General features: G+C 35.2%; 5 protein-coding genes, 1 long non-coding RNA gene and 1 pseudogene across 6 annotated transcripts in view; 2 read left to right on the top strand and 5 right to left on the bottom strand.

The window, feature by feature from the left end:
- Positions 1-1,290: 1,290 nt before the first annotated feature.
- LOC130048230 (uncharacterized) lies at positions 1,291-5,578 on the bottom strand. The gene is made up of 3 exons (XR_008797083.1): positions 5,480-5,578; positions 4,337-4,462; positions 1,291-1,416 (listed from the first exon to the last, which is right to left on the bottom strand). It is a non-coding gene; the product is annotated as an uncharacterized LOC130048230 (long non-coding RNA).
- A 20,819-nt stretch (positions 5,579-26,397) lies between these two features.
- Positions 26,398-40,050, bottom strand: LOC130048711 (uncharacterized; annotated as a pseudogene).
- Positions 40,051-45,557: 5,507 nt separating this feature from the next.
- On the top strand, positions 45,558-46,508 carry LOC130048710 (putative nuclease HARBI1). The gene is made up of 2 exons (XM_056145745.1): positions 45,558-45,973; positions 46,211-46,508. Exons 1-2 carry the CDS (start codon positions 45,558-45,560, stop codon positions 46,506-46,508), a joined length of 714 nt encoding a protein of 237 aa, XP_056001720.1.
- A 6,083-nt stretch (positions 46,509-52,591) lies between these two features.
- Positions 52,592-59,929, bottom strand: LOC125667874 (prion-like-(Q/N-rich) domain-bearing protein 25). The gene is made up of 7 exons (XM_056144647.1): positions 59,823-59,929; positions 58,616-58,682; positions 55,847-55,926; positions 55,581-55,772; positions 55,346-55,477; positions 55,040-55,162; positions 52,592-52,716 (listed from the first exon to the last, which is right to left on the bottom strand). The coding sequence occupies exons 1-7, from the start codon at positions 59,833-59,835 to the stop codon at positions 52,697-52,699; spliced, it is 627 nt and encodes a 208-aa protein (XP_056000622.1). The 5' UTR covers positions 59,836-59,929; the 3' UTR covers positions 52,592-52,696.
- A 313-nt stretch (positions 59,930-60,242) lies between these two features.
- On the top strand, positions 60,243-63,014 carry LOC130048709 (uncharacterized). Its single transcript, XM_056145743.1, has 3 exons — positions 60,243-60,274; positions 62,078-62,481; positions 62,578-63,014. The coding sequence occupies exons 1-3, from the start codon at positions 60,243-60,245 to the stop codon at positions 63,012-63,014; spliced, it is 873 nt and encodes a 290-aa protein (XP_056001718.1).
- Positions 63,015-65,357: 2,343 nt separating this feature from the next.
- Positions 65,358-94,429, bottom strand: LOC125655244 (prion-like-(Q/N-rich) domain-bearing protein 25). Its single transcript, XM_056145742.1, has 8 exons — positions 94,411-94,429; positions 91,570-91,695; positions 91,029-91,154; positions 90,502-90,627; positions 83,789-83,929; positions 72,617-72,725; positions 70,998-71,079; positions 65,358-68,985 (listed from the first exon to the last, which is right to left on the bottom strand). The coding sequence occupies exons 1-8, from the start codon at positions 94,427-94,429 to the stop codon at positions 68,719-68,721; spliced, it is 996 nt and encodes a 331-aa protein (XP_056001717.1). The 3' UTR covers positions 65,358-68,718.
- A 20,604-nt stretch (positions 94,430-115,033) lies between these two features.
- LOC125653146 (uncharacterized) overlaps positions 115,034-144,179 on the bottom strand; it is a 120,462-nt gene continuing 91,316 nt past the window's right edge. The window contains exons 8-14 of the mRNA XM_056145741.1: positions 128,857-128,988; positions 127,824-127,955; positions 126,879-127,199; positions 125,096-125,237; positions 123,572-123,607; positions 123,053-123,236; positions 115,034-119,233 (exon numbers count right to left, since the gene is read on the bottom strand). Of these exons, the coding sequence (XP_056001716.1) occupies positions 118,919-119,233; positions 123,053-123,236; positions 123,572-123,607; positions 125,096-125,237; positions 126,879-127,199; positions 127,824-127,955; positions 128,857-128,988 (1,262 nt within the window). The 3' untranslated portion in view covers positions 115,034-118,918. The remainder of the gene's footprint in view (positions 119,234-123,052; positions 123,237-123,571; positions 123,608-125,095; positions 125,238-126,878; positions 127,200-127,823; positions 127,956-128,856; positions 128,989-144,179) is intronic.

Below are 144,179 nucleotides of genomic sequence, written 5' to 3'. Positions count from 1 at the left end.
GACTAAATAGGGCGGTACTTCAGATGAAACCTCAAAACCCAAGGTCCCGTATCACAGCAGGTGACATGCTCAAAGGCCGAAAGCGCCGAGCATAGGCCTAAATTTTGCAGTCCTTCACCGGCAATGGTGACGTCTCCATATGAGTAAAATATTCTCGAGAGGGACGTTAAACAATATACAATCAATAACAGCGTTTGTGAGATAGAAGAATCAGCGACTAAATATTGAAGGGAAAACATCTCATCATTAGTAAGTCCCTTCTAGAGTCTAGAGAATGGAAGAAAACATTGTGTTTAAGACCATCATGTATTTGTAGTAGTAGTCATAGGCTTGGTTTGCATGTTTTGTGCATGACTCTATTCTCAAGTTTGTACCAATGAGGGTTTTTACTGTTTTAAAGCAATATCCCAAACACCTGCAAATAAAGAATTCGTTACCTGTATCTTAAACGTCATAGGCCTGACGCAGTGGCAAGATCTAGAATCAAAACCTCCCATTCTCGACACGAGCGCCCCATCCACTAGAATACTCCGTCTGCTAAAGTTGCTATTTATATTCAATCTTTTCAAAATACCAACATATCTGACATTGATAGTGCTTATTTCATAAAATATCAACCACACATTATTTCAACAGTGTATTTGGAAACAGGATTTTTTTCAATGATGTATGTTGGACAATGGGTGTATGTATACATGTAGGCTTGGCGTAAATTTTGTGCATCTTAAGAATAAAATCTAACACCACGCAAAACACTGATATTGAAGTTTGTACAAATGAAGAACAATGACTACTACTTGAACACACACAGAGAGAGAGAAAAAATAGAGGAAGATGTTCAGAATATCTTCTAAAGAATCGTAAAGACAACATGGCTATAATTGGCAGAATAAATGCATCCCAATTTGATGATCACACAAGGATGTTTAAGATATTACCTTTGGGACCAGAATCGGTCAAAGTAAGAAGTAGATCCATGAAGGATTAAAATCGACTCTACCATGAACATTACTAAGTAATGAAATTGATGAAATGTAATGTTGAATGATTATACTTTACATATATGAAATGATTGTCGGAAACTCATTTGAAAATGTATGTTTACAGTGGGTCAAATAGCAGTAAGTCAGAATGCAGTTTCGTTATCCCCCCAACGAGAATGTACATCTAGGCATTGCTTTTATCATCATATTAGTTTCTTATCAATTGTACCACATACAATTTGGTCGAAGTTGTATAACCAGGACAGGGCCACATTTTGAGTTAAATGTTCTACATTCATATACTCACCTACTGTACATCTGTTGTTCAATAAGAAATATCCGTAAGGACATCTACATTGGCCATTTTGACATGTTCCTCCAAATGCACGACATTGACTGTTGGTCAGGCATGCTGATCCAAATGTAATGTTTTCTTTAAGAAGAAAATAAAAAACAATTACCTCATTGGAGTGATTCTCAGCAAATTATCGCTGCTGAGTTTCGCGAATAAATAGGGATTCGTGTTTGCCCAACTCTCTATTTTGTATTGCCTATAAGAGTTCTTCACCTTTCATCTGCACCGAAAAGGTGCACACCGGTTTACATTGAATGAAAGAAGGAATGGTTCTTGCATTATGTACATGTGATGCCAGATTTCCTGTTTCCCATTTACAACATTTGCAACATTCTGATTCATGTATATATTACATGTGAAAAGTGAAAAAAGCATCATAAAATCATTTTATGAACTACAATAAGAAGACAAACTAGAAACTCATTACTGTAATGAGTAGGTCTTCCGTTACACTACTTCTGATGCACAGCTTCCTGTTCTTACGATAACCATTCAAATATATCCAAGAGCCTTGACCAAAAACAAAAACAAAAAAGGAAAACAATGATATAAATTTGAAACGAAAACTGTGTGGACGAGTATTTCTGGTGAATGTTTTTCCGTCATATCTTCCATATCGTTACAAGCCAAATAGTGTTTATGATTCCTATGTTATTTTGATTAAATGTTTCATAGATGAGCAATCCTCTTGTTAGAAGTTATATTCATATTAACTCCTGTCACGACAGGAAATGACGGACGAAAATGACAGACCTATAGCAGAAGTCTACAGACTATAGTTTATCATTTGTACAAGTTTCATACTTTCATCGCAAATAGTTTCTCAGAAATAACAACAACCCCCCCCCCATAATTTTAAATCGCTATCTCCCACGCATGCGCAGGTAAACAGACAAGTGGAAACAAATCGTAAACTTTAGTTTTGTATATTCTACACATTCCATAGCAAATATATAAATCATATGAAAACAATGAAAATTGGAAAGTTTATCTCATTTTTCGTAACTTCCGGTGACGAGCGGGAAATGATATTTATATACATTTCCCCCATAAATCAAATCGACCCTGTACTGTATTCCCAGAGAGTCTTACGTCTTTTTGAAGGGGTTCTCGACAAAACGAAATAGACCAAAAAAGCAAAAAGCGGGAAGTTAATCTCAACCGGAATTGAATTTTGAAAAAAAAAAAAAAAAAAAAATGACGAAACTCTAGATATTGATACTGTCATTAACATATATGAAAATCATATAAAACATTTAAGACATAAGCAAGATTTAAAGAGACACAACAGATAAAAATTATTAATGTTTTTATCGAGAAACCGGAAGTTGCAGTTTTGACTTCCGATAAGTCAAACATTTTCTGAAACTGCCAAAAAAAAACCAAAAAACCTTACTATACCATGCAAGTTTTGTTTCGAAAACATTGATTGGAAATTTCGCATTTCTTTGTTCACTTCCGGTGACGACCGGAAGTAACGGTTGACACTCTTAACACCATTGGGATTGCCTACAACTCAAGGTCTATTATTCATGGAAGTTTAGTGTCTCAATTTGTTTCTGATATCTTGCGCAAACAAAATCTCTTTTACAAAAATGGAAATTGGATATATCCATTAACAAGAGACCCACAGGCCTTATCGGCCACATGAGTACTAGTGAAAAAGTATCACTACTACCAGGGGTTATGAAATCTAGAATAGATTCCTTGTTCTGAATAGCTAAGCTAAATTCTAATGTTCAGCAAGAGTATAAAACAAGATGTGTTCTTAAAACTTCACAGCCCTCAATATTGCATACACTGATGAAAGGCTGTACATAATATAATATAATACATGTAGATCTATTAACATTAAAACATCAAAATATACGACTTTGGACCCATCCTATAAAGTCAAAACTCTGTGTTGTGAAATTCACAATCCTTTTCTGCTATTCCTAAGTATGCATTTAGATTTTATACAGTATCAGCAAACTTACACAAATACTATTTCTTAAGTTTGGCCCCACCCTGGGACCCTGGAGATCATCAAATTTACAATTTTGGTAAAAGACTACCTCCTCTTTCTAAATATTCATTTAGTTTCAATTTAGTATCAATAACACTAAAGAAGATGTTATTTAAGTGTTTTACACATAAACACTATAATAAGTTTGGCCCCGCCCTGGGGTCAGAACCCATACCCCGGTGATCAGGAAATTTACAATTGTGGTAGAGGCCTCCCTGCTCTACATCACTATGCATTTAGTTTTTCTTAAATATGTGCGATTCTAGAGAAGAGATTTTGAAATATTGGTAAATTTTGGGCAGTTTTTGCGCCGCCCCTAAGGTCCCAGGGGTGCAGGAATCCTGAAATTTACAACTGATGACTGTCTTTGTTTCAAAGATGCTTCATACCTAATTTGAAAAGAATTGGAATGATAGTTATCAAAAAGAAGTTAAAAATGTCTAGTGTTCACACATTTATTAACTGACCATTTTGGCCCCACCCTGATACCAAAACCCGTACCAGTGAAGATGTTATTTAAGTGTTTTACACATAAACACTATATGATATACCAAGATTGGCCCCGCCATGGGGTCAGAACCCCTACCCCGAGGATCATGAAATTTTCAATTGTGGTAGAGGCCATCCTGCTCTATATCACCTGTGCTCGGCGCTTATGGCCATTGAACAGGGAGGGATCTTTATCGTGCCACACCTGCTGTGACACGGGACCTCGGTTTTTTACGGTTTCATCCGAAGGACCGCCCCGGGCATTCAGTCGCCTTTTACGACAAGTACGGGATACTGAGGACCTATTCTAACCCGGATCCTCAAGGGATTTCAAAGTAAGCACTTATTCTAAAACAAAATCAACATAAAACTGCACGCATTAAACTACTGTATTTAAAATCTAGGGATCAAATTGCGATTAATAATAATAATTGTTAATAATTTGCCATATTGATTACCATAATATACGATAAATTCACCGAAATGAAATTTCTAACATACTTTTTATGCATGTGTCGTTCCAAAGGTAATGACCATAAGGACATCCACATCCGCCATTTTTACACGTTCCTCCAAACCACTCACACTGTCTGTTGATTAGGCATGGCCATGCAAACGAAACGTTTTCTTTTGAAGAGAAAAAAGATAGTTTGTAGTCCGACGGCTTTAACCTGACAGGGACAACGGAATTCACAGCTGTTATTCCCCTACCACCGAGGATGGTTTAAAGCAATAATGGCTAACATTGGCTAATATGTAATCGCTTCTGTGATGTACAAAATGTTTAATAGTGTACGGTGCTCGACGAAGTACGGACAAGAATAACAAAGGCATTTAGTATGCTATCGATGTGCATGTCCTATGCATTACATGTAACTTACCAATTGTCTTATACAATATAAATATTCACCTGCCGATAGATACAAAGAGTGTAGTTCATATTTAATTGCAGTGACATCATACTTAACATTGTAGTAGCCCATATTTCCAGCCTTTGAAAATGAAAAGGTCGTAAACTGACCACGTTGTTCATTAACACTAAGAGGTGTCCGGTCCTATATATGTCTGTCTCTATAAGAATTATTTTGGTCAGTGTAACAAGTATGTATCACATGATTCATCTTGGATTTTTATTCACAATTAGATATACAAGTTAAACTTGATATCATTGTGATGACAGGCATCACAAAAGGGTCCCGTTTTGTGGCATTTATATCCTAAGGTCTTTATTTGTACTCATTGAAATACTGGTACCGGTTACTTCATGTATAAAGTTTCAATTCAACAGCTGCAGTGATAGTCAAAGCCCAGAAAACTCAATCTCTGAATTTACAAAGTTCATTCTTCTTTCAAAACGAGATCAACAAAGTCCAAACTCAAACTTGATCTGTAGCCTATTAGTATAAGTTCATTGATAGATTTTCAAGGCAATAGCTGCAAGGATAGCCAAAAAAGTCGGAAAAAGCGTGTGTACGGACGCAGACACAGGGTGCTTTCTGGGGGGAGGGGGGGGGGCGTCTATTGCAGGACCCAAATTATGGTAATAATTTTCAATCGCTATAAAACAAAGATCCACGAACAAAATGATAGACCAAGAATTACAGAAAAATTTGGCTAAATTCTTTTTTACACCCTGAAAATTACCTCTGATGCAATTCCCATCAAATCCATAATGACCACTCCTACATTGACACGTGTTGTGATTGCAAAGTGCATTATAAACTCCACATTCTTCATTTTCCTCACATTGTTTCCCAAGGGTCAGACCTGGAGGAATATGAAGTATTGATTAAATGCTCCTGAAAATCTCAGTTAAACTGATGATCTAAAATATCTAAATTTCCTTTTTTTAAAAACCATTACGTATGCATGTAATGAATTTTCTTGTACACGAACCTTACTTTAATTGAATCTATAAATGATTTAAACATTCAAATGTGATTTTAAATCATTTACGTTTGAAGCACTTTCCCCTGTCAATCACGGTCCCATCTTGACAGGTACACTGTCCAATGACATTTTTAACACTGCAAACTGAATGTTTGGGCAAACAATCTTTGTTTGAAAAACACCACTCGTCGATTCTGGCTGCAAAGAGAATTCCCTTTACAGTGCATCAAATAAATGGATGCTCACTGAATTTTAGGAAAATGTCTTTTATATATTTTTATTTTTTACAATCGTTTACCTGTTTGAGATATCCTGCAAGAGAAACGCATTTTCACCGTTGTTTGGTCCAATTGACATAATTTCACACTACGGTCTATGGTCGAAGACTGGCTTCCCGAATACAGATACATTGAGAGCGAATGTCGTTCTTCGGGTTGTGGGGGGAGGTAATTAATTGCTACATAACATCCAACAGCCTGGCTCCGAGACTCTGAAAAAGAATTGAAGAATAGAAGATTGTGTTCCTACAATGAACTTAGTAAAATCCATTAGTTATATTTTACCTGGAAGATAGTTGTCCAGATTGGACAAGATGCTCCTTGCACAGTGAAAATTTTCAAAAACACTTCTTGCGTTCGTTTTGGTAACATTTCTGAAATTCAATAACGACAGAGTTATGTTTTAATTTTCAATTTCGTTTTACTTAAGAAAGGCGCACACCTCAACAGTTTGAAATACCCTAAGCACTGGTAGCGCTTTTTAGTTATGTACTTTCGAATTTCAGTTTACAGAATATCAAATGAAAGAAACTTGTAAATAGTATTGTACAATAAACAAACTTTCTAAAATCGGAACAGGAGATCGGAAGTAACCGTACTATGAAGAATGTCTTTATTAAGAAAATCTGTATTACATATGTCAGATCAAAAGAGAGAACGACGTATGCTTCAGAAAATATACAATACGATGTATATGATCAGTACAAGTCCACGCCACGATGTATATGAAAATGTCAAGTAAACTAACAAACCCACTCTTTACTATAGCAAAGCAAGGTGGTATAACTGATATAGGGCTCATGGCGTGTGTGACCGGTCGACAGGGGATGCTTACTCCTCCTAGGCACCTGATCCCACCTCTGGTGTGTCCAGGGGTCCGTGTTTGCCCACCTGTTTATTTTGTATTGCTTGTAGGAGTTATGAGATTGATCACTGTTCGTTATCTTCACCTTTCATATAATCCATCTAAACCAATTTATTACATTTGCAACAGTGCAATACTAAAATTTATCCATTGAATAAAAATAAAATGAGGAAAAACAAAAAATTCAATAGGTTTGTTGTTGGATAAAAAATTTAATTTCATACGTTGAATATCCTCTATATACTCTTTGAAACATTTTAGCGTAAAAAGCCGAATATGATAAAAATCGGGTCCATGTTAGTCTGGATCATTCACATATGTCTGGATCTCTCTATAGAAATCAACGTTTCCTGTTAGGTGGGTTTACACTAGTAAATATAAAATCAATGACATTATTGAAAGAAAATGTGTTTGCAGCAGTGCTTCAAAAAAATTATGGGATTCTTGTATATGAAGTCGGCTATATGATTAAAGCGATACTTTATCAGGTTTAACTTAAGTAAAACATTGTACATGTATTTTAAACCAGGTTCTTCGGAAGCGTCACATGCACAGGTGATGCTTATTCCTCCTAGGCACCTGATCCCACCTCTGGTGTGTCCAGGGTCCGTGTTTGCCTAACTCTCTATTTCGTATTGCTTATAGGAGTTGTGAGATTGATAACTGCTCGTTATCTTCGTCTTTCATAGATATGCAACTAACTACACTGTAACAACTCAACTTTATGACAAACGGGTGGATTTCAGCTTCTCTATCGTCAATTTCCCATATTTATGTAGCAATCTTCCATTATCACCTGCAAATGGTGTTTATGTATCTTAACTGATTCGATACACAAGAGCTTGTTCTGTATATGATCAGTTTTTAAATCGAGACAGGCTACTGGCAAAGACGCTGATGGTACAAGGGGTTTCTTATTTAAAGTCTATATTTCGCAAATTCTATGGTCGTTAAAATGGACTAGTTTGCAACAAAATCTATCATTGGGTAACATTCTGGTTAACACCGATTGTTAGGCCGTTATTAGCACACTGGTGTGAGAGGTCGATAGGGGATGCTTATTCCTCCTAGGTACCTGACCTCCCATCTCTGGTACGTCCAGGGGTTCGTTTTTGACCTTCCCTTTATTTTGTATTCCTTATCGAAGTTATGAGATTGATCACTGTTCGATATCTTCACCCTTCATAGGTATGCTGGCAAGTTGCCAGCTTTCAGTTCAGGAAAAATACGTTTGTGGGGATTGCGAAGAAACGCCAGGATGATCAGACTAGCTTCAAATAGCCAAGGAGTTTTGTCATAGAACGAGAGTAGGGTTGCTTTATTTTCTAATTTCAAGATTCCTTGATAGGGTTTGATTTCTGATATCACTTCCTAAAAGTGGACCGAACCATATCGCAAAATGATTGTCGCATAATATTCCTAAAATCTACAAATGCTAGTCATTATATTTTTTCATTAGAAAAATCTAATATAACACGGTTCAATTTTTGATAAAAATTAAATGATTAGGATTTTTAATATCCATATTATTCTACGGTGGTCCTTGAAATAATCCCTGGCTCATATAAACCTTTTAACGAAGAAAATTTCTATCTACTTCCTGGGATTTTTTTAAATCTGTAAAAATAGTGCATGAAACTTTCGGATACTTGCTGTGGATTGTTTTATACTCTTCCTGCTAGATATATGTTTCCTAACAAAAGTTGAAAATTCCTGAAGATATATAGAAATCTCAACTATGAAAACTTCGTAAAACATTTGGAAACTAATCTGAAAATCTACTTTGAGTTGATGAACATCCGAAAGGTTTCTTACCTTTTAATAGACTGTGCTACAGTGTATTTCTGCGAAAGTAGTAACCATGAGAAAAGCAGATTTATCACTGAAAATAAACAATGTTTAGGATTACTAATTTTAAAACACTTCATCTTGTATAAGGCATATACTAGTAATGCTGAAATAAGCAACGGTATCACGGAAAAGGTACATATTTCTGGGTTTTTGTTTTTTTAATTCTTTATGTCTATTTCGGAAGAAATCAACACAAACAATATAAAAACAATAATAGTATTTGAAAATGAGATTTTGGTTGAAGAAAACAATGGTTTGTTTGGCAAGGTCCTTTCATACACTCAATTTCTGACGGAAGTCTCCAGACGGTTAAGTATGCCAAATTTCAAACTTAACCGATGGATGCCTTTGAAATGTATTTTGCAATTATTCGTCCCATACTTGTATATGTTGATGTTGCATGGAATATTTAGATAATATAAAAAGAATTTATAGTTACTGGTCTGTGTTATTGATTTATACTAAAACGAACAATTCATAATTTAAGATGGTTATCCAAAATTACTTTCGGAGCATCACTTAACATCATTTGTTCGACATGCCAAATAAGAATTAGAAATGTATCCTCAGACTTTATCAAAACTTGGAAAATATTAGGATGTTTGCAATTTGTCTATAACACTTTGTTTGATACTTTTATATACACAGTACATATATATAGATCAAATGTTTGAAAACGTAGGTTGGAATTTACGATTATTGCATATCCTGATCACAAGTCAAACTCCACTGCATATAAAACGTGTTATTTTGATATCATTCTGTATACTGTTACTGGAGGTCAAGAGCGGTAACTCTATATGTAACACAATTATAATTCATATATGGGCATGTACAATTGTGACGTCCTTGTTCGTTCACATCTTGAAGCAGGATGCACCAGCCAACTCTCATCAGAAATACCCTCCCAGCTTTCCCCAATAATGTATTGTTCAAACAGGCACAATACAATTTATTGTACTTATCTAAAAATCATTTTTGAAAATACGTGAGATCATGAACTGCGAGCTTTACGTTAGCATAATTCATGAAGAGTGAAGATAACGAACAGTGATCAATCTCACGACTCCTATGAGGAATAGAAAATAGAGAGTTGGGAAAACATGGAACCCTGGAGATATTAGAGGTGGGATCAGGTGCCTAGGCGAAGCATGGAGTGTGTTATCACTTCAGGAAGAGTATGCTGGCATGAAGAGTTACAGTTTATTTCCTTAAGTATTATTGAAATTCATTTTTTTTAAAATTTTCATTTTACTTTCATTTCTGTTGGAATTTCCAGCCCTTAAAATAGACGTACTATATTTATCAAAATCTATACGCACAGTGTTCACATTTGCATCTCATTCATGAAGAAATGGTCATCATTTCAATTGGTAAAGATATAGAGAGGACAAACATTGTAAATAGAAATACTGATTGTTAAGATTCCGTCTGCAGTGAATAAAGCAACATACTATCATACCACAGCAACAAAATGTCTAATTTCATTACAAAATATAAGTTATTTGATGAATTGCTTTAAACGTTTGAAGTTCCATGAGCACAAAATAATTTTGTAAGATAAATCCTAAAATATAGCTTCCCCTTTCCTTTTCATACATCAAGTACATTTGATTAATAAAATTAAGAATACTTACATAAAATTAACATTTTGGCCAAAAAGCGTTCAAACACCAAACGTTATAGTGTCCTATCATTGTACGAAAATAGCACCGCTTCGACTACAACTATAACTTCCTTGTTCAATACCTTTTTGCTCCAGGAAATACACTAGTGTGTGTTATACTTGTGTACACACTATTGCATGCTTGTGTTATGTTTTAGTATTACTAATATATTTATATGCACAATAGGAAATAAAGAATTAAACTCTAGAGACGTCTATCAGTGAGATGTGACTGTTGTAATTTTGTTTCCTTGTGGTATGGTTCCAACCAGACGCTAAATGTCTTTAGTAAAAATGCCTCTTCTACAAATTCTAGATTTCTTAATATTATTACAGATTCGGAAACTACAATTGTTCTAAATGGGCTTACATACCCGAGATCGCAATTGAAATGAGGCAGAATACGTATGTTAGGAGACCAAGGTAGTGTATTATGAATTGTAAATCCAGGAAAAACGGAAATAGTTATTGATCCGGATACCATTTTTCTATATTGAAGTCCAATACCCTATTGTTCTTTTAAACCCAACGCTGGTCATCCCATGGCGAGTCTATAAGTGAAGGGTGGTGGTTTCAGGTCAAAGGGAAATCCTTTTAGTCCCGGAAAACAGTCCATCAAAAGACGAACGAACAACTTGCTTCCTGTATAACCCTCTTCCAGTTTTTTGAAGGGATGTAATAGGTCTATGCAATAAGCAAAGAAATAATATTTCGAGCTTATAGTTTTTATTGAGAAGAATGAATTGGTTCATCATATTGTTCTGCCTTTCAACCAAATTATTACTGGAAAACATGCATGCAAATTCCTTTTATTAAAGTAATAATTTCATAATGATACTTTTAATTTTGGTTTGCAATTTTTAGGACAATTGTATGGATTGGAAAAGTTATCTCTGTTCTACCTCACAAGTCTAATTTCTCTGCAATATAATTTTCTAGAGGATTAACACAGCATTGTTAGTACTAGTGCACTTTATCAATATGTATGTAGTGCTGTATATATATTGGCTGTACTGAAAAATGTTTCTACAAATCCTTGTCTTTATCTTGTGCCATCATTACAGTTGGTATTGTTTGCAGAATATTTCTCATTCTTGAATTAATAATTTCTACTTGCATAGTTAGGATATCATTCATTTATTTCTAAATATCTAATTTACTATTTTATAAAATGACAAAACTCCATTTTGAATACATGTATAAATTTGCCATCAAATTAACGAGTTTAAAAAGTACTTTTAAAAGAAATTCTAAGATCTGTGTCTTAAATATTATTAACGTTGCTGTAACAGATAAATATAGATTTGGAAATGAAACAAATATACACATTTTTGTGTGAGCAAAAATAATTGGATCCGCATTCGAGTAGTCATCTACCAGGGCTTTGGATGATGGGAGGTTGGCCAATTTCTAGCTTCGTGTGTTCAAAACACAAATAAATGTAATCACTAAATGATTAAGAATTGGAAACATGTTATAGTTTTTCTGGGACACATGGTTTGGTCTCACACCAGAGGGCACGTTCAACAAGCGTAGCTTACACACCTCTATACAAAAGTTTTATAGAACTTTTAATAATTTTATTTTGTTTCCAACACGCAATTTAATTGGCTGAGCACACTGACAAAATTTAGTAATAATATATTCTACCAGAGTTATTGCAGATATCAAAGAAATGCCGCGTTTATTTTTCTCTAATATATACCGATTAATCAATAGTCTCTCAGAGTAGAAGTACATATTAAACTTCCACAAGACAAATAAATATATGTTTAGAATGTAAATGTAATACTTATTGAGACAATATCGGTTTCATGTCTTCAATCTCACAAGATAATGTGTATTGTCTTAAAACAGCTGTTAAATGTATACCTATTTATGGCTTTTTCGCGATCCTGTCTAATGTTTTTACACTTTTGTTTTGCTACATTAACAAAATCGATAATTGGTTATTTTATATCACTCTCATAAAAATTAATCAAGTTATATTACAAATGAATTTTGAAATGGCTCAAACATAATTGACATTCAACAAAAAGTAATTGTCTGCGTTCTGAAATCGATACACGTGATCCACAGAAAAACTGACCTTCATCCACGTGTATGTAAATTAGCTGGACTGTGTGGTTATTTATGTGGATATAGACCATCTTATACGTAATCCACCAACATGTTCTTGTTCTTCATCTTCTTTCAACTATAGTCTAGCTGGATATGTCATTACTGGTGATGTTGATATAGTTGAAAATGAGGACCTCAAATCACTTATTCTAAAAGGTCCTAAATACAGAGAACCTCTGTCTTTTAATTGGCGACAAAACTTCATCTCTATTATGAATTCTGTCGAAGATTATGCCAGACGATGGGCTAAATATGAAAAAGAAGAACTTAATACATTGTCAGAATGGGTTAAAAGCATAAGAGGGATATTAAAATCCCGCATTAGACATATGAAAACACAAGTACGTACCATCTATCCTTCTGTGTTTAGTAAACCAGAAGTGATAAAAGAATTAAATAGGTTACATGAGGAATATGTTTTGGTTCCAGCTGACAAAGTTAGTAACAACATTATATTTGTTTGTAAGGCTCATTATTACAACTGTATTTTAAACGAACTTGGCATTAATTCCACTTTTGGTAATCATACTTATACTCCAACTGCCCTTTCAAAAGATGAAATTCTTCAAAACCATGCTTCAGTTTTAGACACATTTAACATCCCAGTCAATGGGTCGAATGAATATGAGTTACCGTACCTATACTGGATGCCTAAGCTACATAAAACCCTTACAAACTAAGATACATTGCTGGATCCAGTAAGTGCTCTACCAAGCCCCTATCTTTGCTCCTCACGAAAATATTAACAGTTGTGAAGGAGAAACTTCAAACTTACTGTGCGACTACATCTGGCAGAAGTGGTGTTAATCAAATGAGGATTCTAAAAAAAATTAAAGAACTTTTAGTAAACTTGAAATCGCAGAATTTTTCCCAAATCAATAACATTAAAACCTATGACTTTTCAACACTATACACGACCATTCCTCACGATAAATTAAAGACTATACTTTTTGACATCATAGAGAGTTGCTTCTTCAACAAAAACGGAAAACGGAAATATACATATCTAGTGATCAGTCATTCAAAAACTTACTTTGTTAAACACCACTCTGATTCCACGCACAAGTACTCTGAAGTTGAAATAAAAAATATGCTAGAGTTCCTCATTGACAATATCTTCGTTGTCTTTGATGATCAGGTATTCCAAAAGTCTGTTGGAATTTCCATGGGCACGAATTGTGCTCCTTTGTTAGCTGACCTGTTTCTATATTCATATGAAGCAGAATTTATTCAAAAACTTCTACGCGAGAAGAAACAATCTCTCGCTGTGGCCTTCAATTCGACATTTAGATATATCGATGACGTTTTGTCTATTAACAATAATAGCTTTCATTCATATGTCGATTTGATATATCCCTGTGAGCTCGAAATAAAAGGCATCACAGAGTTGTCCACTTCTGCTTCATACTTAGATATTTTATTGAAAGTAAACAGTAACGGCAAACTGACAACTCAACTGTATGACAAACGGGATGATTTCAGTTTCTCCATCGTCAACTTCCCATATTTATGTAGCATTATTCCATTATCACCTGCATATGGTGTTTATATATCTCAACTGATTCGATATGCAAGAGCTTGTTCTGCGTATAGTCAGTCTTTAAATCGAGGTAAGCTACTGACAAACAATTTGATGGTACAGAGGTTTCAACAGTCTCGATTAAAGTCAGCATTTCGCAAATTCTTTGGTCGTTATAACGATCTAGTTCGTCAATACAACCTAGCGTTGGGTCAAATGCTGTCTGACGTGTTTCATACCGATTGTTAAGCCGTACTTGGCACACTGACTTTGACTGCGGATAACTCCGATTACCTGATCAGGATATAGGGGCTCACGGTGGGTGTGACCGGTCAACAGGGGATGCTTACTCCTCCTAGGCACCTGATCCCACCTCTGGTGTGTCCAGGGATCCGTGTTTGCCCAACTATCTATTTTTTATTGCTTGTAGGAGTGATGATATTGATCACTGTTCGTTATCTTCACCTTCCAGGTGTATGTAAATTAGCTGGACAGTGTGGTTATATAAGTAGCGGATAAGACAATTACATCACATTGATAAAATCCGTCAACATCAAACTAAATGCTTGAAAAAATATTTTTCAATAAATCTACATTTCAAAATAGTAGACTATACAATTTTACCTTTTTTGTCAGTGGAAATCATTTATTCCGTTTCAGAAGCTGTCATGACGTCACAGAGTGACCTAGTACGTGGTTGTATAGGAAAACTATTGGCTGTATGTTTCTGAGCAGTAGTAAAAGTTGAAATAAAGTTTTTCTTTCATGGATGATGCGGGACAACCTACTCAGTCTTGAAATGCTACTCGAAATATGTGTGCCTCTGTTTCTGTGATTTAAAACAAAAGTTCGAGACCGAGGATGCTATCCTGTAACATCCCCGAAAACGCCCACTCAATTTCTTAAACCTACCTTGTTATAGGAACACGTCCCTTTGACAACCCAAGACGGTAATATTAAATAGTTTATGTTGCACAAGTTACTACATGTATATACCGCCTTTATAGATACATTACCTATGTTACTTTGCAAACAGAATAATGTATGTATACTTTTAAATCATATGCAATTCCAATATCTCTTATGCACCATTGGGATGATATTAGGGGATGCTTGGTCCTCCCAGGCACCTGGCCGCATCTCTGGTATATCCAGGGGTCCGTGTTTGCCCAACTCTCTAATGTGTGTTGCTTATAGGAGTTACGAGATTGATCACTGTTCGTTATCTTCACCTTTCATTATTAGAGCTATTGCTTGAGTTTGCAAACTTTACCCTCCATTAGCTTCACAAAGAGTAATTGTAATGGCCGTATTTATTCACAGTATATTTTGTGCTGAACAAAATTAATACTATTACACATACAACAATTTTATGTAGTAGTAACGTTTCTACAATCAAATATTCAAAGCGAATCCCATTATTTGCCACTTCAATAATCCAAGTCAACTAACAGTCATTTTGGGACTTTGGGATCAAGTTGTTTGTGACATATGTACACTTACACAATATATTAAAACGCAAAGAAAAATTATACAGTAATCAAAAAAAAAGTTTACAAGTTTGAATGTGAATTTCATTAGATTGATAACAGAAAAACAATACAAAATTCAGAAGCAATTCATCAATTAGAACATTTATAACAAATACATTCTTGCATGTTCTTTAAGATTGCTTTTGTCACTTTTACACATGGAAAGGTGAAACTATACTTTTCATTTGTAACATTGCACACTCTAAACTTTGTAATTATTAACAGCTTCTTGTACAGTCATGTTGCAAATTGGACAAAAATCCACATTTCCATTCCAAACCTTTGATTCAGAACAATCCATTGCTTCCTCCTCTATTTCAACACACACAAAAATCTTTTACATTTCTGTTTTTGATTTCAAGAACAATGTAACTTTCAAAAATAGTTATTAATTAAGATCAAGCAACTCTTTGAAGTACATGTCATCAAATGTAACTCACTCACAAAAAAATCCTTGCAAATGTCACACCACTAACAACCAGCAATTCTCCTTTGTCCTTGTATTTGAGCACAACAAGGATGATTATAAACTAACGATAACTGACCATGTGAAATACAAGCATGAAAGTATATCTGTATAATCATTACATCTCGATATCATTGGACATTGGAATTCTGCTATCACATCCTCCATAACATAAAGAAAGAAACAAGTAAGTCAGGGACATCATCTAGATAAGGCCGCACTGGGTAAATAGAAATACCACATTCTGAAACAACCTTCCTGTGAAATTTTATCATCAAGGAAACGTGTATAGTTTTGGCCATAGGCGTCATTTCAGGACCATGTTTTAAAGGTTGACTGATGTGTATCCCATCCTAGTACACAATCAGGGCTTTACTACATTTACATTTCTATAGCAAAAATTATATGTACATGGTAATGGATTTTTAATGACACAGATGTCAACGGCATACTATTTAGTAACAACAAACAACTCGATGACAAACGGGATGACTTCAGCTTCTCCATCGTCAAATTCCCATATTTGTGTAGCAATATTGCACTATCGCCTGTATCACACTGTCACTTATTCGAAACGCAAGAGCATGCTCTGTGTATGATCAAATAATAGATCGAGACAGGTTATTGATATACAAGTTTAATGTTACAGTGGTAAAAAGTCAGTATTTTGTAAATTCTTTCGTCTGATACAATAATCTGCAAATACAAGCTCTCACTTGGTTGAAAGCTGTCTAATACGTTTTTTACATGTTAATTTTGAATACCGATTACTCCGTTTACCTGATCACGGCAGGTGTGACCGATCAGCGGGAGATGCCTACTACTCCCAAGTACCTGATCCCAACACTGGTATGTCAAGGGGTACGTGTTTGCCATTCTCTTAATGTTGTATTCTTTATAGAATTTGTGAGATAAATCACCGTTCGTTATCTTCACTTATTCATCCGTTGGCTTCTTTACACAGGTCTCGTTAGCAGTGCTGTCATTAACAATGATACTTTATTTCAAGAAGGTGACCTGATTAGTGCATGCACTATTTTTACCAAGAGCATTCCAGGTGATATATACAATTATATACACAAATAAACATTTAAAACAGTCTCAAAAGCATGAACACAAGTGCATGTAACAAAATGCAATATGTATCACTTATTATAATCGACTATCAATAATGAACAATTCCAAAATCAACTAGTGATCCTAATTGTTCGCGAACAATTAGAGGGCTTCCCACCTTCTAGCGGTTTTTCAGTAGTGTTGAAATGCTAAAAGCCCCCCCCCCCTACCCCACCCCACCCTCACCCCCCAAAAAAAAATGGATTTGGCTAGAAAAGAAATTCAAATTTGCCGCCTAAATTTGAGTGTTGAGGTGTGTTCAATGCTTGGTTTCGCATTAAGTACCCGTCAAATTTGAGGGAGAAAAGGGGTGTGGGTGTTGGGTAGCCAGCACATATGCACATATCAGGTAAAAGTGTAATGGGACTTGTGCAGGTGTTTGGGGTGACTTTAGACCTGTTAGATGTGATATTTGGAGGTGCAAAGAAACCGGATGTGCCATTTTCCTAGATTGTAGTAACTGCTGGTGCATGCTGGGAGTCTATACAAACCTCATGTTGTCAGATGTTGTGAAGATGCACTGGATTTGACCGTGTGTGTTGTGGATTGTGGAATTGAATATACAGTTTGTAATGGCTCATCCTATGTGTTCTAATTCACGGAGACAATGTCTTTCAGTCATTTCACCCAAGGAGGCATGCATATACGGATTGATAGGCTTTGACAACAAACAACCAAAATGGCGGCCGGTGAATTAGAAAGTGTCTGAGTGCATGTAGGATATCTGAACGGAGAATAGGAGTACTGCATCCCATCTGATCCTGCAGGTAAGTGTTTATTTGTTTACAATGACAGTCGGGATGGAATGTCAATGAGTTCAACTGTCAAGTAAAGTTGCATCATCATTATAAAAAAAAAACAACTTAGTCTTTATGTTGATGCAGGCAGACAATTGAATCTGGCCTATGTCTTTTCATGAATGTAAATGGAATTCATGTTTAATTGACAAGACAGTCAAGAAATGGAAGAAGTGGGTGTAGGTCAGATGTGTAGGTGTAGGTCAGATTAGCTAGAATCCTGTAATTGTTGCATGGCATGAGACCGGTCAAAATAGTGTATTGAAACAGCTGATCACAGACAGCTCACTTGAAGGGTGGGGGGTTTCTTCCTTGGGGACGACAGGCGTGATGGGTGGGTTGGCCTTACTCGTGGAGACTGGCCCCTGGATGCGTGACCTTGACCTTTGACCTTGACCCACTTTCAAGGTCAAACCTCAAAAATCCTGTTGTTGGGCATGAAACCGGTCAAAATAGTGTATTATAAACAGCTGATGACAGACAGATCACTTGAAGGGTGGGGGGTTTCTTCCTTGGGGACGACAGGTGTGATGGGTGGGTTGGCCTTACTCGTGGAGACTGGCCCCTGGATGCGTGACCTTGACCTTGACCCACTTTCAAGGTCAAACCTCAAAAACACATGGGGGAGAAAGTGTGACCTTGACCTTTGACCTTGACCTCATTTTGAAGGTCAGAGAGGTCACGGGGCTTCGTTTAAGTGGTCCCGCATCCCTATCTACATCCGTGAAGAAGTTGTGGGCTCGAACGACGACGTCGGAGACTTTCGGGGGCGAGAACCGTGCTTCGGGGTTCTCGGTTTCCCTCGGTCAACTTTTCTGTGCGAGAGCGTTTCATCTGGAATTCGTCGGCGAAGGTCTCGCCTCTCCATGACTTGCGGTCTAGTGAGAGTAGCGATAACGGGGTTTTCGACGTTAAGTCGCCGCCATTCGCAGAGTGGTCAAAGTTCAGAGTTGACATTCGTGATGCCGAGACTGGTCCAAAATTCCTTGCTGACCCATGTGATATTTCGATGCTATCTGAAGCGTGAAAGAGCGTATAAAAAGTGCCATTTTCTGGCCATTCTGGATGACCTTGACCTTTGACCTTGACCTACTTTTTCAAGGTCAAGGTCACCCAACCCGTCCCAGTGGGTTCCGTCTCTCTACGACGAAGACTTTAGGAGTCGTCAATTTGTAGGGGACAAATCGCAAAACATGAGGGGGCATTAACTCCCTTTAGGGGACACCGAATCCCTTCATTTGAAATTCTTCGCTTCTACTAATTACCCTCTATGTTTTAGAAAAGGTTTCATCCTCCTATCATTTACGGTTACAAAGTAGAAGTGCTAACAATGATTTCTGCGAAAGGTCCAATAACTCCGTAAGGGGTCAAAGTTCAATTACGCAGGGTGAACTGTATTCGTTTCTCAAGAAGTACTACATGATGGACTATAAAGTTTTTCGATAAGTCTTAAGACGAAGATTTTTTTTGACGGCAGGAAAATAATAATAATAATAACTAGTGGTCCTAATTGTTCGCGAACAATTAGAGGGCTTTCCACCTGCAATGATTTTAATAAAGACATTTAAGAATATTTAAGATGATGTACGAAACTCAAAATGACCAAGAAAATTTCATTAATAATTTTCATGATGACCTTGACCTTTGACCTTCACCTCATTTTGAAGGTCAAAGGTCATCGGTCTTAATGCAAGTGATCCCATGTCTCTATCTATATTAATGTAAAAGCTATCAGCTTTAAAAAATGTTAATCAAGATATTCAGGGGCAATTATTTGTTAAGGGGTTTTTGGTTCCTTTCGGTTAGCTTCTCAATGCTAAAAATACTTTGAAAGACCTTGAAAATGGAAAAAAAATTAATTTTGGTGATGACCTTGACCTTTGACCTTGACCTCATTTTGAAGGTCAAAGGTCATCGGTCTTAATGCAAGTGGTCCCATGTCTCTATCTATATTAATATAAAAGTTATAGGCTTAGATAATGATATTGGAGACTTTCAGGGGCAATAACTATGCTTAAGGGTTTTTGTATCCCTTTGATAATTTTTTCTTTGCAAGACGGTTTTACTGTGAATTCATTAGCGAAGGTTTCGTGTCTCTATGACTTTCCGTTAAGTAGGAGTAGCGATAACAAGGTTTTCGACGCGAGTCTCCGAAATTCACAGAAGGGTCAGAGTTCAAAGTTGTAATGCATACTATCAAAACCAATCAAGAAGTCAATACTTATCCATATAATATTTCAACGCTATCTTAAGCAGGAAAGAGAGTATAAAAAGTGCTATTTTTTCCTCTTTTCTGATGACCTTGACCTTTGACCTTGACCTAATTTTCAAGGTCAAAGGTCACCGATCCTATTGCAGTTGGTCCCATGTCTCTACGACAAACCGTGCTCAAGCTCGACATGTTTTACGAATAAATCGCAAAACATAAAGAGGCATTAACTCCCCTTAGGGGACACCGAACCCCTTCATTTGAAATTCTTCGCTTCTACTAATTACCCTCTATGTTTTAGAAAAGGTTTCATCCTCCTATCATTTACGGTTACAAAGTAGAAGTGCTAACAATGATTTCTGCGAAAGGTCAAATAACTCCGTAAGGGGTCAAAGTTCAATTACGCAGGGTGAACTGTATTCGTTTCTCAAGAAGTACTATATGATGGACTATAAAGTTTTTCGATAAGTCTTAAGACGAAGATTTTTTTTGACGGCAGGAAAATAATAATAATAATAATAATAAACAGAACAATAACAATAGGACTTTCCACTGAAAGGTGGAAAGCCCTAATAAACAGAACAATAACAATAGGACTTTCCACTGAAAGGTGGAAAGCCCTAAATATTCAAGATGGCGATTACAATAATTATAAATGTAAGGAATTTATACACTTAAAAAAAGTTTAAATAGTGGACGGCAGCTAATAATATCTTTCTCCGCGTTATTTTGATATTCTTATCTATGAGGTTGAACCCATTCTTTGTGTTAGATACATGAGAACGCTTTTCGCATGAAATAGGAGGGACATTAGGGTTATATAAAATTCACATAGCGTATATTGTTTTGCATGTCTTATTTCTGTAATAATTAACTTCTATTTTTGGACTTATAACTATTTTCAAAATATTAACATTTCTTGTTATTTCATTCCATAAGCACATCTGTTATATATTCAAATTATACTTCCCATGTATATTTTATACGTAGAATATGTGTTAGAAATTGAACGAATTTAAACATAGATTTGCTGTTTATGTATTGTGTGTGGCTGTGGTGGTTTTTCATATGCTGTAACAAATTAAAATCATTACAACGCTCTGAGGAATAGAAAATTCTTTTGTATCGTAACTTGAATTAGTTTTTCACCTTGTACGAACATTTTCTTGTGATATTTTCTGAACAAAGAGAAGTGAAAGATTAAAGAAATTTAACACTTTCTCCAAGGGGTTTATGAGACTAGTGTATATGATGAGAATAGTATAAAAATTAGAACATCAACACGCTTTGTGAAGTACGCCAGTGTCGTAGTTCAGATCCTCGATTATTTTCAAAAATGAAATTCATCTTTTAAATGAAAGCATCCTGAATACATCTGTAAATGTGTCAAAAATTCACATATATATTTACTAGTATACAAATCTGATCTGACTCTCGATTCCATAAAACATGAATTAAAAATTGTTACTAAATGAGATAAAAACAATAATATATTTTGATTGCCATTAAGGAAGATAAATAAGAGAATAATCAGTGCAAATTTCAATACATGAAAGAGAAAGAAGGAAGAAATAAATTACAGGGATGTACGTTGTAATTTTGATACTAAATTAACACAGATCACACTGGGTGAGTAGGAAGTACATATCATTTGTAATTGATCGGTATCACGCAGTGACAGAAATCAGAGGATGGGTTTGTTAAAAGCATATCTCTTAAAAAAGAAAAACGACAAAATATAACTACATGTATATAATTAAACTTATACTCATATCAGTATTTGAGGATTGTATTAATATCATGATATAATATATTGGTATTCTATATGAACACACAAGAAAGCGTCTGAGATGAATTCCATACCGATATCGCGCATGAGAAGATGAAAAGTGACACGCCTGGGCTTGGGGCCCTAAAAGGAGAATAGACTTAAGTCAATTTTTTTTATTACTTGTATCTTAAAGACTTATTTAGCACACATGTTTTTTTTAAACATATAATGAAAATTTTATTTGTTTATAAAAATTATTTTAAAGGTTAGCTGGTTTTGAAATTTGGACTTAAGACTATTCTCAGTTTATGGTCTTGAGGCCTGATTATTTATATGGATTTATTGCAAAAACATTTGCAGGAAAACTATCTGGTCATTATCAGGCTTGTTATGCAAACATTAATTATATATTAATGTGACTGTTGAAGATGATAATCCGAGGTCTACCAGGATTAGGTAGTAAATGAAGTTAATAAAAACTGATATTACAAATGATGTTATTTATCACTTACATGTGTTGAACACACATAACTATACAAAATAATGTTTGTTCAGCTTTGATGTTCCGTCATTGCTTCACAGTTCAATGTAGCATAAATATTGCAGAAAAATATTGTACTATTATATCACATTAAAAACATGCCAAAAGCTTTCATATAACATAGAATTATACACGGAAATATTTTGCATTAAAATTGCATGATGTTCGCATTAGTGAATTCGCATGTATGATTATCGCACTATATTACGCATGCTATTTGAATAATACAGAAAACGCATGAAAATTATGCGAGCCTTTCTTCCCTGTGTCGGGGGTTTACTGTAATAAATTTATGTAAAATCTATTCATGAGACAACAGCTCTCCGACATATATTTAATGACAAAGAATAGACGATCATGTTCTGCATTTGTACATAATGTACATATCTTTCCTGGCAGGTGCGCGATGTACGTATGAATTATCCCTTACTGTTTTTCAAGAGTGAAATAATTGTCAGTGCTGGTATCTCCTAGCACAGTGTTGGCATACTCGTCACCTACATATAAGTTCAACCGTATAGTTCCTCCACCAGAAAGGTGACTGTAGTAGCTGTTTTCGGTCACGTGACCAGTGATTCCGGTAGTGTGATCGTAATCGTTGTCACAGTCAAGTTTTTTTTTCATGCAGGTGGTTGTACACGTCTTCGTTGGTAGGCTGTTCTGTGACATCGCGGACATTGCTGTATGTTGGCGAGTCTACTGAACACGCGTATGGGGGTACATTTACGACCTTTCGCTAGAAAAGAAAAACATTTGCAATGCTTTCACAATGAAAAGGAATTAATATGATCAATGCAGTCCGCCAGGTAGGTGGCACGTAGCGTGATCAAATGTATATTTGTAACTCGGCTCACGTTTAAGGGAGCGATTCATGATTTCCCCAAAACTTTGTCAGTGTCTAATGTGTTAAAATCTTTCATAAAAATAATTAAGGTTATATATTGCATGTATGACAGGGTCTCATTACAGAGAGTTTCTTATTTGTGATTATTATATATCATACCCATTATCAGAGTTTCTTACTTGCTGTTAAGGTTGTTTTACGTCTCGTCGAGAATTTTTCACTCATATTGAGAGATCACCAGTTGTGGATGAAATATCATGAATTTAGACCTATATACCGTGCCAACACCTGCCGCGACACGTGATCTCCGTTTTTAAAGTCATATTCTAAAGACCCGTGATTCTCACTTCTAATGCCGAACGTTTGGCGAAGGAGCAATCCCTGCGTATGTTTATTGCTTAGGTTTGACGTGGTCATGACACGAGCGGAGCTCGATCTCACGACCTCCCGTTTACGAAGCAAACGTTTTACCACAGAGTTACCGCGATCTGTATACTTGTTCTGTAAGCGAAGATAGAGGTATGGCTGTTATTGTTTACAAAAGTTTTGAAAATAATTTTGCAATTTATTGTTCTTTGGGTTAAGCAAACATAGTTTGACGTTAAAGTTTCATTATGGTTGACCCGCTTTTCCACAAATTAAGATCCCTTGTATAAAATTTGCTTTCAGCAATTAGGGAGCCGGTAGGGGACACATGTATTGCTTTACAATATCCCCCAAAGGCTTGTGTGTGTGTCTTATTTAACTTCCTGCTTGAGAATTTTTCACTCATCTGTAGCCCAAATGTTTGTCTTGTATTGTATTTAGTTCATGTAGACATACCAAATTGCTAATCCTTTCTTTTTCTTCACTCGTAAGTCTTGACATTTCCGTAACAATTTATCTCAATTCAAATATGGAATTTGTTCTCTTACATCATTTCGATGCGCATATACGGTGTCCACAACGCAGGAACATAGACGAACTGAAATCTTCTGTATTGTAGGTATCAAAAGTACCATGGAGTTTTGCAACATGATGCATGAATGATGATCTTTTTCTTGAGTGCGTCTTTACGTGATGGAATACTCGTAGATGTAGAGGGTTGTATAAAATCTAAAACTTGACTATAGGAAGTACCTTGTTAAATTCAAACTTTTAGAAAATGACATATCAGGGTATTACACGTGCAAGAAATTAATGAGCAAGAATGGAATATACGAAGAAGATAATGATTACCTGGAGGTTCCTCGAATGACATCGCAGGAACTTTTCTTCCAGTCCAATTATTGTAAGTAACGGACTCTGAACTAAAAAAAAATTGTCCAAACTATTTTATTCTAATATAAGATCAATGTTTGGAGTGATTTGAAAAGAAATGGTGGCTTTAGTATCAAAATCAATGAATTTGAGTTAATTTATTTTCAAATTTGTTGATAATCAAATTGGTAACGAGATTCAAAGGATATGGTTTAAACTATCCATTCACAAAAAGGACCAGCGAAAGATGGTATGGAAACATCAACATACTATCGATTATATTTGTTGCAAATATTCTCCATTTCGCAATTTGTTTTTACGGGAATTATAAATGCGCCTGAAATGGGTATCTATGTCATTGCGTATTTGGACCCGATCATTATCAACACATACTATGAATAAACATGAGGAAATTGAATTAGTTTACAATGTAACAACCAATATTACGAAATGAAACTTTGCATGGGTATTTCTCGCAAATGATTGCAATGTAGAAGAATAATATTATTTCAAAGCCAATGCAGGAATTCCATGACGATCTGTAGAGCAAATATCATCATTGTGTGGCTCTAGCATTGGTCTAATCTCGAGAGAGCCAATGTCGACTCTCAATGGTCAATACAAGAATTGGACCACTCAAAGGCCAATGCAGGAAATTGACTTCTTTTTCAATGGCCAATGCAGGCACTGGAATAATTTCTGTCATGAGCTAATGCATGCATTGAACCAGTTTCTCAATAGCCAATGCAGGCATTGGTCCACTCTCTCAAGAGCCAATGCAGGCATTGTGCCACTCTGTTAAGAGCCAATGCAGGCATCGGACTACTCTCTCAAGAGCCAATGCAGGCATTGGGTCATTCCGTTAAGAGCCAATGCAGGCATTGGACCACTCTCTCAATAGCAATGCAAGCATTGGATCATTCACGCAAAAGGCATTGGGCCACTCTGCCACGAGCCAATGTAGGCATTGGATCAGTCTCTCAACAGCCAATGCAGGCATTGTGCCACTCTTTCAAGAGCCAATGCAGGCATTGGATCACTCACTCAAGAGCCAATGCAGGCAGTGGGCCACTCTGTCAAGAGCCAATGCAGGCATTGGATCACTCACTCAAGAGCCAATGCAGGCATTGGGCCACTCTGTCAAGAGTCAATGCAGGCATTGGATCACTCACTCAAGAGCCAATGCAGGCATTGGGTCACTCTGTCAAGAGTCAATGCAGGCATTGAATCACTCACTCAAGAGCCAATGCAGGCATTGGGTCACTCTGTCAAGAGCCAATGCAGGCATTGGATCACTCTCTAAAGAGCCAATGCAGGCACTGGGCCACTCTGTCAAGAGGCAATGCATGCATTGCGCCACTCTTTCAAGAGCCAATACAGGCATTGGGCCACTCTGTCAAGAGCCAATGCAGACATTGGACCACTCTCTCAAGAGCCAATGCAGGCATTGGACTACTCTGTTAAAAATGAACCAGAACACTGCATAATCCAGATATGTACTGTGGAATGCGAAGTGGCTATCTCAGGATCCATATGAAATTATACAGAGCCATTGCATGTCTCGACTAAACTTATTATGTAGAGATGATGCAGGCTGTTGATGACCGTTTTCCGGAGTCAATTGAAGCAATTTTTGTAGAGCCAATGCAGGGCTTGAATGATGTTATGCGTTACACCAATGCAGACATGAGACGACGTTTTGTCCAGATTCAATGCAGGCTCTCAATGGCTTTCTATGTACAGTCAATTCAAGCAATGTATGGCCAATTATCGAGAGACAAAGTAGTAAATTTACTTTACCATTTCATAGAGTTTCTTGTTTTATCATCAATGAGATGACTGAAATTTATTGGCTCATGAAAAAGAAAACAAAAAAGACTGATACACGTTTCAATCAATTCTTTTCGGTTGCAAATCAATATTTTATAATTTAATCTAATACATAAGTCTGTTGCAGGATCTGATCATGTCATTTCTGCCATGAACTCCAACAACATTGAAGCCCTTCTTCAGTCCTGCTTGTAGGGCTTCTCCTGCAAAATAGTGATGTTGATCAATTGCCTAGCAATATCAAGAACTTAGCATACCAATATGTAATTAAGTAAAGCAGAAAATTTCAGGGTGAATTGGGAATCCATCCCAGGATACTGATAAGGTGGCCAAGACCACAACCCCACCAAATATAAATATATCTAGAAAAAAAACAACAATTGTTCAAAGGTGTTGATCATATACTGTCTTAAGGATCCAAAGTTTAACACAAATTAATAAGTAACTAGTTCTAATTGTAACGGGGACCGTTACATATGTTCCCCAAACCTTCCCCAATTAAAAAGGGATGTCCTTGTGAATCTATAGCAAAAATTCATTTTATTTTAGCCTTTAATTACATGGAGTACGTTCAATATGGTCATTTCAGTATCAAAAAATGAAAGAAAGCGTTGCACGCGCATACACGCGTACGCGTGTATGATTCCGAATTTTTGTTGATTTCGTTCAACAGGCATTTGTAGCATATACCCACAGTGTGAATTTCATAACGTTTCCACCAAATATAAGGAAGTTATAGCGATTTTAAAATCGTCCAATCAGAATTCAGCACACGTGCATGCACGTGCTGAGCAGTAATTCTAACCACAGCAATTTGTAAGGAGTACCAAGACACATCTAAACCATTAATATCAATAGAATTTGATGAAAAACAAAAACGTTATCGTCCTTTAAAAATTGAACATTTAAAAAAAGTTGCACGCGCATGCGCGTGTACGTTGGCATTTTTTTGTTACACCAATATATAGATACACATATTGTCTACGTATGCTGTGAATATCATCTCATTCGCTTCATAAATAAGATAGTTACAAACGTTTTAGTATTATCCAATCAAAATGAAGCGCACGTGCATGCGCGTGCAAATTGGTAATTTTGACCATGCAAATCAGTTAAGGGTCTCAATATCTACCTATGATATGAATTTCAAGCCATTTCAATGAACAACAAAAAAGTTAGACTGATTCCAAAGTTAGTGTACAAATTTTGTAATGCGCGTGCACGCGCATGCGTGCGCGTGCTGACAAAATAACTATTATTTTTCATATGTACAAATGATATACTATCATCCTATTTAGGTTTTATATCGCTTCCTCCAATATTTTGATTTTCCATTTTTTGTACCAAAATTGCAATGCACGTGCGCGCACATGCATGCACGTGCAGACAAAATGACTATCACTATGCACATCTACAAACGCTATACTATCATCCTGGAAAGTTTCATATCGATCCCTTTTGTAGTTTCTGAGAACACTACCGGACAAAAAAGTACCGGAGAAAAAGAATAATAATAATAATAACTAGAAACTCATTACTAGTAATGAGTAGGTCTTCCGTTTGTTCACTTCCGGTAAAGAGTTTTCTGATCCTACAAAAACCATTCAAATATATCAGAGAATTTACTTTAACAATAAATGAGAAGTGTATTATCGAATTTTTTACTCATTTCTTGTAACTTCCGGTGACGACCGGAAGTACTATTCAGATGTGTTTTCCTATAAATGACAGCGACTCTTTACTGTCTATATTCCCTGAAAATTTCACGTCTCTATCTGAAAGAGTTCTCAACAAAAAGAAGTAGACTAAAGAAAGAGAAAGTAATAGGTTACTACCGACCGGAAGTCAATTTTGAAAAATAAAATCATCAAAACTCTAGAAGTTGATACTTTTTATTAAGACATGTGAAAATCATATGAAAGACTTCAAATATAAGCAAGATTTATGGGGAGAAAGAGACAAAAAGAAAAAAAGGTATTTTATGAAGAAACCGGAAGTAGTTGTTTTGACTACCGACAGACTCAATATTCTTTTGACACTTTGAAAGAGAGTTAATAAACTAGTATAGGTTTCAATTTGAAAGAAAAAGTTTGAAATTTGCGATTCCTTCAATCACTTCCGGTGACGACAGGAAGTGACGGTTCAACCCCCTACTGCACGCTTATAAACGGAGATTGATTATCCCTGAATATTTGATGAACCTATATTTTACCTTTTCCAAGAAAAATGCTGGACAAAATTCCTTTTGAGAGACAGAATATCGGCCATATTTTTCGACCGGAAGTGAATTTTGTAAAAACAAAAATAATTATAGCAAGGTCATTTCATAAGACATTATTCCTGAAAATTTCAAGAAAATATATCCAGCCATCTCTGAGAAATCAATCGAAGAAATCGGAAAATCGACATTTTTTAAAACACTTCCGGTATAGACCGGAAGTGACGGACGAAAAAATTGAATGTATGTGTACAATGGACTAATGTTAGTTAATCAACTCGACAAGTTTCAAGCGTCTATCTATATTCATTATTGAGAAACTGAAAAAACAAGGCTTCAATATATCCACCCCATATCTCACGACCGGAAGTGAATTTTACAAAAATATTTAAGTATACTCTAGACATGTATAGTGTCTATAACATATGTAAAATTCATATCATTAACTTGTTTTATGACCGAGATTTATGGCACTGAAAAATGAGAGAATGAATAGTATTTCTTTGATATAACCGGAAGTTGGAGATTCAACTTCCGGTGGGGTCAACATTTTTTGATAATTAGAACGAGACCTAGTAAACCGATATAGGTTTCAATTTGAAAGAAAAAAGTTTGAAATTGATGATTAATTTAATCACTTCCGGTGACGACCGGAAGTGACGGCCGACATTCTTAACCCCCTACTGCACGTCTACAAAGTAAGATCTATTAACTCTGAAAATTTGATGACTGTATCTTTAACCGTTTCTGAGAAAAACGCTGTACAACGAAAACAGCCAATAAGCCGTATTTGCCGACCGGAAGTGAATTTTACAAAAATATTTAAAGTTACTCTACACATTTATAGTGACTATAATATATGTAAAACTCAACTCATTAACTGGTTTCATGACCAAGATTTATGGCACTGAAAAATGAGAGAATTAATAGTCTTTCTTTGATATAACCGGAAGTTGGAGATTCAACTTCCGGTGGGATCAACATTTTTTGAGAATTAGAACTAGACCTAGTAAAACGATATAGGTTTCAATTTGAAAGAAAAAAGTTTGAAATTGATGATTTATTTAATCACTTCCGGTGACGACCGGAAGTGACGGCGACAAAAAATATTACCTGCATGCACCATAGAGAAGATAGATCTGTCATCCCTGAAAGTTTCATTCGATTATCTTTTGTGGTTTTCAAGTTTACCCCCGGACAAAGTTTCTTTCAAAAACCGGAAAATCGGACGTATCTGACGAACGGAAGTGAATTTTGAAAAAATGAAAAAAATGCCTCGAGGTACCATCGTTGTCTATAACCTGTGAAAGTTTCAGGAAAATCCATCCAACGGTTTAGGAGACGAAAGGGAAAAAAAAAAATAATAATAATAATAACTAGAAACTCATTACTAGTAATGAGTAGGTCTTCCGTTTGTTCACTTCCGGTAAAGAGTTTTCTGATCCTACAAAAACCATTCAAATATATCAGAGAATGTACTTTAACAATAAATGAGAAGTGTATTATCGAATTTTTTACTCATTTCTTGTAACTTCCGGTGACGACCGGAAGTACTATTCAGATGTGTTTTCCTATAAATGACAGCGACTCTTTACTGTCTATATTCCCTGAAAATTTCACGTCTCTATCTGAAAGAGTTCTCAACAAAAAGAAGTAGACTAAAGAAAGAGAAAGTAGTAGGTTACTAGCGACCGGAAGTCAATTTTGAAAAACAAAATCATCAAAACTCTAGAAGTTGATACTTTTTATTAAGACATGTGAAAATCATATGAAAGACTTCAAATATAAGCAAGATTTATGGGGAGAAAGAGACAAAAAGAAAAAAGGTATTTTATGAAGAAACCGGAAGTAGTTGTTTTGACTACCGACAGACTCAATATTCTTTTGACACTTTGAAAGAGAGTTAATAAACTAGTATAGGTTTCAATTTGAAAGAAAAAGTTTGAAATTTGCGATTCCTTCAATCACTTCCGGTGACGACAGGAAGTGACGGTTCAACCCCCTACTGCACGCTTATAAACGGAGATTGATTATCCCTGAATATTTGATGAACCTATATTTTACCTTTTCCAAGAAAAATGCTGGACAAAATTCCTTTTGAGAGACAGAATATCGGCCATATTTTTCGACCGGAAGTGAATTTTGTAAAAACAAAAATAATTATAGCAAGGTCATTTCATAAGACATTATTCCTGAAAATTTCAAGAAAATATATCCAGCCATCTCTGAGAAATCACTCGAAGACATCGGAAAATCGACATTTTTTAAAACACTTCCGGTATAGACCGGAAGTGACGGACGAAAAAATTGAATGTATGTGTACAATGGACTAATGTTAGTTAATCAACTCGACAAGTTTCAAGCGTCTATCTATATTCATTATTGAGAAACTGAAAAAACAAGGCTTCAATATATCCACCCCATATCTCACGACCGGAAGTGAATTTTACAAAAATATTTAAGTATACTCTAGACATGTATAGTGTCTATAACATATGTAAAATTCAAATCATTAACTTGTTTTATGACCGAGATTTATGGCACTGAAAAATGAGAGAATGAATAGTCTTTCTTTGATATAACCGGAAGTTGGAGATTCAACTTCCGGTGAGGTCAACATTTTTTGATAATTAGAACGAGACCTAGTAAACCGATATAGGTTTCAATTTGAAAGAAAAAAGTTTGAAATTGATGATTAATTTAATCACTTCCGTTGACGACCGGAAGTGACGGCCGACATTCTTAACCCCCTACTGCACGTCTACAAAGTAAGATCTATTAACTCTGAAAATTTGATGACTGTATCTTTAACCGTTTCTGAGAAAAACGCTGTACAACGAAAACAGCTAATAAGCCGTATTTGCCGACCGGAAGTGAATTTTACAAAAATATTTAAAGTTACTCTAGACATTTATAGTGACTATAATATATGTAAAACTCAACTCATTAACTGGTTTCATGACCAAGATTTATGGCACTGAAAAATGAGAGAATTAATAGTCTTTCTTTGATATAACCGGAAGTTGGAGATTTAACTTCCGGTGGGATCAACATTTTTTGAGAATTAGAACTAGACCTAGTAAAACGATATAGGTTTCAATTTGAAAGAAAAAAGTTTGAAATTGATGATTTATTTAATCACTTCCGGTGACGACCGGAAGTGACGGCGACAAAAAATATTACCTGCATGCACCATAGAGAAGATAAATCTGTCATCCCTGAAAGTTTCATTCGATTATCTTTTGTGGTTTTCAAGTTTACCCCCGGACAAAGTTTCTTTCAAAAACCGGAAAATCGGACGTATCTGACGAACGGAAGTGAATTTTGAAAAAATGAAAAAAATGCCTCGAGGTACCATCGTTGTCTATAACCTGTGCAAGTTTCAGGAAAATCCATCCAACGGTTTAGGAGACGAAAGGGAAAAAAATAATAATAATAATAATAATAATAACTAGAAACTCATTACTAGTAATGAGTAGGTCTTCCGTTAGACCACTTCCAGTAAAGAGTTTTCTGTTCCTACGAAAACCATTTAAATATATCAGAAAATAAGCCTTAAAGAGACACTACAGCTCATTTTGCGCAAAAATCATGAAATGACAACTTTTCCAGCGCTTTCTCAATTTTTGTTGCATTGTTGAAAGTATGAACTTTACGAAAATAACACTTATCTAAAGTTAAAAATTATCGTTTTAACGTAAAAATTAATACTTTTTGATGGCCTATACAAAAAATATCGAGTCTCCTCCTTTTAGTCTTCAGACGCATGCGCATAGACAGTAAACAGTGCAGCATGTCGTCCAGTGAGAGAAAGTGTAGTTGATAGATCTAGAATTTTGACAGATTCTGTGAGAAAAGAGGTAAAAATAGAATGAGATAAAACTCATGCGTGAAATAAAATTTACCTTGGGATCAGTATGACCGTTGGAAAACAGAGAGCTCGGAGAAACGCATGTAACTCAGTGGCGGATCTAGGATTTCCGAAGAGGGGTGTGAAAATCAAAGATTAGCCAAAGTAATCGGCCATTCGGGTGCAAAATTTGGATTTTCATTCACAATCTGTGGCGTAAAAAGGGAGGGGGGATACTGGCCCCCTAAATCTGCCATTGAGACTAGCTGCGAAGACACTACGTTTGAAAGTAAGTGCTATTTTTATCTGAACACGACACGTGTTAGTTGTGAAAACATCGGTCAATGGGAACATGGAAGGGTTTCTGTTGAAATAATGATTTATAATTAGTTATTATAAGGAGCAGGGAAAAATCTTATGTACTTGAAAGGTGAGTGTGGACCCCCTTGAAGGGGAATTTAGATAATTTCCGACACAACACCTTTGCTGTCATTCAGAACCACGTGATGTAAATAAGCATTCAAAAGTCCGAGTCAGCATGAAGAAATCTTTGAATTCCGGACGATCTTCAAAGAGCAGTTGAGAGTAAATTGATGCATCCCAATTGTTCAAAATTGTCAGTATCGATATGAATTTTATCATTTTATCAATATATGGTTTAAAAAACACTTCATTAAAATGTGGAAAATGAGCTGTAGTGTCTCTTTAACAATGAATGAGAAATGTATTATCGAACCTTTTACTCATTTCTCGTAACTTTCGGTGATGACCGGAAGTACTTTTATTATGCGTTTTCCTATAAATGACAGCGACTCTTTACTGTCTATATTCCCTGAAAATTTCACGTCTCTATCTGAAAGAGTTCTCAACAAAAAGAAGTAGACTAAAGAAAGAAAAAGTAGTAGGTTACTACCGACCGGAAGTCAATTTTGAAAAACAAAATTATCAAAACTTTAGAAGTTGATACTTTTATTATGACATGTGATAATCATATGAAAGACTTCAAATATAAGCGAGATTTATGGGGACAAAGAGATAAAAAGTAAAAATGTATTTTATCAAGAAACCGGAAGTAGTTGTTTTGACTACCAACGGAGTCAATATTCTTTTGACACTTTCAAAGAGACTTAATAAACTAGTATAGGTTTCAATTTAAAAGAAAAAGTTTGAAATTTGCGATTCTTTCAATCACTTCCGGTGACGACAGGAAGTGACGGTCGACATGTTCAACCCTCTACTGCACGACTGGAAACGGAGATTTATAATTCCTGAATAATTGATAAAGGTATATTTTACCTTTTCCAAGATAATTGCTGGACAAAATTCCTTTTGAGAAACAGAAAATCGGCCATATTTTCCGACCGGAAGTGAATTTTGTAAAAAGAAAAATAGTTATAGCAAGGTCCTTTCATAAGACATTATTCCTGAAAATTTCAAGAAAATCTATCCACCATCTCTGAGAAATCACTGGAAGAAATCGGATAATCGACATTTTTCAAATACTTCCGGTATAGACGGGAAGTGACGGACAAAAAATTGAATGTATGTGTACAATGGACTAATGTTAGTTGATCAACTCTACAAGTTTCAAACGTGTATCTATATTCATTATTGAGAAACTGAAAAAACAAGGTTTGAATATGTCCACCCCATATCTCACGACCGGAAGTGAATTTTACAAAAATATTTAACTATAACATATGTAAAATTCAAATCATTAACTTGTTTTATGACCGAGATTTATGACACTGAAAAATGAGAGAATGAACAGGCTTTCTTTGATATAACCGGAAGTTGGAGATTCAACTTCCGGTGGGGTCAATAGTTTTTGAGAATTACAACGAGACCTAATAAACCGATATAGGTTTCAGTTGCAAAGAAAAAAGTTTTAAATTTATGATTTATTAATCACTTCCGGTGACAACCGGAAGTGACGGCCGACATTCTTACCCCCCTACTAAACGCCTACAAAGTGAGATCTATTAAATCTGAAAATTTGGTGACTCTATCTTTTACCATTTCTGAGAAAAACGCTTGACAACGAAAACAGCTCATAAGCCGTATTTGCCGACCGGAAGTAAATTTTACAAAAATATTTGACGTTACTCTAGACATTTTTAGTGACTATAATATATGTAAAACTCAACTCATTAACTAGTTTCATGACCGAGATTTATGGCACTGAAAAATGAGAGAATGAATAGTCTTTCTTTGATATAACCGGAAGTTGGAGATTCAACTTCCGGTGGGGTCAACATTTTTTGAGAATTAGAACGAGATATAGTAAACCAAAGTAGGTTTCAATTTGAAAGAAAAAAGTTTGAAATTGATGATTTATTTAATCACTTCCGGTGACGACCGGAAGTGACGGCGAAAAAAATATTACGTGCATGCACTATAGAGAATATAGATCTATCATCCCTGAAAGTTTCATTCGATTATCTTTAGTGGTTTTCAAGTTTACTCCCGGACAAAGTTTTTTTCAAAAACCGGAAAATCGGACGTATCTGACGAACGGAAGTGAATTTTGAAAAAATGAAAAAACTGTCTCGAGGTACCATCGTTCCCTATAACTTGTGAAAGTTTCAGGAAAATCCATCCAACGGTCTCGGAGACGAAAGGGGAAAAAAAAAAATAATAATAATAAACAGTAGAATCACTAGAAGGTCTTCCGTTCCAACGGAAGACCTTAATAATAAACAGTAGAATCACTAGAAGGTCTTCCGTTGGAAACGGAAGACCTTAATAAACAGTAGAATCACTAGAAGGTCTTCCGTTGGAAACGGAAGACCTTAATAATAATAAGAAACAGAGTAAAAACAATATGTTCCCAAACTTTGTTTGGGGAACATAATTAGCACATTATGAATATAGAGCACCAAACAATGCGTTAGCAATCAATAGCATAAACAGTTTAAAATATACATTACATACAAGATATACTTTACCTTTTCCACAGTGCAGAACAAGGATATTTCCCTTTTTGTTGACCTGAGAAAATAACTTTTCAAAGAAGGATGTCTTTGTGGGCCCTTCTACCAATGTTGTCAAAGTTTTGACGTTACTCTTGCTAGAGGAAAGACACACAAAGGGCTGGATGCAGTTACCTGAAACAAAATATTTTGCTTTACAATACTGTGAAAACTTGAAAGCTTAGATGAACTTGTGTTAAAACTTCTTAAAAGTTTTATTTCTTAGTTTTGAACTTACTCTTCTTGTTGTAATATACAACAACGGTTGTGCCTTTGTTGGGGTACATTAGTTCCATGGCCTTTTTCGTGTCACTGAGTCCGCTCCATAAAGTGGACATTATGAATGTGTGGTCCTCCTTCAGAGAAGGAAGATCCACTCATACGCGGAGTAATGGTTGCCAATCAGACTGCAATAAAAATAAATCTGTATGATTGCATCGACTCATGCTTTATTTTTATACGTTAACAATATTATTATTATATGATGATTACATGTTCCATCTTACTTACTATTTCTTCATTAAAAACTGTTATATCGACAGTGTTTTCTACTCTCCCGGCCTTCCAAAATGTCAGGGGATCCTCCTGGAAAACCATGGGTGTTGATTTCTGCCCTGGGTCTTTTTCTTTGCCCTCCATGAATTGTCGCAGCCTCTCTCCAGGAACACCTCTTTTCACATCTCTGTAAAATATGATATGATATGAAATTGCTTCGCCTCACTGGAACTATCATATAGCTTATACATATAAACCTGTTGACAACAACATGTAGCATAGGAGCTTGGACAATGAAAGCTGCAGATGCTGTTGTAAATATTGGAAGTATATTAAGGGTGAATGACATGTCGATATAATTGACATTAACATTATATACATACGTCCATATCATAGATGTATCATATACATAAAACTACATTTCACATGAAATAGATATCTCATTGATTGCTCTTAGAAACAAGGAAAAGATGGAGAACTGATTCCATTATAATATTCCTGCAAAATACCCTATAAACTGACTGAGCTCTTCCTCGGCCTCATCCTCATTAGTCCAAAACTTATTCAAAGTCTTCTCCCAGGGCATTTTCGAAAGTTTGCATACAACCATCTGGATGTTCCTTGTCCCCTTTAGATATTCAGCCTCCTGTGATTTGGAAAAAAAAGTAACCTATGAATCTCTGAATCTAACTGGATGTGAGATGATTATATATATTACATCATTTTAGATATATTCTTTTTTATATAAACAAAATTACCTCTGTCATTTCTTCCAAATCATACTCTAAATTGGTAACCTTTACTAGCATTTCCAAGATTGTCTCCTCTGGTAAAGTCATTAAAGCTCTCCAGGGCCTGGTCACATTTAGGGAGGGAGTAGAGATGGATTCGTGTTTCTGAAAATCAATATGATATAAAGGAAATAATATATGAAAAATTTCCAATAAAAGGGCTGTAAAAGAACATTTTATTTGTAAAATATGCCATGTCATCTTAATTTGTGTATGATTCCATACCTTGATTTTTTGGTTCTTTAACTTCCCTTGTTCATGGAGGTCAAACACCAATACGCATTGCTTGTATACAGCCTCACTGGAACAAGCGATCCAAAAGATGGATTGGTAGCTTGATATCTCCTAAAATTACAATGAGATCAGTTAACGATTTTTTTGCATAGCAAACCCCAAATGCACAACTGGGTACTATACATATATGACAGATTCATGAACACGCATTATGAAAGTTACATTTTAGTGTATATATAAGTTCTGTCTATAACCTAAAATAAGTACAAATTCTAAAGACAATGAGACTATATCAGCAAATATGGTGCAGTCACCTAATGAATTGTATTATTTGCTATATACCAGATTCAGTTATCTCTTTTATTGGAAGGTTGATCTTAAGTACACTCAATGAACAATATACCTTTCCAGGAGAGAGATGCTACTGGTACTTTACCCTCCATTCTTTGTGTCTTCGCACCTCTTTGAGGTCACATCAATGAGGGTGGTTTAACACTCCTAAACACTTTTACCTGTAATCAATTAGTTCAAATAATCAACATTAGGTAAAAATGAAATGAATTGATATGGAGGTTGTATATTTGAAATTAAGAAAAATATAAAAATAAGTGCACACATATCTCGATTGCTCAATCTCTAACCCCCCAAAAAGTGCAAAAAGGAGGGTTGACAAGGAATTTAAATTATATGTATCAATTACCATATCATTGTGTGAAATCTTATGGATGTTATGCCCAATGATGTTGTGATTAATGGCAACAAAAATCTCCTCTTCAGTTAAAGGATTTACAAAGATGTGTGAAGGCATACCAAGAAACTGTGGCATATGGGGGTACAACACATGGTTTTCAATAGCTGCCAACCTGTTTTAATTTAGAATAACTGTTATCATATTTGGTATTAATTTACGTTTTCTTGTATCAAATTATTAAACAAATTCGTAAGCTGTATGATGATGACATTTTGACTTAATGCATATGATAAAATTCAGATAAATGAAATGCAGATCGAGTCTTCATCTAAAGGAATTGAAAATTAAACTTGCCTTTGGTGATTCCCTCCAAGACATCTGTAGTAATATCCATTTAAATGTTGAATATCAACATTATTTACATCATGTTCTCTAATAAGGTGTAGAGCAAGGGGCTGGGAGGAGGTGCAAGCTGCCGTTTGTCCATTTTGAATCTGTTGTACGATTAATCCATTAAATCTTGGTTACATTAAGCAGTCGCTCAGGTCCTATGTTGTCTAAATTAATTACATCAGTGTACACATGTAATTTTTGTTTAAGATTTCGTCAATGCAGATTTAAATATTGTAAATATGAAAATAGTTTTGTAAAAAAATCACCTCTTTGTATTTAAAAGTTAATCATTTTATCAAATCGTCTACATTTTGCTCATATTTACACTGCTGAATTTTCTTTATTACAATTTTGCACATTGCACTAGTTTTTTGCAATTGTATCAATAGGATATTTACAATACATGAAATAAAAAAAAAAATAGATTGGACAAATTAAAAAATAGTTCACACTCTGTTTAGTGTAGAACATCGAGATTGAAAAGAAGATGAATTAAATATTAGCTAACACAGTTTGTTATTGTTTGAGAAGTTAGTGAATTTGTCGAGGAACAGATAATTGAATAAGAAAAGAAATTTGATGAAGTACATACCGTGATGAAATTCTGCTTACGATATACACAATACATTGTATCAACGGGTACTACTAAACAGAGTACGTTAGAGTACTTTAGAGTACGCTGGTAAAATTTCATAATTCAATGCAATTTAATTGTTTATTTGTATGTATACCACTTAAATAAACATTATTATAAAATAATATTGCAATTCATCAATTTATTTTATATTTTGTTTCTTTGTCCACTTGCCAATTAGTGATTCAAATCAATTGAATAATTGGTGGCGTTTAAAAAAACATATCCAGTATTGATTTAAAACAACAACGACAGTCATCAAGGAACTCATCTTCATAGATGTAATCATTTCATTTTTATGTAAATCTAAATACCACTGAAAGATTTATTTTCATGGAATTCACTGTTCAGTTGACTAAAAAAGACATAATACTTTAAAAATAAGATAAAGGCATAATCTTCGAAAATTAAATGTAATGCGCTGATATTTTATATAAATATGTAGTTAAATTTGATCGGTGTCAAACGGTAAACTGTGATTCAAAATAATTCCTAAAATGATGAAAACAAACACAATATATTCCAGATATATATTTGTAAGGTTAAATTAAAGTAAGAACACATACGAACAGCAGTTAAATTGCTTTAAATTATGAAATTTTACCAGCATACTCTAATGTACTCTAGCGTACTCTGTTTAGTAGGACCGCTGCTGATTTAACTTACATGACTCATTTAATGATAGATTTCCTTAACAGTAGTAGTAAATTAATTCAAGAGAATAAAAAATATACATCAATATTAAGATTTGTATAGTTATTTCAAACGTATAACTAGTTAAACTAACCATTTGTGAAATGTCCCACTTTTTCACAGTTGAACATGTAAATATAACACCCCGAACATACCAAAAGTAAACCAAAGTTCCAGCTTGCTAACACATTTCAATGCATGAATATGTGGGAAATAGATTTGTAACCAAATTAAGTCATCTCGAGCAGATAAAATTGAATTCAAGTTTTAAAATACCCGTCTTAGAAAACCTAGAAAGATGTTAGATAGGTTACAAATAATAATGCTAATCATAGTAATAGACTTTAAGGTAATATAATTAATCAAGTATCAAAGTTCACACAATTGTAAATTAAAGTATTAATGGTTTTTGCTTTCAGAAAATCGCTAAAGTTATCACAATTATCAAACTTTTATAAACAATATAGTGAATCAATGTTTTTCCCTATTGTGAATTAAAGTATAAATGCATCAATACGTTGTACGATAATCTAATATCAATCTAAGACAGGACTGTGCATTTAGATACGTGTTTAACTCTGTAACAACCTCTACCAATGAATATATATATATCCCTCCTTACAGGTACATCTGCTGCCATTACAAACTCCTGAATGTTCTGTACCTGTACACTGCTCGTCAAAAACACACCCTCCGCCGACGAATACATTGTCTTACGGATAATACGATACAATATTTGTGATCTTTTGACTTTTCATATTGGTTTTATAGAAATCAATCTCCCGTATACTCTACCCATAAACCATCACATAGCTTAGATGATAATGGCCGATCATAGTTTGAAGGTTGAACGTGAAGTGAAGTTACATATCAAAAGGTGGAGTCATTTCATATTCCTGTAACTGATATGAAATTATTCATTGGTCGTTATATTTGACTACGACGTCTGCATCACATATTTCTGTAAGATCAAGAAACAGCATTAGATCAGGGTGACTATGAGGGGAAGTTTTAGCCCGAAAACGGTTTCACCATATATATGGTACTTGTCTTTTGATATAGGTGACATGTTACAAATACAAGGCCTACTTTAACCATAAGAAACAACACAAAGATTTTTAAAGTCCTCTTAATGAAGTTGCAGACCGGACATCTTTTGTAAAAGACAAACAAACATACGAAAAACAATATAGCCCAATTCCTGTAATCTGTACATCTATGCTGGTCTTTACATCAATGAATTTCAAAACATTTGATATTCCGTAAGATATATGACAGCGATGTTACTGCAGTAACATTCCCATGCATTTACATGGATAACATGTATTGTTGTGTTTGATATATCCGTCAAGGCATGCACACGTGTGATTCACACAGACTCCCGATAATGGACTCATCCAACGGAACATCAGCTTAAGATACCATTAATCTATGTTTAATCAATTGTAAAATATACCTGCGAGTAAAAACGTTTTCATTGAAAGTGTTACATTTCTATCAAAGGTGAAGATAACGAAGAGTGATCAATCTCATAACTCCTATAAGCAATACAAAATGGCACACTGATAACTCCGTTAACTGATCAGGATATAGGGCTCACGGCGGGTGTGACCGGTCAACAGGGGATGCTTACTCCTCCTGGGCACCTGATCCCACCTGTAGTATATCCAGGGGTCCGTGTTTGCTTAACTCTCTGTTTTGTATTGCTTATAGGAGTTATTACTCGGTGTTGTGTTGTTTGTTTTACACTTTGTATTTTGCCGTCTACTTCTTGTCACAGTATCATCATTAACAGTCAACTGTATATATTTTTATTTATTCTTTATTATTCAACATACATCCTCAATAAAATATCTAAGTGCGAGGAAGATGTGAAGGACTGTGTTGTGTCATTTATATCGAGTTCACTTTGATTTATCTAATCTGCATGTGAATGAAAATGATTATTGTTAATAGATAAAACGTCGTCCATGCCACAACATGATATTTTTCTTCTCATGTAGAAGCTTTTGAATAATTTCTGTTTCATAAGAATATAAAATGTTGTCACCTAACATTTATGCTCCCGCGGTTTGTTTTATCATCAGTATAATAATAAGTCGTGAGGGTCATTTGTTACACATACTGTCTGAATCGAATGGATTCATTAAACATAGTACAATGTACAGCCATGTTTAGTATGCTTTTGTTATGTAGTAGCAATTGTTATACTGGTATATACATGAATATAGTTGGTAAAGACAGAATATTTCCTAACCTTTTACACATGTACCGTTTGGAAACAAATGTTCGTAAGGACATAGACATTGGTCATGTTGACACGTTCCTCGAAATGATTGGCACTGGCTGCTTGTCAGGCATTTTTGTCCATAAGAGACATTTTCTAGAAAAGAATAACAACTGTTGGAAAATTTGATTGATTTTTTAAGAAAGCGTTTCAAACAAATTCATCAGATAATCTAGTTGTATCTGTAATTTTAATCGTTTCATCTGTCTAACTACATGTACCATATATACTTCAACATATTCGAACCTGTCAATCCATGAAATTACTAAGTTATACTCGTAGGTACGTGATGACGCGTATGATAACGCAATATATTCCATAGATGTCCAGATTTTGACTAAGAATCTTATTATTGATCTGGGATATTTTCATTTTAAAAAAGAATAGGCAATGAAAAACTGGAAATTATTCACAGTGTCAAACAAATATTTCAAGTACTAAGTAGCCATTGTTATACTGGTACATATATAGTTGATAAAGACACAATATTTGCAAACCTTTTACACATGTACCGTGCAGGAGGAAATGTTCATAAGGACATCGACATTTCTCATGTTGACACGTTCCTCAAAATGATTGGCACTGGCTGCTGGTCAGGCATTTTTGTCCATAAGAGACATTTTCTAGAAAAGAATAACAACTGTTAGAAAATATGATTTATTTTTTTAACAAAGGGTTTCAAACAAATTCATCAGATAATGGAGTTGTACCTGTAATTTTAATTGTTTCTCCTGTCTAACTACATGTACCATATATACTTTAACATATTCCAACCTGTCAACCGGTGAAATTAGTAAGTTATACTCGTAGGTACGTAATGACACGAGGCTAGACACGTGATATATCGCGTAAGGATTTTGTAACAAGAAGGCGTATGATAACGCAATTTATTTCCTAAATGTTCAGATTTTGAATAGAATTTTATTATTGACTGGGGTGTTTTTATTTCTAAAAAGAACAGACGATGAAAAACTGGAAATTATTCACAGTCTCAAACAAATCTTTGAAACTGGCAAATTAAACATTGTTTTGTTTCTCCCATTCTGTCTTTCATTAAATGTCACAAAAGTGTAACAAAATGTAACCACAATACCATAATTCCTGACACAATATAGGAGATAACAGTAATAAACTGACAGAACTTCATTCGTTATGATATCCCATATAACGGCCTGCTCTGCATTGTATTTTTCATTGTCATTATCTAATAGATGTTGACACCCCTATTCTTTTATCATTTAAAATTGTACATGATTGGCATATTCAATATAAACTGTCAAGAATTCATCGCATTGAATTTTTTTTTAAATCACACAGTTCTATGCGGATTTTAGAATATCAATAACGCAAAGGGGACGGATGTCATTGGTATTCATAAATATCACTTGTGTGATAACTAATATATATGTAACCAAAGTTTCTAACGCCCCATTTTCAAAGTAATCAAATTATAGCAGTGAATAACATCATTGTCTTTTTGGTTAAATGTTGTTATGTTCAAGACGGAAAAAACCGGATCACAGTAATGATTACTGATCCATGACCGAATATGTTGAAAAGCATGACACGTGTGCTCGATTTCTTTTCATGATTGGTTTTTAAAGATCCTTGTTTTCTTTGGTTCTCTATACTCAATCGATTAGGAAAAACGTAAAATTACCGAAGTAAAATGCGGCGCATATCTTCACAAGAACGTGTAATTCACGAGAGGTTTGTTTTCGTTCACAATACCTACCTGTTTGGCTTACAATTTTCAAATGCAACGGACAACAATAAAGTTCATTTAATCCAGTTATAATTATCACAGATCGGTAGCATTTTCAACAGAGACCACATTCTTAGGCTTACCCGAAAAATCATGGAACCGGAAGTGTAGATGACCTACTTTGACTGCCAAACCGTCGTGTAACAACACAGCACACGAATAACTCGCTTACGTGATTTGAATCAATTAACACGTATGAGAGTACAGCAAACACTAGAAACACATGGAAGGCAAATCTGTGACCAAACTGTACGAAAGAATGAAACAGGGAGGATTGCAGGCAAGAAGACCTTATACAGTAAAACTCTGATATTGCGAATTTCTGCGGGCAGTCTATAAAACTTCGCTATAAGCGTAATTCGCTATACGTTTATAGCGAATTCATAATTCAAATATAACGAATTCGTTATAAGACTGATTTCTTCTACATATATATCAGTTGGATATGTATATCAGAAGGCAGCTATCGATATACTTGCGTTTGTGTTGTCTCTAACGGAAACTAAGCCTACGTATTTTCGAGAAAAAAATATTTTGATACGAGAAATTGATTTATAGATGATAATTTACCTTGATGGATTATTTAATCACACAAGCACATGTCGAAAAGAAAAATGTCAACAAAATTATGTGCAATATACACAAACAGTCTTTTTAAAAAATCTGTCAATCGCAGACTGTCTTTTTTTTTGTTAATAAATTTCTCAATACAGCAAAGTTGAGAAAAAAGGTGTTTTCTCTCGTCTCCAAATACCGTCGTAGTGTATCGAGGGAGATAACTGCCTCTGACAGATTTGGAAGATGCACTTCCGTTTCTAAGGATTCCTCGTCACTCTCATGACTGCCATCATTGCCTAAAATATCCAGAACTATTTCATCCTCTGATCGTGTTTGCACAACCACGACGTTTTCATCGACATTCACAATATCATCAAATGAAAATGCATTGTCCGCAAATGTCGCTGTAAGTAAAGTTAATGGAATATCGTTATAAAAGGTGATTTTTACGTTCATTTTTAATTCAAGGGGAATGGGAATATACTTCGTTATATCCGTAAATTCGCTATATCCGTGTTCGTTATAGACACATATTTTCATATAGAATATATAAAGAATTTGCTGGGGAAATCACTTTCACTTCGCTATAGCCGTAATTTCGATATATCCGTGTTCGCTATATTCGAGTTTTACTGTATAAGGATGGTATTATCACCACGGCATGGACATTTCCGGTTAGCTGGGAAATGTATACACGCGCGGACTGGTTATGAGTTATGTTTACCGAAAAGTCTTTTTTAAATCTAATGTTATCAGATGGTCGACACTGTGTTATAGGGGAAGGGAAGCTCTATATCGATGCATGTGTGCATGAACATGGACAGTTTACGAGTGGCTCTGTAATGATATGGGCGGGGATATGATTATATACAAAAAGAATAATCCACCAATATCTTAATGGCTGCGAGGTATCAAAACCACGTGCTTCAGAGAACCGTGGAATGGACTTGAAGCACAATACTGCAACTCCCCACATTGCCAGAACGATGCATCAGATACTACAGGGACACAACACATACTGTAAATTTTTTTTGTTTGTTTGTTGTTTTACAGCCCTCCTTGTAGTCCAGGGCCGGGATTCATAAACGTTTTTAGCAAATACTCAAGTGTTAAAAAATACTTAAATCTGAGAATTTACACTTAAATTCTCAAATTACCACTTAAGTGTATGTGAAATACTTAAGTGTAATTCATTAACATATTTAGCATATAAGTATTGACTTTAAGTTAAGTGTCCTAGGAAGGTGGTTTAAATAGATAAGAAATACTTAAGATTTTTTTTTATCTGAAAGAGAAAATGGCGGTGAACAGGAGAAATTTTAAAGAGAGGAAAGATTGTTTAAGGGAATATTCAAATGCAGAATTGATCAAACGTTTCAGATTAGATATGAATGGAATCCAATTCGTTGAAAACAATATTGGTAATGAAATTCGAGCGAAATCTTCAAGAAATCATGCTTTAACATCAACCCAGAAATTATTATTGACACTTAGATACTTAGCAACGGGTAAAATGCAACTATGTAATGGGGATGACATGCGTGTTTCGCAGCCTACAGTTTCGAGGGCAATATCAGTGACACTGCAAAGCCTATCTTCGGACAGAATGGTGCAGCAATTTATCAGGTTTCCCGTGCAAGCTGACCAAATTCGTCGAAATCAAGAGCACTTTTTGCAAGTCGCAGGATTTCCTGGGATTGTTGGTTCTATTGATGGGACACATGTGCAGATTATTGCCCCAAGTGTTGACGAAAATGAATTTATAAACAGGCATCATTACCACAGCATAAATGTACAAGTTGTTTTCGATGCCAGTTACAAAATTCTTGATATTGTGGCAAAGTGGCCTGGTTCAACCTATGATTCGAGGATTTTGAGGGAGAGCGGACTGCATGTTTTGTTTGAAAACAACCACATCCCATTGCACATCCTTCTCCTTGGCGACAGGGGCTATCCATCTCGCAGATGGTTACTCACTCCCTTCTTGAGACCCCTACCGGGTGCCCAGACCAACTACAATAGGTACGACTACATACCATATAAGTTGATATGAAATATAAAACAAGCATGTAATTCAAACGTGTGAATTTTACTATTATAGGAGAGTCAGATATTTGAATAATTCAAGATCGGTAGACAGTTGGGATTAACCCTGAACTACTATATATATATATATATATATATATATATATATATATATATATATAAAGTAAAATTAAGTTATATAAAGTAAAAACTATTCATTTAACTATTATACAGGGCACATAAAAGAACACGCAGCATTGTTGAAAGGGGCATTGGTCCGCTGAAACGCCGTGTCCATGTATTACATGGTGAAGTACGCCTCTTTCCACAAAAGACCTGTCAAGTAATCATAGCTTGTGCCGTGCTCCACAATATATGTAAAGATAGACAAATTCAAATTCCTGATGAAGACCCAGATGAAAACCCTAATGATGCTGAGGATGATGATACGAATCACCATGATGGGGGAGCAGTCCGTGACAACAACAATGGGACGTTGTACAGACAACTGTCTGCTGTGACTCACTTTTGAGACATAATTGTTGCAAGGAAATTTTCATTCATTGATATCTTATTAAAATATAACAATAATATATTTGTGTTTAAGTACTTTTTTTTCTTCTTAAAACCAAAAACAACTTCTTAATTTGAACATGTACTAAAATACAGTATAAAACAGTGAATATTTACAGAATATTTCAAAGTCACCAGGATTCACAGACAAACAGTCATTACTATAGGACATTTGCCTATTGGCAGGGTCCCAAACTATGAAACAAAAATATGAACAAAAATATCAAATGCAGTTTTAAACAAGATCTGCAATTATGTGAATTATATACATATTATGCATTTATGCATAGAATGAGATTTATGTATTTCATGTGTAATTCATATTCCGACAAGATTGAATTAAAGATAAACAAGTAAAAATCAAAAATTGTGATCCACCGCTTTTGGGTGTTTGTCATTAAAGCAATGCACCACTTCAAGGTTAATTTTTTTTTAAAAAGTAGGCCAAACTCCAATGTCAATGTCAGAAGATCAAATCTTTTGTACAAGTAAACAGTTCTTGTCACAAGAAATACCTTGTAAACATGAAATATGAAAGCCCTACCACTCGCCATTCAAAAGTTATGACCATAGGGTTAAAGTTCTCACTTTGTAGTTCAATAGTTGTTAAAACAACTTTTGTTTGTGAAACAATAAGCTCCTGTGCATACTAAATTCAATAGTGATCAAGGTCACACGATGCAAATGTCATGACTTTGACCATGTATTGGCTCTACAAATAACTTAAATTCCCTTTACCAAAGGATGCTTTGTTTCCTAGATTCTAGAGAAAAAGTCAAAATGTAAAGATGCTGTGGTATTAAACTAATCTATAGGATGTATATGGTAGAAACACTATTTGTGTTGTTTATCATTAATTGAAAATTTAATACAGATCATCATCACCTAACCTATTCCTCCTTCAATTTTTTCAATTTCATCTCATAATATTCAATTTCGAGATGAAGTTTCCGAATTGTCATTTCCTCTATTTCACTTTGCCTGTTGTGGTTGTCTGTCTGGGCTTTGGCGCATCTTGTACATGTATTTCCTGCTGGCACAGAGGAAGAGGCTGAAGGAACATGTAGAGGAGCTGGCAATGGCAATCTTGGTGAGAGGGGTATGATAGGAGGCGATGTAGTGCTGAACTCAGGTTCACTCTGAACAATCTGAACATTACTACAATAAAATAAAAGAAATAATGAGTCAATAAAGCATAACAAACTTGGCATTATTTTTTTGATAATTTGGAAGTGATATATTTATAACTCATTACATGAAGAATTCTGTGGGATCACAAGTACTGTATATACACATGAACAGACTGTTGCAGAGAGTCAAGTTTTGCTGGGTTTTTTTTTTTTTTTAAATTTTTTAACACCATAAAACAAGATGTGTTTGTGAAATGATTATGTATTTGTAGAAGGAAAATAGGTCTATATCTAGGTCTTGCAAAATTTATGTTTTTTAAGAGAGTAAAAATGTACAATATATACTCAGATGGATGAAACCCCGATGTACAGGTATGAAACGCTCATTTGAACCTGTTAGTGGATTTAATTTAAAAATAATACATATGAAATAGAAATGTGATGCCAGTATTGGCATTGATTAACACAATACACTCAATATTAATAAATTTCATGTGATTTAGCAACTTGATACATTTAAAGTAGGTTATAATTAAAGTCATGTTATTCCATTATGACTGAAAATTAATACTGAAATTACCAAATGTTCCCATCATTGGTAAGCAATTGAAGCAAGGAAGAGTCAATCCCTCCCTGTACTTCATCAATGATGTCATTTTCTTCCCCAATCACCATCTGCACTGTCTCAGCTATGGCGCTCAGGGGTTTGGGTGGAGGTCCTCCACCTGTTTAATTAATTTTATAGACAGGGGATGCTTACTCCTCCTAGGCACCTGATCCCACCTCTGGTGTGTCCAGGGGTCCGTGTTTGCCCAACTATCTATTTTGTATTGCTTGTAGGAGTTATGAGATTGATCACTGTTCGTTATCTTCACCTTGCATAGAAACATATCTTTACTGTAGTAGCTAGCCATAATTTTATTATAAAGTCATTTCACTGTGTATATGCGGTATTTTTTTATTTCCAAAACAGCTATTGTGAACCCACTTTTACCCCAATATCAATGTTATATATTTAAAATTATTTCTGTATACATACTAAATAATACACATATAATTTTCATCTTTTTCAAAAGACAAGATTAATGACATGTGAATTTTATAAAATGGTTTATTATTGAATTTATTTGTACTATATATTCAAACTAAAGTTGATTAAAACTTGATATAAAATAAAAATTTCAATATACAGTGACTATTTTCTTTGATTCTAAATTGAGCATAAAAATTGGTAATAAAAAATAACACAACTGAACATTAAATGAAGTCAAATCTCAGTAAAACCTATCTTCGCCTGTAAGAAATTAAAGATCCACCTCTTTATTTATGGGTGCTTTCTCGGACGTCGTCGTTTGCCAATGCTAAATATAGATTTTAAAAAATCAATACACTGTTTCAAGTAAGGGGAAGTACGTGGTCACGCGATCACGGAGGCAGTGTAACAATTCCATTTTGCCCTAAACACAATAAAAAAAAACAATATACGTTGTCTTTCTAGATACAGTACGTTTGGAAAACTCTGAAGTGAAATTAATAGCTATACCGGCATGTTGATCCGCCCAACAGACGACATATGATTGGGCCCCAAATATTCATGGAAAGGATTTTCGGGCTAAGATACGATAAAAATTTTAGGATCAGGGGATAAAAATAGTGTCGGTCGGGAAACCGTACGCAGACACATTTCTTTGGGGGGGGGGGTTACAACAAATATATAGTAACACCACCCTTAATCTGTTAATTTCTCGCCCGTTCTGCAGAAATTCTTCATTCAACCTAAAGACATATGAGCAAAATTGCAAAAGAGATTGTTTGAGTTCGACAAATGTTACCTGTTCCATTTGTTGTTTTCCTATAGCTGGAAATCTCTGCTTTGGAAGTGGACAAAAGATTCTGCCACTCCTTTTCCACTTCCTCCACTGTCCTCTGTATATTAACGGCGGAAGCATTCAGTCGCTCTTTCAACTCTTCCCAAGCTTCCTTCTTCATTCTTGAAGTTAAGCTGGGACCTAACTTTGACCTCAGGATGTTCTTCTTCTCATCTACCATAGTCACCGGCATCAGACATTAGTCCTGCGTCCAGTTTGCCTTTCTCTTCTTTCCTCTCCTTTCGTCTGTTATTTGATCCGCCATTTTGCTTCTATCGTCTGTACCGAAATCTATTTTTAAACACGTCCCCCCCCCCCTTTCAGCACTTAAGATATATTTAAGTGTCGCGTGTACATGTCTTACGTAGTTAAGTATAGCACTTAGTGTGTTTATGAATTATACTTAAGTAGTTGTACTTAACTAAGTACTCATTTAGTACTTACGTAGACTTTTAAGTGTAAAACTTATATATTTTTATGAATCCCGGCCCAGACCTTAATCCTATTGAGCATGTGTGGGACGAAGTAGATAGTCGAATAAGACAACTTCCCCAGCCGCAGAATCTGGCAGAACTTGATGGAGACCTCATAAACACTTGTAATAATCTCTCTCAAAGGCTTTTACACAAAAGTTTACGTAACTTTATGAGGGGCAAGTGTCTAGTTGTCTAACTGTTATCCGTGTATCAAATGTTGCGATTTTCAAAGTTTAGATTAGCCATACTTCTTTGTGTTTCTGATGAGACGGTTCAATAAATAATAATTAAAAACAAAAATGTTATTTTCTAGCTTGTTACCCGTTATGTTGATCATTAATTATGTTCAAAATGATGAAATATTACCGAACAATGCGAACAGTAGAGTGGGGCGTTAGGAAGTTTAGTTGTACAGGTATTTTGCACAGTGTGTAATTCCCGTGGAGGTGAGGGTTAGAATAGGTCCTCAGTACCCCATTACCTGTTGTAAGAGACGACTAAATGGGATGGTCTTTCGGATGAGACCGCAAAACCCGAGGTCCCATGTCAAAACAGGTGTGGCAGTGGTACGATAAAGATCCCCCTGTTCAAAGTTACATGAAAACTTTTTCATTTAGTACATATTCAAATTCGTTAAAATCATCCCCCCCCCCTCCGGTTGGATGGGGCCACAATAAGGTATCAAAGTTTTACATAAAAATATATAAGGAAAATCTTCATATCAAAAACCACTGGGCCAGAAGAGCTGAGATATACATTAAAGCTCCCTGACATAGTGCAAAATTAAAAGGATGGGCCAAAATAGAGTTAAAAGTTTTACATACAAATATATAGGGAAGATCTTTAAAAATCGTCTTCTCAAAACTTGCTGGGCCAGGAAAGTGAAAATTTACATGGAAGCTTTTCAACATAGTGCAGATTCAAGTTTGTTAAAATCATGACCCTCTTGAGTGAGATGAGACAACAATAGGGGATCAGAATCTAACATACAAGGGATATCTTGAAAAATCTTCTTCTCAACAACAGAAAAGCTGAGATTTACATGATAGCTTCCTGACATAGTGCGGATTCAAGTTTGTTAAACTCATAACACCTTAGGTTAGGACGGGGCCACAATAGGGGATCAAAATTTTACATACAAATATATAAGAAAAATAATTAAAAATCTTCCGAAAAATCACTGACTAGAAACGTTTACATTTAGATGAAAGCTTCATGCCATAGTACAGATTCAATTGTGTAACAATCATGGCCCCCAGGAGTAGGTTGGCGCCACAATAGGGATTAAAGTTTTACATGCGAATGTATAGGAAAAATCTTTAGATATGAGCCAAGGTGACTCAGGTGAGCGATGTAGCACATGGACCTCTTGTATACAAGTAAAATTGCAGCATATGTTTAACATATGTTTGGATATTCATATGTTAAACATATGTTGGAATTTTACCAGTGTATATATATATATATATATATATATATATATATATATATATATTACATATATATATATTTCATTGAAAATGTTCATTTAAAACTATCATTGAATCAATCAAATATTAAAATATTTCCGATGATGCTCTATACCAATAAATAGGATTTTCACAGAATTTAATCGCTAATTATCATTTCTCATAATTTGGTACATCGTTTAAAAATTACGAGAGTATACACCCCCTCCCCCTGCCAACAGAAAATGGATATATACAGAAAATTGAAATATTCATACATTCACTATAAACCAAAATTTGAGGTACATATATGTTATTCTACTTTAAAAAAAATGTTTGTAAAAGGTCTGATTCAAACCTTCTAATTTGTTTTTGAAATATTCTCAAACAACAATATTCTTAAACAAAATAGAAATTAGCTTATCTTTCTTATTCTTTAAATATTCTAATTTAAAATAAGAAATGCATAACTTCAGTCCAAAAACAATGAATTTACAACCTTTAAATAAAATCTCTTCGTGAATTTCTAAGATGTACTCATTTAGTTTAAAAAATGACTAAGTTCTTAAGTAGAAAAAAGCATGCAAATTGACCAAAATTATCATTCAATCAATATGAAAATACCACGTGCACATCTTCACATGGTGAGAAATACAATGTAAGTGTGCAAATCTTCTGAAAAATCCATGCACTAGTTTTCTTGGTTAATGCACGGACAAAACCATGTCTACAGACAGACAGACGTGGTGATTCCAATATACCCCCCCCCCCCCCGCAAACGGTATAAAAATGTACAATCTTACATGGAAATATCAAAATCACTGTTCGATAAACTCATTCTCTTATTATAAACAAGTATGCATTGTTTGAAATTAAACGAGCATAGAGAGAAGGCTGAGTCTGTGTAATGAGGGATAGTGAGAAGAGTAAGGGGAAACACCAATCTAGAAATAGGTCGTAACAGTTCATTGTAAACACTTATTCTAAAACAAAATCAACAGAAAACTACGCATTAAACCACTGAAAATCCAGGGATCTCATTAACAATAGTGTTAATAATTTTACATATTATTGGTTGTCATATAAGATATATTCAAGGAAAGGGAATTTCTAACACACCTTTTATGCATGTGTCGTTCCAATGGTAATGACCGTAAGGACATCCACATCCGCCATTTTCACACGTTCCTCCAAACCACTCACACTGTCTGTTGATTAGGCATGGTCATGCAAATGAAACGTTTTCTTTTGAAGAGAAAAAGATAAAATTTGTAGTCCCACTTTCACGACTCTAAGGCGACAGGTTCATCTGCTGATAGATACAAAGAATGTAGTTCATATTTAAATACAGTGACATCATATCTAACATTGTAGTTGCCCAAATTTTCCCGCCTCTGAAAATCCAATGGACGAAAGTCGACCACATCGTTCATTGACATTAAGAGGTGTCCGATCATATATAAATGTGCATGTCTATGAGAATTATTTTGGTCAGTGTGAGATTTGAAAATCATCAGATTTCATTCACATGGAAGATATACTTGATATCATTGTGATGGTAGGGATCACAAGAGGGTCCCGTTTTGTGGAATTTATTTCTTAAGTTTAAGGTACATAGCTCTTTCAAACATACTTCAACAAAGCCCCAAACTCAAAATTTATTTGTAACCCATTTATATACTAGTAACTAGTAGCTGCAGGGATAGCCAAAACATTCCGGAAAACTGTCAAATCCCTGAAATTTACAAAGTTCAAGTTCCATGAAAGGTAAAGATATCGAACAGTGATCAATATCATAACTCCTATACGGAACACAAAACAGAGTTGGGCAACACGGACCCCTGGATATACCAGATGTGGGATCAGATGCCTAGGAGCAGCAAGCATCACCATTCGACCGGTCAGACCCGCCGTGAGCCCCATATCTCAATCAGGTAAATGGAGTAATCCGTAGTCAAAATCTATGCCAAGAACGGCCTAACAATCGGTATGAAACACGCCAGACAGTATTTGGCCCAATGACATGTATTGGCAAAGTAGATCGTTGTAACGACCTTAGAATTTGCGAAATACTGACTTTAAACGAAACTGGTGAAATCCCTGTAACATTAACTTCTTTGTAAGTAGCCTGCCTCTCTCAAAACGAAATCCCTAACTCAACCTATATCTGCCCATTGATATGAGTTCATGTATACATTTTCAAATCAATAGCTGTCGGAATAACCAAACAAGAGGCCCACAGTTCTTATCGGTCACCTGAGTATTAGTTAAAAGAATCACTAGTCCCAAGGGCTATAAAGTCGAGAACAAGAGACCCACACGTCTTAACGATCATCTGAGTACCATGGCCCATAGTTCATACATAGACTGTTAGTGAGTCCCATATTTGTATATACACCTCATTCTGGATCTATTGTGCACATCTTTATGATGTTTCTGAATATTCATACAATTCCCATTCAATTACAATAGTGGGAAAGATAAAGTTTGTAGCATTTAAATCAGCCTTTATTCACCCCGCGATGAATTATATCTGTAATTTGGTGGACGGTTGTTTCTTCTCTAAATATGTACTCATCTTTCATTGAACATCAGAAGAACAAAATATGTCTTAAGCATTTAAGTATTATAAACTCTACGACAAGTACTTCCAGTATAAAAAAAATCTGTAAACCTTCATTCTCTTCTTCACAGTTTCATTGTTAATTAATGCATACTGTCTGTTTACAGTTTATTGCTACAAATCTACAACGCACACTAAACTATAGAAGATTTTCTAAACACCTACCCCAGGGATCATGAAATAAAAAAAATTGGTAAAGGGATATCTGTTTATTCTAAATACCCATTTAGTTGCAATTTAGTATCAATAGCATTATAGAAAATATTTTTAAATGTTTTACACATGAATACTATACATTAAATTTGGTCCCGTCCTGGAGTCAGAACCTCTACCCCGGGGATCATGAAATTCTCAATGATGAAAGAGGCCTCCCTGCTCTACACAGGAATGCATTTAATGTTTCTTACAAGTGTGCGATTGTAGATAAGAAGACTTGACAATTGGTCAATATCTTACAATTTTTGCCATGCCTCTAACTCTAAAGCCCCAGGGGTGCAGGAACCATGAAATTTACAATTGATCTCCATTTTGTCCCAAAGATACTTCATACCATATTTGAAAAGAATAGGAATGGTGTTGTCAAGACGAAATTAAAAATGTTGAAACTTACAATTGACGTCCTTTTTGTCCCAAAGATACTTCATACCATATTTGAAAAGAATAGGAATGGTGTTATCAAGAAGAAATTTAAAATGTTGAATTATTAATGCACGAAGGATGACAATAGACGCTGGCCAATTTACTCAGGTGACCTAAAAGTCCGAAAAAGCAACTACACGGACGTACACACAGGCTGAGTATTGTACGGCAACCGCCCATTGCAGGACTCTAATGATGGTAATACTTGTCATCTTTTATAAAACAATAAAGATCTACAAACAAATTGATGGACCAAACAATTACAAGAAAATTTGGCTAATTTGTTTATTACACACCGATAATTACCTTTGATGCAATTCCCATGAAATTCATAATAACCATTCTTACATCGACACGTGTTGTGCTTGCAATGTGCATTGTAAACTCCACAGTCTTCATTGTTCTGACATTGTTCTCGAAGACCCATACCTGGAGGAATATCAGGATTTGATTAAATGTTCCGGAAAATCTCAATTAAACTGATGATCTAAAATATTTGAATTTCCCCAAAACCATTATGTATGTATGAGATGAATGGTTTTGGACATGAGCCTCACTTTTATTGAATCTTTTAATGATTTAAAAATTTAAATGCGATTCTAAATTATTTACGTTTCAAGCACTTTCCCCTATCAAGCATGGTCCCGTTTTGACAAGCACACTGTCCATAGATATTTCTAACTCTGCAAACCGAATTTCTGGGTTCACAATCGTTGTTTGAAAAACACCACTCATCAATTTGGGCTGCAAAGAGAGAATTCCGTTTACAGTGCATCACGTATATGGAAACTCAGTGAAATTTAGGATAAGGTCTTTTATATTTGTTTTTAGAATCTAAATCGTTTACCGGTTTGAGATATCCTGCAAGAGAAATTCAGTTTCACTGCAGTTTCCCGCAAATGACATACTTTCACACTACGGGATCCGGTCAAAGTCTGGCTTCCCGAATTCAGTTGGATAGTGAGCGAATGGTTTGCTGCAGGATGTGAGCTAAGGTAGTCAATTGTTGCATAACATCCAACACTGTGGCTCCGAGACTCTGAAAAAAAACCTGAAGGATAGAAGTCTGTGTTCCTACATTTAACTTGCTAAAATCCACAGGTTATATTTTACCTGGAAGATAGCTCATCAGATTGGACCAGCTACAGCGAAATTCTTCAAAAACATATCTTACGTGATACTGGGCAACTCTTCTGAAATTCAGTAACGATACAGTTATCTTTTTTGTTTTAGTTTTGTTTTACTTAACAAAAGTGTCCACCTACAACTTTTGTGCAAATGTACAAACCCTTCAACAGTTTGAAATACCGTAAAAACTGGTAGCCCTTTTAAATTATATACTTTCATATTTCAGTTTCCAGAATATTAAATGAAAGAAACTTCTACTAACAATATTGTACAATACACATACTTTCTTGAAACGAAACAGGAGATGGAAAGTCACCGTACTATGATGAACATCTTTTAATTATCTAAACAAATATTTATTACGTTTGTCAGATTAGAAGTGAGAACTACGTATATATTTCAGAAAAGATAAAACAAATTCAAGTCCACAGAATGTACATGTATGTAACCACAACAAAGATATGTCAAGGATACTAATAAACCCATTCTTTAGTATATTAAATCAAAGTGGTAGAACTCATATACAATCCATGTAAAGGAATTAACCCTTTCAAACACTGTCGCATAACACCCCGGATAGAATTCATATTAGTCTGGATCATTGACACTCCCTAGAGAATTCAGGTTTTGCCCGTTATATGGCACTACACTAGTAAACATATAATTGAAAGAAAATGTGTTTGCTGTAGTGCCTGATAAAAAAAATGTCAGATTCGTGTATATGAAGTCTAATAAAACGATACTTTATCAGGGTTAACTGTAGTAAAGTATTGTACATGTATTTTAAACCAGATTCATCCTAGACGTCACCTTCAACTTCCATAATATATATGATGGGAAGAGGTCTAACATATGAAGAAAGAAATTCTCAACACTGAATCTGTACTTTATTTCAGTTGAACAAGAGTACCGCAAACGGTACATAATGCGCCCGTGAAAATGCTTACATAGGGTGTTTTTCTTAAGCCATAGGTTGTAGAAATTTGCTGCAGGTATTATCAGGCCGTGACATAGTGCTTCACTCTTTGCATAATATGAATAAAGGGCCTTAACATAAATATGTGACAAGAGGCAGATAGACAAACGAAGAGTTCTGTGTGTGAAATATTCCCCCAAAGACCAAGTTCAACAGCTTATCAATATTCAAAACGTCAAAGAGAATTTTAAATTGTAGAGAATCAAAATCCTTGCACTATGTACATCGTCAAGTTATCTACAAATACCCTAGCTTCTAAACTGTGAGAGGAATTATAAGGATAAACTATGTCTGTCATTTGATATATTTCCCCAAATGGACTTGGTTCAACATGTAATTTTCTTAAAAGTTGGAGGGAAAATCAAAATTCTTGCCACATGCACATCTTCTATACCCATACAAATACTCTATGAAATATGAAGGTCCTCAGTTGAAAACTATAGAAGGAAAAAAGACAAATAATGTAATCTCTATGCAATAACTCTTCCAAACTGACTACGTTCAATAACCTGTAATTTTCTCAAAACTTCAAGAAAATCAAAATCCTTGCCACATGTTCTCTCTATGCAATAGAAAACCCCAAACGGACGGACGTGCAAATATCGCTGTATCATAATACATGTACGTCCCGTCTAAAGACAGGTGAATAAAATGATGCTTTCATTTCTATAGTTTCATTCAAAGTAAACTCTATGGAGATATTCAACTTTTTGAACTACCTAATCAGCACTTTTATAAAATTGCAATGAGCCTTGCTCTCAGTTCAGGAACAATATTAGTCTTGGCGTTTGTGGGGAGTATCAACAAAAGTTGGGATAATCAAACTAACATCAAATAGCCGAGATTTCTCTATAATATATGTATGATTACCGATATCACTTTCTAAAAATGGACCGAACCATATCGCGAAATAATTGTCGCATAGTGATACTAAAATTCACATATGCAAGTCTTCATTGTTTGTTCATTAGAAAAGCCTACTATAACACAGTTTAGCGGTTAGGATAAATGAAGGGTGAAGATAACGAATAGTGATCAATCTTATAACTTCTATAGGGAATACAAAATAAAGATTTAGGCCAATACGGACCCCTGGATATTCCAGAGGTAGGATCAGATGCCTAAGATGAGTAAACATCCCCTGACGACCGCTCACACCCGCCATAAGCCCTACATGTATGTTTTCATCAGGTAAATGGAGTAAACCGTGGTCAAAATCAGTGTGTCGTAAACGAACGAACAATCGGTATGAAGACGTCAGACAGCATTTGACACAAAGATAAGTTCTATTGGTAAAATAGATCATCATAACGACCATATTATTTGCGAAATGCTGACTTTAAAGGAAACTGTTGAAATCCCTATAACATCAACTTGTTTGTCAATAGCCTGCCTCAATTTAAATCTATAAATGAAATATTAGTAAATCAGGATCTAATATAATTTTATTATATACTGGTCCTTGAAATACCCCTGGCTCATATGAACTTTTAAAAACAATTCACGGATCTTATTTTCTCTACATTTAAATTTCCTCTCAGACTTCTGTAAAAATTCATAATGTCCAAGTAAATCCAGAAGAGTGCATACAACTTTCGTATACTTCATATGAATCGTTATACATTTTTCTGCAAGAAATATGCATGTTTCCTATTAGAAATTGGAAATTCCTGCAAAAAATATAGAAATTTCGATTGTGATTTGTAAAACATTTGGAAACTAATCTGAAAATCTAAATACGAGATTCTGAGTTGATGAACATCTGAAAGGCTCCTTACCTTTCGTAATGCTCTGCTACAATGCATTTCTGCGAAAGTAGTAGCCATGAGAAAAACAGATTTATCACTGAAAACAAACAATATTCATGATTACTAATTCGCACTTCATCATGTACATTTGTATAAAGCATATCATAATACTAGTAATGCTAAAATAAGCAACGATATCAAGGAAAAGATACATATTTCCTTTTTTTCTTTATTCCTTATGCCTATTTCTGAAGAGGTCGAGAGATCAACCCAAACAATATAAAAACAGAAACGTCAATGAAAATTTGATCGGAGAAAGCAATGGTTTCTTTTCTGAAGTAAACTTTGCCAAGGTCCTTTGATTCAATCAATGTCTGACGGAAGTCTCCAGACGGTAAGTATGTGACATTTCAAAATTGATAGATGGACGCCTTTGAAATGTAATTTGCAATTATTTGTCACATACTTCTATACATTGATGTTGTATTGAATATTTACATAATATAAAAAGAAAGTATAATTACTGGCGTGTATAAAGGACCATTTATGCAACGGAAGAAAAAAATATAGATTAACACGGATTTTCAAAATTATCTTTGGATCACCTCACCATATTTGTTCGACTTGCTAAATGGGAATTATATATGTATCCTCATCATGCATCAAAACGTGGAAAAGATTAGGATGTTTACAATTTGTCCACAACACTTTGTATTACACTTTTATATACACAGTATACAGAATGAATTTTTGAAAACGTAGGTTGGAATATGCGATTATTGCATATCCTGACCACAATTCAACCTCTACTGCATATAAGCCTTTTCAACTTTAAAATGTTTATATCTAGTGGGTGTTGTAAATTGCAAAACTGAAAAGCCTATATGCAGCAGTTTGACCCGTGATCAGGAAATGCATTACTCGCATATTCCAACCTACATTTTCAAAAACACATTCGATATACTGTAAGCAATTTCAGAAATTTTAAAAAGATTCCTTAGCTTGGGTAAGGCCATATAACACACAAGCACTATCGTTTTAAAACCATATTTAGTTAATCAACTGTGGATAAAAAGTGTTATTTTAATTTATTTACAGATAAAGTTATATGATGAATTGCTTTAAACGTTTGAAGCTCCATAAATACAATTATTTTGTAAAATAAATGTTAAATTTAGCTTCCCCTTTCCTTTCCATACATTAAGTACATTTGATTAATAAAATTAAGAATACTTACATAACATTAACATTGTGGCCAAAAAGCGTTCAAACACCAAACGTTATAGTGTCCTATCATTGTACGAAAATAGCACCGATTTCACTACAATTATAATTTCCTTGTTCAATACCTTTTCGCTCCAGGAAGTACACTAGTGTGTGTTATACTTGTGTACACACTATTGCATGCTTGTATAATGTTTTAGTATTACTGATATTTTTATATGCACAATAGGAAATAAAGAATTAAACTCTAGAGACGTCTATCAGTGAGATGTGACTGTTGTAATTTTGTTTCCTTGTGGTATGGTTCCAACCAGACGCTAAATGTCTTTAGTAAAAATGCCTCTTCTACAAATTCTAGATTTCTTAATATTATTACAGATTCGGAAACTACAACTGTTCTAAATGGGCTTACATACCAGAAACCGCAATAGAAATGAGGCAGAATACGTATGTTAGGAGATCAAGGTAATGTATTATGGATTGTAAATCCAGGAAAAAGGGAAATCGCTATTGATCCGGATACCATTTTTCTATATTGAAGTCCAATACCTTATTGACTGCAAATCTACATCTCAATTACACTATATGCACAATATACAATGAATTATGAATACACCCCCCCCCCTTGTATCTTGGTCATATTGTCACTGCCAGCTGGGAGAGCTTTAAGAGTCCCTATCCATAAAGCAATACATCCTTTGTCTTTAATTTATATATTCATTATGCTACTCTCTTTGATTTTAGGGGATGCGGGTACAAACCCCTGCTGTGCCCACATGTCTAATGATTTGACCGATCTCTAATTGAATTAAAGATATAGGTGGATTCAATTAAAGATAGTTGTTTATACTTTACAACACATTCACAACATATATGAAGGTTTAATTCAGTTACATATACTTTTAATCTAAAAATACACCCATCTTTAATTTTCCACTATTTGAAATTATTTGCAATTGAATTGGACATATCTAATTCACTTGATAGTATTTAATTGAAACAGCTTGACATCTTATGATTGAAGCTATCTTTTATTAAACATTTATCTTTAAATCTATCTTTAATTATTTATACTTATGTTCAATTACTGAAGATGGGTCTAATTAATAAAACATAAAATGGTTTAGATATTACAAAACATAAAATATTTCTCAACTCAATGTTCTCAAATATTCGATCATATCTTCAAATTATTACCTTATCTCTAAACCAAGTAAAGAAAGGGTGAATTTTTATTAATGATTGGTGTATTTTAATAAGAAATTTGATCTATTTTTAATTGAATTGATTGAACCAATCTGTACCTATTTAGGGATATGTTCATTAGTTTGAAAATAGGTCTTAATTTGAAAGGATACCTCTATTTTCAAAACTATTTCAGTTACATGTATATGGAAACATCACATTTATGCATTATTCAGTATACAACTTTCACTTTCAAAAACAAAACCCAATCACAACCACCCCCATGTAATTAATAATACTAATTTTACATGAACTTTCTACATGTATTCAGTTGAGGCTTCAAACCTCCAATGTCTGATTTTTACTTCCAAATTCACTATAATCATCTTGGATGTATATCCACCCATGCATGCACGTCTAGTCGTTTTTAAAAACATTATTTTTCTATCATCTTATCAAAAATATAATCCCGTGGGGATCACGGTTAGATTATGTCTCAGTACCCCCTTTCTTGGGGCGGTCCTTCGGATGAGACCGCAAAAACCGAAGTCCCGTGTCACGATAAAGATCCCTCCCTGCTCAATGGCCATAAGCACCGAGCATAGGCCTAAATTTTGCAGCCCTTCACCGGCATATGAGTGAAATATTGTCGAGAATATAAACAATATTCAATCAATCAATCAAAAATACATGTAGTCTAGAAGGACACAACGTGCATATTTTCAAATTTGTATCAAATATTTGTACATGAAACTATTTACCCGACTAGATTGTTCTACACTTTAATTGAAATCAAATTACATACACATGGGTACTTCCATGAAATAGGACACTCGCCTACAAACATAAACCGTGTTACGGGCAACATTACAGGATACCGACTTCCCAGACAAATCTGTGCAATATATCAAAAGTCATATCTTTACTCACAATCTTTTTTTTTTCTTGTTTGGGAAAAGAAAGTTTTGATACGTAGTTTTGATTTGACAATCGACACAAAACGGACTTTCTATAAATTCATACAGCCGAAATATCGACAGCTCAGTGTAAAACCTCATATTGATGAAACCTCTTTTTTTCCAGAATTATCGGCGGACATTGTTGTAGGTGTTGCTCCTTTCAAGAACGGAATGATGAAAATATTTTTGACTTTATTCGATCCCTAAGCCAGCTGCAACCGGTAGAGGATGTCGGCTCCGTGACGTCTCAAGCTAGTAATTCATTAGAGTCCCTAGGATCACCGTCTTGGCTTTCATTTGAAGGAGAAGCAGACAACGTCATTGAAAACGTGTTTATCGGAGATGAAACTACTTGTTTTGTTTGCCTTGAAAACTACAACGACAGACAAAATCAACCTAGAATCATGCCTTGTGGCCATATCGTTTGCAACCAGTGCCTTACCGGTTTAGCAAAGACACTTCTGTTTACCGAGATTAAATGCCCACAAGATCGCCAAGTTTATAAGGTGAAACGAAGACGCAGAAGAGGTATGTGAGTGATTGTGCCATCAATATAGAATGTTGATCGTTACATTAATCTATGTTGCGCAAAGTCTGGATACATTCTGAATGATTACTTTTCAGGTGAAGAAATTCAACCACCTGCTAATTCTGATAATGAATCGCTGGTCCAAGAAGATGTTCAAATAGTACCAGATGTTCAGTCATTATCGATACGTCGTTTGTCAAGTTCAAATTCAAGCACAGATGGTGAAATCGAGTCCTTGAATTCAGCTAACGTTAGCGGAGAACAATTTTCCTTATTTGCTAATTATCAGTCATCCATACCCTCTCGTGTAAATTCGTCCATTTCACGATCTTTTACAAATGCAGAGTATGGGAGTGAGAAAACTGAGGACAGTGTACCCTCATTTGTGGAAAGTATTTGGGGATCAAATTCTACTGCAACGAGAAAGCGTCATCGGGATATACACACCGAAAATTTTTATACCAATTTTTACGACGAACCGTTACCAGACTATCCTATAAATTCGAGTGATGATGAAGATTCGTGTATATGATTCTGATGTTCGTATCATTATTGTGTTGACAGCACCCCTATCATAAAAGCTTCGGTTGTATGAATCGTTTGCTATTCATTGCTTTCTTTCAGATAGGAGGCAGTTTTAACGAAAATTTATTTTAACTTGCAAAAAAGTGGGTTATAAGAAAAAGTATACTAACTAGCTATTATTCATTACATTATATCATACTTTTCTTAGACTCCAGAAAGGTACAACAGTTAAAAACATTTGCGATATGAAGAGGTTTTTGTTTTTCGTTTTTGTGAGGTTTTTGGTTTTGGTTTTAGTTTTCTAACAAAATCATTTTAGTATCTTGAAATCCTTGACCACTTTTTACATACACTTCTAAATAATCTGCAAATTAAAAGCCAAGAGCAAACCCAAAGGAATTTGCAACAGATATTCCAAAACAACAGCTGCACAAAGATTAGAAGACCGTGTACATTACTGAAATTGCAGGAGAATGAATAGCGCTGATTCCATGATCCTTTGAATTTGTTTTCATACACCACTACATGTACTACTACTACTACATACTACTACTACTATCACTACTACTACTACTATCACTACTACTATTACTACTGCTGCTACTTCTACTACTACTACTACTACTACTATCACTACTACTTCTACTACTACTACTACTACTACTATCATTACTACTTCTACTACTACTACTACTACTACTACTACTACTATCACTACTACTACTACTACTACTACTATTACTATTGCTGCTACTTGGCTTACATCAAAATATCATTTGATTCCCCTTACAGTCCACCATTTTTTCGCATGTGTTGGTAGATTTGTCGGAACACTATCTTGTCTGCATAAAAGAAGTGTGATACAATGAATCAAACCTTTTGATGAAAATCCATTCACATAGTGAATACAATATGCATGTATCAGAGATGAAATCTTAAAGCAAAGAAGAAATATACATCCCTGAAAGTTTCATACTTTGAAAAGAATGAAAAACCTTTGGCGATTTTTGTTGTTTCAGGTGAAAAAAAGAAACCAGAAGTGATTCAGTTTCGGTCTTATGTGGACATATTTTGAGTGTTTGTTTGAATAGGTTGATAGATCTCAGTCACCAGATTCAGAAAGTTTTCGTTCGTGCTATGCCTTATTCTTGTTAATATCTATTTTCTTTTCCTTGAAAAATGATTTTAGACTTACTTTATAAATATTTACTAATGAAAGGAGACAATAACGAACAGTGATCGATCTCATAACTCGTGTTAGGAAAGCAAGATAGCGAGTTGGGCGAACACGGACCCTTGGATACACCAGAGGTGGGATCAAGTGCCTAGGAGGAGTAAACATCCCCTGTCAACCGGTCACACCCGCCGTGAGTCCTATATCTTGTTCAGATAAACGGAGTAATCCGTAGTCAAAATCAGTGTACCACGAACGGCCTAACAATTGGTAAGAAATACGTCAGACAACATTTGACCCAATGATGGGTTCTATTGGCAAACTAGATCATTATCACGACCATAGAATTTGCGAAATGCGGTTCGATTTTCAGTTTAAACTGACTTCTCATTATCAGACCTTTTTACCAGGCCACTTGTATTTCAAGATAGTCTAATGTTTGTCCAACAACATAAGTATTTTGAGTCAAGTATATTATACGGTATTGTAGTTCCTGTGGATTTTTGAGTTATAAAATGAGTAAATAATCTCTCTTGATCAGTAATGATAATCATGAATATTCAATCTATCAGGACGGTATCATTTTTTTTATGTTAGCGTCCGGTCACCTCACATTGCAGTACTTTATCGCACAAGTTGTTGGTACTTTGTGACAAAGTTTTGCTGAATGATTTCTTCGTCAGGGTGCGCGATTACTTTGTTCAATGGTTTGGTATAAAACTTGTGAAACATGCTTAATATTTGATTTGTTGCTCAATTATATACACTTATAAAGTTGGTATTATTTTGGTCTGTTCTCTCCATCTATATTGTTATCATGCAATACCGGAGACAGGAAACAAAACACAAATCTTCACTTCCTGAACACCACTTGTAAGATTAATCAAAAAGAGATACAGCGCGAAAGGAAGTTATCATTTTAATGTAAGAGAAAGTTATGAACTGTTCACTTTATTCGAGGAAGTCTTTGGAACAGTTAGTAGCCAGTGCTTTCTTTGTCCAGAATAGTTTAGATATATTCACGGATTTGTTTTTGTCCTCGAAAATTCACAATGGTTTTATGAATCCACCTAAAAGACATGGGTTGCTGCTGTGATAAACAGGTTAAAGAAGAACATATACCGTCCGTTGATAACGATATTTTCATTTTAGCAATGGACATAAAATTGAAAACGTATGACGAACTGGCATGGGAAATAGAAGAAAGAGAATTTCGTGATATAGAAGGAATTTCAAGGACAGACCACCCAACATTTACGTCGTTTACAAACAATGATATTTCTGTACCGCTTTCAATTTCAAATCCATGTTTTGAACATGAAATCTGATATTCGTTGGAAGTGAATAATGCATCGGAAAACAAAGTTATCGGAAATGTTATTGAATATTTATCTAAAACTGAACATGGAAAATCAAGTAAGATGCGGAAACTGTAGTTGTGTTCTCGTCATTAAGGTAATTCTACGATACGGTTTTGATTTTTACACTGCCGTATGCAAGAAATACATGTATGAAGGACAGCATAATGCATTGATGTCTACCTTGTGGATACAGATTCCAATACTGAACATTTTTTAAACCGTACAGAAATATTCAGTACCGTGGCAAATTCATGAGTTATTGTGGTGGGAAATCTCGGTTTTCATGTCATTTGGAGAAGAAAAAAGTTTTTCTTTGAACCGTTAGTGAGGTTGATATTTGATAGAAGGCGTGCGTGTAAACAACCTTACATCCGAGGTTTTCCGATACATGAGTCACGTGTTTTATGTCGTACAAGCTTGTGTCGTCATTGTCGCGATTAAAAACAAAACTCATCCAATATCATCCCTGCTCTTAAAGTTGTAATATAGTTATACAATACATGTATGTTTATTATTATATGATCAGGAATTTTAAATCATTCTGATTGGTCCAGATGATCTTGTTTGGTGTGCACATCAGAGCGACTTCACCTCAAAATTAACTTAGGAAGATTTATTCGAGATTTTCATCTTGAACGATATTTCTATTGACTTATCTAATTGTATGTTTTAAAGTATATTTCTGTTAGTCAAATTCAACGCTTTACCAAACATGAATAATTATGATCAACTCACTATCAATTACAATGTAAAAATTCGAGAATACATTTTATTGAACTGAATCGAACGTATTTCAAATTATTTACATAAGGATTAAGCACAAATAAAAATAAAACCAAAAACTTAGATAGCACTCTACCAATACAATAATTTATAACAATGATACACAATATATGAGTATCTACAACATATACAAAGAAATACAATATAGGAAAATAATTTGTGTTTACCAAGTATAGAGGTACATGTAGTATTATAAGTACATGTATATATTGCATGCAGTTTAGGGTAACATTGAACATTTTCACCCCGAGAAACCATTGTCAATAAAGGCGCAGTTGAGGTTGACAATGGTTTTTGAGGGGTGAAAATGTTCAATGTCACCCTCAACTACATGTACTATTTGTTTAATTGTACTGAATATCATACATTTATTAGATACAATTAACAAAGCACAAAATTCAACCGAATATCCTTTCAGATAGATTCTGTCTTAAACATTTTCATATGGTGGAATTGATTTAGAATTAATCAACAAGTTCAAAACGTTACTTGACTGCGATAGTTGCACGTTAGTTAACAATGTACCTGTCACCTGCCGATTATCTTTGTTACTTTTAATCAATCGATTTCATTAAAAATGTTGCTGTTACGCACTGCAGACTGCATCTATTTCAAACGCTTAAACGACATTTTCCTAAAATGTAAAGCGAACCGTACGCGCATCAGTTTGACGCATATGATATATTTGTTTTATAATATAACCCGTTGCCAGGTATTGTTTCCCGTTGCTAGATACTATCACCCTGGAGCGCGTGCTTTCTATTCTCAGAGGGAAACAATACTACGTTTTTTCAACTGTTTCTTGGCCAATCAGATTCGAGTGTTTTACACCAAAATATACTAATATTGTATGTTATACTATCTCTATTTCTAATTACAGACAGAAAATACATAATTAATTATTTTATATAAAAACGACCACGTTCACTAAGAAAGGATTTTAACATTATATTACTGTCACAGTTTCTAGGTTTTGACTGTTGAAAAAATATCATTATGTAAATGATTGTATTTGTTGATTGAATAAAAAAAAATATTGTGAATACTGTTGTCAAATTCCCGATCATTCAATGGAGCAGTTACTGGCCTTTAATTCGGTCTACTCGTGGCTATATGCAGACCTGATCAGGTATTGGTTGACCGCGGTCAAACAATATCTCTTCTGATCTGTACCTCAGAGTGAGGTCACCTCAATATTAACTTTGGGAGGTTTATTCGGCATTCCAGTTTGACCAACCATAGCTTTGATGACATTTTTATCGATCAATCAAATTACGTGTTTTAGGGCATGCGTCCATAAGTCAAAATCGATACCATAAATGGCTTGCCAAACATAGCTAATTATGGTCAAACCACTTTCAATTACAATGTAAAAGAGAATAAATTTTATCATCGTGTTACATTTTCTAGGTTTTGACTGTTGAAATATGATTGCTATAATGTTTTACAATACACATGTTGTTATTTGTTTAAACTGTTATAAAATTTCTGACCATTTGATAAAGTAGTTATTGACCTTTAATTCGATCCCCTCATGACAATATGGATCTGGTCAGCTGTTGGTTGTCCTCGGTCTACAGCTTTGGTCAACCAATGTCTGACCAGGTCCGTATAGCCATATGTAGATCTGATCAAAAGTCAATAATTGTGTAGAGTAGACCGATTCAAAAGTCAATAATTGTATAAAGGAGACCGATTCAAAAGTCAATAATTGTATAGAGGAGACCGATTCAAAGGTCAATAATTGTATAGAATAGACCGATTCAAAAATCAATAATTGCATAGAAGATACCGATTCAAAAGTCAATAATAGTATAGTATGGTACTGCACATAATTTAAGTCAATAGTGTTCCATATAACATATTTATGATATTTCCTGTTCGGTGATTGACATTACACACTGTAGGAAATCCTAAATGTGTGTTCAGTGCTTTTTATCACAAAATGACAGGTCACATCTCAGAATGAAAAGACTAAATGCATCTCACTCATACATGTCTGTATATTACAATTTTATGTACAATGTTTGTAGCCTTGAAAGTTCTTCCTCTTTTATGAAAACATACGAAATATACCAAAACGTCTAATGATAATTCCACTACAGGGATACGGTCCTTTCATGTTAGTACGTGTTCGTGCTTTACTGTATGTCAATTCATACGATACACCATTGTCTTCTTCCAATAACTGTCAATTCATACGATACACCGTTGTCTTCTTTCAATAACTGTAGTTATCATAGTGCACACACGTATGTATGAAACATTGTAAAACGAATTGAAAAATGGCACTTTAGAGACTTCAGTTTTAAGCGGAAGTGATAAAAAATCCGAAATGTATTCTTTGCAGATCTGACATTTCGCTTTGTGGAATTAACGAAGTTATGTTTGCTTTACTCTGTGCTTGTACTCTTCTTCAACACTCTTTGGAGCTCGTATAAACACGGATTCTGGGGAAAAGTTGCAGCCATGTAGACGTCATCGTTCACAAATTGTCGAGGTGTACTTTGAACTGGTTCAACGTAGTCGTATTTGTTTTCCATGTCATCTTGATCTTCGTCTTCTTCGTTCAAGTGATTGTAGATTTCGTTTTGAACACTCTCTATACACGGATACCCGAGTGTTGAATCTACGTCTTCATTCTCTTCCACCTCCAATTCCTGAAATAAAAGAAGTTTAGGAATTTATTCAGGTACATGCATACATCAAGTCGCTTGGTAGTTGCAAAGGACAATTTAGCCGTGGTGGTTCTTTGTCGTCCCAGCTACCACAAACCACGTACAAAAAATTAAAGGTATAAAGCGCCTTTATTCGATGTCTTTAATTTTTGCACGAATAAGTAGACTTATTCCATAATATTAATTAGCCGGATTCCAGAAGGTACACTGAAAATATATATCAATACACAGTTTGAGATGAGGCTTATATTGAATATTTCAAACCGTTTTCCGAGTGGTTTTAATTTAGTTTTAGTTTAGTTTATTTATTTAGGAATAGGCACAGATACAATATAAATACAAGACAATATCACAGAGGAACACATAGTTAAACATAAGATAAAAAGGTAAATTTTAACAGCTATTTGACTTTAAAAGCACAGTGAGTAAATTAATGTGCATGCCTATGCCAAGGATAACCCATGAAAGCCATATGGCTTATCTCCAATGGTGAAACAAAGCGAATTCCTTCTGAAATATTACGTCTTGCTTTCATTGTATGCCACTTGGATTCCGTCCAAGTGAACACGCCTACTTTTAGCTGTATGCCGGATTGCGATACATTACACGAAAGCACATTATGTAAGCTGAGATAATTAGTAATAATTAGGATTACATGCATAGTATTAAACGATGCACAAAGAAACTCCTAATATACTTGAGTAAATCACGCAGAGAATAAATTGTGTTTAGAAAAAATTTAAAATAGAACAGTTTTACAATAAAATCAAAATATTTACACATTGGAGAAATGAAAAGTTTAGCCATTTATATTATATACTCTCATTTCATTGTACATGTATTTTGAACTCAATTCAGGAAATGTTAGAAATTAAGAATTTCTCGTACTGCATGTAAGCTCTATTTTTTTTTTTTTTTTTTGGATGGCGTAAATCTAAAAAAAAAATAATAATAAATAAATAAATATAAGAACCAAACATTCTTTTTCAAGAATTGTTTCTGTGTGTAAATTCTGGACATTTTACTCACAAACTTAATAAAAGTGAGAAGTACTTTTATGCAAAGTTTGTGAGTAAAATATCCAGAGTTTACACATCGAACAATTCTTCAAAAAGAATGTTTGGTTCTTATAATTTCAATTCGTTTCCTGTATCATCAAATTCAAATATTTAAATAATTTCCCCGCACTGTTATTAGTTTTCAGTCGCGTATGCATACGTATGTTCATAGCGTTTTTGGATTCAATGAAGGGTAAATTCTCGTTTAGCTTTATTTTGTCCAATCAAAACAACTGTCACTGTAATAAATAACATTGGAATTATGATACTTTAAATAGAAACATATTTCAAATTGATAACTTATACCGGCGCACCACGTTTCCACACATTGAGATTATGTTTCCGCAAGAAATATTACGATTCCGCATATTTTGTTTACTATTCCACAAAAGATAAGACATTACGATTGATACTTTTACAGATCTGATTCCAAATTGAATAATTAAAAAACCATTGCCAAAGCCGTTATGCATTTATTATCACGTTTTCCTTAGCGGTGAATCATCTCACATACCCAACAAACTTCACATTGATACTTGAAATAAAAATACAAGAATGAAAATGGACATGTATCAAAAATACTGCGAAACAGAAACTGAAATTATACACATCGCATTCCATGTTACTTGTCAAAGTCCCCGCCCACTGGCGTCATGACAAGTTGCTAATTTACACCCAGTTGCTCAGATGATTATATATGGGGAAGTAAACACAATGGAGCTTCAGAGTGTTAGGGTAATACCTGAGTAAACAGCTGGAAATGTAAATATTGTTTAACCAATTCCGCGTGGAACATCATATACATACAATTTGATTTTCGGACTCATTGTCCTTCGGATTAGTGGGTATACATCAAATCATTTCATTTATTCTATCCATGTAATATTAAACACACGTCTATGTTCGTTTTGCTGAAAAGATATTTCATAAACTTACCCCATTGTGATCCTCTGGAAACTCATTGTAAATTGCAGTGGAATAATGCGCATTTCTCATTTCTCGTAGTTCATATGCACCCCTTGTTTACAAATACAATACAATCATTAAAGATTTTTTTAATAAAAATGTACTTTTCCGAAATATATTGATGTAATGCTAATTCTATATTGACATATATACAAAACAAAGATCAGCATGACCAATTATCTAAAAAGCGGAGAACTATTAGCAATTCGGATGAAGAGATGCTTCGTGTTGTTTTACGTCACATCGTAGAATTATTCACTCTCCTAAGACTTCACAACCGCCGAGGTGGTCTAGAGGTAGAGCGTTTACTCCGCATGCGGAAGATCGGGGTTCGAATCCCAGTCGCGACAGGCCTAAGTCGTTAAAACAAGTAGTGAAAATTCCATCGGCAAACGCTCGGCATCAGATGTGAATGTCACGGGTCCTCGGAGATGACCTTAAAAAAGGATGCCCCATGTCACAATAAGTGTAGCACACTAAAGAACCCTCACTGCTCAATGGCCGTAAGCGCCGATCATAGGCCTACGTTTGAAGCCCTTCACCGGTCTTGATGACATCTCCATATGAGTGAAAAATTCTCGAGAGCGAGAGAGACGTTAAACAAGATACAATCAGTCAATCTAAAGACTTCTCCAGCTGCACGAGCTGTAGGCTAAGTGCCACAAATTTTTACCTTTGCATGGCGCTTACGTCCTTAGCAATAAGGTCATATGCAAAAGACGCGTGACTTTCATTTTAATGTCGGAAGCTTGACGAAGGAACAGTGACTACTTATATATTAAACGACTTAGGTTTGATTTGTCACCAGGATTGAGAATCGAACTTATACCCCCGAGCACCCTAATCACTAGGCTACAGCGACTGGTATATACATGTAAATAGACCCCCGAGCACCTTAATCACTAGGCTACAACGACCGGTATATAAATAGACCCCCGAGCACCTTAATCACCAGGCTACAGCGACCGGTATATAAATAGACCCCCGAGCACCTTAATCACTAGGCTACAGCGACCGGTATATAAATAGACCCCCGAGCACCTTAATCACCAGCCTACAGCGACCGGTATATAAATAGACCCCCGAGCACCTTAATCACCAGGCTACAGCGACCGGTATATAAATAGACCCCCGAGCACCTTAATCACCAGGCTACAGCGACCGGTATATAAATAGACCCCCGAGCACCTTAATCACTAGGCTACAGCGACTGGTATATACATGTAAATAGACCCCGAGCACCTTAATCACTAGGCTACAGCGACCGGTATATAAATAGACCCCCGAGCACCTTAATCACTAGGCTACAGCGACCGGTATATAAATAGACCCCCGAGCACCTTAATCACTAGGCTACAGCGACCGGTATATAAATATACCCCCGAGCACCTTAATCACCAGGCTACAGCGACCGGTATATAAATAGACGCCTGAGCACCCTAATCACTAGGCTACAGCGATCGGTATATAAAAAGATGTACATAATACATACAAATACTAAGTAAAAAGATCAACCAATGTTTCTTTACTATACATAGTTTAGCCAACACGAAAAAGAATGGAAGCGAGCACGAATGATGAATACTCACTGATTTCTGGTTTTTCGCATCTGTCGCATGTTGTATATTACACAGAAGAGAATTGTGAATGCTGCTCCGATAACTAGGCCACCCACACTAAATCCGAGTGCTAGAGCGACTTAAAAAGATTTACTTGTATATCACAGTAAGCCATAGAAAAATGATACATTTACTTGTTAAATTATACGTGTACAAGAAAAGAGAAACTGCACATGTGTTGTTGGACTGCAGATATTGAAATGAAACGCCCATTTAAATATGCAATTTCGACCTGTAAGAATGTTTAACAAGCACATTCTGTAAATAGTCCCCGCTTCAAAATACATTTGTGCATTTTTAAAACGGGAAACATTTCACGAAGATTCCTCTTACGGAGTTTAAGTGCTAAATAACAATATTCAGATACCGTAACGTGTTTGTTACATTATAGGAGCTCATGACCTTGGTTTCACCTTATAACCTGACAGAAGGTCAGGAAAATCCGTTTGTGATAGAGACACATGTAGAATTTAATTGCTAAATTTCAAGTAGTCCGTGTATTTCAAATATCATTTCCAACTTATTTCTTACTAAATGTGACCCAGTATCCTTGAAGTTTAAGCTTTAAACCAATAAGATCACCCTTAAAGCGTTATCAAGACTCTTAATGTGGAGTTCCATTGCTATAGCCCAAAGAGCATTTAATATGTCATCTGGAAACCATTTCTCACGATTTGTAAGTTGGTGGCTCCAATGTTGGACATTGTGCCTGAAAACTTGACAGCGACATTCCCTACCTATAGAGACACTACTTGTGAAGTTTTATTATGTCAAAACCGCCAGGTTCATTTAAAATTCCAGAAATTACAATTGAATTTATTGCAAATGAAATTATCAAAACGGCATATTCGAAAGCCACAGGTATTGATGGTTTGTCTGTAAAACTTTTAAAATTGTCATTTAACCATATTGGTGATATTTCACATTTTATTTTTAACAAATCCATATCTGCATGTACATTTGTGGATGCTTGGAAAAGAGCTAGGGTAGTTCCATTGTACAACGCAGGTGATGAACATTTGGTAAATAATCACAGACCAGCTTCTATTTTACCAGTTGTCAGTAAGGTTATTGAGCTACATGTCTCCAATTCCTTTTATGAATATTTATCCACAAACAAATTAAGCACAGATAGTCAATCTAGATTTAGACCAAGTCATTCATGAGAGACAGCGTTGAATGGTCTTACTGATAAATGGTTCCAAACATGGACGATGGAAAGCTTAAAGGGGTTATGTTTATTGACCTGCGTAAGGTCTTTGATACAGTCAACCATAAATACTTTTGCATAAACTTACGTCTTTTGAAATTTGTCACAATACTTTTAAATGGGTTCAATCATATCTTTCAAATCGTAAGCAATGTGTCAGTTGGAGAGGTGTGTTATCTAGAGAGAAAAAGTATATCCTTAGGAGTTCCCCAGGGGCAAATTTTAGGACCATTATTTTTTTTATTTTATACATTAACGATTATCCAAAAATGTCTTAAACATTCTTCGGTTACAAGGTATGCAGACGACACTTTATAGGACGTACGCGAGTGATAAATCTGTTGATGTAATTGAATCAAAACTGCAAGAGGACCTTAAGTTGGGTGCAAAATGGATGTTTAAAAATAAACTGAGTATAAAGCTTAAAAAATCACAATGTATGCTTAATGTCGAATGTTAAATACAAATTTTAATGGTGTACAAATTGAATTTGTGAAGCAGGTTAAACTATTAGGTGTTTATATAGATAATACTTTATCATGGGATGCACACGTGGTGTTTATTTCATCAAAAATTGTAAGAAAACTTGCTGTACTTAAGAGAGTGAGTTATTTTATGCCACCAAATGCACTTATAAAGGTTTTTAATAGTATTGTTTTCCCACATTTTACTGACTGTTGTACTGTCTGTTTAACGTACAAAATCAACCGTATTTAGATAAAAATTTCAAGCTGTAAAAGAGGGCAGCAAGAATACTTTTAAATATTCGAGATATCAGGACCTTAACTGGTTTTTTATTTTCTTGTTTGAACTGAATGCCAATTAAGGATTATTTTATGTTTAGAAAGGTTGTCTGCAATGCACTCTTCTACATTCTTTTGTAACAAATGTTTTAAATAATCAAAAGTCAAATTACCTAAACGTGTTTAAATATACAAGAGATGTGAATTGCCGCTAAACCAGGTCGAATGATTATATACATAATGTATCTAATTTATCATATTTACCAAGAGCTAAAGCTACTCTTCTGCATTCTTTTGGAACAAACTGTCTCAAAATGTTCGAAACTCTGGTTCGGTTGGCACATTTAAAGCTGTGTATCTGATGGAATATTTAAATAAAAATAGCACGTAAACATCGTGCTTTCCTCTTTTGTTCAGGTTTACCAAATAATGTAGTGGTGATATGAAACTGTGTGCGCGTGTGTCTTATGTTATTTTCTTCTTTCCTTTTATGTTATGTATTCATATTTAGATACTAATTTTATTAATAATTAAGTATGTCTTATGCTATGCTTTTTTCCTTTACTTTTATATTCATATTTAGATACTAATTTAGATGTTTGTGTTTGTGTACATGGATATGTTTTAATGCAGAACCACAATGGAAACTAGCTTCATGCTAATTTGTGTAATCCTGGATAAATAAAGGCTATTATTATTACCTGAGTAAACTCAGATGACCTATTGCGGCGGCGTCCGTCGTGCGTCAACAATTGAACATTTTGAACTTCTTTTTGATAACTGCTATCCAATTCTTTTCAAATTTGGTATGATGCATGTCCGGGACAAGGGAGACATAAATTGTAAATTTCAGGACTCCTGCACCCCTGGGGCCCTAGGGGTGGGGCAAAAAATGCCCAAAATTGACCAATTTTAAAACATCTTCGTCTCTACAATCACACGTGTGTAAGAAAAACATAAATGCATAGTGATGTAGTGCAGGAAGGCTTCTACCAAAATTTTATATTTCATGACCCTCGGGTTTGGGGTGTTGACCACAGGGCGGGGTAAACTTAATATATGGTGTTTATGTGTAAAACATTTGATTAACATCTTCTTAAGTACTACTGATACTAAATTGAAACTTAATGGATATTTAGAAGGAGTAGGTAGTTTTTTTTATCGCAATTGTAAATTGCATGATCCTATGGGTAAGAGTTTGGTTTCAGTGTGGTGTCAAAATTATATTAATGATTTGTGTGACTTATTTAAGTTTGCTCATACTGTATGTCATCTAAATGCATATTTAGGAAAAGCAGAAAAGGATGTACAGAAAATGGTGAATTTCACAATCCAGGGTTTTGACTCTAGGATGGGTTCAGATTAGTCATATCTTATGTAAAACCTCTCATCAGTATATGCAATTTTGAGGGCATTCAAGTTTTAAGAACACATCTTGTTATCATAAGATAATATCATTAAGGTATCATAGCCTGATCATCATCGAGGCATAGCCGAGGTTAACAATGGTTTATCGAGGGGTGAACATCTTCAATGTTACCCTCAACTAATGCAATATTTGTTTTATTATGCTGAATGTTATATAAACAGCAAAGCGGAAAAAACTTGCATCTGTTTACATTTGATCAATCACTGTCATGAGATATCTCGTATATCGATACGGGTATTCGCTTTTATTACAAACGCTCAAACGACGTCGTCTAACAATCTACGACGAACCGTACCCGCTTAAATGTACCGCATGTGATAATTTTTATATCACCTGTTGTCTGGTACTGTTACCGTTGCTAGATACTATCACCCTGGAGCGCGTACTTTCTGTTCTCAGATGGTAACAATATGTTTTTTCAAATGCTTCTCGACCAATTAGATTTGAGTATTTTACATGGAAGTACATGTATAATAATTTAAAATATCTATGGGGATATGGATACATGTACGAGTTGGTCTCATGATCAAATTCCATAAAGCTCTTCGGCCTTTATGGAAAATTTGATCACGTAATAACCCGCATTTATATCCCCATATATATTTCAAACTGATATAATTACATTTCTGATCGATAACCATTGCTGAATTATGTTAACAACACGTTTCCATATACATGTATTTCCACTTGTTGACCTACATAACGCTTCGTTCAAAATGATGGAAACACAAAACAAAGTTCCATCAAATGAAGAACTGTTTTAATTATTAAGACACTGAAAAGCAAATATATCAACAAAGATATATACATTAACTCAGGAGTATATAATCAAGAGCTCTTCCTTATGTCTAAATTGGTAATTTTGGAAAACTGATTAAAACGTATTGCGAAGGGGGTGCGCAACGTTACAGTTTTGATACGCCTTTGAAATTAAAGATGCAGTTGCTGAATTTTCTGTGAACATTACGGAGTTAACAGAAGACTGAGGTGGAGGAACATGAAGAACAGGACGGCAGTTGTCAGATATAGGCAAATCATTTATAGACAGAACAGAGGACGCAGATGAATCTCCCTGATATCGCATAGGGTGTGGAAGTGCACGAAGGTAAGGGACGGATTTTGATTTGAATTTGTAATTGTTGACAAACATGGAACGCTTCTATTGACTTGATCAATTTCTGTTATAGGTTTTTAACGACGCCTCGCTTCGATGTCCCGGCATAAACATGATTTGGTGTGCTTCGAAACCGGCACAACTCACGGCTGCTGTTGCACGCAGCAGGCAGTGGTGTGCGTAGGTCTTAATGCACTTTGACAACTTACAAATATCGGCCATAAATCCTGTGAATGCTAAAGCCTAATGTCATCGTCTAGCAGTAGGTACAATTCCGCATCACCAATATCAAAGTTGCCAAATTCAGCCATTGTTTACATAAGGGTGACCAGGATGTAGTAGACGAAATTTTAGACATCATAGTAAGACATTGGTTTACAGAAATGTTTTTATCATTGATAAAAGTCCAGTGCTTGGAATACAAATAAAATCAGATGTCGATTTCATCTATTGATAGACTTCTGTAGTACGCGGAAGCGATGGCTAGATGTGTCTTGCCTTGATAAAAGAAGTACCTGTACCCTACTTTTAACAAATGTTCATACGCCCAGCCGTGACCTCTGTTGACCCCGTATAGGTATTTATACAGTGATACATCCGTATTGCTCGTAATAGTGTTATATAAGTTGAAATTGTAAATATTGACATATATGTACCTGAATTTGACGTCTCCATCTTCTCAGCGGTATTCTTTGGTATTTCTAAAGGAGATACACTTGTAAACAATATATTATATATAAAGAGCTTTAAAATAACCATTGACACGAACAATTAGATATTCTTGTCCCTAGGGTTCGTGTCTTTGGTCATTTTAGTTTTGCTTTTGACCTAGTATCCACCTTGTGGATCCGAACCGACACTTTTACATGTTGGTATCGGGTGTTGGTGGGATCTAGTGCTAAGTACCTATCTATCTATTTAATAAATAAATGCACAAAGCATGCAGTTGAATATACTTAACTAGTTACATTCTTCATCAGGAATATAGTGAATTATCTATCTGTCCTGTCTGTGCGTGCTTACGTGTGTGTGTGTACATGTGCTCGCACGTGTGTGTGTGTTCAAATAGACCAAGCAAGATGCCCCATAAACTAAGATAGTATTGCAAGTTTCACTAGCTTCTAAAAATAATATTTTCTTAGAAATATAACTTTATATGAAAACTTGGCATAAAAGTAAATTCTAGTTCAATATGATTTTCATAAATTTTTATTTTATTTTAATCACCTTTTGTTACAATAAATTTATTTAATGAAATGAAAGCTCTTCTTATTTGCATTATAGTGCTTCAAAACTGAACTTGCATTTTGGTTAAGTTTCAACTGAAGAATTGATATAAGTAGCACGGCGGTATTACTTTGAAAGTCATTTAAAAGTCACCTTTATCTTGTACTTACCCTTCCTTACATCACACTAAACATGAAGGTAGTTTGTCAGTTTTTCTACTTCATACCGCAGATAGATTCTGCACTACCCCAATAACTTTATTGACATTGGTCAAATTTACATGTAGTTTTAAAGTAAAATGAAAACGTTAAAAACCATTTCTTTAGCATACAAAAACATCGCATACTACCTAAAGGTGGAATAACGACTAGGATTTAAGGGGATTAAGTCACTGAATAATGATTGGGCAAACACCACGACACTCGTGAAAACATTTCATTATTTTACAAGCATGAAATAAAAAGATATTGTGTGTTGTTTGGTATACATGTACTTGACAATTCACGCTTCTCAGTGATGAAATGGGATGTTGCTAAATGAATGACATTGCTGGTTTGGACTGATTTACCATTAATACAATGCTGTGGTTAGTGTATTATTAGTAGTAACTGTACATCATCCTCACTGACTATACAATTCCACTATCGGGGAAATATTCATGATTTCCCGCGTTATCTAATCCATGAAAGATGGAGTTATCCATGTATACTAGTATTCAATCATATTACTATCAAACAATTTGCACATTTGAATCAATAGCATCAATAGTTTAGACGTAAACGGATATAATACACGTGCAAGTAAACAATTGTAATGAATGTAAACAATTATAATGAATGTAAACAGATGTATAAGATATAAACAAATGTAATAGATGTAATACATGTAAACATTTATAATAGATGTAAACATATGTAATAGATGCAAACAGATGTAGTAAATGTAAACAAATGAAATTATATACATGTAAAGAGATGTAATAGATGTCAACAGATGTAATAGATGTCAACAGGTATAATAGATGTAAATGTTAAACAGATGTAATAGATGTGAACAGGTATCATAGATGTAAATGTGATAGAAGTAAATATATGAAATGTGTTGGGAAGATACACTCACCTATACAAGAATGGTTTAATTCAACAAATCCAATGTTGCAGCTGCATTCGCCATAATACGAATTTCCGAGGCATACACTTGCATTAGTCGTTCCTGTGCATTGTTGACGGTAGAGACACGACGAACCAAGTGTTTTATAACCTGTAGTGTATCAAATTGTATTATGAGAAACTATGACATTGCATATACATGTATTGTATACGTAGAGAGAGAGAGAGAGAGAGAGAGAGAGAGAGAGAGAGTTCCATTTATCAAATTATGGGGATGATCACTCTTATCCTGATCACAAAACATGGCACAAAATAGATAGGTATTTTGGACTAGAATGTGCATTTATAGATCTGTTATACATGTAGGATCTACATCACGTGATTGCCGGCTATACATGTGTATTTCTATAGACAGCAAGCAGTAAAAATATAGTTGGAAATCTTATGGATGCCTATCGTAATTTACAATGCACATGTGTTGATAAGAAATAATACTTCAAACTAATAACAGAAATGTTACAGTTAGGACGGGTATTTCTATAATGAAGATTAAGGAAGTGCTCCTGTAGTCGTGACGTAGTTGTCTGCTGTTTACTTGCTGAGTACCCGCAACGTTTTTCTTGACATGACAAACTATAGCACACGATACACGCATAATAAGACAAGATACACACACGATACGATAGGATAAATGATTTTCACGATTAACCTGATAAACCCCAAAACACGATAAACGATGTTCCCCGCAGAACTGATCAACATAAAATTCACTTACGATAAACAATCTTCGCGATAAACGACAAACCTGATAAAATATTGTATATTTAGAAACAATTTAAACAGAACGAAATTCTGATAACTACGAAAAGGATTGCAATTACGTTGATCATGAAATTGATTTAATTATTTCAGCATTCATTATATATACCTTACACGTCTATAAAAATCTAATTGGAGGCAACATGTGCATAGATATGATGCATATATAACGGTAATATTTTTTCTCTAATTACTGTATTTTGTAATAAAATGTGTTGTTTTCAAATGTTATCATTCAGTTAAGCATATAAACATGTTATGTTATTATAACTAAACTATGTGTGTGAATGTATGTATGAATGTTATTATCAAATACTGAAATTTGCAAATAAAAAAAAATATATATGAACATAAAAAAATTCAAACAATCGTCAACACCGCCATATGACCCGTGTAAGATAAATTCCAGCAGTATGTCTGTATGTATGGCTATCGGCACCTAGGACACATTTAAAAGTAGAAACAATGTTCATACCACAAAGTCGCCATTCAAGTGAGCAGAAATTTCAATTTAAGATTTCATTTGCAAAATTATTGCGGAGGTCATCAAGACATAAGACTCATAGTGAGTGTGACCGCTCGAAAGGGGATGCTTGATCCTCCTAGGCACCTGATCCCACTTCTGCTATATCCAGGGGTCCGTGTTTGCTCAACTCTCTGTTTTGTATTGCTTATAGGAGTTATTACTCAGTGTTGTGCTGTTTGTTTTACACTTTGTATTTTGCCGTCTACTTCTTGTCACAGTATCATCATTAACAGTCAACTGTATAGATTTTTATTTATTCTTTATTATTCAACATACATCCTCAATAAAATATCTAAGTACGAGGAAGATGTGAAGGACTGTGCGGTGGCATTTATTTCGAGTTCACTGGTATTTTGAATGAAAATGATAATTGTTAGTAGATAAAACGTCGTCCATATATTTAAATGTCGAGTTAAAGGCCACAACATGATATTTTTTCTTCTCATGTAGAAGCTTTTGAATAAATTATGCTTCATAAGAATATAAAATGTTGTCACCTAACATTCATACCCACGCGGTTTGTTTTTCCATCAGTATAATAGTAAGTAGTGAGGATCATTTGCTACACATACTGTCAGAATGAAATGGATTCATTAAACATAGTACAATGTACATCCATGTTTAGTATGCTTTTGTTATGTAGTAGCAATTGTTATACTGGTATATACATGCATATAGTTGATAAAGACAGACGATTTCCGAACCTTTTACACATGTACCGTGCAGGAGGAAATGTCCGTAAGGACATAGACATTGGTCATGTTGACACGTTCCTCCAAATGATTGACACTGGCTGCTGGTCAGGCATTTTTGTCCATGTGAAACATTTTCTAGAAAAGAATAACAACTGTTAGAAAATCTGATTGATTTTTTTAAACAAAGCGTTTCAAACAAATTCATCAGATAATGGAGTTGTATCTGTAATTTTAATCGTTTCATCTGTCTAACTACATGTACCATATATACTTCAACATATTCAAACCTCTCAATCCATGAAATTACTAAGTTATACTCGTAGGTACGTGATGACACGAGGCTAGGTACGCGTATGATAACGCAATATATTCCATAGATGTCCAGATTTTGACTAAGAATCTTATTATTCACATGAGATATTTTTATTTTAAAAAAGAATAGGCAATGAAAAACTGGAAATTATTCACACTCTCAAACAAATCTTTCAAATACTAAGTAGCCATTGTTATACCGGTACATATATAGTTGATAAAGACAGACTATTTCCGAACCTTTTACACATGTACCGTTCAGGAACAAATGTCCGTAAGGACATAGACATTGGTCATGTTGACACGTTCCTCCAAATGATTGGCAGTGGCTGCTGGTCAGGCATTTTTGTCCATAAGAGACATTTTCTGGAAATGAATAACTGTTGGAAAATTTGATTGATTTTTTTTTAACAAAGCGTTTCAAACAAGTTCATCAGATAATGAAGTTGTATTTGTAATTTTAATCGTTTCTCCTGTCTAACTACATATATGTACATGTACCATGTATAATCGTAGGTACGTGATGACACGAGGTATCGCGTAAGAATTTTGTGACAAGAAGGTGTGTGATAGCGCAATATATTCCATAAATGTCTAGATTTTGAATAGAATCTTATGATTGACCTGGGATGTTTTTATCTTAAATAAAGAAAAGTCGATGAAAAACTAGAAATTATTCACAGTCTCAAACAAATATTTCAAGCTTGCAAATTAAACATAGTCTTTGTTTCTCCCATTCTGTCTTTCAATAAATGTCACAAAAGTGTAGCGAAACGTATTCACAATACCATAATTCCTCAACACAAAATAGGAGATAGCAGTAATCAACTTTGACAGAACTTGATTTGTTATATCCCATATAACGGCTTGCTCTGCATTCTATTTTTCATTGTCTTTCTTTAATATATGTTGATACTCCTATTATTTTATTATTTAGAATTGTACATGATTGGTATATTCAATATAAACTTTCAAGATTGGATCGCATTGAAGTTTTTTTTAAATTATGCAGTTCTGTGGGGATTGTGAAATATCAATAATGTAAAGGGGACGGATGTGATTGGTATTCATAAATATCACGTGTGTGATATCTGATATAGATGTATACTAATCAAACTTTCTAACGCCCCATTTTTACTATCTAAAAATAATCAAATTATAGGAGTCTGCTTTGTTAGATGTTTTCTTATAAGACGGCAACAATTGGACCGCAGTAGTAATTTGTACTGGAACATGACCGGATATGGGGAAAAGCATGATACACGTGCTCAATTCGTTATGACTGGTTGTCAAAAATCTTTGTTTTCTTGAGTTTTCTATATTCAGTTGTTTACAAAAAACAACAACAACAACAACAAAAACCGTAAAATTACTGAAGACAAATGCAGCGCATATTTTCACAATTTCGTGAAAAAGCTGTTGGTATGGTTAAAGGTGGACGCAATTCACGAGAGGCTTGTTTTCGTTCACAATACCTGCCTGTTTGGCTTATAACTTTCAAATGTACAGTGAAAACCAATAAAGTTAATTCAACTGAAGTATAATTATTACAGGTCGTTATAATTTTGAACAGAGACCACAAGACCATCCTAAGGCTTATCCGAAAAAATCAATGAAACCGGAAGTGTATCCGACCTACCTCGACGGCCAAAACTTAGTGTAACGACACAACATACGAATCACTCACTCATGTACTGGTATCAATTAATTTCCATTATATACTAGAATTCAATCATAGTTACTATTAAACAATTTGCGCATCCATGCCAAGACCGTAAATAGTTTAAATGTAATTAGATGTAATGGATGTAATAGGTGTAAACAGATTTAATAGATGTAAACAGATGTAGTAAATGTAAACAAATAAAATACATGTACATGTAAACAGATGTAATAGATGTAAACAGATGTATGTGATAGAAGTAAATATATGAAATGTGTTGGAAAGATACACTCACCTATACAAGAACGGTTTAATTCAACAAATCCAATGTTGCAGCTGCATTTGTCATAATACGAATTTCCGAGGCATAAACTTGCATTAGGCGTTCCTGTGCATTGTTGACGGTAGAGACACGACGAACCAAGTGTTTTATAACCTGCAGTGTATCAAATTCTATTATGAGAAAATATAACATTACATATACATGTATTGTATACGGAGAGAGAGAGAGAGAGAGAGAGAGAGAGAGAGAGAGAGAGTTCCATTTATAAAATTATGGGGATGATCCCTCTTACCCTCTTATCCTGATCATACAAACATGGCAAAATTAGATAGGTATTTTGGATTTGAATGTACATTTATAGATCTGTTATTGGACCTACATCACGTGATTGCCGGCTATATTTCTATAGACAGCAAGCTGTAAAAGTATAGTTGGAAATGATATGGATGCCTGTCGTATTTTACAATGCACATTTGTTTATTAGAAATAATACTTCAAACTAATAACAGAAATGTTACAGTTAAGACGGGTATTTTTATAATGAAGATTAAAGGGTTTTTTTTACCACGGTTTTTAAAGTAATTAAAATCAGCAGGAGTAACCTTGATAAAGCACGTTTCTGCTGTTATATTGTTTGATTACTCCCAATAATTGATACAAACATGCTTTTATCTGCACATATTCAAAGCTTCCGCTTCACAAATCGTCACTAATGAGATATCTAGTCACGTGATACGTGATGACGTCATACGTGTCAATTGCTGCAACAGCTATGTATGATCATGTATGTGTGTGTGAATAGATTATTCTTCCGATATCGATGACATCCCGTTAGTATTGAAGATTCAGCCATACATGTTTTAACCTGTCGTTCTGCCAAATCTAAGAGAAATTCCGTCAGCACATATCAATATTATTACAACGACATTGACGGACTCGAACGGAGATCCCGGTCACAGAAAGGGTGGGACGTTTTGGTAAATATATATCTTATCATAGAAAGACACTTTTCGTTCGCAAACATTTAGTGTTCCCTTGTAGATCATAATATTATAGGCCCTATTTCAAGCATAGGTCTGTACATGTAGAGTGTAACATGCATTAGGCTAGCCAATCTGATTAAAATCAGTTCTTCTCTAAACGTTACACTGGAGAAGGTATAGAAGATCTACTTTTAATTAAATTGATGCATTAACCTACAACGTGTCGAAGGAAACAGCCGATTTACCGATTTCGATTCAATTTATGACCTTTTTTCAGGGGGTGGGGGGCTATCGGATTTCAAAATTACTAATCAGAAAATCTATCGACTTCTCAAATCGTATAATGTGTATAAGAGGGAGAGAGGGGAATTTGTCATTTAATACATGGGGCCAATAGTCATAACCTATACCTTATAATTCGTCCTACTCACAACTATATAAAAAAAAACAATGGGGAGCAGGGGGGGGGGGGGGGGCTCTCATCCATTGCAATTTTTTTACTCGACTATTTTGAATTGAACTATTTTAATTGGGGGGGGGGGGGTAGTCGTACATGGTGTCAATACTCAAAACTTCAAGCATGGGGATGGGGGAGGGGCAGTAAATCAATATATCGTTGCATGTAAAATCAAAGGTGCATATATATATATATATATATATATATATATATCTATATATATATATATATATATATATATATATATTATATATATATATATATATATTATATATATATATATATATATATATATATATATATATATATATATATTATATTATATATATATATATATATATATATATATATATATACAACAGTGGAGCCTCGTTAATCCGGACACTTTGGTTCCGAGCAAAATCGTCCGGATAAATGAAGCGTCCGGATAATTGAATCGCATGTTTTCTATCTTTACATAAGTAACCAATATGCTTACTTTATTGATGCGTAGTGAATTAAACACAATCTATCATTGGATTTAACTATTTACATTAGTAAATAAATTATGAAAATGTTAACATTTACATGCATTTCAAAGCACTAAAATTTGAATATACGTGTGCAGTGTATTATGCCTATGCTTACATTGTACATGTATATTAGCACTATAACAAATAATGAAGCTCTATATGTAACTATAAATAAATCATTAGTAACTAACATAATCATTTACACTTTAAACATTTCATCACACTTTTAATTCTTAAAGAGGCTGGTGAATTCCATCTGTCAAGATTTACTGGTTCGACAGTATGTTAAAACAATCTTTATCGTCCACGGTTGATTTAAGAATTTAGTGTTTATCATGTCAGTTGACAACATTCTATAACCAAAATTCCATCTGCCAGAGTTTATATTTCTTATTCTATAATTATCCAAGCCAATATCGGGAGAACAAAATCATTTAAGCTCGTAATATTAAGACCTACTACTGCTTTGATCTACCCACGCGCACCTATTATTTTCATGAAGCGATAATAACGGAACACAACTCGGGTGAAACCAACATTACGGGTACATACAAAATTGAATTGTAATTTTCCTTAAAATCTTAATTTTCTCACTTCTACCCAAAGTTAAAAAAATTGAAAGCAATAAAGCTCTACAACATCGTAACAAGAATCAATCGTACACAGGTACATTCTACATGCGTGATATTCTAAACATTAAAAACTTACTACATATACATGTGCATGAACATACATGTATATTTAACGCCAATTAACAGTATAAAATTCAAAATCTAGAAGTATAATCTACACTCTTTAGATTTGAATAAGCCTAGATCAATTTACGAATCAGTACAACTGATATGTGGAGCAGTATATCATTACGGCATGATGTTTAATTTATTAATACTATTAGGCTATTGATCAAAACTATCAAATAATATGCTACAAATTTATTTACAAAATTCAACACTACACGCAATACAGGTCTTATGTGCAAATATTGGCAATGCAATGTCTCGATCGGCACGTTCTTATATATCTAACTGACATAGCATCACACGACACCTAATGAAAGGGGGGTGTTGACAGGGTACAGGTAATCGCTTCAATTAGACAGTTGGGCTTGTTTTCTTTATGATTTACGCCTTGCTAAAATTGTCCGACAAAGACCTTCCCTAAAAAAAATACTGTCCGGATTAACAGTACAATATTCTCAATGCAATTTAACGTTTTGTAGTAAAAAATGACCGTCGGGATCCGGAACGCGAATTTCCGGATTAATGATTCAAAATTCCGTTTCCTAGAAAAATTGTCCGGAAAGCGAAGCGTCCGGATTAATGGCGTCCGGATTATCGAGGCTCCACTGTATATATATATATATATATATATATATATATATATATATATATATATATCTATCTATCTATCTATCTATCTATATATATATATATAAGTGTATGCTACACAGAAATTACTGTGGTTGCCAGACCCGCTGCGAATTTGATGATTGCCTCAATATAGGCCTAAGAGTTCTCAAAGTCAGTCTCTGATTATGTTCAGTCTGAAGGAAAATGAGCCTATTAATTTGTGAACAGAAATGTTGAAATCATGAATTAAATGGGTTAGAATGCAATATGTAAGTTCGTCATTAAAGGCGGTTTTCTGTTGGTTTGAAGTATTTGTAAGTTTAGTTCTAAGTTCACAAAATTTCTCTGACTTGCCTCGTTGGTAAAAGTAAAGAAACTCTTCTTTTTTGTGCTGATTATTAGTTATATACTGTACAACACAATATAATGGAACTTGTAATTGTTGAGTCTCTCCAATTTGTATCAATAGCCTGCTGTATGGGCTGTTCACAACTTGTTTAAATGTTATCATTCTTTCTCGCTTCACCACGATTGACACGTATGACGTCACAAACTAAAGGCGCGAAAATCTCCAACGAGAATATGCATATCTAGCTTTTTGCACTTTCGATACAAAATAATCACTAAAGCACGCTTTATATCGACAAAATAATACCAGCACGATTTAAAACACCACATTTTCATATAAATTTACATGCAATAAAAATCGTGGTAATGTAACGTATTTACATTAAATTCTGGGATCGTACCTGGTCAATTCCAGGGTTTGGGGTATTCAGCAATAACTAATTTAAACTAATTGGTATGATTTTAGTGGACTGCCAAAATATACAAATATGTCCTAACCTTATCTAGGTTAATTATAATCAAACAGAGAATCACTATATCAATCAGAGGCAAGCAACGATAACTGGTAGTGCTAATTAACAAAATGTAGATCTAGAGCCCAGTCGCCCTCGGATTACCCCATATACGGTAGGACGCCTTATTCAGGACGGAAAGTATATGTGGTAGACCTTCAACCACTACACTCACTGTAGGATGCTTTATTCAGGACGGACAATGAGTATAGCGGCCTGGACGACGGTCTGTTCAGCCAATGCGGACGACACCAAAAACGAACTATGGCTAGCCTCTTTACTGGAGGTCAACCTCTTCGTGGCAGGCCAGACTTCTGATGGCCTTCCAAATTCACTCTCTAACTGTAAGAACAGGCGAGGGATTGTTTACCATGAATATTTTATTAGTACACATGCTCTCGTCCTCTCTACTTGACTGGGTCTTCTATCAGAATGACACAGACGACTGCGGAGTCTCAGTATTTATACACAAATGAGATCACGTGATGTAAAGTGACTAATTGAGAACTCCGCATGGTCGTACCTCAAATATCCGAAATCATTACAGTAAAAACCTTATTAAGGAAGTGTTCCTAGAGTCGTAACGTAGTTGTCTGTTGTTTACTTGCTGAGTACCCGCAACGTTTCTCTTGACATGACAAACTACAGCACACGATACACGCACGATGGGACAAGATACACACACGATAGGACAAGATACACGCACGATAGGAGAAGATACACGCACGATAGGACAAGATACACGCACGATAGGACAAGATACACGCACGATAGGACAAGATACACACACACGATAAGACAAGATACACGCACGATAGGACAGGATACACGCACGATAGGACAAGATACACACACGATAGGACAAGATACACGCACGATAAGACAAGATACACACACGATAGGACAAGATACACACACGATAGGACAAGATACACGCACGATAGGACAAGATACACGCACAATACGATAGGATAAATGATTTTCACGATTAACCTGATAATCTTAAAACACGATAAACGATCTTCACGATAAACCCCAAAACACGATAAACGATGTTCCCCGCAGAACTGATCAACACAAAATTCACTTACGATAAACAATCTTCGCGATAAACGACAAACCTGATAGAAGTGTTGTATTCTTAGAAACAATTTAGACAGAATGAAATTCTGATAACTAGCTGTTTTCAAATGTCATCGCTCAGTTAAGCAAGTAAACATAAACAAAATTGAAATAATCGTCAAAACCGCCATATGACCAATGTAAGATAAATTCCAGCAGTGTGTCTGTATGTACGGGTATCGGCACCCAGGACACATTTACAAGTAGGAACAATGTTCATACCACAAAGCCGCCATTCAAGTGAGCAGAAATTCCAAGTTAAGAATTCTTTTGCAAAATCATTAGGGAGGTAATGTCAATGCAACTTTTTAAAACTTATTCGTTTAAATTTAATGTTGCTGAGAATGTTTGCTCTCAGTACACAGGACCTGATACAAGGAACACACCAGATCGCTAGCTAGTACTTGAGTAGAATGCAGGGACGATAAACCCTTTATTAAGTAAACAATGTACTGATTATTTCTTTTCCAATTAGAGTTTATTTTCTCTCTATCAGATTTAATTAGAAATCATTGTTTCTAGACAATCAACTGTTTATGAACTTCAGATAAAGGGGTTTCAGTTTCACTGCTGTAAGATTTATTGTATTCGGTTTACTCCTAAGTCTCTGCCTACTTGTCATCGCTTCAAGAAGTCATCAATCCCCAGACGACTTACAATGACATTGTGATAAAGTTTCACCATTTCTCGGCACAATGATTTTGAATACGGATAAGTTCGTTTACCTGATCAAAACATAAGACTCATAGTGAGTGTGACCGCTCGACAGGGGATGCTTGGTCCTCCTAGGCACCTGATCCCACCTCTGGTATATCCAGGGGTCCGTGTTTGCTCAACTCTCTGTTTTGTATTGCTTATAGGAATTATTATTCAGTGTTCTGCTGTTTGTTTGACACTTTGTATTTTGCCGTCAACTTCTTGTCACAGTATCATCATTAACAGTCAATCAGTCAATTTTATAATTTTTGATTTATTCTTTATTATTCAACATCCATCCTCAATAAAATATCTAAGTTCGAGGAAGATGCGAAGAACTGTGCGGTGTCATTTATATCGAGTTCACTTTGATTTATCTAATTTATCTAATCTGCATGTGCATGGAAATTGTTATTGTTAATAAATAAAACGTCGTCCATATGTTTAAATGTCGAGTTGAAGGCCACAACATGATATTTTTCTTCTCATGTAGAAGCTTTTGAATAATTTCTGTTTCATAAGAATATAAAATGTTGTCACCTAACATTCATGCTCCCGCGGTTTTTTCCCCATCAGTATAATAGTATGTAGTGAGGGTTATTTGTTACACATACTGTCTTAATCAAATGGATTCATTAAACATAGTACAATGTACAGCCATGTCTAGTATGCTTTTGTTTCGTAGTAGCAATTCTTATACTGATATATACATGTATATAGTTGATATATACGGAATATTTCCGAACCTTTTACACATGTACCGTGCAGGAAGATATCCCCGTCAGGACATCGACATTGCTGATGTTGACACGTTCCTCCAAATGATTGGCACTGGCTGCTGGTCAGGCATTTTTGTCCATAAGAGACATTTTCTAGAAATGAATCACAACTGTTGGAAAATTTGATTGATATTTTAACGAAGCGTTTCAAACAAATTCATCAGATAATCTAGCTGTATCTGTAATTTTAATTGATTCACCTGTCTAACTACATGTACCATATATACTTCAACATATTCAAACCTCTCAATCCATGAAATTACTAAGTTATACTCGTAGGTACGTGATGACGCGTATGATAACGCAATATATTCCATAGATGTCCAGATTTTGACTAAGAATCTTATTATTGATCTGGGATATTTTCATTTTAAAAAAGAATAGGCAATGAAAAACTGGAAATTATTCACAGTGTCAAACAAATCTTTCAAGTACTAAGTAGCCATTGTTATACTGGTACATATATAGTTGATAAAGACAGAATATTTTCGAACCTTTTACACATGTACCGTGCAGGAGGAAATGTTCGTAAGGACATCGACATTTCTCATGTTGACAAGTTCCTCCAAATGATTTGCACTGGCTGCTTGTCAGGCATTTTTGTCCATGTGAAACATTTTCTAGAAAAGAATAACAACTGTTAGAAAATATGATTTATTTCTTTAACAAAGGGTTTCAAACAAATTCATCAGATAATGGAGTTGTATTTGTAATTTTAATTGTCTCTCCTGTCTAACTACATGTACCATATATACTTTAACATATTCCAACCTGTCAATCCGTGAAATTAGTAAGTTATACTCGTAGGTACGTGATGACACGAGGCTAGGTACGCGTATGATAACGCAATATATTCCATAGATGTCCATATTCTGACTAAGAATCTTATTATTCACCAGGGATATTTTCATTTTAAAAAGAATAGGCAATGAAAAACTGGAAATTATTCACAGTGTCAAACAAATATTTCAAGTACTAAGTAGCCATTGTTATACTGGTACATATATAGTTGATAAAGACAGAATATTTTCGAACCTTTTACACATGTACCGTGCAGGAGGAAATGTTCGTAAGGACATAGACATTGCTCATTGTGACAAGTTCCTCCAAATGATTGGCACTGGCTGCTGATCAGGCATTTTTGTCCATGTGAAACATTTTCTAGAAAAGAATAACAACTGTTAGAAAATATGATTTATTTTTTTAACAAAGCATTTCAAACAAATTCATCAGATAATGGAGTTGTACCTGTAATTCTAATCGTTTCACCTGTCTAACTACATGTACCATATACACTTGAACATATTCAAACCTCTCAATCCATGAAATTACTAACTTATACTCGTAGGTACGTGATGACACGAGGCTAGGTACGCGATATATCGCGTAAGGATTTTGTGACAAGAAGGCGTATGATAACGCAATATATTTCCTAAATGTCCAGATTTTGAATAGAATCTTATTATATATTGACCTGGGAAAATGTTGAATGTTAATGTTGATCTTAAATAAAGAAAAGGCGATGAAAAACTAGAAATTATTCACAGTCTCAAACAAATATTTCAAGCTGGCAAATTAAACATAGTCTTTGTCTCTCCCATTCTCTCTTTCAGTAAATGTCACAAACGTGAAGCGAAACGTACTCACAATGCCATTATTCCTAAGACACAAAATAGGAGATAGCAGTAATCAACTTTGACAGAACTTGATTTGTTATGATATTCCATATAACGGCTTGCTCTGCATTCTATTTTTCATTGTCTTTCTTTAATAGATGTTGATACGCCTATTCTTTTATTATCTAAAACTGTACATGATTGGCATATTCAATATAAACTTTCAAGAATTCATCGCATTGATTTTTTTAAAATTATGCTGTTCTGTGGGAATTTTAGAATACCAAAAACGTAAAGAGGACGGACGTCATTGGTATTCATAAATATCAAGAATTTATCGCATTGATTTTTTTAAATTATGCTGTTCCGTGGGGATTTTAGAATATCAATAACGTAAAGAGGACGGACGTCATTGGTATTCATAAATATCACTTGTGTAATAACTGATAGAGATGTATACTAATCAAACTTTATAACGCCCCATTTTTACTATCTAAAAAATTAATCAAATTATAGCAGTAAATTATAAGTCAATAACATCACGGAAAAACCCGGATCGCAGTAATGATTACTGATCCCTGACCGAATATGTTGAAAAGCATAACACGTGTGCTCGATTTCTTTTCATGATTGGTTTTCAAAAATCTTTGTTTTCTTTGGTTCTCTATACTCCATCGATTAGGAGAAACGGAAAATTACCAAAGTAAAATGCGGCGCATATCTTCTCAAGAACGTGTAATTCACGGGAGGTTTGTTATCGTTCACAATACCTGCCTGTCTGGCTTACAATTTTCAAATGCACTGGAAAATAATAAAGTTCATTTAATCCAGTTATAATTATTACAGATCGTTAGCATTTTCAACAGAGACCACATCCTAAGGCTTATCCGGAAAATCATGGAACCGGAAGTGTGGATGACCTACTTCGACTGCCAAACCGTCGTGTAACCACACAACACACAAATAACTCACTTACGTGATTTGAATCAATTAACACGTACGAGAGTACAGCAAACACTAGAAACAAATGGAAGGCCAATCAGTGACCAATCTGTACGAAAGACTGAAAAAGGGAGGATTGCAGGCAAAAAGACCTTATATAAGGATGGTATTATCAGTACGGCATAGGCAGTTCCGGTTTGCTGGGAAATGTATTCACGCGCGGACTGTTTATGAGTTATGTTTACCGAAAAGTCCTTTTTAAATCTAATGTTATTGGATGGGCGACACTGTGTTATAGGAGAAGGGAAGCGCTATATCAATACATATGTGCCTGAACAAGGACAGTTTACGGGTGTCTCTGTGATGATATGGGCGGGGAAATGATTATATACAAAAGGAACAATCCACCAAAACCTTTAAGTTAATCCCTGCGAGGTATCAAAACCATGTGCTTCAGCGAACCGTGGAATGGAGTTGATGCACAATAATAGAACTTCGCTCATTGCCAGAACCATGCATCAGATGCTACAGGGACACAACACATACTGTAAATTTCTTTGTTTGTTGTTTTACTCCCTCCTTGCAACCCAGACCTTAATCCTCCCGAGCATGTGTGGGGCGAAGTAAATAGTCGAATAATACAACTTCCCCAGCCGCAAGGATGAGACCGCAAAAACCGAGGTCCCATGTCAAAACAGGTGTGGTACGATAAAGATCCCTCCCTGTTCAAAGTTACATGAAAGCTTTTTCACAAAGTACAGATTCAAGTTCGTTAAAATCATGCCCCCCCCCCCTGGGTTGGATGGGGCCACAATAGGGTATCAGAGTTTTACATGAAAATATATAGGGAGCATCTTCATATCAAGAACCACTGGGCTAGAAGAGCTGAGATATATATTAAAGCTTCCTGACATAGTGCAGCATTAAAATCATGGCCTCCGGGGGTAGGATTGGTCAAAATAGAGTATCAAAGTTTTACATACAAATAACCTATCTTTCTAATTCTTTAAATATTCTAATTTCAAATAAGAAATGCATAACTTCAGTCCAAAAAACAATGAATTTACAACGTTTAAATAAAATCTCTTCGTGAATTTCTAAGATGTACTCTTTTTAGTTTAAAAAATGATTAAGTTCTTAAGTAGAAAAAAGCATGTAAATTGACCAAAATTATCATTCAATCAATATGAAAATACCACGTGCACATCTTCACATGGTGAGAAATACAATGTAAGTGTGCAAATCTTCAGAAAAATCCATGCACTAGTTTCTTAGATGATGCACGGACAAAATCATGTCTACAGACAGACAATCTTACCTGGAAATATAAAAATCATTGTTCGATAAACACATTCTCTTATCATAAACAAGTATGAATAGTTTGAAATTAAACGAGCATAGAAAGAAGGTTGAGTCTGCGTAAAGAAGGAGAGTGAGAAGAGTAAGGGGAAACACCAATCTAGAAATAGGTTGTAACAGTTCATTGTAAACACTTATTCTAAAACAAAATCAACAGAAAACTACGCATTAAACCACTGAAAATCCAGGGATCTCATTAACAATAGTGTTCATAATTTTACATATTATTGGTTGTCATATAAGATATATTCAACGAAGGGAAATTTCTGACACACCTTTTATGCATGTGTCGTTCCAAAGGTCATGACCGTAAGGACATCCACATCTGCCATTTTCACACGTTCCTCCAAACCACTCACACTGTCTGTTGATTAGGCATGGCGATCGAAATGAAACGTTTTCTTTTGAAGAGAAAAAGATAAAATTTGTAGTCCCACTTTCACGACTCTAAGGCGACAGGGACAACGAAATATTCACCTGCTGATAGATACAAAGGATGTAGTTCATATTTAAATACAGTGACATCATATCTAACAGTGTAGTTGCCCAAATTTTCCCGCCTCTGGAAATCCAATGGACGAAAATAGACCACATCGTTCATTGACATTAAGAGGTGTCCGATCATATATAAATGTGCATGTCTATGAGAATTATTTTGGTCAGTGTGATATTTGAAAATCAACATTAGATTTCATTCACATGCAAGATATACTTGATATCATTGTGATAGCAGTGATCACAAGAGGGTCTCGTTTTGTGGAATTTATTTCTTAAGTTTAAGGTACATAGCTCTTTCAAACAAACTTCAACAAAGCCCCAAACTCAAAATTTATTTGTAACCCATGTATATACTAGTAACGGTAAATTCATGCCTACAGTTTTAATTCAACAGCTGCAGAGATAGCCAAAAACAAACTGTCATTTGACAAAGTTCAAGTTCCATGAAAGGTGAAGATATTTAACAGTGATCAATATCATAACTCCTACACGGAACACAAAACAGATAGTTGGGCAAGCACCGACCCCTGGATACACCAGAAGTGGGATCAGATGCCTAGGAGCAGTACCTGGTAAGCATCACCTGTCGACCGGTCAGACCTGCCGTGGGCTCTATATCTTAATCAGGTAAACGGAGTAATCCGTAGTCAAAATCAGTGTGTCAAGAACGGCCTAATAATCGGTATGAAATACGCCAGACAGCATTTGACCCAATGACATGTTGTATTGGCAAAGTAGATCGTTGTAACGACCTTAGAATTTGCGAAATACTGACTTTAAACGAAACTGGTGAAATCCCTGTAACATTAATTTCTTTGTAAGTAGCCTGCCTCTTTCAAAACGAAATCCCTAACTCAGCCCATTGGTATAAGTTAATGTATACATTTTCAAATCAATAGCTGTCGGAATAACCAAACAAGAGGCCCATAGGTCTTATCGGTCACCTGAGTATTAGTTAAAAGAATTACTAGTCCCAAGGGCTATAAAGTCGAGAACAAGAGGCCCGCATGCTTTAACGATCATCTGAGTACCATAGCCCATAGTTTATACATAGACTGTTAGCGAGTCTCATATTTGTATTTACACTTCATCTGGAGTCTATTGTGCACAGCTTTATGATGTTTCTGAATATACACACAATTCCCATTCATTTACAGTAGGAGGAAAGGTAAAGTTTGAAGCATTTCAACCAGCCTTTATTCATCCCGCGATGAATTATATCTGTCATTTGGTGGACCGCTGTTTCTTCTCTAAATGTGTACTCATCTTTCATTGAACATCAGAAGAATATTTATTAAGCACTGGATCAAAATAAATGCTAATACAAGTACCTCCAGTATAAAAATGTGTAAACCTTCATTCTCTTCACAGTTTCATTGTTAATTAATGCACAATGCATGTTTACAGTTTATTGCTACAAACCTACAATGTACAGCAAACTAAAGTAGATATTACAAACACTTACCCCAGGGATCATGAAATTAAAAAAATTGGTAAAGGGATACCTGCTTATTCTAAATGTCCATTCAGTTGCAATTTAGTATCAAAATCATTAACGAAAACGTTTTTTAAATGTTTTACACATAAATACAATACATCAAATTTGGTCCCGTCCTGGAGTCAGAACCTCTACCTCGGGGATTATGAAATTCACAATTATGAAAGAGGCCTCCCTGCTCTACATAGGTATGCATTTAATGTTTCTTACAAGTGTGCGATTGTAGCTATGAAGACGTTTGACAATTGGTCAATATCTGACAATTTTTGCCATGCCTCCAAGGCCCCAGGGGTGGTGGAACCATGAAATTTACAATTTATGTCCTTTTTGTCCCAAAGATACTTCATACCATATTTGAAAAGAATATGAATGGTATTATCAAGAAGAAATTAAAAATGTTGAATTGTTAATGCACGAGGGATGACGATAGACGCTGGCCAATTTATTCAGTTGACCTAAAAGTACCAAAAATCAAATACACGGACGCACACACAGACTGATTATTGTATGACAACCGCCCATTGAAGGACTCTAATGATGGTAATAGTTGTCATCTTTTATAAAACAATAAAGATCTACAAACAAATTGATGGACCAAACAATTACAGGAAAATTTAGCTAATTTGTTTATTACACACCGATAATTACCTTCGATGCACTTCCAATGAAATCCATAATAACCATTGTTACATCGACAGGTGTTGTAATTGCAAAGTGCATTGATAACTCCACAGTCTTCGTTGTTCTGACATTGTTCCCCAAGACCCATAGCTGGAAGAATATCAGGATTTGATTAAATGTTCCGAAAATCTCAATTAAACTGATGATCTAAAATATCTGAATTTCCCCCAAACCATTATGTATGTATATATGAGATGAATTTTCTTGGACATGAGCCTCACTTTTATTGAATATTTTAATGATCTAAACGTGATTCTAAATTATTTACATTTTAAGCACTTTCCCTTATCAAACATGGTCCCACTTTGACAAACACACCGTCCATAGATTTCAATGCTGCAAACCGAATTTCTGGGCACACAATCGTTGTCTGAAATACACCACTCATTGATTTCGGCTGCAAAGAGAATTCCGTTAACAGTGCATCACGTACATAGAAGCTCAGTGAAATACGAAAAGGTCTTTTAAACTGTTTTTAAAATCTAAATTGTTTACCGGTTTGAGATATCCTGCAAGAGAAATACAGTTTCACCGCAGTTTGCCGCAAGTAACATAATTCCACACTACGGGATCCGGTCAAACTCTGGCTTCCCGAATACAGTTGGATAGTGAGCAAATGATTTACTGCAGGATGTGAGCTGACGTAATCAATTGTTACACGACATCCAACAGCTGGGTTCTGAGACTCTGAAAGGAACTGAAGGATAGAAGACTGTGTTCCTACATTTAACTTGCTAAAATCCACCGATTATATTTTACCTGGAAGATAGGTCATCAGATTGTACCAGCTGCTTATTCCACAGTGAAATTTTTCAAAAACTTGTTTTACGGTATTCTGGGTAACTCTTCTGAAATTCAATAAGGATACAGTCATCTTTTTGTTTTAATTTTCAATTTCGTTTTACTTAACAAAAGCGTGCAAATGTACAAACCCTTCAACACTTTGAAATACTGTAAGCACTGGTAGCCCTTTTAAATCATATACTTTCATATTTTAGTTTCCAGAATATCCAATGAAAGAAACTTCTACTAAATAATATTGTGCAATAAACAGACTTTCTTGAAACGAAACAGGAGATCATAAGTCACCGTGCTATGATGAATATATCTATATCTTTAAAACATCTTCATTACTTTTGTCAGATTGAGAACTACATACGAGTATATACATGTATTAGAAAAATAAAATATTTACAAGTCCACGCCACAATGGATATGCTTGTATATAGCCACAACAAAGATATGTCAAGGTGGTAGAACTTATATACTATCCATGTAAACCAATTTACTCTTTCAAACACCGTCTTCCCGTGTGAATCCGGGTTAGAACAGGTCGTCAGTACCCCTTGCTTGTCGTAAGAGGTGACTAAATGGGGCGATCCTTCGGATGAGACCGCAAAAACCCGAGGCCCCGTGTCACAGCAGGTGTTGCACGATAAAGATCCCTCCCTGCTCAATGGCCATAAGCGCCGAGCATAGACCTAAATTTTGCATCCCTTCGCCAGCAATGGTGACGACTGCATGTGAGTGAAAAATTCTCGAGAGGGGCGTTAAACAATATTCAATCAATCAATCAAACACCGTCGCGTAAAAACCCGGATACATTGTATGATTTGTACAGTGTAAAAATCGGATTCAAATTAGTCTGGATCATTGACACTCTCTATAGAATTCAGGGTTTGCCCGTTAGATGGCACTACAATAGTAAACACATAACTGAAAGACTATGTGTTTGCGGCAGTGCCTGATAAAAATTGTGAAATTCATGTATATGAAGTCTAGTAAAACGATACTTTATCAGGGTTAACTGTATTTGTGCGTGTATTTTTAAACCAGGTTCATCCCAGGCGTCACAATCAACTTCCATAATAGATATGATGGGAAGAAGCCCAACATCTTTCCTTGAAGAAAGATATTCTCAACTCTGAATCTGTACTTTATTTCAGTCAATCAATCAATCAATCAATCAATCAATTCTTTATTCTCCTTACCAATAGTACATAGGTATTGAGAAAATACATATATACAATAGAATACAAATATACAATATGTGTTCACAATATATACAAATGTACAAACCGCAGCAATATAAACAAAGTCATTATAGAGGGGACAGGGTATGATGGATAGCTTTTAAGAATTTACTTAATTTTCTTAATGTGACAATATTGTCAGTATTAAAAATAGATTTTGAGGTTAATACATTTGGTGGCGACCTTTTTCTCCATTTAATACATTGATTTCTAATTCTAGCAAATCTACTACATTTAAACAAATAATGGTATTCATCACCAATTTCATTGTCATTACACAAGGTACATTTTCTTTGGGATCTTTCTATTCCGTACCATCTGCCTACTTCAATAGGTAATCGATTATTACATGTACGAAATCCACACAAAGCAATTCTGTCAGAAGGATCAAGTATATCAAGGTATTTTTCAAAACAAAAATTTTCTTTTATTATACGATAGAAAAATCCTTTAAATGAAATAAATGCATTACTATGCCATATTTGTGCAAACTGGTGACAGATTCGTAGCTTAATAGTATGTTTGAACCATTCAAAAGTAAAACCTCCATTTGAATCCCACATATTACCGAAACCTAAATTATTTAGATTTTTTCTCACATAAAGCATCCACTTAGAAAAGCAAGAATCTTGTGTGAATTTGCATTTACAAAATGCGTACATAATATTTGAAAATTTATTATCTCCTGCAAAAGCAACCTTGCACCAATAATTGAGGATCCTTGATTGTACATAAACATAAAGTGTATACGCACCCAATTCACCATATATCATATAACTTGGTGTGGAACGTTTTAAATTCAATAATAATTTGCAAAACTTTAAACGAACCCTTTCTAAACATTCATAATTACCAGTACCCCACATTTCACACCCATACAATAAAATCGGCTTTACAATGCTACAATAAAGACCGTACTGACAGCTTACCGATAGTTTATGTAATCTTCCCTTCTTTAAAATCTCATAAACAGCCTCTAATCCTTTCTCTGCATTTCTCTTAATAGTGCTTACAAAACCGCCATTTCTATTAAAAATTACACCTAGATACAAAAATTCATCAACTACCTCTACATCACGGGAATCATATTTGAAATTATAATTTGGTAGCCTTCCTTTTGAAAATACAACTACTGTTGTCAGTGGAACAAGAGTACCGCAAACGGTACATGATACACCAGTGAAAATGCTTACATAGAGTGTTTTTCTTAAGAAATTTGCTCCAGGTAGTATCAGGCTGTGGCATAGTGATGCACTCTTTGCATAATATGAATAAAGGGCCTTAATTCAAATATATGACAAGAGGCAGATAGACAAACCAAGAGTTCTGTATGTGCAATATTCCTCCAAAGACCAAGTTCAACAACCTATTAATATTCAAAACGTCAAAGAGAATTTAAAATTTTTGAGAATTAAAATCCTTGCACTATGCAAATCGTCAAGTTATTTACAAATACTCTAGCTTCTAAACTGTGAGAGGAAAAATTTAGAAATTCATTTCAAAATTAAGGATTATCTCCCTCATGCATAGCTCTTATCCTTGGACGAATTTGGCTCCACTTTTTTGGCACGCTGTTTTTTGGCTATATTTAGGTCCAAAACTTCATAGTTATTTCGGATTTCAAACATTTCGGTTGAGCATCACTGAAGAGACATTATTTGTCGAAATGCGCATCTGGTGCATCAAAATTGGTACCGTATAAGTTTTACATGCAACCATGTCTTTCATTTAATATATTTCCCCAAATGGACTTACTTCAACATTTAATTTTCTTAGAAGTTGGGGGGGGGGAATCAAAATCCTTGCCACATGCACATCTTCTGTACCCATACAAATAATCTGTAAAATAAGGTCCTCACTTGAAAACTATTGAAGTAGAAAGACAAATAATGTACTCTCTATGCAATAACTCCTCAAAACTGACTACGTTCAATAACCTGTAATATTCTGAAAAATTGAAGAAAATCAAAATTCTTGCCACACACACATCTTCCATATCCATACAAATACTCTAAAAAATAAGAAGATCCCCACTTGAAAACTGTGGAAGAAAAAACTCTGTGGAATATTTCCCCACAACCGACCAAGTTCAATAATCTGTAATTTTCTCAAACATTGAAGAAAATCAAAATCCTTGTCATATTGCACACCTTCAATACCCTTATAAACACTCTGAACAATAAGAAGGTTCTTATTTGAAAACTGTGGTGGGAGTTCACCGAACAGATCACATACTCTCTTTGTAATATTTCCTCAAATCGGACAAAGTTCAACAACCTGATTTTTTCTCAAAAATTTAAGGAAATCAAAATCCTTGCTACATGCACATCTTCAATATCCATACAAACACTCTGTAAAAGAAGATGGTGATCACTTGAATCGTGGAAGGAGTTCGCCGGACAAATTATGTACCCTACATGCAACAATAATTTCAAATGAAGGGGCACAACTCCTGCAAGAGAGGTCAAAATGGATCAAAATTACAATATGATCTAGAATGACCCAAAAAGAGGATACATATATAGCAAGTTTCAGCTTGATATGTGACAGAGAAATGAAAATGGAAACAGAAAACCCCAAACGGACGGAAGTACATATATCGCTGTATCATAATACATGTACGTCCCGTCTAAAGACAGGTGAACAAAATGATGCTTTCATTTGTATAGTTTCATTCAAAGTAACTCTATGGAGATATTCAACTTTTTGAACTACCTAATCAGCAATTTTATCAAAATTGCAATAAGCCTTGCTCTCAGTTCAGGAACAATATTGGTCTTGGCGTTTGTGGGGAGTATCAACAAAAGTTGGGATGATCAGACTAGCATCAAATAGCCGAGATTTCTCTATAGTATATGTATGATTACCGATATCACTTTCTAAAAATGGACCGAACCATATCGCAAAATAATTGTCGCATAGTGATACTAAAATTCACATATGCTAGTCTTCATGGTTTGTTCATTAGAAAAGCCTACTATAACACAGTTTAGCGGTTAGGATAAATGAAGGGTGAAGATAACGAATAGTGATCAATCTTATAACTTCTATAGGGAATACAAAATAAAGATTTAGGCAAATACGGACCCCTGGATATTCCAGAGGTAGGATCAGGTGCCTAGGAGGAGTAAGCATCCCCTGACGACCGCTCACCCCGCCGTAAGTCCTATGTCTTCATCAGGTACACGGAGTAACCCGTGGTCAAAATCAGTGTCCCGTAAACGAACTAACGATCGGTATGAAGACGTCAGACAGCTTTTGACACAAAGATAAGTTCTATTGGTAAACTAGATCATCATAACGACCATATAATTGCCGAAATTCTGACTTTAAATGAGACTGTTGAAATCCCTGTAACATCAACTTGTTTGTCAGTAACCTGCCTCGATTTAAAACTATAACGAAATATTAGTAAATCAGTATGGTGGTCCTTGAAATACCCCTGGCTCATATGAATCTTTAAAAAAAATTCACGGATCTTATTTTCTCTACTTTTAAATTTCCTCTCAGACTTCTGTAAAAATTCATAATGTCCAAATAAATCCATAAGACTGCATACAATATTCGTATACTTCATAGAATTGTTATACATCTTTCTGCAAGAAATATTTATGTTTCCTATTATAAATTGGAAATTCCTGCAAGACGTATAGAAATTTCGACTGTGATTTGTAAAGCATTTGGAAGCTAATCTGAAAATCTAAATACGAGATATTGAGTTGATGAACATCTGATAGGCTCCTTACCTTTCGTAATGCTCTGCTACAATGCATTTCTGCGAAAGTAGTAACCATGAGAAAAACAGATTTATCACTGAAAACAAAACAATTCGCACTTCATCATGTACATTTGTATAAAGCATATCATAATACTAGTAATGCTAAAATAAGCAACGATATCAAGGAAAAGATACATATTTCCTTTTTTTCTTTATTTCTTATGCCTATTTCTGAAGAGGTCGAGAGATCAACCCAAACAATATAGGAACAGAAACGTCAATGAAAATTTGATCGGAGAAAGCAATGGTTTCTTTTCTGAAGTAAACTTTGTCAAGGTCCTTTGATTCAATCAATGTCTGACGGAAGTCTCCAGACGGTAAGTATCCGACATTTCAAAATTGATAGATGGACGCCTTTGAAATGTAGTTTGCAATTATTTGTCACATACTTCTATACATTGATGTTGTATTGAATATTTACATAATATAGAAAGAATGTATAATTACTGGTCTGTATAATTGATTTATACTAGGACCATTTATGCAATGGAATTAAAATATAGATTAACATGGTTATTTAAAATTACTTTTGAATCACCCCACCATATTTGTTCGACTTGTTAAATGGGAATTATATATGTATCCTCATCGTGTATTAAAACGTGGAAAAGATTAGGATGTTTACAATTTGTCTTCAACAGAATGAAGTTTTGAAATAGTAGGTTGGAATATGCAATTATTGCATATACTGATCACAATTCAAACTCTACTGCATGTAAGCGTTTTCAACTTTAAAATGTTTATATCTAGTGGCTGTTGTAAATTGCAAAGCTGAAAAGCCTATATGCAGCAGTTTGACCCGTGATCAGGAAATGCAATACTCGCGCATTCCAACCTACATTTTTAAAACATTCGATATACTGTAAGCAATTTCAGAAATTATCAACATATTAATCTATAAGGTGGCTATTTAAAGTTCAGAATCAAGACTCTATATCAATTGGAAACACAAATACTCCCCTCTTTAAAAAGATTGTTTAGCTTGGGTAAGGTCATAGAACAAACAAACACTATCATTTTAAACCCATATTTAGTTAATTAGCTGTGGATAAAAAGTGTTACGTTGAGATCATTCTGTGTATTATTACTGAAGGTCAAGAGTGGTAAATCTATACGTAACACAATTACAATTCATATGTGGGTATGCGCGATTGCAATTTCTTTGTTCGTTCACATCTTGAAGCAGGAGGCACTGAGCAACTCTCATCAGGAATAACCCCCAACCCCCATTTGTCCCCAATTTCCATAACTTTATTGTCCAAACAGGTGCAAGACATGATTTATTGTACGTATATATGTTCAAGAAATAAATCTAATTTTTGGAAATACGTGTGGTCATGCACTGAGATGTTTACGTTAGCATACTTCATGAGAGATGAAGATAACAAACAGTGATCAATTTTACAACTTTTATAAGAAATTAAAAAAAATTGAGACCTGCGCAAACACGGATCCCTGAAGATACCAGGTGCTTAAGCGAAGCATGGAGCGTGTTTTCTCTCCATTAGGAACTCCATGAAGCAACAAAATGTGTAATACATTTACAAAAAAAAAAGTTATGTGATGAATTGCTTTAAACGTTTGAAGCTCCATATGTACAAAATAGTTTTGTAAAATGTTAAAATTTGGCTTCCCTTTTCCTTTCCATACATCAAGTACATTTGATAAATAAAATTAAGAATACTTACATAACATTAACATTTGGGCCAAAAAGCTTTCAAACACCAAACGTTTTAGTGTCGTATCATTGTATAAAAATAGCACCGGATTGACTACATTTATAATTTCCTTGTTCAATACCTTTTTTGCTCCAGGAAGTACACTAGTGTGTGTTATACTTGTGTACACACTATTGCATGCGTGTGTTATGTTTTAGTATTACTGATATTTTTATATACACAATAGGAAATAAAGAATTAAACTCTAGAGATCTATCTATCAGTGAGATATGACTGTTGTAATTTTGTTTCCTTATGGTATAGTTCCAACCAGACGCTAAATGCCTTTAGTAAAAATGCCTCTTCTAAAAAATCTAGATTTCTTAATATTATTACAGATTCGGAAACTACAATTGTTCTAAATGGGCTTACATACTCGAGACCGCAATAGAAATGAGGCAGAATACGTATGTTAGGAGATTAAGGTAATGTATTATGGATTACGTATGTTAGGAGATTAAGGTAATGTATTATGGATTACGTATGTTAGGAGATTAAGGTATGTATTGTAACCCGTCGATAGATCAGGACAACATTCTTGGGTTTTCAAATATTATATTCTATGGAAAAAACCTACAACATTCGTACAAAATACTTAACATTCATACTTTACATGCAGTTCACTAACTCTAGATATCACCAAATTAACTTTATGCTTGGAAAGATTTCTTATATCAAATGTATAGCATTAAACTCTGAACTTATTAATATAATAATAGATAAATCTTACTAGTCTGCATAACCCTATACAATATAATTGCTTCATAAGTTACGTGCTTCAACCTTGACGGTGTGCGTAGGTATGAGGTGGACAGGTAAAAATGGTTTTTTAGTAGGCATGTGAACACAACTCACACACTCTCTCTCTCATACACTCTTTCTAACACAAAGGACATAAAACAACCCGAACAACAAGTAGGTGGATCCAAGATCCAACACCTGGCTACATAATCCCCCTGCCAGGAGAAAATGGCTACTGACATTATCTTACTTGAGAAGGATACCAGGGTATGGGTCAAGTGGCAAGAAAAATACCATCATACATCAGTGGTGACACTGATGATGAACAAACTCCTAGTTGTCATCCTAATATCTATACTTGTATTAATAACATACAGATGTATATGGACAATAAAAAAAACAACATTAAAAAATCGATATGCACAAACACACTGACACACAGAACAAACTAAACAGGTGTCTTAACTCATGCATCTCTGATGCACTTATACCAGTGTCTCTAAGTAAACAGATTTCTGGTTCACATCCTGTACGTACTGTCACTCTCCATATCGTTCTGGAGGTCTACAAACTCTAGTGGTTCTTCTGAGTGGCGGAGTACTACATCAGGGTGAAATCACTGAAATTGAAGATCTTGAGAAAGAAGATGGTATGGTAGAATGATGTGGAGAAGATTGATGTAGAGAGGATAGAGGCTCTCGTCGATGACGACGCTGAGGAATTATGTACACTCCTCTGTCACTCTCATCTGAAGATTCCGAAGAGCTTTGGGATGAATCATCTGAAGAAATAATGGCTGGATTCTGATGGGTTTTTTTCTGTTTGACCTGTTTGGAAATTAAATAAGAATTAAGATTAGTTGGAATACAATTAAAAGGCAAAAGAAAATTTCTATGGAGGGTACGAACAGATCCTTTTCCGTCCTCACGTTTGACGACATAAACAGGAATATCTAAATTTGGTATTTTAGAAATAACATAAACATCTCTATCCCACTTGTCTGCAAGCTTATGTTTTTCTTTAAAACCAACTTTTCTTACAAGAACTCTATCCCCAATTTCTAACTTTGAATCTTTCACTTTTCTGTCAAAATTTTCTTTATTTTTGTCTGAAATTTTCTTTGATTCTTCTGCAGCAACTTTGTAAGAATACCGTAACCTGTCTTGAAGTTTATGTACATAAGACTGATAATCTTTTGATCCTTCGTTTCCCGGCTCTATTCCTAAAAATGCATCAACTGACAAGCGGGGGTGCCATCCAAACATTAGAAAATGTGGTGAATACCCAGTGGCATCATTTTTAACTGAATTATAAGCATGCACTAAAGATGATACATATGATTTCCAATCTAATTTTTCATTTTCCTCTAGAGTACTCAACATTTTGATGAGGGTCTGATTAAAGCGTTCTACTGATCCATTGCCTTCGGGATGATATGGCGTCGTTCTTGATTTTTTTATGTTTGCTATCTTACAAAATTCTTTGATGACCTTGCTCTCAAAATTTCTTCCCTGGTCGCTATGCAGTCTATCAGGAAAACTGTAGTGAACAATGAAATTTTCATATAACGCTTTGGCTGTTGTGGTTGCTAATTGATTTTTGCATGGAACTGCACAGGCATATCTGGTAAAGTGGTCTGTCATAACAAGAATATTTTCGAATCCCCCTTTACTTTTTTCTAAAGACAAAAAATCAATACAGACAATATCTAATGGCTTGGTGGAAGTAATGGGACAAAGATCGGCTCTCGGTCTGACAGGTGTTTTGCTTCTTATACATCTCTCACAGTTTTCTACTCTAGCTTTAATATCTTTCTCTAAACCTGGCCAATAAACTCTTTGCCTGGCTAACCAAACTGTTTTCTTTATGCCTGGATGCCCTACTTCTTTGTGCAATCCAACAAATACTACCTCTTTAAAATGATCTGGCAAACAAAGTTGTAAGACTTTTTCTCCATCTAAGAATGAAATTCTGTACAAGACCTTATTGATGATTTGAAGTTTCTTCCTTTCTCTCAAATATTTGTGAACTTGCTTTGTTTCATTCCTACCCTTCTCTCCCTGCTCTAAAATCTCTATGACTCTGGCTATGCTTATGTCCTCTTTCTGTTCTTTCCTCCAGTCAATATCTGACATATCTGTAGTTGGAAAGGCATCATCCAATGGCAAATTCTGTGATAAGGTTTCTGCAGCTGAAACATCTAAAGAAGCTGAATTACAAATGGCTTTAACTGAGTCTGAAAATAAACAGGATTTCCTAGAAAGAGCATCTGCATCAGAGTTGAATTTTCCTGGTCTGTAAGAAATGCTGAAATTGTAATTTGCAAGTGCCGAAACCCATCGATGACTAGTTGCATCTAATTTAGCTTTGGATAACACGCATGTCAGTGGATTGTTGTCTGTTACAACTTCAAACTGATTTCCATACAAATAATCATGGAATTTGTCAGTAATGGACCATTTCAATGCCAAAAACTCTAATTTATGAGCAGGATAGTTTCGCTCTGCAGGTCTTAACCCTCTACTCGCATAGGCAATTACCTTTTCTACTTTATCATGTTTCTGGTACAACACTGCTCCCAGTCCATAACTGCTGGAATCTGTATGAACAATGAATGGCTTAGAGTAGTCTGCATAAGCTAATATTGGAGGCCTTACAAGTAAATCCTTAATTCTTTCAAATGACTCCTGCTGAATATCCTCCCATTTCCAAACTGGTTTGTTTTGCTTCTTTTTTGACCTTCTTGACTGTACTGTGCCCCTGTAATAAAGAATTTAAAGGTTGGACAATTTGAGAATAATCTTTAATAAATCTACGATAATAACCTGAAAATCCTAAGAACTGTCGTAGTTCCTTGATATTCTGTGGGGTTTTCCAGTCTTTCACTGCTGATAATTTTTCAGGATCTGCTGAAATTCCATGTTCCCCAACGACATGACCTAGATATGTGACTGATGATCTGAAAAATTCACATTTGGAAGGCTTAAGTTTCAAATTGTGCTCTGATAATTTTCCAAAGACAGATTCTAACCTAATTATGTGATCTTCAAATGTTTTAGAAAATACCAAAATATCATCCAGGAAAATAAGGCATTCTTTCAGTAACATATCTCCCATACATTTCTCCATCAGCCTCTGGAATGTGGCTGGCGCATTTGTCAGGCCAAAGCTCATGCGATTGCATTCGTAAAACCCCAAATTTCCAACAGAAAATGCTGTTTTCGGTTTGTCTTCTTCAGCTACGGCAACTTGCCAATATCCCGAACGCAAATCAAGTTTGGAAAAAAATTTAGAGCCTGATTAAGTATCCACAACATCATCAAATCTGGGTAGCATATAAGCATCTTTTCTTGTCTTAGAATTAAGAATTCTGTAGTCTATACAAAACCTCAGGCTACCGTCTTTCTTTCTCACTAGTACCACATTGGAAGAAAATGGACTATCTGATTCTCTAATTACCCCTGCGTCTAGCATATCATTGATGTGTTGCCGAATTTCATCGTACATTCCAGGTGGAATCTTGCGATATGGTTGCTTAAAGGGTCTATCATCCTCTAACACAATCTTGTGCTCTACTAGGTCTGTTTTACCTATGTCTCTAGCATTTTTGGAGAAGACATGACTCCATTTGCATAAAATATCTGAGAAAAGCTCATCCTGTTCTGTAGTCAAGTTTTTCTTATCAATTTGAACATTTGGTAAATCTGACAAATTGTGATTTACAGTGCTACGAGAAGACTTCTGAGATACTAAGTTGTCCACTATCTTAACCTGACTAAGCTGACACACCTCTGACTTAGGTCTTATAGAAATAGTCTTAGCAGTGATATTGCATATTTTCACTTGAATTCTACAACTGCTAGTCTTCGTATCTACCTTGACTACTCTAGGACAAACAATGTAGTTTGACTCATTGTCAAAATTTTCAGTAATGAACTGTGTATCCTCACCCTGAACACCTCTAACCAGACCTTGTACTACATAGGATTGGTATGGCTCCACAACAACAGACTTTTTATTCAATGACCGCACACTATGGGATCCTTTCATGCTGTTAACAACTAGCTTCCAAGCTTGCGGAACATCTTCAACATCTGAAACAAAATCTTTGTAAAATCTTATCACATTTGTTCCCAAAATGACAGGGCATTGCATATTGAAGTCATTGTCTGGCACAACTAACATAGGTACATGCAGCTCTTGTTCACAAAGTAATGGTATGCTAACACAACATTCTATGTATCCTAGGTATGGTAACACAGAACCATCTGCTACAGACACTTCCAGTGAACTAATGTCTCTTAACTCCGGTTTGTCAATCAAAGTTTTGTAACCGGACAGTGATATAGTACTGACCATAGACCCACTGTCTACAAGTGCTAACATAATCTGATCTTGAATCATAATGACACTTTTGTTACTTTCACCAACCAATTGACAACTTTGTTGGCCATTAGATTCACCAACCTTTGATTGGCCATCAGAAAAGGTGGTTAATCTTTTGGCTCATTCTGCTTTGCAAATCTGTAACCTGAATTTCTGTCTACCATTACCTTTGTATCCTCTACCTTTATCATAGTTCCCTTTGAAATTTGAATTTCCACTTGTGTGAATGTCAAGTCTCTCGAGAATCTTGTTGAACTTGTCATCTATTTTAGATTCTATCTCACTCACCTTGGTATCCAATTTTCTCTCTAGTGCAGACAACCTTTTCTCTGTCTCATCTGTACTAGTTGTCATTACATGATTGTGAACTTTCCTTTCCCTAGCTACGCTTGCACCAACATCACCTGATTTTGATTCTTTTATCTTCCCTCCACTGCTGATGCTGATTTCCTTTTCTACCTGTCTTATTTCTCTGAGCAACTGATCATAATTTTGAATTGTGTCATACTTATGTCTAGTTTGAGCTTTGAGTTTTTCACAATGTAATGAAGTCCAAAATTTGTGACGTAAAAGATCATTCTTGGATTCTTTATGCAAATGATTATTGTCAATAGCTGTTTGCAAAAGAGACTCAATTCTACAGCCAAAGGATGTAACATTTTCATTTGGTAATTGAAAAGAATTGAAAAACTCCTGCATAATCATACCATTGGTTGAAATATCTGAGAACAATGCATCAAGCTTGTCTAAAATTTCCCCAGTAGTTGCTTTCTCACCTAAGGGTATTAACATCTTCCTTGCTGTGCCTCTTAGGGATCTACGTATTGCTTGTAATAGATTACTGAAACTTACCTCTGGATCACTTTGTAAACATCTGATTTCAAATCTCCATTCTGAATAACTTACATCTCCTTTCTGAGGTGGTTCATCTCCTGAGAATGGTGGAATCCTGGGAATTACTTCTGATGAAATAATTTGAGAATGACCTTTGATGCTAAGTCCTACCATCTGATCATCATGATTTGTCTGATTCATGCTGAAAGTATCTGACAGTTTAGCTCTACCCCTTCCAACAGAAGATATCTTGGGTTTTGCTCCCTGAACACCAGCAGGTGTGCTTATCTTAAGCAGTATGTCATACTTACCACTTGCAAGCAACTTCTTGATCATGGCATCCTCAGAACCTAAATAATCACCTCCTTCTGCACCTTCACCTGTTTTTGCTTTATCTGTCATATTTACACCTGATTGCAGCAGAAGACAAAAACACGCAGACAAAATCACGAACAGCGGTACAATTTCGCGAGTATCAGTACAGAAAAAATTTCTACTCACTTTACCTAAACATACAAACATTTGCAAACAAATAATTCTCACACACTCTCAAAAATTAGTACTTACTAATTACATTGGATATGATGTAAATCACAACACAAAATTCTTTCGAAAAGAAATGAGTAAATTGCATAAAATACAAACTCTGGGAGAATCTAAAGTATATGTCAAGAAAAATAACCCCAATAAAGCTATATGGACAGGACTGTTGGCTGAATAACTTTTGGAAATTCTTTTCCTGCAAGAATTACACCACTGTTGTTTGACTGTGATACACACTGAGCAATGATATACCAACACTGATAATCTGATATCAACCAGTCAAGAAACAGCAAACTCCACTTTATAACTCCTAAAATGCTCTGAACTTGCTCACTTCCTCACTGCTCTGTTCAGTGGTTGTTAGTGGTTCGTTATGTAGTGCAATTAGAAATGAATGGACTTTCTAGTAACAGACTGTGTTGTTATAAACATGCAGGCAATGTGAGCTATCTCCCCACCTAAAATGTAGATTTCCTAGCAAAATATTCCTAATCATAAAGCATAAACAATAGATGAAACATAAATCAAATTGTCACTTAAACTTTGCAAATGATCTGCACAATGTAAACAAATGACATGACATAGAATAAACGATGACAAAACACATTGACAACACAATAACACCATTAAACATGTAAATTAACAAATAAACAGTCAAATAAATCGCGAAATTTTAATTACCAGTACTAAAAATCAAGGTATTTGAAGTCAATTTATCGAAAATTGTCAGTTCCTCGTGTGAACGGGTAACTTCCGGAATGTTGGATATTGATTACGTCGTACGACAATGAGTTCGGTTGAATCGAGCTCGAGCTATCGACAGAATCCTGTGACGTTACCACATCGCTTTTTCGGAATGATCACTCGGCACAAGTCGGTATTAATCGTCGTGCGCATGCGCAATAATAACTCTCGGGACGAGGGAAATCCCGAAATGGCGGATCCTGGAATTCACAGCCAGTTGATAAGGAAGGAAACGACAAAATTTTCACTGCTAACAAACACACATATTTCAAATTCAATCACTGCAGTAAACACCAATTTCAATGATGAATGAAGTATAACAGTAGGGTATACACTCGAAGTATGTTGATTTACGACGAATATTGCGAATTGTAGACTGGCTCCAATTTGAAATTAATTAACGTGGGCGCCATTGTAACCCGTCGATAGATCAGGACAACACTCTTGGGTTTTCAAATATTATATTCTATGGAAAAAACCTACAACATTCGTACAAAATACTTAACATTCATACTTTACATGCAGTTCACTAACTCTAGGTATCACCAAATTAACTTTATGCTTGGAAAGATTTCTTATATCAAATGTATAGCATTAAACTCTGAACTTATTAATATAATAATAGATAAATCTTACCAGTCTGCATAACCCTATACAATATAATTGCTTCATAAGTTACGTGCTTCAACCTTGACGGTGTGCGTAGGTATGGGGTGGACAGGTAAAAATGGTTTATTTTAGTAGGCATGTGAACACAACTCACACACACTCTCTCTCTCTCTCTCTCGTACACTCTTTCTAACACAAAGGACATAAAACAACCCGAACAACAAGTAGGTGGATCCAAGATCCAACACCTGGCTACAGTATTATGGATTGTAAATCCAGGAAAAAGGGAAATCGCTATTGATCCGGATACCATTTTTTCTATATTGAAGTCCAATACCCTATTGTTCTTTTAAACCCAACGCTGGTCATCCCATGGCGAGTCTATAGGTGAAGGGTGGTGGTTTCAGGTCAAAGGGAAATCACTTCAGTCCCGGAAAACAGTCCATCAAAGGACGAACGAACAAACAACTTCCAGTTTTTGAAGGGATGTAACAGGTCTATGCAATAAGCAAAGAAATAATATTTCGAGCGTATAGTTTTATGCTGGTTTTAATGAGAAGAATGAATTGGTTTTTCATATTGGTGTGTCTTTCAATCAAATTATTACTGGAAAACATGCATGCAAATTCCTTTTATTAAAGTGATTATTTCATAATGATAATTTCAATTTTCGTTCGCAATCTTTAGGAAAAGTGCATGGATTGGAAAAGTTATATCTGTTCTACATCATAAGTCTAATTTCTCTTCAATATAATTTTCTAGAGGATTTACACAGCATTGTTAGTACTAGTGCACTTTATAAAGATGTATGTAGTCTTTACTGTAAATATATTGGCTGTACTCAAAAATGAGTTTCTGCGAATCCTTGTCCTTATCTTGTACCATCATTACAGTTGGTTTTGTTTGCAGAATATTTCTCATTCTTGATTTAATAATTTTTACGTGGATAATTAGGATATCATTCATTTATTGCTAAATATCTAATTTACTATTTTATAAAATGACAAAACTCCATTTTGAATACATGTATAAATTTCACATCAAATTAACGAGTTAAAAAGTACTTTAAAAAAATGAAATTCTAAGATTTGGAAACATGTTATGTTTTCTGGGACACATGGTTTGGTCTCAATACGGCATTCTCGCACCAGAGGGCACGTTGCACAAGCTTTACTTACACACCTCTATGCAAAAGTTCTGTACAACTGTTGATAATTTTATCTTATTTCTAGCACGCAATTTACTTGGCTGAGCACACAGACAAAATTTAGTAATACTATATTCTACTAGAGTTATTGCAGTGATCAAAGAAATACCGCGTCCATTTTCCCCCAATATATACCGATTAATCAATAGTCTATCAGAGTAGAAGCAGTATTAAACTTCCACAAGAAAAATCAAAATATATTTAGAATATGAATTTAATCTTATTTAGACAACATCGGTTTGATTTCTTCAATCTCACAAGACGTTGAGTATTGTCTTAAAACAGCTGTTAAATGTAGACCTATTTTATAGCCTTTTTGCGATCCTACCTAATGTTTTTACACTTTTGTTTTGCTACATTAATAAAATCGATAACTGGTTATTTTATATCACTCTCATAAAAATTAATCAAGTTATATTACAAATAAATTTTGAAATGGCTCAAACATAATTGACATTCAACAAAAAGCAATTGTCTGCGTTCTGAAATCGATACACGTGTAAACAAACATGGTGATGCGCAGACAAACTGACCTTCTTCCACGTGTGTGTAGTTTAGCTGGACTGTGTGGTTATATATGTAGCGGATAAGACAATTACATCACATTGATAAAATCAGTCAACATCAAACTAAATGCTTGAAAAAAAATTCAATGAAACTATATTTCAAAATAGTAGACCATACAATTTCACCTTTTTTGTCATGACATCACAGAGTGACCTAATACGTGGCTGTATAAGAAAACTATTGGTTGTATATTTCTGAGCAGTAGTAAAAGTTGAAATAAAGTTTTTGTTTCATGGATGATGCGGGATAACCTACTCGGTCTTGAAATGCTACTCGAAATATGAAAGCCTCTGTTTCTGTGATTTAAAACAAAGGTTCGAGACCGAGGAACATCCCCGAAAACGCCCACTCAGTTTCTTAAACCTACCTTGTTATAGGGACACACCCCCTTGACAACCCAAAACGGTAATATTAAATGGTTTATGTTGCACAAGTTACCGCCATGACCGCCATTATAGATACATTACCTATGTTACTTTGCAAACAAAATAATGTATGTATACTTTTAAATCATATGCAGTTCCAATATCTCTTATGCACCATTTGGATGGTATCAGGGGATGCTTAGTCCTCCCAGGCACCTGGCCGCATCTCTGGTATATCCAGGGGTCCGTGTTTACCCAACTCTCTAATGTGTGTTGCTTATAGGAGTTATGAGATTGATCACTGTTCGTTATCTTCACCTTTCATCATTAGAGCTATTGCTTGAGTTTACAAACCTTACCCTCCATTAGCTTCACAAAAAGTAATTTCAATGGCCATATTTATTCACAGAATATCTTTTGCTGAACAAAATTAATATTATTACACATACAACAATTTTATGTAGTAGTAACGTTTCTAAAATCAAATATTCAAAGCGGATCCCATTAGTTGCCACTTCAATAATCCAAGTCAACTAACAGTCATTTTTGGGCTTTGGGATCAAGTTGTTTGTGACATATGTACATTTAAACGATAGATTAAAACGTAAAGAAAAATTATGCAGCAATTAAAAAACAAGAGTTTACAAGTTTGAATGTGAATTTCATCAGATTGGTAACAGAAAAACAATACAAAATTCAGAAACAATTCATCAATTAGAACAATTTGGACAAATACATTCTTGCATGTTCTTCAAAGATTGCTTTTGTCACTTTTACACATGGAAAGGTGAAACTATACTTTTCATTTGTAACATTGCACACTCTAAACTTTGTAATTATTAACAGCTTCTTGTACAGTCATTTTGCAAATTGGACAAAAATCCACATTTCCATTCAAAACATTTGATTCAGAACAATCCATTGCTTCTTCCTCTATTTGAACACACACAAAGAATCTTTTACATTTCTAGTTTTGATTTCAAGAACAATGTAACTTTCAAAAATAGTTATTAATTAAGATCAAGCAACTCTTTGAAGTACATGTCATCAAATGCAACTCACTCACAAAAAAATCCTTTGCAAATATTAGCAAATGTCACACCACTAACAAGCAGCAATTCTCCTTTGTCCTAAAATTTGAGCACAACAAGGATGATTGTGAACTAACGATAACTGACCATTTTGAAAATACAAGCATGAAAGTAAATCTGTATAATCATTACATCTCGATATCATTGGACATTGAAATTCTGCTATCACATCCTCCATAACATGAACAAGAAACAAGTAAGTCAGGGATAGCATCTAGATAAGGCCGCACTGGGTCAATAGAAATACCACATTCTGAAACATTCTTCCTGTGAATTTTTATCATCAAAGAAACATGTACAGTTTTGGCCATAGGCATAATTTAGGACCATGTTTTAAAGATTGACTGATGTGTATCCCATCCTAGTACACAATCAGGACTTTACTACATTTACAATTCTATAGCAAAAATATATGTACATGGTAATGGATTTGTAATGACACAGATGTCAACGGCATGCTATTTAGTAACAACAAACAACTCGACGACAAACGGGATGACTTCAGCTTCTCCATCGTCAACTTCCCATATTTGTGTAGCAGTATTTCACTATCACCTGTATCACACTGTCACTTATTCGAAACGCGAGATCATGCTCTGTGTATGATCAAATTCTAAATCGAGGCAGGCTATTGATATATATTAAGTTTAATGTTACAGTGGTAAAAAGTCAGCATTTTGCAAATTCTTTGGTCTTATACAATGATCTAATTTGCAAATACAAGCTCTCACTTGGTTGAATGCTGTCTAACGTGTTTTTTACATGTTGATTTTGAATGCCGATTACTCCGTTTACCTGATCACGGCAGGTGTGACCGATCAACAGGAGATGCCTACTACTCCTAAGTACCTGATCCCACCTCTGGTATGTCAAGGGGTACGTGTTTGCCATCCTCTTAATGTTGTATTCTTTATATAATTTGTGAGATAGATCACCGTTCGTTATGTTCACTTGTTCATCCGTTGGCTCCTTTACATAGGTCTCGTTAACAGTGCTGTCATTAACAATGGTACTTTATTTCAAGAAGGTGGCCTGATTAGTACATGCACTATTCTTACCAAGGGCATTCCAGGTGATATATACAATTATATACACAAATAATCATTTAAAACAGTCTCAAAAGCATGAACACAAGTGCATGTAACAAAATGCAATGTGTATCACTTATTATAATCGACTATCAATAATAAACAATTCCAAAATCAAATATTCAAGATCGCGATTACAATAATTATAAATGTAAGGAATTTATACACTTAAAAAAAGTTTAAATAGTGGACGGCAGCTGATAATATCTTTCTCCGCGTTATTTTAATATTCTTATCTACATGTATGAGGTTGAACCCATTCTTTGTTTTAAATACATGCGAACGCTTTTCGCATGAAATAGGGAAATTAGGGTTATATAAAATTCACATAGCGTATATTGTTTTGCATGTCTTATTTCTGTAATAATTAACTTCTATTTTTGGACTTATAACTATTTTCAAAATATTAACATTTCTTGTTATTTCATTCCATAAGCACATCAGTTATATATTCAAATTATCCTTCCCATGTATGTTTTATAAACGGAATATGTGTTAGAAATTGAACGAATTTTAAGATAGATTTGCTGTTTATGTATTGTGTGTGACTGTGGTGGTTTTTCATATGCTGTGACAAATTTAAATCATTACAACGCTCTGATGAATAGAAATTTCTTTTGTATCGTAACCTGAATTAGTTTTTCACCTTGTATGGACATTTTTTTGCGATATTTTCTGAACAAAGTGAAGTGAAAGATAAAACTAAATTAACACTTTCTCCAAGGGGTTTATGAGACTAGTGTAAATGATGAGACTGGTATAAAAGAAATTAGAACATCAACGTGCTTTGTGAAGTACGCCAGCGGAAAGCGCCGTAGTTCAGATCCTCGATTATTTTCAAAAATGAAATTCATTTTTTAAATGAAAGTATCCTGAATACATCTGTAAATGTGTCAAAAATTCACATATATATATACTAGTATACTAATCTGATCTGACTCTCGATTCCATAAAACATGAAGTAAAAATTAATTGTTACTCAATGAAATAAAAACAAGAGTGTGTTAAGTGTTATTTAGCCATTGAAATGTTCAAAGCATATATTTTGATTGCCATTAAGGAAGATAAATAAGAGAATAATCATTGGAAATCTCAATATATGAAAGAGAAAGAAGGAAGAAATAAATTACAGGGATGTTACGTTGTAATTTTGATACTAAATTAACACAGATCACACTGGGTGAGTAGGAAGTACGTATCATTTGTAATTGATCGGTATCACGCCGTGACAGAAATCAGAGTATTGGTTTGTTAAAAGCATTTCTCTTAAAAAAAGAAAAACTGCAAAATATAACTACATGTATATAATTAAACTTATAATTATATCAGTATTTGAGGATGGTATTAATATCATGGCATAATATTTTGGTATTCTATGTAAACACACATGGAAAAGTGTCTCACATGATTCTCATATAACATTCACATCTTCTCGCATGAGAAGATGAAAGGTACCCCCCCCCCCATGTACTCGCTTGAAATATTCATATGGATTTATTGCAAAATATTTTGAAGGAAAATCATCTGACCATTATCAGTCTTGTTATGCAATCATCTATAATATATTGATTTCAAGAATTAGAGTGAGATTTCTAGCAGGATAGGATAGTAAAATGAAGTTAACAAAAACTGATAATTACAAATGTACAAATGAAGTTATTTATAAATTTTCTGTGTTGTAAACACAGAACTATACAAAATAATGTTTGATAAGCTTTGTTGTTCCTTCATTTCTTCACATTTCAATGTAGCATAAACATTGCAATATTTTAATGAAAAATATTGTACTATTATATCACATGACAATTGTTAGAAGCTATTATATATCATAGAACATCACACGAAAATATCAAAATTCCACGATTTTCGCCAGAATATTATGCGAATAAATGTATTAAATGAGCATAAAATTCGCAGGATTTTTTTTAATCAAAAGGAAGATGCATAAAGATAGTGGGAGCCCCTCGTTCCTCTGTAGGAGTTTACTGTAATAAATCTATGTAAAATCTATCCGACATATATTTAATGACCAAGAATAGACGATCGTATCCTGTACTGACAGGTGCGCGGCATTATAAATTATCCTTTACTGCTGTTCCAGAGTGAAGTAGTCGTCAGTGCATGTATCTCCTGGCACAGTATTGGCGTACTCGTCATCAACAGATAAGTTCAACCTCATATTTCCTCTACCAGAATGAAGGTGACTGTAATCGCTGTCTTCGGTCACGTGACCAGTGATTCCGGTAGTGTGATCGTAATCGTTGTCGCAGTCAATTGTTTCTTTTTCATGCAGGTGGTTGTACACGTCTTCGTTGGTAGGCTGTTTTGCGACATCGCGGGCATTGCTGTATGTTGGCGAGTCTGCTGAACAGGCGTATGGGGGTACATTTACGACCTTTCGCTACAAAAGAGAAATATTTGCAACGGTTTGATAATCAAAATGAATTGATATTATCAATCTGACCAGGTAAGGGGCACGTAGCGTGATCAAATGTACATTTACAAGTTACAACTCGGCTCACGTTAATATGATTTTAAAAAATGTTGTCAAGGACATTAACTCCTATGCTGGAATTTCCTCTTCTGCACGTCTATCATACAACGATTTCTCTAATATTCACAATTGATTTTTGAATTAGCAGGGTTTTTTAACTGCTGACATTTAAAATTTGTCATTTCAACAAGATTTTATCTATTTAACGAAAATGTGTGATTTTCTGATGTTGACATACCCTTCTGTTTTTGCATGTCTGACATCTTTGATAAGGTGGTAACACATACATGTACATTTGCTTTTGGTTATTAATTACATTAAACTATATAGTGAAAATTGATATAAATAGAATGAACTTGTCCTATATTTTGGTTTACTTAATTTCCACTTTCTACCATTGATATTGATAAGTCACATATGGATGGAGCTACATGTACCTTAAAGGGACTGATTCACGATTTCCCCCCAAATTTTGTTCTTCCCTGTTAATGATCAAATTCTACTGTCTTATGTAGGGATTGACCAATATGCAGTTTGCTCGTGTTACTATAAATAGAATGAACTTGTCCTATATTTTGGTCTCACATTTGACTCACTTTAGACCATGCATTAAAAAAATACTATCATTGTTGAAAAGTTTTGCCCCCCTCCCCCCCCCCCCTTCTGGAATATTTTTCTGATTTTGCCCGTTTCTCTCTCAGACAAGCGATTAAAAGACGTCACCAGTTGTAGGTAAAGTACCACAAAATTAGACATATACTTAGTGCTTATAACCGTAGCAGTGAGGGTTCTTTAACGAGCCAACGCCTGCCGCGACACGAGACCTCCGTTTTTAAGGTCATATCCGAAAAATCTGTGATTATCACTTTTATTGCCGAGTGCGTGGCAAGGGAGCAATCACTATCTATGTTTACGTCTAAAGTTTGAAATTGCACAAGCGGGGCTCGAATTCACGACCCGCTGCTACGAAGCGAACTCTCTACCACTGAGCTCCCGCGACCAGTATATTTGTTGTGTAGAATATAGAGGCATGCTATTGTTTACAAAGTTTTGAAAATGTATGGTTATCAATCTAGGCTTATGATGGATCTTACATTCCAAGTATTCTTATACTAAAATGTGTCATTTAAAAGTTAAATTTGTTTTTGTGTAAAATTAGGATGCTTTAAATTTCGAAATCAACATTTCACTAGTTTGTAAACACAAACAAGGATGGAGTCTTGTTTACATATTATTGCCCTATCTTTGCATTAAGAAGGTCCAGAGTTTAATTGTCAACTTTAAATGAGGCATATTTTTAATGTTTAACTTAAAAAATGAGAGAGAAAAAAATCAGAAAACGAGAACTAGTTCTCTTTAACAAATACTTACGATACCAAAGGGAGAAAAAAAGAATTATCTGGGGAAAGGACTGATTTTTCATCAGTTTGATACACTATGGAATATGTCTATATTTCGTGGTTTTCCAATGTTTGTTACTTTTGCAGTTTCCCGAAAAACGAAGAAAATTCAAACCGAATAAAGGTTTTAATAATCAATCCTTTAGAATAAACTAACTTCAATGGTCTACGGCGAAATGAGAGAATTTTCTGTTTCTCACATCAGGTTGATTACAAGTATAGGATATTCAATGTTGATTACAGGTATAGGATATTCAATGTTGATTACAGGTATAGGATATTCAATGTTGATTACAGGTATAGGATATTCAATGTTGATTACAGGTTTAGGATATTCAATGTTGATTACAGGTATAGGATAGTCAATGTTGATTACAGGTATAGGATATTCAATGTTAATTACAGGTATAGGATAGTCAATGTTGATTACAGGTATAGGATAGTCAATGTTGATTACAGGTATAGGATATTCAATGTTGATTACAGGTATAGGATAGTCAATGTTGATTACAGGTATAGGATATTCAATGTTGATTACAGGTATAGGATATTCAATGTTGATTACAGGTATAGGATAGTGAATGTTGATTACAGGTATAGGATATTTAATGTTGATTACAGGTATAGGATAGTGAATGTTGATTACAGGTCTAGGATATTTAATGTTGATTACAGGTATAGGATATTCAATGTTGATTACAGGTATAAGATATTCAATGTTGATTACAGGTATAGGATATCCAATGTTGATTACAGGTATAAGATATCCAATGTTGATTACAGGTATAGGATAGTCAATGTTGATTACAGGTTTAGGATATTCAATGTTGATTACAGGTTTAGGATATTCAATGTTGATTACAGGTATAGGATATTCAATGTTGATTACAGGTATAGGATATTCAATGTTGATTACAGGTTTAGGATATTCAATGTTGATTACAGGTATAGGATATTCAATGTTGATTACAGGTTTAGGATATTCAATGTTGATTACAGGTATAGGATATTCAATGTTGATTACAGGTATAGGATAGTCAATGTTGATTACAGGTGTAGGATAGTCAATGTTGATTACAGGTATAGGATAGTCAATGTTGATTACAGGTATAGGATAGTCAATGTTGATTACAGGTATAGGATAGTCAATGTTGATTACAGGTATAGGATAGTCAATGTTGATTACAGGTATAGGATATTTAATGTTGATTACAGGTATAGGATATCTGATGTTGATTACAGGTATAAGATATCCAATGTTGATTACAGGTATAGGATAGTCAATGTTGATTACAGGTATAGGATATTCAATGTTGATTACAGGTTTAGGATATTCAATGTTGATTACAGGTATAGGATAGTCAATGTTGATTACAGGTATAGGATATTCAATGTTGATTACAGGTTTAGGATATTCAATGTTTATTACAGGTATAGGATATTCAATGTTGATTACAGGTTTAGGATATTCAGTGGTCACAAAGAGAGAATTCGGACTGTGTATCCAGTCTATGAAAATTAGATTACTACAACTTCGTATGACTGATTGTGGAATTTAGTAGGAATGATTATGGGATTTAAAAGACTGATTATGTGATTGAATATGACTGATTATGGGAATTAGTATGACTGATTGTGGGATTTTCATTGATAAACTGTGGGATTTAATGACCGATTGTGGGATTTACATTGATCAACTGTGGGATTTGATGACCGATTGTGGGATTTTCTTTTACTGGGTTTAATAATGTTCAATTGTGGGATTTAGTATGACTGTGGGTTTAGAATAACTGATTGTGGAATTTAAGATCAATTATGGGATTTAGTGTGAGTGATTTTGGAATTTAATATGTCTGCAGGTTTTTACAATGATTCATTTTGGGATTGAGTATGACTGATTGTGGGACTTCTTATGAATGTGTTTTACAAATGATGAAATATAGAATTTAATATGACGGCCTGTGGGATTTAATGAGACTGATTGTGGGATTCAGTTTGACAAAGCGTGGGATTTAGTATCATAGAGTGTGGGAATTAATGTGACTAATTGTAGGATTTAGTATGGCAGACTGTGGGATTTAATGTGACTGATTGTGGGATTTAGTATGACAGAGTTTGACATTTAGTATAACAGAGTTTGAGATTTAGTATGACGGATTGTGGGAGTTCGTGACGGATTGTGGGATTTAATGTGACAGAGTGTGGGATTTAGCAAGACGGACTGTGGGATTTAGTGTGACAGAGTGTGGGATTTAAAGTGACTGATTGTGGGATTTAGTATGACAGAGTGTGGGATTTAATGTGACTGATTGTGAGATTCACTTACCGGTTTTTTCTCATCTTTCGATCCATTTTTAGATCCTCTTTCAATGTTTCCATTTGACCCATAAGAATTATTAGCTACAAACATTGCCACGGGTTCCTCACTGAAAAGAAAGTAAAGAAGGGCTCCATGAGCCCCAACACTCATCTCAGTCACCTTGACCCTCACGTTCTCCAGAGAAAGATTTTAAAAAGATCGCTTCCCTCTTTAATTCCATGACAACTTTTTACCCCAAATCAGCTACATGAGGTTGTGACTTAAGTCACTTAACTGAACTTGAATCAAAATCAATTTGACTACCATGGTCTCGCTGTTCTGGAGAAGATAAAAAAGATTTTTTCACATCTATCCTGGTGCATGTATTATGCAAATTTTATCCTTGATTATAGCCGCTATCCTAACCCCATGAAAACAACCTGAATTGATATTTGCACATTGATTTGGTTTAGTTGGTCCAGCTACAAGTGAAAACTTTTGTATTCAAATTTCCTATATATTCTCATGTAAAGTTGGATTCCCTACCCAATGAAGCCAACCTTCAGCAAATGTGAATATGTACTACATTGGCATACATATAATCAGTGGATCTTGATGAAAGATTTATAGATTCCAGTGTAAATTATTACAAATCATGGTAATGCTGTTCTTGAGGAGAATTTTTTTTTTTATATTAAATTTCTTAGAATATTGCCATGTATAAGTTTTATCTTATATTGTGGGCACACTGTAACTTCGGGGCCAGATTTTGAATGGAAATTTGAAGGGCTGACACGATTCACCGAATATCGATACCGTTCAATATAAACGCTCGATTCAATGCCTTGATTTTCGGTTCGATACGTTTATTACAAACAGGTTCAGTAAAATAAGTCAGGCTCTGCCTGTACTTATTATTATTACATGAATGAGAGACAAAATAGCGTCCAATAACGTTCAAATTGTTGTTTGCCTTAAGTCTGACGAAAATAATAAACTGTATCGGTTTAAACGACCCAACAGGCATCTTACCGTGTGGAAACATTTTGCTTTTAAAATTGTGATTGTGAAACTTAGTAATTAAATTTTTCTTCAATGTTATTGATTTCTTCTTTAAATTGTATCATATTGAAAGTATTGAATCGCTGCATAAATATTGCAATATGTATCGTATCGCAAAAGGGGTGTATTGTTTCAGCCCTAGAAATTTGCAACTCCATCAACTCAGAATGGTCACTTATAATTATTGATATGACAAATCATCGCTCTGTTGATCTAGAGAATAAATATTTCAAAGATTTTTTTCGAATAAAGGATTCCCCATTTGTGCCATCGGCCATGGTTTGAACAAACTTGAATCTGCATTACATGTACCATAGGATGCTTGCCTTTTTATATGACTTGTCATGAAGTTGCTGTTCTTGAGATGAAGATTTTTAAAGATGATTTCCCTGTAAAATTTGAATACTATATTGTGGTCCCACCCAATCTCTGGGCTCATTGATTTTAACAACTTTTAATTCACTCTACCTTGGGATACTTGCCTATACACATGGCTATTCATAACCTATCTGTTCATAAGAAGATTTTAAGACTTTTTACTATATATCCCCATGTAAAACTTTTATCCCCTATTGTGGACCCATCCTACCCCCATTGGCAATTATGAATCGCAATTTATTAAGGAAGCTTTCATACAAGTTTTGTCTTTTCTTGTCCAGTGATTTTTGAAAAGATTTTTGAATGATGCCATCATAATTTCACTATTTCTTAATTATTGGATCAATTTTGAATACCGTTAAGGATGCTTTATGGCAACTTTGTTTGAAATTGACCCTGTGGTTATGAAGTTGAAAATGTGTAAAGTTTACATACAAGGGGGCAGACAGATAGATGGACAAAGAAACAGACGGACGCCGGACAACAGGTGATAAAAAAAACCTCACTTAAGCTTATAACTCAGGTGAGATAAAACCCACACAAACAGATTAACATAACTTCTTGTTCTTTGAAAGTGGGACATAATTTCAGAAAGATTAAACTACAGATAAATTAATGCCTTCTGTGGGCTATATTATTGTCACTTGCCGTTTCTTCACTTTAGTACTGGATCTTCTGGATATGATGTACACTATGATTGTTGTTATTAGGACACCACCAAGAAGTCCTCCAATCAATGCCCCCACGATAGATACAGGTCCATTCCCATCAGCTTTATCAAGTACATGTACATATTATGATACCATTTAACTACGAGTACTGTCGTATTATAGTTTGTTTTTTAGTCTCTATATCACACTAACAGCTCATCCTTATAATTAACCCTCTATCAGTCAAACTAAAGGATATCATTCAGGACGTCCTCTCGTGCACCTTTCTGTTATACAAATTTATTGGTACGGAATTTGCTGTGTAACTTACCAATACACAACTACTGATCAAGCTTGAGTTTCGTCATGGGTGAACCACTTTTACTGTAGTTATGCTCCTTGGGAAATTCATTTTCCGCATAATATTGTATCGTAGTGGTAGGAAGCTTGATTGCTTTTTAATGATATACAAAGTTTAATTTTCGTTGTAGTTGACCAAATCTTACAATACTTTAATCCTTTTACATCGTTTTTGGCATGTGTTTTTTTTTATTTTGTTTTTCTAAAGGAATCGACATATGATTAAAACTTTCCATATAGATTTCTAATTACCACAGTTGACCCAGTTTACAAGGTGGCAGTTCTTTGCATAAAATTGGTTTCTGTGAGGTTCGTGGAGATTGAATTTGATATGTAACACCCTATTTGATCTTTTTGACCAAAATAAGAAACTTTGTAATTTACCCCCAGAATGTTTGTCTTCTTTCGTATTTAGTACGTGTAAACACACTTACCTGAATGCAGTATTGAAGTACTTGCCAAAATGATCATCTCTCCCTGCATTTCCTCTACACTCGTGACATGTCCGTAACAATTTGTCTCAATTGAAATAGGTAATTTCTTCTGGTTCATCATTTAGATAAACATGTACGGTACCCACAGCGCGGAAACATACACGAAGCTAAATCTTATGTATTGTAGTTAGTAATATTGCAACATGATACATGTACTACATTGCATGAATGGTCTTTGTCTGGAGTGCGTCTTTCAGCGATGCAATACCCGTTAGGCGCAAGAAAGCTTTCATTTATTACTGGCCACGAATATAGTGGCATACAGATCTACATGCAAATACTGATGCTAGGCATATATCACGAGATTTGTTTTCATTAGAAGCTCCCAAGAATTGGGCAATCGGTGTAAATGATTGATTGATTGAATGAATGAATGAATAGTGTTTAACGTTCCTCTCGGGAATTTTTCACTCACATGGAAACGTCACCATTGTCGGTGAAGGGCTGCAAACTTTAGGAATATGCTCGGCGCTTACGGCCTCTGAGCAGGGAGGGATTTTTTTTATCGTGCCAACTGCTGTGACACGGGACCTCGATTATTGCGGTCTCATTCGAAGGACCGCCCCATTTATTCGCCTCTTACGACAAGCAAGGGGCATTGATGACCTATTCTAACCCGGATCCCCAAGGGCTTCGCTGTAAATGGAAATGATGAAGATTGCATTATGCGTAATTTTGTTTGAAATGGGGTGGGGGATGACGATGCATGCCAAACATGTACAAAGTATTAAATGCTGAACTTGGACAAAGCTAATAAGTACATAAGTAATCATATTAGCATGAATGCGATAAAACATGTAAACTCAAACTTGATCAGAGGAAGTACCTTGTTAAATTCAAACACTTAGAAAATGATATTATCAGATATATCATGTGCAAGAAAAATAATGAACAATAAAAATAAATTACCCTGTGATTGCTCCAATGACCTCGCAGGAACAATTTCTTTCAGTCCAATTATTGTAAGTGTAGAACATCGAGATTGAAAAGAAGATGTATTGAATATTAGCTCATGCAGATTGTTATTGTTTGAGAAGTTAGTGAATTTGTCGAGGAACACATGATTAGATAAGAAAAGAAATGTGATACAGTACATACGATATACACAAGACGTTGTATCCACGACAGTAAATCCATCCTCACACGTACAGGTTGTATTCCGACAGACTGCATAAGGCGAGGCGGAACACTGCTCATTTAACTTACATGGCTCATTTAATGATAGGTTTCCTAAACGGTGGTAGTAAAAATGATTTAAAATAATTTAAAAAATCTTATTGACATTAAAATTTATGTCAATATTTTTTCAGGCTTGTAATCATGTAATTATGCGACATGTCCCACCTTTTCGCAGGTAGCAGTAAGTTAAATGTATGACATGTAAATATACGCATGGTACATCACGAATATACCAAAAGTAAAATTAATATCATGCTTCCTAAAAAAAAAATCAACGCATAGACATCATCTCCAGTAGATACAATGGAATTCAACTTTTAAAATACACGTCTTGAAAACCTTAGAAACAGGTTAGATATGTTACATATACATGTAATAATTATAATAGACTTTAAAGTAATATAATCAATCAAGTATCAAAGTTCATTAAAGTATTATATGTTCTACTTTTAGTAAATCGCTAAAGAGTATCAAATTTTCGCTGAAGTTATCAAATTTCATAACAATATGATAAATCAATGTTTTTTATATATATAATTTCTTGATTTTTCTTTCATTTAAACAAACATTGAAGGTTTTTTTTCAATAGTGAATTCAGGCATAAATGCATTACTACGTTGTACGATAATCTAATATAAATTTAAGACAGGGTTGTGCATTTAGATACGTGTTTACCTCTATAACAATCTCCTTCAATGGACACATATCCCTCCTGACAGGTACATCTCCTGTTCTTACAAACTCCTGAATGTTCTGTACCTGTACACTGCTTGTCCAAATCACACGCTCCACCGACGAGTATATTGTCTAATGTATAATACGATAAAAACAATTATAATCATTGAACTTACAAATCAATCCCCCTAACCCAAAACAACGTCAACTCTATCCATATTTCATAACTAACATTATATAGCTCAGATGGTAATGGCATCGCAACGTTTGAATGTTTAAGGTCAGGGATACATATTTACATAAGGTAGAGTCATTTCATATTCCTGTAATGATTTTGAAATTCTCTATTGGTCGTTAAATTTGACCTTAATGTCTGTATTACATGGCATTTCTGTAAGACCAGGACACAGCATTATAATTACCAGGGTCACTATCAGACTTAAACTATGAAGTCCCTTGAAGTAATGGGAAGCTTTAGTCCGGGAATGCTTTCAACGACTATATGGTATCTACATGTTTATAGGTGACATGTTATCAATACAAGACCAACATGTACTTAAACCATAAAAAAACATACAATGACTTTTGATTGATTGTATATTGTTTAACATCACTCTCGAGAATCGTTCACCCCCATGGAGACGTCACCACTGCCGGTGAAGGGCTGCAAAATGTAGACCTATGCTCGGCGCTTATGGCCTTTGAGCAGGGAGGGATCTTTACCGTGCCACACCTGCTGTGACACAGAACCTCGGTTTTTGTGGTCTCATCCGAAGGACCGCCCCATTTAGTCGCCTCTTCAGACAAGCAAGGAGTACCGATGACCTATTCGAATTAACCGGATCTCCACGGGATCTATGACTTTTAAAGTTTAAGTTGCAGACCGGAGAGTTTTCGCGACAGGCAATTAAGCACACACATTTCCTGTCTTTCATCCTGTATACTGTGCATGTTTTCACGTCAATGAATTGTGACACGTTTGATATTCTGTAAAATAGATAAAAGGAATGTATTAATGTACCCTTGCAGTTACCTGGATAACATGTATTGTTATAGTTGATATATCCAGCAGGACATGCACATGTGTGATTCACACAGACTCCCGAGAATGGACTCCTCGTGCACTGCGTATCATACTCGCATCCCTGACCCAACGGAACATCAGCTTAAAATACCATCAATGTATGTTTGATAAATTGTAAGATATACCTGTCAGTAAAAACGTTTACATTGAATGTGTTTTACTTCTATAAAAATCATTTACAGAAAGTTCATCAATTAGTTATACAAATAGTACCTAGAGCCTCTTCACATCGGCATATTGAATGGAGCATGGAAGCTTCCCGATATAGAGATTCAACTTTGTAAAAATCATGACCCCGGGGGTAGGTTGGGCCCAGAATAGGGATCAAAGTTTTACATGCGCATATATAGGGAAAATCTTTAGGTATGGGACAACGTGACTCAGGTGAGTGACGTGGCCTATGGGCCTCTTGTTATTTGTTGTGGAGCAAAATTAAAGAAGACTTTCAAATGATAGAGATAGTTAATCACTATTATCATTTTGGCCCCACCCTGAAACCAAAACCCCATACCCTTAGGATCATGAAATTCACAACTTTGATAAAGGGCTATCTGTTCTTCTAAATGGATATTTAATTTCAGTAGCATTAAAGAATATGTTAAAAGTATTAAGATGTTTTACACATAAAAACTATATGCCAGGTAGAGCAGCAACGATTCCCAAACTTTTCGATTCTACTCGATTTTATCCATTCGATTCGGTTATTTTCGATTCGAATATTTGAATAGTAACTTGGTTATTCAACATTTACCTTCAATCACAATCATAAACTACACATAATACGAAAGTCACATTTTATTAAAATTTCAATAATGAAATTTTTCAACAAAAAAGGAAAAAATTTTGAACCTCCTTGACTAGATTATATTAACATTAATTTCTTTAACTATTATTAAGTAACTTAGACTTCGAGAAATTTCGAGAAATTAGATTTATATTATATCAAAAATACAAATCAATTTAGGAGCATTATCTGCTGGTTTGACTCAAGAAGTTCTTCAACCACTCAATGACACTCATCACAAGATTACAGCAAATCAATGGGGATATTCAAAACAAGACTCACATGTTTTCTTATCATTTACTACCTATTTAAAACCGAAATACTTTCACTCTTTGGGTTCAAGTGACTTGGGAGGATCGTTTAGCACTAGATCGTTATCATTCTCCTCCATCTTGTTTGTTTTAGTGACCGAAGTGTTGATCGGACGTTTTCTAACCAATCAGAGGCGCCGTTGAAAAGTTAAAAGAAGTAAATAGATATTTTGTACATAGTCTATTCTATTATATTGATCCGAACCGAATGTATTCAGTTGTAAATCGATTTGGCTAACAGAATCGTGGTTTTCGATGCATCACGGTAAATCGTTGCACCTCTCAATTGCCAAGTTTAGTCCCGCCCTGGAGTCAAGAACCTCTACCCCAGGGATAGGTAGAGGCCTTTCTGTTGTACATGACTTTGCTTAGTTTTCTTTACAGATGTGCGCTTATACGACAAGTTTTGACAAGTGCTTAATTTCTGGCAATTGTTGCCCGCCCTAAGGCCCGGGAGGGCAAAAGTCCTTAAATTTACGATTTATGTCCCCTTGTCCCATAAAAGCTATATGCTTAATTTGAAAAGAATTGCCCAATTGTTAATAGACACATTTAATTACTATGACCATTTTGACGCCATACTGGTACCAAAATCCCCACGCCTAGGATCATGAAATTTATAATTTATTTCCCCCATGTCATAAGGATGCTACATACCAAAGAAAAGAGTGATTGATTGTATATTGTTTAAAGTTCCTCTTGAGAATATTTCACTCATATGACGACGAGACGTGCTTACGTCCTTTGAGCAGGGAGGGATCTTTATTGTGCCACACCTGCTGTGACACAGGACCTCGGTTTTTGCGGTCTCATCCGAAGGACCGCCCCATTTAGTCGCCTCTTACGACAAGCAAGGGGTACTGACCCGGATTCCCACCAAAGAAAAGATTTGGAAGGGTGGTTATCAAGAAGGTGAAAATGTCCCATTGTTAACGAACGACGCCGGATGCAAACCAAGAGCAATAGGTCAAATCAAAAACAAATAATCAGAATCGTCCCAGCTAGTGTTTGAAAACATGTTAGTCCCCCCCCCCCCCATGCGTCGGAGTGCTTATAGGAGTAAATAAACTTTGATCGTACAGAACGTTACTTCATTAGCCAAAACAATCTTTGAAAAATTAAAGTTACTCGAATTTGGATTCAAAACGATGTTAGAAAACTATAATTATAAATTAAAATCACACGTGTTATACTTCCAGTAAATCTCTGAACGCATTCAATTTTATAATATAACAATGAATCACTATTTTATTATAGTAAATTATTGTTCGTGTTTACCTGCATAACAATCTCCTTGAATGGAAATATATCCCTCCTGACAGGTACATCTTCTGTGTTTGCAAACTCCTAAATCGTTCACATTCTTACACTGCTTGTGCAGAACACATGCTCCACCGACGAGTACCTTGTCTTATAATATATATATATATATATCGATACAATAATTGCAATTGTTGACTTTTATATTATTCTTATTTTTCTACAAATCAACCTCTTCTATCCCATCGATTTCCTAATTAGCAACATCAAAATGTCAAAGTTTGGAGTCGCTTCATATTTCTATAACATTTCATATTCATGTCGGGGTCTTGACATTTCTGGAAGAGCATGACCAATACGAGACATTAAGTCTGAAGTCCATCTTATGACGGGAAGATCTAGCCCGGGTATTGTTTGCTTGTGTGTTGTTTACGTCTTACCCTCGACTTTTTCACTCATGTAGATACGTCACCAGCTTTAGGTGAGGTGCCATGTTTTACCTTTGCACGGTCCTTACGGCCGTAGCAGTGATTGATTGATTGATTATTGTTTTACATCCCTCTCAAGACTATTTTACTCATATGGAGACGTCACCACTGCCGGTGAAGGACTGCAAAATTTAGACCTATGCTCCGTGCTGATGGCCATTGAGCAGGGAGGGATCTTTATCGTGCCATACCTGCTGTGACACGGGACTTCGGTTTTTGCGGTCTCATCCGAAGGACCGCCCCATTTAGTCGCCTCTTACGGCAAGCAAAGGGTACTGAGGATCTATTCTAACCCGGATCCCCACAGGAACATAGCAGTGATAATTTATCTGCCAATGCCTACCGTGACACACGGCCTTAGATTTTTAATCAAGTCGTATTAGAAAGACCCTTTGGACCTTGGTGACATTCCATCAATGCAATCGTACAAGACAAGTTGAACAATGGAAAAGGGGAAGAACACACTGATTATTAAAGTCCTCGTAATCAGGGATGGCAAAGCTGTAGACCGGAGATTATTTGTGACAGACAAAACGTTTGATATTCTGTAAAATAGATAAAAGGAATGTTACTGTAGTAATGTCCCCGTGCAGTTACCTGGATAACATGTAGTGTTGTGGTTTATATATCCAGCAGGACATGCACACTTGCGATTCACACAGACTCCCGAGAATGGACTCCTCGTACACTGAATATCATACTCGCATGGCTGTCCCATCGAAACATCAGCTTAAAATTTCATGAATTAATGATTAATAAATCGCAAAATATATTCATGTACATGTACCTGTGTAACGTTTTGGTTTTTCGCTCGATACATAATTTTATTGAACATTTATTTGATTTCACCATACATATTGGCATATAAAGTCTTTTCTGAGATGAACCAACACCCGAAAAACACTTATAAAACTTATATTGAATGATGAACAAGACAACTTACAAAGACCCAACGAATGCCCTACTACAGTGCTGCGCCTTGAGAGTCCGCGGGAAAGAGCCAGAGAAATTGAGAGAACTGCACGTGCAGTCTCAGAGGACTCCGAGCCCGACCGAAAATCCTAAAATCCACACACACACCCAAAAAAATCACTACATCCCCCCCTTTTTTTTAGGTCAATTGCGTTTATTCAGGTGACCTATTGCAATTGGTTGTCGTCCGTCGTCGTGTGACGTGCGTTAAAAATTGAACATTTTTAACTTCTTGATAACTACCAGTCCAATTCTTTTCAAATTTGGTATGAAGCATCTTTGGGACAAGGGGGACATAAATTGTAAATTTCAAGACCCCACCACCCCTGGGCCCTAGGGGCGGGACAAAAACTTCCCCAAATTGACAACTTTTCAACAATCTTCTCAAAAACCGCAAATATCAAGAAAAACTAGATGCATAGCGATGTAGAGCAGGAAGGCCTATACCAAAATTGTAAATTTCATGATCCCCGGGGTAGGAGTTCTGACCCCCAGGGCGGGGCCGATCTAGGTATATAGTGTTTATGTTTTAAACACTTATTTACATCTGTAGTGCTATTGATAGTAAATTGAAACTAAATACATGTAGATATTTAGAATGAACAGGTCGTCCTTCACCAAAATTGTAAATTTGATGATTCCATGGGTAGGGGTTTTGGTACATGTATCAGGATGGGGCCAAAATGGTCAGTGAACAATAGACATTTCTAACTTCTTGATAACAATAATTCCAATTCTTTTGAAATTGGGTATGAAGCATCTTTGGAACAAGGGGGACAAGCAGGAAGTCCTCTACCCCAAATTGTAAATTTCATGATCCCCATAGTAGGCGTTCTGACCCCAGAGTGGGGTCAAACTTGGTAAATAGTTTTTATGTGTAAATTTATTGATAGTGTATACAAGATTGCTACACATAGCCATGCCCCCCCCCCACCCCCACCGCCGCAAAAAAAGGTGAAGCACAAAAGTCCCATACCTCCTATAAAATTTGTCGAATCGAAATGACGGCGCAATATGATCAACTACATATGGTGACTAACAATCCTACAAAAATTAAAGAAAATCCATTGAGCAGTTTTGGAGGAGTTGCGTCCACAAAGTGTTTCTATAGTGTAGCATGTACAAATTCAACAAAGTTTCATAACTCCTGTAAAAAATTGTTGAATTAAAATGATGGCACAATATGATCAACTACATATGGTGACTATTTGAATGAAATCCGTTGAGCGGTTTCGGAGGAGTTGCGTCCACAAAGTGTTCCTATAGTGTAGCATGTACAAATTCAACAAAGTCACATAACTCCTATAAAATTTGTCGAATCAAAATGGTGGCACAATATGATCAACTACACATGGTGACTAACAATCCTACAAATTATGAACAAAATCCGTTGAGCGGTTTCTGAGGAGTTGCGTCCACAAAGTGTTCCTATAGTGTAGCATGTACAAATTCAACAAAGTCTCATAACTCCTGTCAAAATTGTCGAATCAAAATTGCGGCATAATATTATCAACTACACATGGTGACTAACAATCCTACAAATTATGAACAAAATCCGTTGAGCGGTTTCTGAGGAGTTGCGTCCACAAAGTGAAGTTGGACGGACGAACAGACGGACGGACACCGGTATTTCTATGTCCCCTTCCGCGTTGCGGTGGGGGACAAAAATCTAAATGCATACTTAGGAATAACAGAAAAGGATGTACAAAAAATGGTGAATTTCACAATCCGGGGTTTTGACTCTATAGGATGGGTCCAAATTAGTCGTATATTTTGATGTTAATACACCTATTATTTTATGTAAAGCCTTTCATCAGTATATGTATGCACTTTTGAGGGCAGTGAAGTTTTAAGAACACATCTTGTTTTATACTGTTACTGAACATTAGAATTTAGCATAGATATTCAGAACAGGAAGTCTATTGTAGATTTCATAGCCCTTGGGAGTAGTGATACTTTTTCACTAGTACTCAGGTGACCGATAAGGCCTGTGGGCCTCTTGTGTCCCAATTCCGATTAGTTTAACCACCATCACTGTAGCTTACAACAGATACATACAATCTCACAAACAAATGGCATCCGTGGCCGAGTGGTTAGAGCATTGCGCTCAAAATCACACGGCCTCTGTCGGCGTGGGTTCGAATCCCGCTCGCGCCGATAAGTGAGAAAGTTTCCCAGTTTACTTTCGGTAGGTCGGTGGTCTCTTTCGAGGTACATTGTATCTGGGTTCTCTCTCCCACCAATAAAACTGGGCGCCACCAGATAACTGAAAAATTGTTGAGTGTGGCGGAAAACATTAAATCAATCAATCACAAATGAATGAATGAATTACACCATGATTGACAATCAATCTAATAAACTTTACTCTATAAAATCATAGCACTTTAGCAGTCCAAAAAGTTACAGAAAGTCACAGTCACACAACGCATCAGAGAAAATCAAGGAACAGAAAAGTCACATCACAGTCACATACGGTTATGAACTTCGCCACAGGACAGTTATCATCGTGGACAGACGCATCAGGAGTAATTGATTGATGTTTCACGACGTTTTGGCAAAATTTCAGCCATTTTACGCGGTTAACTAATTTAATGATGTTTGGTTGTGAGTGACGGCCCCCAGTGAACCTATTCTTTTTCGAACATCACGGAAACGATCTTGTGTGTGCCAAGGGGGTTGTGATCCTTGACACAGGGCACCCTTAATAACGTCCCATCCGATGGACATAAAGGTTAAAAATACATAAACAGGTTTAAAAATCAATTCGTGTATATAAATAGTTATATTATAAAAGTTTTCAAGTTTTTCTTTAAAACTCGTATTCTTGTAAATCTTGTATATATAATATATAATCAGTGGCGGATTTAGAGGGGGCGCAGCCGCTCCCCCCCCCCCTAAAATTTTCAAATTTAAGGTAAATCGCGGTATCTTGTTTAGGAAAATGTACTACACGATAAAAGAAGCAATAATTTCTTCCATTCCCGGAGAAATAAATGACAAAATCTTGATTCCTTGAATTACTTTATTAGGAGAAGTTAATTTTTTCCAAAACCCCTTAAAATTTGGGTCATTTTAATAATTTCACCTTATTACAATGATAGAAAATAGTACAAATGACTAAATAGGAAATATATTTCAAGCCCCATAAAATCTGTAAAATCCAGGAGCTTCCGGGGGCTTCGTCCCCTGGACCCCAACGAGGGTTCACCCTGGACCCATTGCCTCATAAAGTGGCGCCCCCTAACCGCAATTCCTGGATCCGCCCCTGATAATGATTGTTGATATTTGAAAAAAGTTTTTTCATTGATTGCACATTAACAAGATTGCTACACGTAGCCATGTCCCCAACCGCCGCAAAAAAAGTTGAAGCACAAAAGTCTCATACCTCCTTTAAAATTTGTCAAATCAAAATGACGGCGCAATATGATCAACTACATATGGTGACTAACAATCCTACAAAATTTGAATGAAATCAGGTGAGCAGTTAGGAGGAGTTGCGTCCACAAAGCATGTACAATTCAACAAAGTCCCATAACTCCTGTTAAAATTGTCGAATCAAATGGCAGTGAAATATGACAAACTACACATGGTGACTAACAATCTTACTTAATATGAACAAAATCCGTTGAGCGGTTTCTGAGGAGTTGCGTCCACAAAGTGGGACGCACGGACACCGGTATTTCTATGTCCCCTTCCGCGTTGCGGTGGAGGACAATAAAAAGTATATTTCGTATGGGCGTTAAATCACTACATTCTAAACGAATGTGATGTATAGTTAATGGACAGTCACAGGATATGCATGTTCTATGCGTATTATCGAAATAATCACTTCGTCTTGGCGTTTCATTACAATGTTACAGTTTGTTTACTTTGTTTTGAATAGAATAAAGTTTACTTGTATCACAGAAATCCCAATAGATTTGCCAAATAGAATTTACATAGAGTTTTATGAAATATTTAAAAAATCAGTGTACAGGGAATTTCGAAGTGTACAATCTCATTTTGAAGTGCACTGTTTCCGCTTTGGTGTTGGCATGGATACCAATGTGAACTGGAATCCAGCAGAATTCAACTATTTTACCTTGTTTAGTTATCAGATAGTACCGGTGTAAGATATCTAAAATTTATGGATGATCAATATTCATGTTGTTTATTGACTGAAGACTTGATAGGCAGTCTGTGAATGTAGTAAAATGTTTGTCATTGGAAATTTTAATGTATTCAAATGCAAGCTGAATAGCCTTTGCTTCGGCGGTATAAATTGTTGCTTCATTCGGAAGTCGTGCAGAGAAAACGTCGTTTGTGATTACTGCAGCAGCATTGACTTTATTTTGGTCTTTTGAACCATCTGTATAAATATCAATTGTAGTATGTTTGAATTGTTTTATTTTAGATGATATTTTCTTGAGAATAACGGAATTTGTTTTAGATTTTTTTATACTCAGAAAGTGATGTGTCAACTTTGGGTTTTAGTAGTTTCCATGGTGGTATTTCAGAAAGTGATGAGGGTTTTACGATGTCCAAAGGTAAGTTAGAATCATGTATATTTTTTAACTTGTAGACCGATTGATTTTATACACTTCTTGTTTTTGTCATTATGATATAAATGTTCAAACTGCGGATGGAAAACGCAGTTAAATGCAGGATTGTCAATGTTAGCTTTTAATTTAATATATTGTAAGCTAAGTTTTATTCTACGTAGATCGAGGGGTGGTTCGTTGGCCTCAACATATAAACTATCTACAGGAGAGGTTCGGAAAGCTCCTGTGCATAGTCTAAGTCCTTAATGGACTTAATTGCATCGAGGGCTTGACATAGGATGTTCTTGCAGCACCATACCGGTATACTATACAGCCGTAGTCTAGTTTAGACCGGATTAGAAAGAGATACAAATGTAGAAGAGTATTTTTATCTGTTCCCCAGTCTATGTTTGCAACAACTTTAATTATATCAAGAACTTTTGTACATTTCTTATTGAGCATTGCTATATGAGGAATAAAAGAACGTTTATTATCAAAAAACGACACCTAAGAACTTAAACTTTTTTACAACTTTAATTGGAGTACCATCTAATTGCAATTGAGGATCATCGGTGTTTCCGTTTAGAACAGAAATGCATGCATGCAGTTTTAGTTTTGGAAAATTTAAAACCATTTACATCAGCCCAATTTTGGATTTTGTTTAGACATAACTGTAGTTTTCGCTCAATGGAGTTCATGTTTTTAGATTGATAACAGAAAACAAAGTCATCGACATATAAACTTCCATGGAAGCCGTTTTTAAGAACATCAGCTAGACTGTTTATTTTTAGACTAAATAATGTAACCGATAAAACACTTCCTTGTGGTACGCCCATTTCTTGTTCGAATTTGTCTGAAAGTGAAGATCCTAAGCAAACATTGAAATGTCTATCACTTAAAAAAATCTTGATGAAGTTTTGTAAATGCCCTTTAAAGCCTATATTATGAAGATCTTTTAAGATATCGTATTTCCATGTGGTATCGTATGTTTTTTCTAAATCAAAAAATATAGAGACGACATACTCTTTGTTAACAAAGGCATCTCGGATATAGGTTTCAAGTCTTACTAACTGGTCGATTGTGCTTCGATTTTTCCTGAAACCACATTGTATATCAGTTAGAATGTTAGTTTCAGGAAAGCAAACCAAGCGTATGTTATTAGTTTCAAGAAACCATACCAAGCGTTCATTTATCATCCGTTCCACGGTTGTACATACACAGCTTGTTAAGTCTACTGATCCATAATTATTAGGATCTGAGTGATCCTTTCCCTGTTTTGGAATAGGAATAATTGTAGCTGGTGACCAGAATGATGGGAAATTACCACTTTTCCAGATAATGTTAAAATTTGCAGAAGGTGGTCCCGCTGATGCAGGGGTTGCATCTCCGTCCAATTTGGTGGGATAGTAATGTGCCCTTTCAGACTGAGAGCCCCCCCCCCCCCCCCCCTGACAAAGCTCCAGGTCATGGATGGAATGGGTTAACTGCAAGTTCCTGGCCAACCACAAGACTTCTCACCTGTGCCTGGTAGTACCTCAATCTGTGTCGCCCCGTGTCCCTGACCCTTAAACCATTCCAGGCCCTCTGAACAACCAGACCTGTGGACCACAAACCTCCACTGCCTACCCCGACACACAACCACTCTGTCTCACTGGCACCCTAACCTCGGGACATGTACTTACAATTGCCGACCCTGCTGCTTCGGAGCTATCCAGGGTTTTACGGAGCACTTGCTCCGACCTATTTTGTGCCCCCCCCCCCCCCCCTTGAGACGCACAACAGACACACACTGATTAGAAAACAACTTGGGACAACCTACCCTACAGTCTTCTGTATTGATATGCCTTATCAGTGGATATCTCGATTTTGACCAGCTATTATGTCTCATCACCTGTATGACTGATAAGGGACCGTACAACACACCCCTGCCTATATTACCCTTATGCCCTACGGGCACATCACTCCTCTGAAACATTTACAGATGTGACGCACCAACACCCGACTGATCCTGAGAGATGTACTGGTGACATGGGGGCCCAGAGGAACTTCCGCTTGTGCGGAAAGGCACATGCTGGGAGGATTGAGTTTGTCAGCATTTCGCAAATTCTATGGTCGTTATAACGATCTAGTTCGTCAATACAACCTCGCATTGGGTCAAATGCTGTCTGACGTGTTTCATATCGATTGTTAAGCCGTTCTTGGCACACTGATTTTGAGTGCGGATAACTCCGTTTACCTGATCAAGATATAGGGCTCACGGCGGGTGTGACCGGTCAACAGGGGATGCTTACTCCTCCTAGGCACCTGATCCCACCTCTGGTGTGTCCAGGGGTCCGTGTTTGCCCAACTATCTATTCTGAATTGCTTTTAGGAGTTATGAGATTGATCACTGTTCGTTATCTTCACCTTGCATTTGTACAAAATTACTTTAAACCAGATTAATTAGTCTTCAAAGTTGTTAACTTTTCCTTACAAAATAGGACACGTGACTGTCACTTGATTTCTGCATAAATGGCCGAATGACGATCTAAAATCAAATATTTATATTACAAATCGCATTTTCCTTTATGATCCAACCAATTTCAGCACGCGACACAATCCGTTCATATTGACTATGAACGGATTATGAACTAGTTTAAAGCACGCAACGGAGAGAGCGTACGGATTTGAAAAAAAATACAGCATGTGTTACAAAGATCTCCCAAAGAATAATACACGGTATAATATGTAAAACTTCCGACTATAATAATTTTAAATGCCAATACTTTTGCACTACATTTCGCATAATGATTGAGGCATTCTATAAATAAAAGACAGACAATCAATAGTGTTTAACAAGCGGTGTATCCTTCAAGCTGCACACGGTCGTAACACGTCAAACTGGAGCATTATATTAAAGAGCCCCGGAAGTCATGGGTGCAAAAATGGTAAATTGGTTCAGAAATTCATTTAAAAATATAAGGGAAAAAAATTATGATCGTGCGTGCATTCAATACCGAGATATTCACCGTCAAAGTTAGCTATTTTTGCACCTGCCCGAAATCAATCAACTGAACTTCCGGTTTTACTATATTTAGCCAAAATGACGTGTGACGTCACAACCCATCAGTCTCAAACAGGCCAGTATGGCAAATGCGAACGATACCTCCGTTTCTGTGGACGAAATCGACCTGCACATATCATTTGAAGCGTCTTCCTTTGAAGATTATCGTAACGAGTACGTATAGACATCGTCCCTTACCAATATGAGCCAGGTTCAACGGATTCTGACTATTTTGACGAGTTAAATGGGGAGAATGCTGAACGTGAACAACTTGAACATCGCTTCGGAAGCACGGAATGGTAAGGCGCCGTTAGACTGTTTGTTTATAAAATAAATTTTGGGAAATACGAAATTGATCAATCATTTTTAACTGTACATCATTTTTAATTACATTAATGATAGAATTACAGATGTCTAATGACCATATTACGCCTGTCCGCGTCGTATTCACAGGAATCTGTAATTTTGTCTGTAATAACAATGTTAGTGGTCGCACTGGTGTGTACCATACCACCCCTTAGTAATTAGGGAGTGGTATGGTATATACCCTCAATTATCAATAGGTCTACTATTATTACAGACAAGATTATTTGTTCCTGTTGTGTATTTTCGCTCATTACTTCATTGGGAAAGAGTTGAAAAATAACATTGATTTTTCTATCCTCTCATGTGACACCCCCTTTATACTGTTATAATTGTACTTACAATTTTTAAAAAATTATCATCTAGAGGAGAATTGTCTTATCTTTTCCCCATTATTGAGTTCTCTATTCTTTCACAAATTCACATGGTTTACAAATCATTTTAGGTGTCAATGTGGATTCTATTCCGATATGTCAGCTGCCAAGGAAAGTGTATGCTGCACCGAATTGCCAAGGGTTGATGAGAAGAGGGGAGTCATTCAACAAGGAACTGGCCTGCTTTACTGAACACCCTGGGTTTTCATCAGTGTGTTTAGATGTACATGAGCTCGAGACGGCATAATACCAATACTGATCCCAGTATGGAGAAATGAGGGCAACAATTGAAGAGAAAGTCAATTTTTTTTATTGATTTAATCAATACAAAATTCACATGACCCCAATGGTCCGATTGCTAGTTTATCATTACATTAGTGAATAATTCCAAACATTTCCTGGAATTACAGGCGTAACAGATACACAACACACAGGCAATTTGTTTGATGGTACTAAGGATACCTAGGGCACAAGATGTGAGTCCCTCTACCTTCATGTGCTGTGACGAATTCCTTTGCCTCTGAGGAGTATCAAGGATTCAATGCACCTGAGTGATGGTATGATTTAGTTGAAGCAACTTTTTTTAAACAAATGTACAATTCATACATGATGCATACAAAAAAATTCAAGCACAACATTCTAACAGAAATGGTCCAAAAATAATACATTTATGAACATAATGGTAGTAAAAAATATGATTATAAATAAATACTGGCAAAACAGAATACTACAAAATATCAATTTTCTAGAAAGCATCAGCTACACAAACAATATTTTAAATAAAATGTTTCTGCACCCAGGAACGGGACGAGGACCCTGTTTTCATGTTCCCATTAAAAAAAAAGTTTTATCATTTTTTTTTAACTCTTATAACTATTTATATATACTAAACTAATACTACATATACTATGCTAATATTTCATTCTATAAATTATTTGCAAAAATGCACTGTTGTATGCAAGACCAAACAGATTGTTACCCAACGGTCAGACCCTATATCATGGTTGTTCCCAGTCTTTTTTTATTTGTAAAAAATAACAAAATTTGTTTTCACAACCTACTTCTCTATATGACTTTGGTTCAGATTTAAACAAAACCAAAGATAAAGGTGTTCACAATGATTTAGCATTTTTAAACAAGATTAAAATAGAGCACATCTGTATGACCAACATATTTTTATCTGCTTTGCTAGAATGTCCAAAGAGCTAGTATTACGTTTTGTTCACATTCACATGGATGTCTCCTTCCGACTGAACCTCGATGTAAAATGTAGAACCGCTTCTTCTTTGTCAGGATGGAAAAATTCACTGCACATTGGAGGTGGCAATGAGCATGGTAATGGTTCTGATGACCCTTGAAAGGCCAAATAAGTCTCCTTCATCAGGACTGATGGGCTGGAATAAATGGACACTATTTAAAATTTTATGTATGCTTTATATTCTTATAAATAAATTGCTCTTTACTATATGTATTGTATTTTGATAAATAATAAAAAAATCTCATTATTGCTGTTTTAAACTTGATTGAAAGAAAAGTGACAAATGCAAAAATAGTAAAAATGCCATGCCAATTAATTTTGATATGAATTATGATAGTGGATTATCTTTAGAAGTACATTCTTACTAAATGTTGGATCAACAGGCTTCCTACGAACACTGCATTCCCCACGCTTGAACTTCGGGAAGCTGATTTTAAATTGTTGGTCCCCCTCCTTCGTTATGACATGCAGTCTTGAGGAATTCTCATTAAAATGTAGAGCAGTAATCATCAACCTTTCCCAATAAAAAAGGATAAAATAAGTGTTACGATAGTGCTTTATAATGTATTTATTGTAATTATATTATTATTTTGAAATAAAATGTCCCCATGTAAATATTGAATTAATTTGCAGTGGGAAGATCCTGATCATCAAGAGGGGGGGGGGGGGTATCCCGAAGGTTGGAACCCTCCCCTTTCCTCAGAAAATTTGCTAAAAAACACCCACACATATAGATGGTGGAACCCCCCCCCCCCCCCCCTTTAACAACTAAAATTTAATAATGGTATAACCCCTCCCTTTCCAAAATTCCTGGATCTGCCCATGATTTGTGTAAATTAAATTAGTGAAGAGGGGTTTCCATCATATGTCATTTTTGGAAATAATTTAATTTTCATTAACGTATAAATCCAAAGGATGTACATGTAGGAGTTATAACAGGGGTTACAGGCCACCCACTCTACACCCCTCAGCCTTCACTTGATTGATCAGAATTGGTATCTTTGCAATGTTAACATTTAATCGTGTTGGAAAAATAATATTGCCCTCTAAAAGATTAATAGAAGTCTACGTATATTTAAATTATGAAAAGTTCTTGATCACATTACTAAGATAGGTCAGTGGATCTATATGACAGAATATGTTTAAACGGCAATCTAATCCAGGATCCTGATCAGATGGGGTATGTAAGAAACTCGTTATATGGTACGTGTATTGTAACTTATAAAGTGAAAAAAAAACTAATCAACGTCACAAACTACAATAAAAATTATCAACTTTCTTACCGATGGAATCTTCATAATAAAAGTTACACACGACCTACCCTATTTTCTCCAGCTTGACGGCAGCCTGGCGCTTGGGTTTAGGCTCGGGCGAAGAGAGGAGGGCAAGGTTGAGGTTGTCCACTTTCCTCTTAGGATAAAGCGATAGAATCGCACCAGGCAGAGGCGTTTTTTCGCAGGAATTACAAATTCTCTCATCAGTGAAAACTGAGCCTCGAAACATTCGTTCGTGAAATGCGCACTACAAACAACAGTATACTAGGACGATCATGTCCAGTCTGCACGGGTCAGTCTCACAAATCGAGTCCATGCTGCTCTCTGTCGCTAGTCCTTCGTGGACGGAAACGGTGTCCGAGGGCCTGTTGTTGCATCCTGCAACTACACACATGCGTCCCTTAGTCTTACTTGCCATTTCTCTTCGAATATTTTCTTCTCTTATACTCTCGTCTTGTTATGAAGAAACCGCCAATGATGGGTTGTGACGTCAGATCCGGTATTACATTTTCAGTCTCGTTTTCGGTATCGTAAAGGTGTGAATTTACGATAAAGGTTGTTTTTGCCCATTATATCGTTTATTGATTAAAAAAGTAACTGAAAGAATTTTACTATCGGTATTTAT

This window comes from Ostrea edulis, chromosome 7 (genome assembly GCF_947568905.1).
Source record: "Ostrea edulis chromosome 7, xbOstEdul1.1, whole genome shotgun sequence".
In the NCBI taxonomy this organism is placed as follows: domain Eukaryota; kingdom Metazoa; phylum Mollusca; class Bivalvia; order Ostreida; family Ostreidae; genus Ostrea; species Ostrea edulis.
The sequence above is the reverse complement of the archived record's forward strand: the minus strand, read 5'-3'. Positions and strand labels throughout refer to the sequence as shown.

What these genes read in the sequence shown, in the direction of transcription:
- LOC130048709 (XM_056145743.1), top strand. Translation starts at nt 60,243, where the DNA reads ATGAGGCAGAATACGTATGTTAGGAGATCAAG. An exon ending in ACGTATGTTAGGAGATCAAG is followed by an intron (nt 60,275 to 62,077) that starts GTAATGTATTAT and finishes CTTTTTTTCCAG; the next exon opens with AATTATCGGCGGACATTGTT. An exon ending in GAAACGAAGACGCAGAAGAG is followed by an intron (nt 62,482 to 62,577) that starts GTATGTGAGTGA and finishes ATTACTTTTCAG; the next exon opens with GTGAAGAAATTCAACCACCT.
- LOC125667874 (XM_056144647.1), bottom strand. An exon ending in TCTGATGAGCTATCTTCCAG is followed by an intron (nt 55,773 to 55,846) that starts GTAAAATATAAC and finishes GTTTTTTTTCAG; the next exon opens with AGTCTCGGAGCCACAGTGTT. An exon ending in TTGCAGGATATCTCAAACCG is followed by an intron (nt 55,478 to 55,580) that starts GTAAACGATTTA and finishes CTCTCTTTGCAG; the next exon opens with CCCAAATTGATGAGTGGTGT.
- LOC125655244 (XM_056145742.1), bottom strand. An exon ending in GCACGGTACATGTGTAAAAG is followed by an intron (nt 90,628 to 91,028) that starts GTTCGAAAATAT and finishes ATTCATTTCTAG; the next exon opens with AAAATGTCTCTTATGGACAA. An exon ending in TTCCAGAGGATCACAATGGG is followed by an intron (nt 68,986 to 70,997) that starts GTAAGTTTATGA and finishes CTTTTATTTCAG; the next exon opens with GAATTGGAGGTGGAAGAGAA.
- LOC130048710 (XM_056145745.1), top strand. Translation starts at nt 45,558, where the DNA reads ATGGTGCAGCAATTTATCAGGTTTCCCGTGCAAGCTGACCAAATTCGT. An exon ending in GCCCAGACCAACTACAATAG is followed by an intron (nt 45,974 to 46,210) that starts GTACGACTACAT and finishes ACTATTATACAG; the next exon opens with GGCACATAAAAGAACACGCA.